At 41.8% G+C, this 126581-nt stretch overlaps 1 protein-coding gene and 1 long non-coding RNA gene across 2 annotated transcripts; one reads left to right on the top strand and one right to left on the bottom strand.

The window, feature by feature from the left end:
• Window positions 1-10615: 10615 nt before the first annotated feature.
• LOC127629617 (uncharacterized) lies at window positions 10616-16402 on the top strand. Its single transcript, XR_007968785.1, has 3 exons — window positions 10616-10648; window positions 10852-11031; window positions 16057-16402. It is a non-coding gene; the product is annotated as an uncharacterized LOC127629617 (long non-coding RNA).
• Window positions 16403-53602: 37200 nt separating this feature from the next.
• On the bottom strand, window positions 53603-124384 carry LOC127629615 (G-protein coupled receptor 83-like). Its single transcript, XM_052106740.1, has 4 exons — window positions 123989-124384; window positions 123680-123805; window positions 71460-71593; window positions 53603-55034 (listed from the first exon to the last, which is right to left on the bottom strand). The coding sequence occupies exons 1-4, from the start codon at window positions 124373-124375 to the stop codon at window positions 54359-54361; spliced, it is 1323 nt and encodes a 440-aa protein (XP_051962700.1). The 5' UTR covers window positions 124376-124384; the 3' UTR covers window positions 53603-54358.
• Window positions 124385-126581: the final 2197 nt, after the last annotated feature.

Below are 126581 nucleotides of genomic sequence, written 5' to 3'. Positions count from 1 at the left end.
CGGAGGCAGTCCTCCGGCCCCTGGCGGATGGAACGCCCAGCCGTATTTTTGGTGGATAGTAGGGGTCCTTGCCCCTGGCAGCGGTAACCGTTCCAGGCGTTTGGTTGGGAGCCCCTCCTCCCCTCGCGGTCGGCGGCTGTTCCTCCACTTCCAGGCGGCCAGGCTCCTCCGTCCTCCGGCAGATGGCCATGGCTGCTCCTTTGGGGTGGATGGTAGCGATAAGAACTCCACTATGGCGCAACCCTATCATGCTTCCCGGGTTTTGGCACCAGTGTAAAGGGGTTACAGGGAAAGTAGGAGGCGAGAACTGGCTTGACAATATAAATAATGGTTTAATATAAAACTCAACCTAAAAGACAAACACACACAAACAGGTGTCGAACAGCTGTCCGTAAATCTCTCTCTCTCTGTTGCACTGCCATCTTTGGTCGGCCTTTATCTATCTCAAGGGCTAATTAGCCTGATTAGGGGCTGGGTGTGTGGAAACAAGACCCAGCCCTGCTCTCCGACCTGCAACACTCACTTTTTGTAACCATTAGACCAAATCTAATATGGTGACATGTTAATAACATCATTGGTTCTTGCGAGTCTCGTGACTAAACATCATGATCTAAGCCTTCAGAAGACTTGGAATTTAATGCACAAGAAAACTAGGAGTGGCGCTCAAGACGAGTGAATGCAGAACGCCTGGAGTAGTGTAGAGAAATCTTTGTCCCTCCATTCCACTCACATACGCTGTTCCAGACTGGCTTTCAGTCTGTGAGTGGCTTGGTAAGATGCAAAGCTTGATGATTTAGCTTCTTTTGGAACTATATTTGTTTGAGTTAAATGTGAGTTACTCAATATAATTTGTATGATTGTTGAATTGGTGTATAAAAGCAATATTACTCTCAAAATCATGCTGTTATTATTGTGCTGGTATTTAGAGCAGCAGCACTCTTGCTTGAGTGAGATTGCTTAATTATGTCATAATATTTGTGTTTTACAGTGCATCCGGAAAGTATTCACAGCGCTTCAATTTCTCCACATTTCTTATGTTACAGCCTTATTCCAAAATGGATTTGTAGGGACTTCAAGGAGGACACAGGATAACAGGTTCCTTCAACTCAGGCACGTGAGCTTTTATTGGCTTTTACAGGGGCGCCAAAACATGCCAGCTTCACAATAAACTTTAGCTTCAGACCCCGACTCTCTCTCCTCTGCTGGCCGTGTGGCTCTTTTTATGCCGCTCTCCCCATGCTCACTGCAATTAGAGACAGGTGTTAAACATAATTTAGCTCAGGTGTAAGTGCCCTTCCTCTTCTCTCTCTCTGGACGGCACTTGACCATGCCCCCGCTGCCACAGGATTAAACTAATTATTTTCTGCAAAATTCTACAAACAATACCCAATAATGACAACGTGAAAGAAGTGAACTGGAATAACATGATCATCAGCTTTTGTTCATGCCAGCTGTTATCAAAGCATACACCATCTGACTGTTCAGTATTCAGCCTATTAAATTGTCTGCACTTATATAGCACCTTTTTAAACTTAGAGGAAGTCAAAGCACTTTACACTGTGTCTCATTCACCCATTCACACACACACACTCACACACCAAGGACAGCAGAGCTGCCATGCAAGGTGCTAGCCTACCATTGGGAGCAACTTGGAGTTCAGTGCCTTGCCCAAGGACACTTCAGCATGTGGAATCGTGTGGGCCGGGAATCGAACCATCATCCCTGCGATTAGTGTACACCCCGCTCTACCACCTGAGCCACAGCCACAACCATAAACATAAATGGACATGAAACATTGATTTGAGTTGAGATTATTTTATTAGCTTACTTGTAGAGAGATCGCACAGTGATTCGAGAAGCAGGAGATACAGCTCGCAATACCCATATGAGCGGACTGATACGTGGCTGTGCGGTTGTTACACAGCAATAACGGACCACTAGATGGTGCCATTGACCAATCAGAATCGAGTATTAAAGAGAGCCATGTCATAAGCATAGGTAATAACATGGATGGCTCCTTATTAATGTGGTTAGGTTATGCTTTAGTCTTTATCTCGTCAGTGCTGTTTAGCCATTAATTTCCACCATAGCGTTTTAAACTAGACAATTCAGAGTAGAATTCAAATGGGTCGCAATTGAGATTTTGAGGGAAGCCCAGACAACACAACTATAAATACAAGTTGTAACAAAAATGTTATATTCCCTCACTCTCCTAATGTAGCCTATGACTAATTTAATAGAGCTTAAGTAGTGATATGATAATATTTATTATCAATCTATTTCTGACTAAAGTACAGTTAGTGTTACTATAGTAAATTTAAGGGTGGTGTTTTAAAATTCTGTGCCGAATTCAAATGGTTTCCACTTCTTGCACCTTGCTTCTCACTGATTCTCGCAAAGCTGTGCGTTTAAGAGCTCGAGCTTTAAGAGCTTTGCGCTAGGCTAGCTCTGCTCTGTCCATTGAGCCGTATCATCTACAGCGCCATACAGTTCCATTAGCCGAGGTTGTGCCTCCACCTATGTATTTGACGTTGCTAAACCAGATGCGTCGCTAGACTTCAAAATCATATAAACTGTGGTACAAATGCGTACCAACCCAAATAATTCAGAACCAACTGATATACCCCAAGTCTAGATAAACGTTTAAATGCAAAGAGGAACCTGATGATAGATTTGATTATTATGACTGATAAAGACCAGCCATTTGTAACCTAATGCCCCCCTTTCTACTAATTAGCACTCAGTGCCCCCTGACATCCTTTGAACACCCCAATTGAGAACCCCTTGGTTAAAGATTAAAATATCCACTTGTTAAATTCACTGAAAATCAAGTTGTTACAGTAATTATCCTTTTATTAAAATATAAATGAAGATTAACCATTAGTAATGCTATTAAATATTCGTGTAAAACATTTAGTAAAAACTGGAGAAAAAAATGAATGCAGTTCAGATTGTAAATAGATTATTATTTTGCTCACAACATTGTATAGGGACAAATATTTTAAATCATATGTTCCATATGATTGTCTTTGATTAAATTATCATATTGAAAAAAATAAATAAATGGTAAATAGATTTATGATGGATTTTCCTTTGAGATTGAAAGTCTGGGACAAAGATAAAACAATAATATCTACATAAAGGCAGAAATAGCAAAAATAAATGAAGACTTGATAGACAAAATGTGTCCAAGAAGTTTGAATAAAAAGAGACACAAATATCGGTTTGTTTTAATAAAAGCCAGACCCATACTTTAAAGTGCCGTTAATTGAGAAAATACCATTAAACAAGTTCAGCTCATGTGACCCGTTTTAGAACGCCAGCGAAAACGAGGTGAACTTATTATTATGACCTCATAATGCTCGCATTCTATAACGCAATTATGACGCAAAACAGCGGGTCCTATATTAAGCGCACACATGCCAGATCGCTCTCATTTACTGAATCAGAGGGACCGAGTAGTATTGCAAAGTCTACAGAGCGCAAAGAGAGCAAAAGCATCTACAGAAGAGTTTACACACAGTGTACCTAGATTGAACAACCCCACATCGGACATCATGTCCACACACTCGTTGTCCATATCTTTGTCCACATCCCAGGACAGAGTTGATCTGTTCAGCATCAGCAGTGACGTTCACTCTCACTCCACTGACTTCTGGCCTTTGGATCTCCAAGGGTCTTCAACAGGTTCTTTAGAAACCGTTAGCTTGGATACTCAGAGTGGCAGGATGGCGCCTTCTCCAGTCAGCATGGAGAACAGCCCAACATCAGGTGCGATGGAAATGAAAGTGGACTTATGATATATGGCAATATAAAACACATACTATATGAAATATATGTTCATATAGGCCTAAGATTTTCACTGATATAAAAAGTACATATTTGTACATATATAAAGCGTACATTTCAAAATACTACAAATATGGAAGATTTCATAAATGTACATATTTTCCAAATACAAGTGGATTTAAATTTGAGATATACAGTATATACTGAATTTTATATACAGTATGTATATATATGGCCATATATCAGATTTATGTAAGTGACAACTAAAAACTAAGAAATACATTTTCTTTAAGGACTAGAAATACCATATTCCAAAAATAAAAAATATATGTTTGTAACATATGAAGCCTGTATTTGTAATGCATTGCAAAGGCATTATAAACGCATTTTACTTAATTTATAATGTTTCATATTACACCTTATAATAAGTTCTAACTTCTCATAAATAATTATATTTACAGTTATTATACATTAAAAGACTTCAACTATTCATAGTTTTACCTTAGACATAGAGTATGATGCATTAAAACACAAGCAACATCTGATTTTAATGCAGCCGAAGTTAATAAAGTTAATCTTATAAATGCTCTTGTGCAAAATCTGCGTAGTGTAAACATTCAAAAGGCTTTATGTTTTAAGTTATAAATATATTATAAGTGGTCTTTGCCTGCTTTAAGTAAAGTTACAAAAGCAATATCTTCTTAGAAACAGCCATAACATAACTTGTAACCAGGGTTGGGAGGGTTACTTTAAAATGAATTCCACTCATATGTCATTTTTAACATATTCCATTTGATATTTTAGATACTATACAAACTCTGCCAGTTACAGTCAAAATACACATTAAAAATACATCGTCTGAAAAAAGCCTAAATATCTTAAGTAGTGTTTTAAACTTGTAAAAAAACAAGATAAAACAAATGCATCTTGTTTTAAGGATTTTTAGATATTTTTACAAAACAGCAATAAACAAAATTCTGCACGCATGAATGTAACACATCACAAGAAAGTGTTTCAAGTGTAACAAATAACAATAAAATGCAAAGTTATCAAAATACTTTTTGAATGTAACTGTATTCTGATTTAAACTGTAACTGTAGTGGAGTACAGTTACTAATATTTTGTATGTTAAATACTTAATCCCATTACATGTATTCTGTTACTCCCCAACTCTGCTTGTAACATACAATAAATTACAAGTCAAAATTATATATATAATGGAAGTTATTTATAAAAAAAAGTCTCAAAATAAGATGCACCAACATTAAAGTTTATTGAATAGAGTCCAGTATAGAATCAGTTGGATTTATTTTTTATTCTTGGGTGTGTTTACACCCAAGAAGATTGGCTACATGTGTGATTAACATACATATTTATGTATTGGTTAATTTTGGAATGATATTTCCTGACATATTTTAACCTTATAGCTTTACAAGTGTTTTTCTTAATGTCTCAAAATGTACATTGAATGTGTGTTATTTAGTATTTTATGCATGTGTACTGAATATAAATTCCAGCATGACTTGTACTGTCTCATAACCATTTCAAAATATCTTATGGATGTTAATAAGAAGACATTGCTTTTGTCACTTTACTTAAAGACCCCCTCCAGTGAAAATCATGTTTTATTCAACCATGTTTACATGTCCATATGGTGTTTTTTATATGCTAGAAGACATACCATGAGTGAAAACAGCAGTCATTGTCATGGCTGAGCAATTTCACCTTGGATCTGCAGTTTACCAAAGATAGTCTCAAAAACACAGATTCAGACAGCCAGGGTTTTATACGTCACAAACCTAAGGAACCAGTCCCGTCAACTTGTGGGGTGGAGCTTTTCATATCAATAACATACATTACGGTGAAGCAAGGGGTATCAGGAAAAGCCAGGTGTCGATACAAACAGGTATATGTATTTTGCAAGTTCTGTTTTTGTTGGGACAGGACAAATGGTAAGCCTTCATTTATTACCAAAGGATCTGAAAATATGAGATAAATGGGTGCAGTTTTTTGGAAAAACCTTAATGTCCCTGCAAAACTTCCTGAGAAAACTCGGGTTTGCTGTTATCATATTCCAAAGAACAGTTTTGAAAATTTGACCCAAAAATAGATTGAGTTGTGCCACTAAACTGATATTGAAGCCCAACGCGGTTCCATCAATTTATCCTGGGACACAGAGAGTACGAGCCAACATGTTGGTCAACCGGTTGACTAAGTTGACTCTGTCCAACAAATATGCAATGTATGTTGTATCGGAGACAGTTCGAACCTTAGCTAGGTCCATGCAAACTCACTCGCATGAAACGATGAACCCCAGGAACAGAAACGACTGCAAGAAAAGAGCACTTCCCCACCTTGATAAACAGCGATTCTCTAGCAGTCGCTGAAGCACCTGCATGACGTAATGAACATGGTTCTGGATATTCTGGAAGAAGATCAGAATATCATGAAGATAGACAAACACAAAAGGATCGACCATGTCTCGAAGCACATCATTTACAAGACCCTGGAAGATGGCAGGGGCATTGACCAATCTGAAAGGCATAACCAAATATTCAAAGTGCCTCTTATGGGTGTTAAAAGCCGTCTTCCACTTATCCCCCTTCCTAATCTGGACAAAGTGATAAGCACTGCATAAATCTAACTTCTTGCTCCCTGCAAGAGTTCGAAGGCTGACGACATTAAAAGTAAAGTATAGCCATACTTCACCGTGATGTCATTCAGCCCTGATAATCTATACAGGGTCTAAGCAAGACATCCTTCTCCACAAAGAAGAACCCAGCCCCCGCCGGTGACGAGGAAGGGCAGATGAGACCTGCTGCCAGAGAATCATTGATATACCTGTTGATGGCCTCCCTCTCAGGAGCCGAGAGCGAATACAGCTGTCCCAGAGGCAGAAAGGTGCTAGGAAGCAGTTCAAACTCACATAGTTGTACGAGCGATGAGGAGGAAGGGTCATGGCATGGGACCTGCTGAACACGACCTCCATGTCATGGTATGCAAACAGTACTCCGGTTCATCCTGCAATGAAAAACAAGACAGGACAGGGGAAAAAGCAAAGTTAAGACAGTGTGACAAACAATAAGGACTCCAAATAAGAACAGTGTTGGTTGACCAGTCTATGTGTAGGTTGTGCATTACTAACCAAGAATGCCCCAACACTACCGGTGCCAATGGACATTGATCAGATAGATGAACAACTGCTCCGTATGATTACCAGAGATGAACGTGACAGGCTTTGTGGATTGAGAGATGACGGACAGCGGCTTGCCACTGATGGTGTGGGTGGTGATGGGTTTATCCAACTGGACCATAGGAAGCCGTAATTTAGAAGCCAATTCGAAATCCATAAAGTTCCCTTCAGCTCCAGAATCAACCAAAGCAGAAACCATGTGACAGGCAGATCCATACTGCAGCTGGGCCGGGAGGAGTGTCCGAAGTCCAGGGGTTTTGTCCAATGGTGTTGCCCTTTCCTACTGATGGGTAGTGTCTTTTACCAGACAGGAAGCAGAGAGATGGTCAGAACAAGCACAATAAAAACATAGTCCATTAATGAGATGTCGCTGGTTCTCCCTATGTGAAATTTGGGTTTTTGCATCGGGTCAGTGTCGGGCCGGAGAGTTGGCTGGAGAAGCAGACTGAGTAGGAGGATCAGCTGCCCAGGTAGATGGAAAGCAGCATCAATGGCATAGGGTTAGGCGTTGATCGACTCAGAGAGCCAGATCCACCAAGTCAACGAAGCGCAGAGATCCAAAGAGTAAATCTTGTCCAGGATGTCGTAGGAAAGCCCATGCAGAAATTCATCCCACATGGCATGGTCATTCCACTCACAAGAAGCAGCCAGGGTGTGAAATTCAAATGCATAATCTGAGACTTGTTGATCTCCTCGAGACAGTCCAGATAAGACCCTCGCCACCTCCCGATCTTGAGCCTCCTGATCAAACACTCGGCTGAGCTCTGTGGGAAAGGTGTGATAGGAAGTGCAGCAGGAACGTCAGTTGTCCCACATGACAGTGTCCCAGTGCCATTTGTTGCAGGGCTCCCTGTTGTTTTATTCTATTCTATTTGTAAAAGGAATGTTTGGGAGTCTAAAATTGACATTTTCTATTGACACACAAAAGCTGAATATACTATAAATAACCATTTTAAGACAAATATTTTTGTGAAACATCTTCGGTCTCTAAGACTTTTGCACAGTAATGTGTGTATATATATATATATATATATATATATATATATATATATATATATATATATTTATGTATACATATATGTGTATTATTTTCACTGCTGTAAACTGACTGCTACAGTGCTCAGAGACAAATAATTGATAGTAAACTTTTTATTGATTAAATATTGCAACCCTGAAGATCATTCATGTTTAACTTTGGTCAAAAATATTTATTTAAGTTGAATATTTTTTTAATCTTAATTTTAGACAAACCAACAAAAGGAAAGAAGAGGAAAGGAGTCTGTGCTTTCCTCCAGAGAGTATGGAATGCCATAAAGCACCCCTTCCTCTGCTTCTACCAGAACAGAGTGGAGCCTCTTGTGCTTCGACCACAGCTGACCGATTCCAAGCTAACAGTTGTAATATGTGCATCCGACCTCAAGCAAATGGCTGACACAAAACCAGCCAATCCCGAGCTGTCGTCTGTCCCAGCTTCCTCTGGTTTTGAGCCGACTGATGGTGAGTCTGCTATCATGACTCGGGTTGATGTTAGTTCGGCCCTGTTTTTAATTGGGGCGGGGCGGGCTGACACTGGTGCCCCCTCAAAAAACTAAAATACAATTGTATAAAATAAAAGACTATCAATAACCTCATGTATTAGCCTGTTCTGTATGTGTGTATGTTTTTCAGGATCTGTTGAATGCCATTATATAGTGGAAGATTTGCTGGGATCGGGAAGCTTTGGGATGGTGTTTGAGGGAATCCGTAAATCCGATGGCAAAAAGGTACTGCACTGTCACTGAATTCAATATTTTGCTTCTTACGCTGAAATCTGTGTCCAGTTTCTTGATCATTTTGAATGTATGCTTATAACAATTTACAACTTGTAGATTCATATACAGGATCAGGTGCTTTGATATTAACTTTTTAAAACCCTTTGCAGGTCGCCATCAAACGTACTCGGAAGTTTGTAGATGATCTTTATCTTATTATTGTAAGTTGGCAAACCATAATGAATATATATATATATATATATATATATATATATATATATATATATATATATATATATATATAGTTTCTAAGTGCTGATTACTGAAAATAATAAACCTGTTGGTAACATGAGGGCAACAGAAATAGGCAAAATAGACAATGTAGCTTTGAAGAACTAAAGAAGTTCTCATATCTACAAAGAATAAATCAATTGAAAGTAAGTCTAAATACATTGAAATGTGTTTACCCATAGCCAAATAACCTTGTGTTTGTCGCTGTTCTCTAGCCAGACTATTCCAAACCACTGCTTGCAGAAGTGGGATTGATGCTTATGGCAAAACAACCTTCCATAAGTCCTCATATCATTGAGCTGTACGAGTGGTTTGATGAACCCAACAGATTCACATTGATTATGGAGTACCCTCAGCCGTGCGAGAGCTTGATGGATTTCATCTCAGATTGTAAAAAAATAAGTGAACCAGCAGCATGTGGCTTAATGCGTCAGGCAGTCCTAGCAGCAAAATACTGCATCGACCACAGCATTTTTCATCGGGACATGCATTCAGGAAACTTCCTGGTGAACAAAAACTCCTTGGAACTCAAGTTGATTGACTTTGGGTGTGGCGAGATGGTTATTAATGATGGCTACAACAGCATCCAATATAGAGGTGAGTGCAGTAGCTGTGTGTGGAGACTATATCACCATAATTCATTACTTTAAGATAAAATTACACCTCACACTGTTTTTATCCAAGCAAAAGAGATTGCTGAATGGACACATACAGAATTTTACAAAATATTTACTACAAATTTAAATAAAAGGAAATTGACATCAAATTGACTTCCATTTTTAAACAAGGCTGTCAGTAGATAGAACACAAACATGAACAACTTTAGAGTTTGAGTCAAGCCTCATCCTGGAACCCCTCCTTTGTGGACAGCAAGCCCCATACTGTAACCAGGACACACACACATAAGACGAGACAGTCACAATGTAAGTCAAAATACTGCTTTTATTAGTTAAAAAGCAGGCGAAGGTACAGTAAGGAAAATCCAGAGGGAGAATGGTCAGGGAAAGCGTAGAGTCGAGAGCCGGGGAACGAGGATATAACAAAAGGGCAAGAGCAAATAGAGTGGTCACGGAAAGCAAGGGGGTCGAAGCCGGGGTAATCAGAATAACAATAACAAGAGGGTGGAGGACAGGAAAACAGTTAACAACTAGGGAGCTGGCAAGCTAAAAAGGTAACGAGTAGGGAGGTCAAAACTAGGTGAGACAAGCGGGGGTCAAGACACGGGGAACTAAATACAATGACCAACCCCCAACAAACGAAAGGATAGTGAGTTATATAGGGGCGAGTGCAGATGTGAACAATGACAGGTGATTAGACGAGTGCAGGTGAAACTAATGTGTGGAGATAGGAAGCGCGTGAGTGCAACTGGTCATAATGTTCAGGCTGATGAGCGGGAAGCGAGCACGCTCGCGGAGTGCATGTGTGTCAGAGGGGGGGAGATAGTTTACGAGCTGGAGATAGTTTACGAGCTAGAGCTCGTAATAGAAAAACCGGGCGTGGAAGCCTGAGGGAGGAAAAAGAGCGTACGAGCTCAAGGGGGCGGAGCGAGGGAGCGGGAAGCGAGCACGCTCGCGGAGTGTATGTGTGCGTGCTCGAGGAAGCGGAGATGGGGCAGAGGAAAGGGGTTCGTGACACATACATATGTTTACCTTTACTACATGAAGATTATATGAGCAGGCAAACTTGTGAAATTTACATTAGGCTTTTATGTGAGCAGAATCCAAATGTAACCAGAAAAAAATCCTGTACATGACATGTATTGGCAAGTAAAAGTGTTTCTGATGCTTATTATAAATTGCTAAGCACTCCAATCATCTTTTTTTACAGGAGCACCTGAACACTGCCCACCTGAAGTCCATACAGGTCCTAAGTACCATGCTGTCCCAGCAACTGTCTGGTCTCTGGGTGTTATGCTATTTGAAATGCTTACTGGACATATGCCCTTTAAAAAAAAGGAGGAAATATTGCTTGCCGATCCTAAGTTTCCAAACTCCTACTTATCCAGAGGTGAGAGAATAGCAGTATTGAGAAGACAAAAAGAAACACTGATAAATACAACACCTCTGCACAATCTCGGACACAAACAGCTCTAGCTTAAGAGAGGATATGTGACCAGCTCCATCATTTTGAACCAGAAATACTGTACATTTTGTTCATCCAAAATAAAAATCCTCTCATCATTTACTCACCCTCATGCCATTCCAGATTTGTATGATTTACGTTCTTCTGCAGAACACAAATTAAGATTTTTAGAAGAATATCTCTGCTCTGTAGGTCCATACAATGCAATTGAATGGGTGCTAAACTTTTGACTCCTAAAAAGCACATTAAGGCAGCATAGAAGTAATCCATAAGACTCCAAAGGTTAAATCAATATCTTCAGAAGTGATAAGATAGGTGTGGGTGAGAACAGATCAATATTATTTAAATTTTTGCAAGAAATTCTTGTCCCTGCCCAGTAGGAGTTGTATGCATGAATAAATGTATTCACCAAAAACACAAGAAGAAGAATGTGAAAGTCAAAGTTAAAGTGGAGATTAACTGAGCAGGGAGGAGAATTTAAAATAAAAATTGACTAAAATATCACTTCTGAAGACATTGATTTAACCACCAGAGTCTTACGGATTACTTTTATGCAGACCTATGTGATTTTTGGAGCTTAAAAATGTTGGCACCCATTCACTTGCATTGTATGGACCTAAAGTGCTGAAATATTCTTCAAAAAAATCTTCATTTGTGTTCTGCTGAAGAAAGAAAGTCATACACTTCTGGGATGATGTAAGAGTGAGTAAATTATAAGATAATTTACCTTTTTGGGTGAACTATTCCTTTAAATACAATGGAAATTTTTAGCTTCCTAATTAAATAATGCACACCATTTTCGATATGCTATATAATCATTTAAATGATGGTTGTCATGAACTCTTGTTAGTGAGAAAATAGGATCTATTTGACATTATTTGACTGAATTAATTAGACATTGGAGATAAGACTGGAAAGAGCACTATGCAGTGCATCTGTTTGAATTGAAAAGTCTGCTCTAAGTCTTACAGACATTAGATAAGCTCCAGCGATTCTTCACACCACATTAAAGACCATCACAACAACAAAGTCAAACAGACAAAAATCAAGCTTTTGGCTTAAAGGTGCAGTATGTAAGATTCAGAAACCCTTGTTATTAATGACACCTGTGGCCATTAAGTGAACTTCAGCAGCTACCTGTTGCTCGTGCTCACACTCCACGTGCGCATCGGCCAAAACACTGATGTAAAGTACAAAGAGACAATGTGATTCACCGGCATTATGCGGTAGCTTATTGATGAGGTAGCATAATTAAAATTACAGTTATGATTGTTTTACTTCAAACTTTGAGACTGTATATTATATTTGACTCTCCAGTGCTGGAACAGGACTAAAACCAAGTGTGGTTATAGGGCTGACTATGCGAGACTGTAGTTTGAATTAATCACTTTTCTAGGCATGATACATTGACTGCATTTACATGATACCCTATGTCGGCATTAGAGAGCTAGCCAGCTGTATCAATAGCTGTTAGCTAAATTTGGTGGATGATGACAGTAGCTGTTTATAAAATAGAATGTATATTAACACAATTCAGTATTGATTTGATTCCATCACAACTGTCATTTTGATATATAAGTTCGCAATTATTTTATAATAATGTAATGTATATATTTTCTGTATAACCAAGTTATGTTAACTAACAAATGGGTCTTTTTGTACATTGTCTAGCATGTATTTCATGTTTTATTGTAGTTTACCTTGCTGCATAATTACAGATTAACATTGTTTATGACAGTTACTGTGCAGGCAAGATCAAGTTAGCTAAAATTACACAGATCAATAGCACTATACGAAGTTTCTCAAGCTCCACCACAAGGACCTACTAAGTAGTGGGAATTGGGCATTTCAAATTGGGAGAAATTAATTCCCACTTCTCCTTTTATGTTTGTTGGTCCTACAATCCCCTGGTGGCCCTCTTCCTTGCTTCCTCTTCTTTGGTACGGTCTGCCTCTATCTTCCTCCTATTCTTATCACTCCCTCTGTTTTCCTCTGCTGCCCTTTCTCTCTGTTATTTCTTCAAAGAGCTCATCAAGCTCTGTTGTTTCTGCTGATGTGCCACTACTCCTCTCATCTTTGTTGTTTTTGTTCTTGTATTTCATCCGTATTAAGTAAAATCTCTCCCTCACAGACCTCTGTGAAACTTTAAATTTCAGGTCTTGGAAGCTGTTTCATGTTTCTGCAATGTTTCTTTCTTGTGCCTGTATGGTTCTGAGAAGTGTATCATGCCTCTCTGTCCACTACATATGGTCTCTGAACAACATGAAACATGGACTTTCTTGCTCATACATGAATAAGAAGCCTATAGATGTGTTTCTTATTCAAAGTCCATTCTAATGGACACTGGGTAATTTATAGAGTTTTGAGGAGGATGTTTGGCTACATTCAGTGATCAAACATTTACTTACCAAACCTGTTGCTGTCAGTTTGTCACCTTTCTGTTCTTAAGAACTCATATTTTGACATTTGTTGAGGTGTTAATAATATTATTTGATTCTTTGCATTACTCCACATTGTTTTGGATCACCTTAAAAAGCCTGCATGTAGATCCATCATCTCCCATCTCTACAAAATCGTTACAGTTGCATAGTAACTTTGTGATTCTCCCGTAGGAGATGCTAACATAGTAACATAGTGATTCTCCCGTAGGAGATGCTCACAGTACACCAGCTGGAAGTAGTGCTTTAAAACCGTTCATGCACAAAAAAACTGAGAATGTTGTAGCCGTCGTGTCCACAGCTGTTTCTTAAATTCCCTATTGTCTTCTGAAGCGATCCAGTTGGTTTTGGGTGAGAACACATCAAAATATAACTCATTTTTCACTGTAAATCTTGCCATTGCAGTCTCTAGGCACCAAGCTCGATTACACTTGACATATGTGCAAAGCATTAGATGGCACTATAGGAAGTGTAATTTAATTTTAGTTTGAGTTTTATATTTTGGTCTGTTCTCACCCAAAACCAAATGGATCACCTCAGAAGACATTGATTAAAACTCTGGAGTCTGATGGATTTTTTCATGCTGATTTTAAATGCTTTTGAGAGCTTCAAAGGCCAAGTCACCAGTCACTTGCATTGTAAGGACCTACAGAGCTAAGATTTTCTTTGAAAAATCTTCATTTGTGTTCAGCAGAAGAACAAATAAAGTAAACAATGATAGAATTTTCATTTTTAGGTGAACAAACCCTTTAAAAATTATACAATATTACATATCAAGATGTCTTCATAAGCCATGACAATTTATATGGTAAAATTTCAATACAATATACAAATACAAATACAAATGCAATGTATTTCACTTAACAATAATTACCTTACATGAATCACACAAGCTCAGAAAAAACTAAATTCCCCTTTTCAGGATACTGTAGATAATTTTATAAAAATCCAAATCTTTATTGTAAAGGGTTTAAACAATGTTTTCCATGCTTGTTCAAAGAAACATAAACAATTAATGAACATGCACCTGTGGAACGGTCTTTAAGACACTAACAGCTTACAGACGGCAGGCAATTAAGGTCACAGTTATAAAAACTATGATGTCTCACATGGGCTGATGGTTGGACACGCGTTTATCATCAAAGTAATGAGCGTTACACCAAGGCCTGTACTCTGGTGTAGGATAGATTTGGAGGTGGACGCTTTGTCATGGTCTGGGGCGGTGTGTCACAGCGTCATCGGACTGAGCTTGTTGTCATTGCAGGCAATCTCAATGCTGTACGTTACAGGGAAGACATCCTCCTCTCTCATGTGGTACGCTTTCTGCAGTCTCATCCTGACATGACCCTCCAGCATGACAATGCCACCAGTCATACTGCTCGTTCTGTGCGTGATTTCCTGCAAAACATGTTCATGTCAATGTTCTGCCATGGCCAGCGAAGAGCCCGGATCTCAATTCCATTGAGCATGTCTGGGACCTATTGGATCAGAGGGTGAGGGCTAGGGCCATTCCCCCAGAAGTGCCTTGGTGGAAGAGTGGGGTAACATCTCACAGCAAGAACTGGCAAATCTGATGCAGTTCATGAGGAGGAGATGCACTGCAGTACTTAATGCAGCTGGTGGCCACACCAGATACTGACTGTTACTTTTGATTTTGACCCTTTGTTCAGGGACACATTATTCAATTTCTGTTTGTCACATGTCTGTGAAACTTGTTCAGTTTATGTCGTTGTTGTTGAATCTTTTTATATTCATACAAATATTTACACATGTTAAGTTTGCTGAAAATAAAAGCAGTTGAAAGTGGGAGGACGCTTTTTAAATTTCTTTCAGAGTTTATTTCAGAAGCTACTGTCTTACATGTCAACATTGTGTTACTATTACTAACCAGTTCTCTTCTGAAAATCTGTCCAGCATGCACGGATTTGATTGGCCAATGCCTGACACGTGATCCAGTGAAACGGCCAACGTTAGAGCAGCTTCTACAGCATGATTGGTTTCAAACAACATAAATCTGAGCTGTAGGAAAGCAGGAGATTCACTTCATCAGTGTTAGCTAGAGGTAGAGTAATGACAGAGAACAAAACTACATTTGCAATCACTCAGTTATGTCATAGATTGTGCTTTATTCATGCCTGATACAATTAATGTAGCCCTATTTCATCCACAGAAAGCAGGCTGTAAAAATAGTTTTATAATAAAATGTTTCTGCACATTTTATGTTAATAATCGCAGAGTAATTCATCAAATGAAGAATCGCACCTGTGCAAATTGCATTCAGCTCAGATTTTTGGACGTGTTTGCACCATTACCTAATTTGCATAATTTCATAAATTTGACACTAAAACAACTCTCAGTGCACATTCAGTCGGTGCAATTAATTTCCACTCATGTTTCTGCCTGAAAACCCCCATGAAGCCCTGACTGACTGTAAATATGATGACAACAAATAAGAATGACTCTGAGTGAAGACAGTCAATGTTAAGAATTCACTTGCTGTTTCTTCCCAAAGGTTGGACAAATACATACCATACAGTCTGAAGACCATTGAAAACCGAAGACTCAACACAGAATTGACAAGGATGGATGAAGTGCAATATCAAAACGAGCATTGAATAGATGTCCTACAAATCTTTGGTGTACTGCATAAAAAAGACAAGGATGTACGATATGCATCCTAGATGAAGTGCATTAATGAGTGCACTTTATAACAAGAAAGCCAAAGACAGAGAACAGCTCTACAGCTTCACACTATCTCTCATGAGGAGAAGATCCACTGAATGAGTTTCAGAGTGGTCCATCCATCCATCCATAGGCGGTGTCAACTGTCCAGACCCCCATAAGTACAACTAAATTTAACTTGGGGATTGTGTTTTAATAAATAGTTAAAGAAAAACTGAATTTTTTATTTTATTTGTTTTTTTATTACTCATGAATTAAACCTGAACTCATCCATGTTTGGGTGCTATGTACAGGTTTGTGTTGTGTTGTGCAGATCTTAATCTTCACATTATAAAAGTATCAGTATAAAAAGTACATAATATATAAAAGTACAAATCTTTGTTAACTTAAGACATCTTTACATTGCAAAGGTGGTAATGTGGCACAGAAGCAGCATCTGAAGTGGAATTTTCACAGCAATTAAAATGGCATAATTAATGTTATGAAACTTGTTTTAAATATACAATTATGAATATAGAAATAGGAATGAATGAAAATATGAAGTTATACTTTTAAATATGAAATTAAATTATGAAATATATTATGCTAAAGACATGACAAAAACAAAGATTAAGGCTGCTTTTATGCTGCATTCAGTTTACACAGAACCAAAGCACCATCAGAACTACCTTTGATGAGGTGGGTCAGATCAGGCATAACTTTTATGCTTCATTGCATCTTACACTGAAGCAGGCACAGAGCAGCCTTAGTTCTGCTGTGTAAAGACGCCTGCAGAATTGGCCATTAAATTGAATTATGGCGTGGGACGTGGTCGTGTGTCTGTCATTGGGGAGAGAGGAAGTAGTAAGAGCCATTACCTGGTGGTTGTTGATTGTAGGGCCTTGCCCAATATAAATTGCAGCGGAGACTGCATGGCCCTTTCTTCTATGATCAAAGGTGAGACATTGAACTCGGTTTCCCAGTATGCTTCACAGCCGGATGGGAAGTCCCGCCCATGGACCCAATCTCAAACATCATTGGTCAAAAGTGGCCAATGACTGATTACATCATCTTCTCTACAAAACTAGCAGACAGATTTGATTTCAGTCTCTCTGCATACAGCTGCACAAGCTGAGGGTTTTTTGGGCCCTGGAGGAGTTTTGACATGCCTTGACATTTGTGCTTTTTTCAGTTGCTTAAAAACACATTAATGGCTAAAGTCTGATAACACTGTATTCAGCACAAACTTGGCTAAAATAATATGTGAGCAACATGTGTGTACATGTTTGTATTTTTGAGAAAATAACGTTTATGCATGGTTTTTGAAAAAACTAAATGTTTAAGTCATATAATGAAATAAGGCCATATAACAAATACTAAACATTTGCCGGTATGGCGTCTGTTCCCGTGCAAGGAACGCCAACTCTGTCACTCCGTAATGGGTGCAAATGTGTACCACAGCCCGGAGTGACAGTAGAAGAACTGCTTATAGTTATAGGAGAACAGGTTGGATTTGAGAACATCATTTCGGCCTCACGGATGAACAACTGTCGTTGTGTTTTTAAAATCAGACTGCCTGGTAAACCAGTTGACTGTGAGCGGAATATGGGTGAAGGAAACGTTTGTTACGACAACCCCGCTATCCGCTCCAACAACGAAAATCATCATTTCAAATGTACCGCCGTTTATTTCCGATGACACCATCACAAAAGAGCTGCTGAGGTTTGGAAAGATCGCAAGCCCAGTCAGAAAGATCCCTCTGGGATGTAAAAACAGCACGCTCAATCATGTTCTTTCTTTTAGACATCAAGTCTTTATGTTTTTGACTTCACAGGAGCGAACATTAGAGGTCTCGTTTCGTGTCAATCACGGGGAGAATTCATATATGGTTTACGCCAGCACTGAGAGCTTGAAGTGCTTTGAATGTGGAGACCTGGGCAATAAACGCTTCATGTGTCCACATAAAGATGACCAGTGTGCGTCCACATCTCATAAGGATGTGACTATTACTGATCAACAAACAAAGGAAAGTGATGAACAGAGACTTGTTGGGCAGGATAAAGGGACCACAGAGGAGGGCAAGGTGCAAGAGGTGAGTGAGTTAAATGTAAATACTGATGGTGTGGAGCAAGCTGGATGCAGTTATGAATCTGACAAACCTGAGAATGATTCAGACGATGTTGATAAGAATGAGATACAGAGTGGTGTGGAATATGGGCGTGAAGGTAATGATGTGGCACAGGCTGAAGGCTTAGAGGAAAACATGGATGATGAGACGGATAGTTTATCCCAGTTTACTGATGACGGTTTTAGAGATGATGATCAAGTGTCAGATGGTTCAAAAGGAACTGATAAAGACCTATATACAGTTGATGAAATTAATACATTTCTTGATAAAACCTAAAGTAAAAGTTGGTGTTGAAATAGGTAATTATTTCCCTGACATTGATAAATTCATTTCCTCTGTGGTATGGGCTAGGAAAGTGAGTAGCTACGATGAGCTCTCACCACAAAAAATGTTTTCGTCTTAAAAAACACATCACAGTTCTCAGACAAGGCAAAAAAGACAGAGAAACCGAGAGGAAAAACGAAATCATATTAATGGCTTACAACTTTTCTTTTTCTCTCTGTTTTTTCATCCTTTTTCCATTTCTCATGGAGATCTTGCGGGTGGGATCAATTAATATAAATGGAATGAGGGATGGGAGAAAATTTTGTCTATTATCCGAAATTATAAGTTTGAAGGATCTTGGTGTTATTTTTTTGCAAGAAATCCATAGCAGTCAAAATAATGAGATTGATTGGGGCTTATGGTGGGAAGGAAAGAGCATTCTTAGTCATGGGACTAATTTAAGTGCAGGAGTAGCTGTACTTTTCTCCCCTGCTCTTAAAACAAAGATTTTATTCAAAAATGAAGTGGTACCTGGGAGATTATTGTCTGTAAGGGCTGAAATTGAAAATGTAAATTTTTTATTTGTGAACATCTATGCCCCTAATTTAGGGACAGAGTACAGCTTTTTACCAAACTGGAGCACTTTTTAAAACAGCAGCAGGACGGTGATTTTATTGTATTAGGAGGGGATTGGAACTGCACTATAGATTTTACACAAGATAGGAATGGAGAAGAACCTCATGCAAAGTCTGCGATTTGCTTAGCTAATATCATTTAAAATCTTAATTTCTCAGATGTATGGAGAGAGCATAAATCATCAGTTCAGCAAGTATACATGGTTGAAATTTAACAATGGCAGCATTTCTGGAGCACGTTTAGACAGGTTTTACATATCACATAATTTAAGAAATAAGATTGTTAATACATCTATAACCCCAACAGCTATTTCTGATCATAAACTTATCACCATTGAATGTACTTTGACGGACAGAAAACATACGAGTTATTACTGGCATTTTAATGTTAAACTTTTTGAAGACAAACAGTTTTGTGAGAATGTAATTTTATTTTGGGAAACCTGGAAAAGTGAAAAGTGTCTTTATGAAAATATTATTCAATGGTGGGAAATTGGTAAAGTGCATATAAAAAAGCTATTGTCAACAATATACATCTCATTCCTCCTTGGTTTTGAAAAAGACATTAGAGTGTCTGGAAAAAGAGATCACGGACATTGAAATGAACATGAATGATGTTGTTGATGGTAATCTACATGATCTGTGGAAAATCAGCTGAGCTCCTTTTTAAATGAAAAAGTTAAAGGAGCTCTTAGAAAGCTCTTAGCTCTTAGGACAAGAAAAACAGATGCTCGTATTAAAAGATAACAATGGACAAAATACTTCAGACCCAGTAAAGATGCGCAAAATTGCTATGGATTTTTATTCTAGGTTATACGCTGCTGATACCTCAGATGAACTCTGTAGAAAACAACTGTTACAAGATCTTCCTGTGTTAACAGCAGAACACAAACAATCTTTAGAGACTGGCTGAGAGAAGAACCACTGTTTTTTAATTCTGCACTGGATTTAGATCTTTTTAATTCAGATTCACTCAGAAAAGCATTGTGGACTGCAAATTTTACCAAAATTGGTCATTTTATTTCTGAGGAAGGATGGATTTCTGTCGACAATTTGGCTTCAAAACTGAACATAAGATCAGTCCGGGTGGTAGAGAGACTGCTGACTCACTTTTACCACCAGAATATAGACTGTCCCTAGAGACATCTTTTAGAGAGGAAGAAACTTCTGTCTTCCCAGATCTAATTTTCTCTCCTGATTGGCAAGAAACAGAGAATGGTCTGCTTTCTTTTAAAACACCTCAGCTGGGATTTTTTAGAAAAGCTGGAAAGAAAGCCATCTATATACTGTGTGTAAAGGTGTCACATCTTCCTCAGCTTCGTAGTGCGAGAGAGTCAAAATGGCAAGAGATCTTTGGACCAAGCGCTTCCCCTAAAGGCTGCTGGAGGACCATGTACAAACCTCCTATTGAGAAAAGAACTGGAGACCTGCAATGGAGGATTGTGCATGGTATAATAGCCACAAACAAACACAGAGCACACCTTGATCCTCAGGTCGGGGAGGGTTGTCCTTTTTGTGGAATACAAGAAACTGTTTTTCACCTTTTTCTAAATTGTGCGAGACTGCAACCTTTATTTTATAAAGTAGAAGAGTTTTGCCAAACCCTAGGGGAAGTTTTTACACCGGCAAGGTTTATTTATGGACCAAAGTACAGCAGAAGTACAATGGAGAGTCATGTTTTATAAAATTATTTATTTGGGCAAGCGAAGATGGCTATATGGTTATCTAGAAAAAGTAAAATGAATGAAAAGGGTTCAACTGATGTTATGTTAGTACTAAAGGGATTAATAAAATCCCGCATCAATATAGAGTTTAGCTATTATAAATTGATAAGCAACCTGCAAATGTTCAAACATAAATGGGGAGTAAACCAGTGTGTATGTGAAATTGTCCTTGATGATTGTTTGCAATTTTATATCTGAGAAATGCTGCTTGTAAAAACTACACTCATAATTGTGTGATTATTTTTTTTTAAATTGTTAATATATTTCTTAATCTTTTTGTAATAAAGAGACCTTAAAAGTCAAAAAAAGTCTCTCTCTCTCTCTCTCTCTCTCTCTCTCTCAAACTGGCACTCCCGGTTCATCTTTTTCCCCCTCCAGGCTGATTAGGACAATTCAGCACCAGATGTGCAACCTCACAGCCCGGCCATGTCCTCCTCCTTGTCACAGCATCCACAAAACTTCAACAAAGAACTAAGAAAAAGGGTGTTCAGCCAGGTCTGACTTGTCAATAGCAGAGGAAATTCATAATAAATTTGTTGTCAAGTTGTACAGCTGCCAACTGCATCCTGCTGAAAGGTAAATCAAAGCTTGGATTATCCACAGGGTTAGTTTTGCAAATGTCATGGGTATCAGAAATAACCATGCTATTTTCAACCATAGGAGTATCAGAACAAATAAAAGCATCAGAAAGATCTATCATATTTCCTAATTTACGAGCTTGTGCTCGTATCACAAAGCCATAAACTATATCACAGCACAAATATACATTATTTAAGGGAACTCTGACTACACCAATTTTTCAAAAAGAGCAGTTTTCTCTCTTGCAAATTCACAGCTTTCACAACATCATAATCTAAACTTTGCTCAAGTGATAGCACTGAGCTCACCTCTTGGGCTTTCCCAACAAGCTTACATTGTAAAAGCAAAGACCAAACACTTTTTGACCATTGTAATGTGGTAACAATATGGTCAAACACAGGTAAATGTGTATCAACTTAACTCTCTCTAAATAAAGGAACTAATGTAATTTACATACACATATCAAAATCAGAGGGATTTACCCTAGTGAGAAGCAGAGAAGGGTGAGGAAATGCTCACGGGTGTCCGCACCAGAGCGACTGATCCAGCAATGTTGGGAGGTGGAGGGCGAAAAGGAGGCTTTACTGTAAACGCCAGCTCCAAATCTTTAAGTCGTATTTTTCTACAAGTTTCCAGCTCAACTGCTCAAACATGAAACAGCTGACTCTGATATTGTTGCCTGCTCAATTCAAGTTACAGCTCCTTCAACTTCACATCAGTAATTGAATTGATCTAGCGGAAGAGGTGGATCAACGGGATCTAACGGGATCTAACTAATCAAATCCTTGGGTTTGGGTTGCGACCTCTCCGCTCCATCACCCTCAGATGCCGCTGACATAACTACAACACCCATGAACTAGCCTTCCTCCAGTCAGATCGTCTGTATTACTAATTCAGCATACAGAGCATTCTTGATTTCCTGTTTTACTGCATTTCGGGAACAGATATAAATACAAACATCTGCTATAAAAAGTATATAATCTTTACAGCATTTTCCAAACTGTTCTAATGTGGGACAAATCGTAAACTTATCAAGATCACATTTCGAAGTCATTTTAACATCCGTAATTCCTTCCTCAACCAAAGACCCCTAATTTACCTATCAAATGAAAAAACACAGATCTTCCCTTACTCCCTACATAATCAAAAACAGGCAAAAGTATATACATAAAATAAATAGCATCAAACGCCCTACTTTTCCCAAAATACTTTTATCAAAATATAACAACATAAACAAAACGTTTCAGTTGACAAATCCAAAGGAGAATAGAAAAGTCGCAATCACTAAGTACTAGAAAAGGTCAAAACACAAATGGCAATTGAAGTTCCTAAATGTAATTTCGGGAGGAACGAGTCCATCTAATCTTTCCATTAACAGCCAGAGTATATAAGTAGCTGTTTACCTCTCTTCTGTCTCAGCTGTTATCAGCATCCCTCCACCTCCCCATCTCCACATTTACCCTAGGCATCTTTCCCCACTTAATCATCTCCTAGTCCCGGTGGATACTTCAGAGCTCGAGCTGAAGCTGCTTCATCGAGCCACTCCTCCGTGGACAGCAAGCCAAATAAGTTTAACCTTAATAGCTTAAAGATTATACGGGCAAACGAACTCGTGAAACACAGCTAAATTGTCCGAAGGACAAGCACATGAGAGATGCAAACGAGAACAAAGTTGTTGGTTCCATCAATTCAAAAATACTGCACTCCCTCTCCTCCCTTTCGCTCTATCAAAATCTGTGACTAGAGGCCACTGTTCAGAAAGTTTTCTTGTGAGAAAGCATCTGGTGCTCGTGCTCAGTGAGCATCACCGTACACTGACAAGTGACGTGAGAAACAGGCGTGTCATGTGGGCGGGGCTGTTAATGCGAACACTTTTCTTAAATACGTATGCTACCAAAAGCAATTCATATACCATTGTGTGTTTTACTTTTAATATTGTCATTCTTAATTACGTGTATTATTCTTTTTTTATTATTGTTTATTTGTGCACAAAATATATTTATTTGTAATATTTGTATTATTTTCTATGTCTTACACTGTTCACCACACTTAGCCCGGTGGTATATCCCCTCATTTGATATGATACAACTCTAGCAATAATTGAACATCAAATTGTTGACAGCCCTGCTCAATCGTTTACAGAACAAATATACAAATGGAAGTCTATATACAATAATGTACATATGTACGTTAAATGCATGCTGGGCAAAGGAAATTGTTATTATTCCCAATACAGTCCTGATGGAACCCTCTGATGTAGTTGTCACAATGTATCTGTACAAAAAATCAGAGACTAAATGAAAGGTGCAAAATAATTCTATCAAACAGCTTGAGTAAATAGTCCAGCAAACAGCTCATAATAAACACCCAATATGCTCAAAATGGTTTTGAATTTTGTACAATACTGAACTCAAAAGTAAAACAATACTTGAAAGTCTTTTAAATATTAATTGCAAGTAAAATAACCATTGAAAACCAACACAATGTGTAGTTATTATGATTTATTGGTAATTATTAAACTAATTAATGTTAGATATATATATATGCAAGACATCTTTGTAAAATCTAAGGAAAATAATTCCATACACTCTTCCACATCATTTTCAATAGCGAGTTATTTAGCAGAAACATTTATCCAAAGGTTCTTACAGTATATTTATTAGACACAGAGGGGTAACATACTTTGGTAATCTGTAATGTACTGTCAGATTTGTTTAACCTGCCATTTTTCTATATATTTCTTCATATACCATAAGAATAAATCTATTAGAGGATAACACAGAAGAGATTAGACATCACCTGAATGAGTTTGGTGATCATTAGACACACTTAGTTGAGAACAAAGGGGGGTAACATATTTCGGCAACCACTAATGTACTGTCAGATTTGGTGGCCCTGCTGTTTCTCTATACATCATCATATACCATAAGAATAAATCTATTAGAGGATAATACAGAAGAGGTTAGACATCACCTGAATGAGTTTGGTGAACATTAGGCACATTTAGTTGAGAATAAAGGGGTGTCTCAGACACTCTTCTTAATATTATGAACTCCTCGCTATCCTTGGGACATGTCCCAAGAAACTTTGAAATGGCAGTTATCAAATTGCTTATTAAGAAGCCACAGGTTGATCCTGTAGATTTGGCTAAGTACAGACCAATTTCAAATATACCATTTATGTTGAAAATACTAGAAAAGGTAGAGTCCTCTCAACTATGTTAATTTCTACAGAGAAATGGTATATATAAACAATTTCAGTCAGGATTCTTCTCATCTGATCGGGGCTGCATTTCTCTTCTAGTGCTTTTAGATCTTAGTGCTGCCTTCAACACGATAGATCAAAACACTCTCTTGAATAGGCTGGAGAATTATGTTGGCATTAGTGGACTTGCATTAGCATGGTTTAGGTCCTATTTATCAGACCGCTACCACTTTGTATGTGTAAACGAGGAATTGTCAAATCAAACAAAAGTTAAGTAAGGAGTGCTACAGGTATCAGTTTTGGGGCCTCTGCCTTTCTCCTTATACATGCTTCCCTTGGGAGATATTATCAGGAACCATGGAATACGTTTCCACTGTTATGCTGATGATACCAACTTTATATCTCTTCTAAACCTAATGCAAATTCACAATCCTCCAAAGTAGCAGAGTGTATCAATGAAATCAAAGATTGGATGGCCAGAAATGTCCTTCTACTCAATTCCGACAAAACAGAGGTACTAATTATTGGACCAAAATCCTCTAAAAATAAGATGCTAAAATATAATTTGACTCTTGGTGGATGTACTGTTATGTCATCTTCTACAGTTACTACACATGCTCTCTGTTGCTGATGCTTCATTGATAATTCATGTGTTCATGACCTCAAGACTAGATTATTGTCCAGCAAGTTCAGTAAATAAACTTCATTTGGTTCAAAATGCAGTTGCCACAGTGCTGATTACAACCAAGAAATATGACCATATTAGCCCAATTTTATCATCGTTACATTTGCTTCCTGTTAAATTTTGTATTAATTAAAAAATTCTGCTAACTACATACTTAATTTGAATGGTCTAGCTTCACAGTACTTAAGTGACCTTCTGACATGCTATATTCCGTTACTCATTATAGTTCATTACTATCACAAAATTCTGGCTTGTTAATTATTCGAAGAATATCAAAATCCATAAAAGAAGGTAGATCCTTTTCATATTTGGCTCCTAAACTATAGATTAGTCTCGCTAACACAGTTCTGGATGCAGACACACTCACTCAGTTTAAGTCTATACTAAAGATTAATCTATTTAGCTAGGCACACACCTAATTTCTCCATCAACTCACAATTAGGCTGCTTTAGTTAGGTCTGCCAGAACTAGAAACATCTATAATGATCTATAACTCTGCATAAAATTTAATGGCATTCACGCTGATATTATTCTATTTGTTTTCATGTCTCAACATTGATATCCTGAGATTTACCAGAGCTGGCCAGATCCAGCTCCATTCCTGCTCAGACTCCACTGCTACGTGTCGCTGAGTGATGACGACAAACTACAGCCGGTGCTAGCCAGACATCACAGCAGTCTTTTGACTTGGATGAACTGATGCCAACTCCAACTGTAAGACATCGGATACTTCATATGCCTCTAATTGAACCTTGGATTTAGGATGGACCCCACTGAACCTCACCGAAATTACCTGCCGGTTGAACTGTGATGCACCTCACACCTTTGACTATTGATGGACTACACTCTTGAATTGGAACACATAGACTATCATTGAATTACCAACAAAAGCCTTCATCAGCCAACAAACAAAGCACAATGTATGTGAACTTCTGCAGTTAATCCAAAATGGATTTAGTCATTAATATTCAAGTTCATAAAAAATCTTTTTTTTTAAACACTGGACTTTAACGCTTACTTAATTTAAAAATTTTAAACCATGACTTGCACTGCACACAAATAAATAATACTGGCAATATATTCATTTTGTTTAGCCTGAGGGGAACTTGCCCCCACAGTGAGCCTGGTTTCTCCCAAGGTTATTTTTCTCCATTAACCAACATCTTATGGAGTTTTTCTTTTAGTTTTTTTAAAAAAAAAATTGTATTGTTGCAAATTGCATTTTTACATTTTATATAACCTCACCCACCATGTACAACCCTACCCAACCCCAACAGAACAATCCCCAATCAGAACAACAGGACTTGCATACATACATACATATACTGTATATATACACACACACCTCCACTCAGTCCACATCCAAGGTTGGTAAATCATTAAAAAATTGAATAAATTGTTGCTATTTTTCAAAGAAAGATTCCCCCCTACCTCTAAAAATGTACTTTTTTTCCAAGTTAAAAAAAAAAAGGCCAAATCTTTGAGCCAAACTGAAATCGAACGGGGTTGTGGGGAAGTCCGAGATGACAGTATTCTGCACCTAGCGAGAAGAGATGCAAAAGCCATGATGTCAGCCTGTCTACGGCATAAAGGCTGCAATCAAAGAGCTAGCAACTAACTTGACCCCTAGGACATCAGAAACTATTGTAAAGAAAGAATTCCAAAAGTTTTGCAATTTGGGACAAAGTACAAACATATGGCTAAGGTTACATGGTGAAAGTTTACATTTATCACACAAACCTGAAACATTGTGATATATTTTAGAACGTTTTTTCTTCGAGAGATGAGCTCTGTAAATAGTTTTAAATTGTATAAAGCTAAGTCTAGCACACAAAGTGGTGGTACATACATTGTCTAATACTCTACTCCAAGTTCCTCTTCCCAAGCCCTGATAGCTTTAATACTGTGAGAATTATCCTTTGACAAGATAACGAATCGGTTACCTAACGTAACCTTGGTTCTCTCTTGATGAGGGAACGAGTATTGCGTAAGCTAGCTTACGCTACGGGAAAGATTCATCTTTTCTGAGATATTGAAGCCAAAAAATTATCCTTAATTTTGTATCATTTGTCAACGCAGTGCAGCAACTGCAGACCTTGAGCGGGCTAGCTAGCGAGCTCATTGGTTGCTCTGCGGCAACTGCTGCAGCCTATAGACGAACCTGGGCGAACTCGCGTCCAATGAGAGGCGTCCGGCGCTACTGCATCAAAGCCCGCCAAAATGGGCGTGGCTAGAGTGCATATAAGCGTAGTTCGTGAGGCTGGAACCCTGGTTTTCATTGAATGAAGCGAAAGTCGCCGTGGCGCGAAAGCACGGCCGGCTACGCAATACTCGTTCCTCATCTAGAGAGAACCGAGGTTACGTTAGGTAACCGATTCGTTCTCTTACGAGAGGTTCTCTCGTATTGCGTAAGCTAGCTTACGCTACGGGAACCCATTGTCAACGCCGTCGCGCCAAGCATCCACTGCATGAGCCCCGGGGTGGGGGACCCGGGAAGCCCTTGTGAGTGGGGAAATAATATTTGGCCGGCAAGAGTGCGGGCCAGTGTGTGTGTGATACATAAGCACATAGTGGGAAGGGAACGACAGAGCGGCGGTGCCGGTCTGTGTGGAATGAGTCCCATCAGTGCAGCTCACCAGGGGAGCTGTAGCGTATTAAACCGCTAGTAGTTTTGCCTGCAGGGCGGGCACTTCCAGATTGTAAAATCTGACAAAGGTGGAAGGGAAGCCCAGCCCGCTGCCACACATATGTCGTGAATGGAAATCCCGCTGGACCATGCCCACGATGAGGCCATGCCTCTAGTGGAGTGAGCCCTAATGCCCAACGGGCATGGCAGGTCTTTTGACGCCGTATGCGGCAGCAATGGCGTCCACTATCCATCTAGACAGTGTCTGTTTCGAGGCGGCGAGACCTTTGGTGCGCCCTCCGAACGAAACGAAAAGCTGCTCAGAGCGTCTGAAAGAGGCGGAGCACGCAGTATACAATCTCAGTGCTCTGACTGGGCAAAGGAGATTGGCGTTGCTTTCGCTATCGGATGCTGGCAGCGCCGATAGGGAAATGACCTGTGCTCTGAAAGGAGTACCGATCACCTTGGGAACATAGCCGTGTCTAGGCTTTAAAATGACCTTGGAGTCACTTGGTCCGAACTCAAGACACGCAGCGCTGACAGACAGCGCGTGAAGGTCTCCCACACGTTTGACTGATGACAGGGCAGTCAGAAAAACGGTTTTGAGTGAAAAGGTATTTCAAATCCACGGATTAAAGCGGTTCGAAAGGGGGGGCTTTCATAGTTTCGAGAACTATAGAAAGATCCCAGATAGGAACCGATGGGGGGCGCGGGGGGTTCATCCTTCTAGCTCCCTTGAGGAAGCGGATGACCAGCTCGTTTTTTCCCAGTGACTGGCTGTGCAGGGGTTCAGCGAACGCCGCAACGGCCGCCACATACACTTTGAGCGTGGATGGGGATCTGCCCTTATCCAGCAGCTCTTGTAAAAACACGAGCAGCGACGACACCCCACATGTCTGTGGGTCCAGGTCTCTGTCGGTGCACTATTTTGAAAACACAGACCATTTTGACGCATAGAGTCTTCTCGTGGAAGGGGCTCTAGCGTGTATGATGGTGTTTATTACCCCTTCTGGCAGAGCGACGGGTAGTCGTTGATCACCCACGCATGCAGCGCCCAGCGCTCTGGGTGGGGATGCCAGATCGTGCAGCGAGTTTGAGAGAGGAGATCTGCTCTCACTGGGATGGGCCACGGCGCTGTCAGTGACAGCTGCGTAAGCTCAGGGGAACAATGTCTGATTCTCCCAATGCGGGGCTATGAGGAGCACCGAGTGACGCGTTTCCCTGATCCTCTGCATTACCTGTGGCAATAGCGAGACAGGAGGGAAGGCGTAAAGCGGGCGGTTGGGCCAGTCCTGGGCCAGCGCGTCCTCACTTTTTGAGAAAAATATTGGGCAGTGAGAGTTCTCTTCTGACGCAAGAGGTCTCGATCTCTGCTCTGACGAATATGCGCCATAACTTCTGGACTGTTTGAGCGTGCAGGGACCATTCCCCTGGAGGAATATTGTCTCTGGACAGTCTGTCTGGGCCGTCGTTCAGGTGGCCTGGCACGTGCGTCGCCCTCAGCGAGCGCAGGTGGCACTGGGACCAACTCAGTATGCGTTTCGTCAGATGGAAGAGGTTCCTGGATCTGACACCGCCCTGACGGTTTAGGTAGGATACCACAGATCTGTTATCCGAACGGACCAGGACATGGTGACCCTGAATGACCGGGAGAAAGCGCACAAGCGCGTACTCAACTGCTATCATTTCCAGACAATTTATGTGAAGGAGCTTTTCCTGAACTGACCATAGGCCAAAAACCGGAGATCCCTCGCAGACCGCGCCCCAACCCGTGTTGGACGCGTCTGTCGAGATGACTTTTCGGCGAGATACAGCTCCCATTGTCACTCCCCGCTGATACCATTCGGCCACTGCCCAGGACTGCAGAGCTGAAATACAGGTCTGAGTCACCTTGATCGGCTGGCAGCCTGTGGCCCAAGCCCGGCGAGATGCGCGGGTGTTTAGCCAATGCTGAAGCGGGCGCATGCACAGTAAACCCAGCTGAAGTACTGCTGCGGCTGAGGCCATGTAACCTAGCACTCTCTGAAATTTTTTCAGAGGCGTGAGGCTGTTCATCTGAAAGGACGCGGCTAGTCGCTGAAGACGGCGCGTGCGCTGTGTAGATAAGCGAGCCGTCATTGCCACGGAGTCTAGTTCTATTCCAAGGAAGGAAATTGCCTGACTGGGCTGTAGTGAGCTCTTGGTCCAGTTGACTGCAAGACCCAAACTGTTCAGATGGCTGAGGAGAACTGTTCTGTGAGACAGAAGCTCCGTATGTGACTGTGCCATAATCAGCCAGTCGTCCAAATAGTTCAGAATTCGCAAGCCCTGACTCCGCAGGGGTGCGAGTGCCGCATCCATGCACTTTGTGAAAGTACGTGGTGCTAAAGACAGGCCGAACGGAAGGACGGTGTATTGATAAACCTGGCCGTCGAAGGCGAATCTCAAGAATGGCCTGTGACGGGGATTTATCTGAATCTGAAAGTATGCATCTTTCAGATCGAGAGAAATAAACCAGTCCCCCCTGGCGCGTATGCGCGAGGAGTTTCCTGATTGTAAGCATTTTGAATGGTCTTTCTGCAAGCACCTTGTTCAAACCCTTGAGATCTAATATTGGTCTGAGGCCGCCGTCTTTCTTGGGAACAAGAAAATAACGGCTGTAAAACCCCGACTCGCTCAGCGAAGGCGACACTTTCTCTATGGCCCTTTTGCACAGAAGGTTTGCTATTTCTGAACGAAGCATGCAGGCTGCTTCCGTGTTCACAATAGTTTCGAGCAGCGCTCTGAAGCGGGGAGGGCGGCGATCAAACTGTAGCAAATAGCTCTATTTTATTGTGCTTAACACCCATTTGGATATCCCTGGGATAGCTTCCCACGCTTTGAAGCGTAACGCTAGAGGGTGAATGGCCAAATCGCCCTGATTGCCGCACACAGCAGCTGAACAGAATGTGTGAGCGCTTACTGTGCTTATGCATGACTGCTCGCAGACAGCAGGGACAGGCTGTTCTGTGAGTGACTTCCCGATTGAGGTGAATGGGGAAAGAGTCACATCTGTTAAGTGATGCGCGAGCATAGTCACGAGCACGGGACTTACATACAGAGAAGTGTTTGCTGGCCGTGTGACAGAGCGGGCAGAGAATGGAGCGCGCGACGTATTCGTGAGCGCGTTTATTGACTCTAACACTCGAGCGGGTTGTGTCCGCTTTATGTGAGTGGGCTCTGATCGGGACACGGAAGTGTAATGCTTGTGTGTAGAGGTGAACACTGGATTGTGGGCACATTTTCTACACATAAGGCATGTTTGCTCTTTACAAGATTTCTTTGGGTCGCCGTGAAAGCGGTGTTTGAGTGCAGGCAAGCGGGCAGTATCACCAGCTTGTTGGCTGCTGAATCCACCACTGTAGTAGCCTCGAGAGAGGGGACTGACAGGGGCGAAGCTTTGACTGTGGTCCGGCCGCGGCGGGACTGAGCCGTCGTTTTTTCAACAAGGCTAGGAGGACTTCGGTTGCTCAGGTTTCAGCGCAACCTTAGACCCGAGGCCCGCGGAGGCGGCGGTCTCGCGGCGGCTGTCTGAGCCTGATCGAGGCGGCCGCCCTGTCGACACTGAGAAGTCTGACTTTGTTGAGCTGGGCGCTGTGAAGAGGCTCGTGCAGGAGGCTGGTCACGTGGGCGTCCTGCAGAGGAGCTAGCGCGACGCGGCAGGAAGAGGTTCATGGCTTGGGTGGCTTTCTGGACTTCTGAAAGCGGTCAACAATGCCACTCACCATGGAGCCGAAGAGACCGGTCGGAGAGAGCGGTGCGTTGAGGAACTTGGAGCGCTCTGCTTCTCCCATGTCGGCTAGCGTTAGCCACAGATGTCTCTCGGTCACAGTCAGCGAGGCCATGCACTTCCCTAGAGCTTGGGCTGCAGCTTTGGTGGCGCGAAGGGCGAGGTCCGTCACGCTTCTTAGATCTGTAACAGCCTCTGGGTGCCTGCCTTTCTCATCCCACTCCCGAAGAAGGTCCACTTGGAGGATCTGTAAGACGGCCATGGAGTGCAGAGCAGATGCGGCTTGGCCGGCGGCGGAATAGGCGCGGCCAACACAGGCGGAAGTCGCTCTGCAGGCCTTAGACGGGAGCACTGGCTTAGATCGCCATCTCGCGGAGGGCAGGCAAAGGTGTGCTGCTACCGAATCCTCGACCGGGGGGATGGAGGAGTAGCCCTTGAGTGTGGAGTTCCGGCAGGAAGGGAGCGGCCCGGGCCGCGGGTGTTCTCTGAAGAAAGCAGCCGTCGAGTCTGTTGGGAGCCTGCTCAGGGGGCGGTGACCACTCGAGCCCGAGGCGGTCGACGGCCTGTGTGAGGAGGCGTGTTAGTTCCCCTTCGACTCTGGCACGGGTCCTGCTGGATTCCTGGGCCGAGGAGGAGGCGTGGGAGCCTGACCACTCCTCGCTGTCCGAAGCCATGATGGAACAGCCCTTATCCTCCGCCTCGTCCTCCGAGATGGCAGCAGTGCGGCCGCTGGGCGGCAACTGCGCGTCCCGGGGGGGCGGGGAGGGTGAGAGCGATGCTCGAGGGAGAGGCTCCGGCGAGGCAGTCGCTTCTATCACCGGTTCTGGCAGCCTTTGGGAGCGGCGCTTTTTCCTGCGCGGAAGGCGGCGCGGTGGCTTCGGTTCTGAGCGCTTCGAGTCGAGCCCGCAGGGTCGACATCAGAAGCTCCTCGCAGAGGTCGCATCCGCCTACAGCGAGGGCGAGCTCTGCATGCCCCAGTCCCAGGCAGAGAGCGCAGATGATGTGGCGGTCTCCGGCGCTCAGAGGGGCGCGGCATGAAGCGCAAGTGGTGCGAGGCATCTTAAAAAAGACGCTCGTTACTCTTTTGTGAAGTTCATTAAGAACTAGCTTGCTCTAAAAAAGGATACGTCACCGGATGACGTAGCTCGCAGGATGGCTGAAGGTAGCGGAGACGGCCAACTTCTTCGAGCGCTGTCCAAGCTTGCTAGATGCCCCTCGAACAGCGACGCGGCTTCCAGTTCAGAGATGCGAAGAGCTTCGCTGAAGAGATGAAAATCAGGGTTCCAGCCTACAAACTACGCTTATATGCACTCTAGCCACGGCCATTTTGGTGGGCTTTGATGCGGTAAGCGCGCGGACGCCTCTCATTGGACGCGAGTTCGCCCAAATTCGTCTATAGGCTGCAGCAGTTGCTAGCTCGCTAGCTAGCCCGCTCAAGGTCTGCAGTTGCTGCACTGCGTTGACAAATGATACAAAATTAAGGATAATTTTTTGGCTTCAATATCTCAGAAAAGATGAATCTTTCCCGTAGCGTAAGCTAGCTTACGCAATACGAGAGAACCTCTCGTAAGAGAACTGCAAATATGAGGATTCATTTTAAATGCCTCTTCCCATGTAGACTTTGAAGGCAGAGAGGGAAACCCGGCAAACAGAGAGGAGGCACAGTACCTAATTTGAAAATAACGAAATAGGTGAGAGGGAAGCAGATTAAATGATGAGGATAATTCAGAAAAACTTGCAAACACATTATTAATGAAAAGATCTTCAAAGCATTTCAGACCTTTCTTTTCCCAGAAAGAGTATATGGAATCTGAAAAGGGAGGAGGAAAAAGATGATTATTACGTATAGGAGCCATGGTTGATGCCAAGGTAAATTTAAAATGACGCAGAAATTGAAAGAATATTTTGAGAGAAAACATACTATTGGGTTATTCGTGTAATGTGAAAGGGACAAGGTGAGAGAAGAGAACACCATAGCAGGGAGAGATATTGAAATATAGCCCTTAGCTTCTAAGTGGCACCATGGCAAAAAGGAGGCCTTTACCCAGAACAACAATTTCTGAATATTTGCTGCCAAATAATAATACATAAAGTTGGGCAAGGAAAGCCCTCCACTTAGTCGACTTTTCTGGAGCAAAATTTTGGAAACTTTTTGAAAAAAGGAGGTTTTCCTGCCCATATAAAAGAGGAGATTAATTGGTTCTTGTATAAACAGAGGAATAGCTTGGAAGAGGTAAAGAAATTTTGGGAGAATGTTCATTTTTACAGTGTTTATCGTACCTAATGGAGATAATGGAAGAGCTGTCCAGCTTAAAAAAGATGACTTCATGTATGAAACTAAAGGTGTATATTAGCTGCCTTTAAGGCAGGATAAAAAAGGGTACCATTAACACCAAGATACTTGAATTTAGAACTTTCCAAGTGGAAAAGTATGTCCTTCTGTTTTAGTTTTTAGCCAGCTTGATTTATGGCTGAACATTCACTCTTCTGTAAGTTCAGTTTATACCCGGAAAATGTCCCAAAATCATCTAATAGACATATTATTTCAGGAATAGATGCAATTGGTTCAGTAACATAGAGTAATAAGTCATCAGCGTATAAGGATAATTTATGTTCAATTCCCTTACGTATTATACCCTGAAATACAGGAAGTGTTCTAAGCATTATTGAAAGGGGCTCAATAGCTATGCCAAAAAGTAATGGGGATAGGGGGCATCCCTGGCGCATACCCCGTAATAAAGTAAAATCAACATTGTTAGTATAAACTGAAGCTTGAGGGTCAGCATATAATAAATGTACCCATGAAATCAATCCCTCCCCAAAACCAAACTCCTCCAGTACCCTAAAAAGATAAACCCATTGTATCCTATCAAATGCCTTTTCGGCATCCAACAAAATGATAACCTCAGAGAAGCTACTGTTTTGTCTTGATTATAAAATATTAAAAAGCGTATGGAATAGCATCCTTTTATATATCCAGTTTGTTCCTCTGAGATAATACTAGGAATTATTACCTCTAAACGAGAGGCCAAAAGTTTGGCTAAAATCTTAACATCAACACTGAGGAGGTTAATAGGTCTGTATGAGTTACATAATGTTGGGTCCTTCCCATCTTTAAGCAATAGAGTTATAGATGCTTGTCTCAATGTTGGGGCATCATACCTAGCTCTAAAGATTCCTCAAATACAGACAAAAAAAGTGGGGCCAATTTAGCATGAAATTTCATATAAAAGTTCGGAAGACAGCCCGTCTGGGCCAGGGGATTTCTTAGATTGCAACAAATTAATTGACTTAATAATCTCCTCTAAGGTAATGGAGTTCAAATGCTAAAAGAGAATCAACCTTAGGGAAGTTAATATGCCCAAGAAAATGGTTCATTTCCTCTGACTGGTCAGAAGCCTCAGTTTTGTACAGAGAGGAGTAAACGTTTTTAAGAGTCAAATAAATCTCTACAGGATCAGGGGTTAGTGCACCACCGGGTTGCGCAATTTGAGTAATAAGAAGCGAAGCCGCTCGGCTGTGCAGCTGGTGGGCTAGAAGTCGACCGACCTTATCCCCATATTCATAATAATTGCCATGCATGTGTAAAAAAAGTCTCTCTGCCTCACCTGTGGATAACAGATTGAATTCTGCCTGTAAATTAAGTCTTTGTTGATGTAGCTCCAGAGTCGGGCTATGAGCATATTGGACATCTAGAGCTTGAATATTATCAGATAACTTTTTAATCCTATTCCTTCGTTCTTTATTAACATAAGCAGAGTAAGATATTATCTGTCCTCTTAAAAAAGCCTTCAAAGTTTCCCAAAGTAAGGAATAAGAGATTGAATCGGTCTGATTAGTAAAGAGAAAATCATCTATTGCATTAGAAATATATTCACAAAATGCTGAATCAGATAGACGCAAGGAACTAAACCTCCAGGACGGTCGAGAAGTGCGATTTGAAAATAAAAGAATGTCAAGACTTAGAGGGGCATGGTCTGAAATAACAATGGGCAGATATTCAGAGTTTACAACCTGAGGAATTAGAGAACTATTGATAAAAGAATAATCTATACGAGAGAAAGATTTATGGACATACTAATAGAATTAATATGTTCTTGCTGTGGGATTAAAGTGTCTCCATAGGTCAATGTAACCATTCTGAACCATAAACTCAGAAAATATCTTTGACATGGCAGAGGAAACTTTCAGAACAGTACTTGATTTATCCAAATCTGGATCAATAACACAGTTTAAATCTCCTCCAAATATCAAAAGATGTGTGTTTAGAGCTGGGATCTTTGACAACAAATTCTGAGCAAAAAGAGTATTATCAAAATTTGGGGCATATACATTTACCAAAACTACTGGTGTTTGTGAAATTTCCTCTTTCACAATTACATATCTACCATTCACATCCGAAATAACATTGTCAAAAGAGAAAGTCTTATTAGTCTTACATTGTCTTATTAATCAAAATGGCAACTCCTCTAGACCTGGAATCAAAGTTAGAATGAAACAAATGTGATGTCCAACGAGCTTGGAGCGCAGATGAGTTTCCTGGAGGAATACAATGTCCGGTTTTTGCAGTTTTAAATGTGTCAAATTTTTTTATTTATTAATGGGACCATTAAGTCCTTTCACATTCCAACTCAGGAATCTAATTGAGCTTCTGGTATTGTCCATCAAGTTAGGTTAATATATACTATATGTAGAGAGGAGGCCACAAGCGAAGAACAAAAAAAAAAAAACAACACCATCCCTCCCCCACTCTACCCTGAACATCACTCAATTTCTTATCTCCATTCCCAAACAATAGAGGCAGAATACCAAAACTCTGGAACATCCGATGTTTGTAAACCATTTATATTCACATCTATGTCGAATGAAGTCACTGTCGAATATATGGAGTAACATACAGAACATTCAATTCAGGTGACATAAGAACATATATTGTCAAAACATTCTCGGTTAATAAAAAAAAAAGTATGTTAAAAGCTTGTAGCAAGTAGCCTGAAAGATATAATTGTAAGACAAAATGCTTGGGAGCCCACTTCACGCGCGTGTTCTCTCTCACATGCTCAACCAGAAATCATCTTATGGAGTTTTATGTTCCTTACAACAGTCGCCTTCAGCTTGCTCAGAGGGGCTTTAAATACAGTTATTATTTAATTATAACATTTTTATACACAATTTACAATCATATTGAATCAAACTACACTCTAAGACTTTTATAGATATTACAGTAACATTTTATTTATTTATTTTTTAATGAATGATTTCCTGTAAAGCTGCTTTGAAACAATGTGTGTTGTGGAAAGCGCTATACAAATAAAAATGACTTGACTTGACCAATTTCGGCACAACACCGGCATGCGCATTCACATCTTATTTATCATAATCAATCATTATAAACATCTAAAAAACACATTATATATTTGATAATATATAATCTGTCCTTCAGTCCACCTGCTGTGATATAATCTGTCCTCCAGTGCATCTGCTGTGAAGTGTAAGGTAAGATTATTATATATTTTTTTGTTATTAAAGCACGCATTAAAGAACTCACACTGGGGATCTGTCAGTACAGGAGAAACTCAAGTGCGAAAAGGTTAACTGAATGAAACTCAACTTTGAGACTCCTGGTCTCCATTGTTCATTCTGGTCTCTTTACTTGGTATAACTGTATTCCCCTACAACGTCATCAGCAATCCAGTTTTTTTTTTTTATTATAGATCAAGGCTTGTACCCGAAGTCATGTGGTAGTAAAGTGTGTAGACGTAGAGCCCAAAGATGCAATCCACAATATTTCTAGCACATCAGGGATCCCTGTACTGCTATAGGTGCTCCACAGGTGCCGACTAATACGGTAACCCCTTGTGATGTATTTTCCGTGGTATGGTCTCCATGTCGGCAGACCCGTGTCTCCCTCGGGCAGAGCTTTATCTGCCCCGGTCCCAGTGTTTGTAGAGCTCCTGCCCTTCGAGGCAGGACCTACCACTGTGCCTCTTCCATGTGCGGCAGTGGGGTCTTTTCTCTCTGAATAAATAGAAAAGGAAAAGAACACCTTCCCCGATGCGTATAATAGCGTTAGATGGCCCCAGCCAAATCTAATACTCTGTTTAGAGAAAAGGCTGGCATGGCCTGCTCCCATGCTAGTTACATTGCTTCCCCCCTCAGGGGTGTGGGGAACTACATGAAGTCTTGTGAGGCATTGGGGGAGGTTACGTGCAGACTGATGCACCTGCTATTACACATGCAGCAGCTTGCTTGCACCTGCATCGGCAGTTCACATAGCACGGTTCAGTTGTTGTGGCATTTTCCTAAGTGGCCCCTACATCGACACAACGTCGAGTGAGTGACAGAAGGGGAATGTCTCGGTTACTGTTGTAACCTCCGTTCCCTGATGGAGGGAACAAGACATTGTGTACCTCTTGCCACAATGCTGTACTATCCGCTGAAATGGCCTGGACCTTGTCTCAGCTCCTCAGTACAAAACCTGAATGAGTGGCCGCATTCCAGTTCCAGCTTTATACACCTATGTCCGGGGGAGTGGTATGCAAATTCCACTTGCCAATTCTCATTGGCCTTTTCTTAAAGAGGAGGTGTTTGGGGCTCCCAAGAGCGACCCCTACTGCCACTACATCGACACACGTCTCGTTCCCTCCAGTAACCGAGACGTTTTCTGTTGTGTATTTGTGTGTGTGTGTGTGTATATATATATATATATATATATATACAGTATATATTGTAAAATACATATATATGTATTGTCTCCAAAAAAAACTTCTAAGAAGTCAAACTACACGATAGTTTTAAGGGAGGGACCCACTGACCAGATTTGCAATCAAGCCTATTGCTATAACTCAAACATATAAACTTCACAACACATATAAGCCAACAAAAATATAGTTTTTAAAGTTTATATGAAGACGGACAAAAATATTTGCATTGACAAATCTAAAAATATAGAGATCAAAGCAACGCAAAAAAATAAAAAATAAAGTGATACAAAGGCACTTCTGTCACTGTGGTTTAGAAATGAGGGGAAAAAGAGTAACCCTTATCTGACCATTGCCCTATTGTCCATAGAGTATTCCAAATGTCTTGTTGATTAATATCATTGAGCTAGTTGCAAAAATTAGGAACAATTTAAGTAATGTCTGTGGAATGATGCAGTGTGATGAAACAACAATCCAAATGAAATCCAAATGCCATGTGCTGAAATTTTAGGCCTAGCTTCCACTGTCCTCAGTCTGCTCCTATTTGGTAGACTGTCTTGTGTCTTTAGAACTCTCAAACTCCAGGTAAACGAGTTAAGACAGCAGCATAATATAAAGCCGGCCAATAAAGAAAGGTAATACATAGAGTCCCTATGACTGAACTTCAAACCATAGTTTCTCAATCAGGACTCTGAGCACTGGGGTAAACACAAGAGAAGACCATGCTTCCCTTTCACCAAACTAACTTCTTCTCTCCTCTTACCTGGCTATATACAAGAGGAGGAATGCAACATAGAGCCCCCTAGTACATAGTAGTGGCATTACACTTAAAAACTACAGTAACCAAGTGCTGGGCAGTTACAATATATATATATATTGTGGTCTATACAAGTTTACAAAATTGTGAATGGATGTGGCTAGTGTAGTACTCTGTAGTGTCACCTTTTGACAAAAGTGGCAAGGTCAGTTTCTTCTATGGTCTTTGGTGACTTTAAAATAGTCCTCTTATATTTACCCTCTCAAATGCAAGTTCCCACCATGCTTTGTTTTCCTAAAGCCACCAGGTGGCAATGGTACCGTAGTGCTTGGGCCCGTCATCACTGCTTACAGCTATAATTATTATTATTATAATTATTCTTTTCAAGGTTTTTCGTACTTTTGGTATACTTAAAATGCGTGAAAACTCTTGAAAGTTTGCACACACATCAGAGTTGTCGGCCATTAGGGCTTGGCAAAGTTGCAAGGTGGGCTCTGTAGTGCCACCTAAAAGATACGTATGTTCAAGGGGCTCTGTTTCACCTCCCTTTGGAGCTACCATAACCAAACTTTGTACACATATAGATCTCATCAAGCCGGACAACTTTTGTGATGACAGTTATAAGCTCCGCCCAACTGGAAATATGCTATTTTGGATTGTTTGAAAAAGGTATGCTCTGGAATTTAAAATACTCTTCCTAGGGATTTGATGTTACAGGTACAAATGTGGGTGACATCATGCTAAGACATTGACGATACTAAATTGCGTACAGATTGTTGATATATCAAACGGTGTTACCATGGCAATGTGATAAATTAACGTCAAAAAATGGGAAAAAGGAAGTGTCTCATATCTTCTGCATGATTTACACTGAGCTGTATGTTTGGCCTTGTGGTCTGATCACATTGATGTGGCTGTTGTGGGTCACATTCGTAGGGCCACCATCAAGGAAGTGTGGCACATATAACAGACTTTGAAATATCCCTCTTATGTTCACCTGAATTGCTTACATTTATTTAATGTCAAGACAGTGCAGATTTAAAATTCTGAAGGGATTCTTGATATCTTAAATAGTGTTAAATGTAATTAAACATAATTATTCCTTTTTTATGTATATTCACATGTTTTAGAGGAACTTGGCATGCTTGAATTTTCATGATATAATTCATGAAATTTGGCACAAACATCAGAATTGTCGGCCATTACGTCTAGGCAAAAGTTAACACATGGGCGTGGCTGGGGAGCTCTGTAGCACCAGCTTTTGACAAAAGTGGTGGGGTCAGTTTGTTTTACGGTCAACAAACTTGCTACATATATTGTTCTCATCAAGCTGGACAACTTTCAAAATTACAGTCATTAGCTCCATCCAACAGGAAGTCGGCCATTTTGGATTAAATTAGCATTTTTTGAAAAATGTATATTAATAAATTATTAAAGTTTTGTGCAATAACCATAATCCTGTGCAGAATTTCAGGCTCTGCAAACTGTGCTATATTAAAATATTGAAGTTGACCTGGTTTTCTCTTCTTTCATATTTCATACTTTCATAATACAAAAAAACCCCCCAAAAAATTACTCTGCAAACTGCTAAATTAATGCAATGAAAAGCTGCATCAATAGCATTTTATCTTTATTATACTTTATCTACTCTCTTGTCATATACTTTAAGGTAGGCCAAATCAAAGGTCATTGTGGGCCAAAGTTGTTTGGGCATCTCTGTACTTGATGAATCGAGAATGTGTGGTGAGCGCTCATCGTTGCTGTGATTTCTGCAGTTTGCGCTTTTTTCCAGTTAAATCCCATAGAAAAATGCAAAAAAATGTGTCCCCACTCAAGATATACATCCACTTAGGTGTGAATGCAATCTTTGTTAATTAAAATATACAGTTTAATATGGGCAGATTAGAACCCCCAAACCTCTTATGCAATGGGCAATTTAATTACCACTAGATCACCCAGTCAATCTCCTTTTACCACAGCTGATTGATGTTCTTCTCCACTAACAATATCCCATGACCGACAATAGCGCACATAGAGTTGAAGTTATCAAATCTGGTATATTAAATATTTATTTTAGAACTTGAATTGATCATCAAGAATGACTTTTAATCAAAGCAGACCATTTAAAATAATATTTTACTAGCACTCATCATTGCGGTGCAACTTCAAACGCTGTGTATCATGAGCATGCTGTTGTTATTTTGTTTATTTTATCTTAATCTGATCTTTAACTTTATATGTCATTCTTTTGATATACACAGTTAACTGATGAACACAGTCACACATACTTAGACTATACATAACAGACTGCACATGTGCGAGAACTTGATGAAAAAGGGATCCCTTCTAGACACGATCTTGCAAATTCAACCAATCTCTTCATTATTTGCAATAGCTTGCCATTTTTTATCATTCCTGCAAATTTTCAGCAAAAAAAACGCAAATCTGAGGGAATCCCATCGCTTTCCTTCATGTTTGACAGCAACAAAACAAATGCCTGAAAAGCCTGAAGCAATCGCAACATATCCAAATGTATCATCTCCATAGTAACAGTGTAAGTGTAAATGTTCATAAATGTTTTTACTGATACAAAATGTCAAGTATATTGATATATGCAATGTACAGAATATGACAATATGACAAAACATTTTCATATATGTAACATGTTTTTTTAAACATTTATGGAATTTAAATGAGTACATAAATGCTCAAATATATGAACTCTAATTGTATTTGTTTGTATATGGCCAGATTTAAACATCAGACAATGTAATAATGGCAACAGGCCTAATTATTGAATCCTATTATTTGTGTTTTTAGCTTACAGATTTATTGTGTGTATATTTCCAATACGCACAGGTTTCACCTAAATGTATGCTAATTTTGTCAGTCAGTCAATTTTATTTGTATAGCGCCTTTCACAACATAAATCATTTCAAAGCAGCTTTACAGAAGATCAGGCATTAACAGAAGATAAAACTGTAATGTCTATAATGTTGATGAATCATCATTGTGTAATTAGATAAAATACGATTGTTAATAATAAATATATTAGTTAATAATAAAATAATAATTGTATTAATAACCCTGGCGAGCTGAAGGCATCTGTGGCAAGGAACACAAAACTCCATAAGTTGTTGGTTAATGGAGAAAAATAACCTTGGGAGAAACCAGACTCACTGTGGGGGCCAGTTCCCCTCTGACTAACATCATGAATATAATGTAAATATTACTTATGTATAGTTAATTTCATGGTTTAAAATGATTAAACTAAGTAAGTGTTAAGGGTCAGTGTTTAAACATCAATTGTGTTTGAACTGTAAGATTAATGACTAATATCTTTGAAGTCCATCCTGGATTAACTGTTTTGTTTTTTGATGAAGGCTTTTGTTTGCAATTGATCTATGCATTCGATTATAAGTGTAATCCATCAATAGACGGATGCTGGCAGAGATTAGTGAGTTGCATCGCAGTTCAACCTGGCCGGTAATTTCGGTGAGGTTCGGTGTGGTCCATCCTAAATCTAAGGTTCAGACAATGGCATATGAAGTATCCCATGTCTTATGGTTTGAGTTGGCATCAGTTCATCCTCTGAAGTCCATCATTATAGACTGAAGTGATGTTTGGATGGCACCGGCTGCATTTAGTCATCATCATTCAGCTACACGTAACAGTGGAGTCCAACACAAAGCAGGAATGGAGCTGGATCCAGCCGGTTCTGGTGACCTCAGGATAGGAGTCCCGAGGTTGAGACAGGGAAACAAATAAAATAATATAAGCATAGATGCCATTAAATTTATTGCAGAGATATTGATCATGATCACTGTTTCTGGTTTCTGGTTCTGGCAGACTAAACTAAAGCAGCCTAATAGTGGGATGGAGGAATAATTAGGTATATGCCTGGCTAAATAGATGAGTCTTTAGTCTAGACTTAAACTGAGGGTGTATGTCTGCATCTCGAACAGTGTTATTTTGTGTGCATTTTGTTTTTGTTTTTTGGTTGCTAACTGCATATTCAGTTATTATGCACTAAATGATTTACATGCAATTGCATTTACAATATAATTAACACAATTATAGGGGTATATAATGATGACTTGTGAATTTTCACTGCAATACAACACCAAAAATGCAGCAAATTGCATCGCGAAATAAAAAAAAAAAAAAGCAGCAGCAAATTCAGTCATTTTGTAATCCTAGCTAGCCAAATTATGAAGCCATTTCCTAACTGCACCGCAATTTGATGATCAAATTTTCGTCATGTCAATGGAACTGATTACGTTGTGACAACCAGAAAAGTTAAATTCCTGGTTTCGTTGCGACAATGTAACTTTGGAACGGAGCCAGTGTGGCAACATTGTGGATCAATAGTTGTTTGTTCGTAACCAGTTGTTCATTTTTGCTTTTAATAAATATTCTATGGCGAACATGCAGTATTTTAACTTAATTTGTCATCATTTGCCCAACATTCATTTAAAGGCTGTTTAAACAGTTGTGTAGATGAATAACGACTGCAGAGTCAAAGTTAATGTACTTAATTTATTTTGACAGTGAACAGGGAAAAAAATGCAACAATAAAATAAATCGAGACCTATTGCCACAGAATTGTAATGAAATTACAAGCCTAAATGACTTCTGTGCTCATATTAAAATATAGTAGCTCACCTTGAAAATGGGTATATAAGGAGGGCTCTTTAGCACCCCATTTTCACCTACACTCACCAAAATTGGTACATATTTAGATCTCATTAAGAAGAACAACTTTCATACAGCCATTAGCTTCACCCTACAGGGATTTGGCCATTTCGGATTGTCTGAAAATCACACTCTGAACTTTTAAATACTCCTCCTAGTGGATTCATGTCACGTATTTTTCATGTTTCGAATGGTGTCACCATGGCGAAGCAATACATTTATGACAAAAAATGGGAAACAGGAAGTTCTTTATATCTTCTGTGTGCATTGTTTGATTCTGATTAAAATTCAGCTGTATGTTTGGTAATGGGGCCTGATCAAATGAATGAGGATATTATGGGTCACATTTATAGCGCCACCAACTGGCAGCAGGAAGAATGGCACTTTTAATAGACTTTGAAATAGCCCTCTTGTTTTTACATTAATTGCTTTAAAATTCTTTAGAATAATGTCAAGTCACTGCTGATGTAAAATTGTAAAAGGATATTTGATATCTTAAAGCTAAAAACAACTCGCTTTACAACTTGCATTTGGCGCATTTCTGTGGGCATTTCACCCAGAAACTGGAGCTCACGTGTACCCTTGCGTTCCAAAAAACTTCTCCCTTTGGACCCTGGGGGTAGTCAAAGTCTGTTTCAAGACAAGTCAGTCCACTTGGTGGCCATCTTGGAAATGCTCCCGGGCAGCTATTTTCTATGGATAGATGTGGCATGAAAGTGCAATTTCTATCTTCTTAACACATTTCAAATCAGTAGTATCATCTGATAACAATGGTATCATAAATTGTACTTCTTTAGCTCAGATCACACTAAAAAAATGAATCGGTTACCTTACGTAACCTCGGTTCTCTCTAGAAGAGGGAACGAGTATTGCGTAAGCTAGCTTACGCTACGGGAAAGATTAATCTTTTCTGAGATATTGAAGCCAAAAAATTATCCTTAATTTTGTATCCATTGTCAACGCAGTGCAGCAACTGCATACCTTGAGCGGGCTAGCTAGCGAGCTCATAGGTTGCTCTGCGGCAACTGCTGCAGCCTATAGACGAACTTGAGTGAACTTGCGTCCAATGACGACGCCAGCGCCGTCACTGTATCAAAGCCCGCCAAAATGGGCGTGGCTAGAGTGCATATAAGCGTAAGTTCAGTAGGCTGGAACCCTGGTTTTCATTGAATGAAGCGAAAATCGCTTGTGGCGTGAGCACGGCCGGTTACGCAATACTCGTTCCCTCTTCTAGAGAGAACCGAGTTTACGTAAGGTAACCGATTCGTTCTCTTACGAGAGGTTCTCTCGTATTGCGTAAGCTAGCTTATGCTACGGGAACCCATTGTCAACGCCGTGTGCGCCAAGCATCCACTGCATGAGCCCCGGGGTGGGGGACCGGGGAGCCCTTGTGAGTGGGGAATAATATTTGGCCGGCAAGAGTGCGGGCCAGTGTGTGTGTAATACATAAGCACATAGTGGGAAGGAAAAGACAGAGCGGCGGTGCCGGTCTGTGTGAAATGTGTCCCATCAGTGCAGCTCACCAGGGGAGCTGTAGCGTATTAAACCGCTAGTAGTTTTGCCTGCAGGGCGGGCACTTCCAGATTGTAAAATCTGACAAAGGTGGAGGGAAGCCCAGCCCGCTGCCACACATATGTCGTGAACGGAAATCCCGCTGGACCATGCCCACGAGGAGGCCATGCCTCTAGTGGAGTGAGCCCCTAATGCCTAACGGGCATGGTAGGTCTTTTGACACGTCGCGCGGCAGCAATAGCGTCCACTATCCATCTAGACAGTGTCTGTTTCGAGGCGCGAAACCTTTGGTGCGCCCTCGAGCGAAACGAAAAGCTGCTCAGAGCGTCTGAAAGAGGCGGAGCGTGCAGTATACAATCTCAGTGCTCTGACTGGGCAAAGGAGATTGGCGTTGCGTTCGCTATCGGATGCTGGCAGCGGCGATAGGGAAATGATTTGTGCTCTGAAAGGAGTACCGATCACCTTGGGGACATAGCCGTGTCTAGGCTTTAAAATGACCTTGGAGTCACTTGGTCCAAACTCAAGACACGCAGCGCTGACAGACAGAGCGTGAAGGTCTCCCACACGTTTAACTGATGACAGGGCAGTCAGAAAAATGGTTTTGAGTGAAAGGTATTTCAAATCCACGGATTGAAGCGGTTCGAAAGGGGGGGCTTTCATAGCTTCGAGAACTACGGAAAGATCCCAGATAGGAACCGATGGGGGGCGCGGGGGGTTCATCCTTCTAGCTCCCCTGAGGAAGCGGATGACCAGCTCGTTTTTTTCCCAGTGACACGGCCGCCCTGTCGACGCTGAGAAGTCTGGCTTTGCTGAGCTGGGTGCTGTGAAGAGGCTCGTGCAGGAGGCTGGTCACGTGGGCGGCCTGCAGAGGAGCTAGCGCGACGAGGCAGGAAGAGATTCATGCTTGGGTGGCTTTCTGGACTTCCGAGAAACGGTCAACAATGCCAATCACCGCGGAACCGAAGAGACCGGACGGAGAGAGCGGCGCATTGAGGAACGTGGAGCGTTCAGCTTCTCCCATGTCGGCTAGTGTTAGCCATAGGTGTCTCTCGGTCACAGTCAGCGCGGCCATGCACTTTCCTAGGGCTTCAGCTGCAGCTTTGGTGGCGCGAAGGGCGAGATCCGTCGTGCTCCTTAGATCTGAAACAGCCTCTGGGTGCCTGCCTTTCTCATCCCACTCTCGAAGAAGGTCCGCTTGGAGGATCTGTAAAACGGCCATGGAATGCAGAGCAGATGCGGCTTGGCTGGCGGCGGCATAGGCGCGCCAACACAGGCGGAAGTAGTTCTGCAGGCCTTAGACGGGAGCACTGGCTTAGACCGCCATCTCGCGGAGGGCGGGCAAAGGTGTGCTGCTACCGAATCCTCGACCGGGGGATGGAAGAGTAGCCCCTCTCGGTGGCGCCGTCCACCGAAGCAAGAGAGGTGGAGACATGGGATCGGGTTCCTGGCCGAGAGAGGCGTTCCACGATTAAGAGAGCTCGGCGTGGAGTTCCGGCAGGAAGGGAGCGGCCCGGCGCTGGCGCCAGCGGCGGCTCTGAAGAAAGCAGCCGTCGAGTATGTTGGGAGCCTGCTCAGAGGGCTGTGACCACTCGAGCCCGAGGCGGTCAACGGCCTGTGTGAGGAGGCGCGTTAGTTCTTCCTCGACTCCGGCGCGGGTCCTGCTGGATTCCTGGGCTGAGGAGGAGGCTTGGGAGCCTGACCACTCCTCGCTGTCTGAAGCCATGATGGAACAGCAGCCCTTATCCTCCGCCTCGTCATCTGAGATGGCAACAGTGCGGCCGCTCAGCGGCAACTGTGCGTCCCGGGGGGGCGGGGAGGATGAAAGCGAGGCTCGAGGGAGAGGCTCCGGCGAGGTATTCGCTTCTAACACCGGTTCCGGCAGCCTTTGGGAGCGGCGCTTCTTTCTGCTGTGGCGAAGCGAAAGCGCTGGCGGCTTCGGTTTTGAGTGCTTCGAGTCGAGCCCGCAGGGTCGACATCGGAAGCTCCTCGCATAGGTCGCATCCGCCGTCAGCGAGGGCGAGCTCTGCATGTTCCAGTCCCAGGCAGAGAGCGCATATGAGGTGGTGTCTCCGGCGCTGAGAGGGGCGCAGCATGAAGCGCAGGTGGTGCGAGGCATCTTTAAAAAGACGCTCGTTGCTCTTTTTGTGAAGTTCGTTGAGGAACTAGCTTGCTCTAAAAAGGATACGTCGCCGGATGGCGTAGCTCGCAGGACGGCTGAAGGTGGCGAAGACGGCCGGCTTCTTCGAGCGCTGTCCAAGCTTGCTAGATCCCCTTCGAACGGCGACGCGGCTTCTGCAGTTCAGAGATGCGAAGAGCTTCGCTGAATAGATGAAAATCAGGGTTCCAGCCTACGAACTTACGCTTATATGCACTCTAGCCACGCCCATTTTGGCGGGCTTTGATACAGTGACGGCGCGGGCGCCTGTCATTGGACGCAAGTTCACTCAAGTTCGTCTATAGGCTGCAGCAGTTGCCGCAGAGCAACCTATGAGCTCGCTAGCTAGCCCGCTCAAGGTATGCAGTTGCTGCACTGCGTTGACAATGGATACAAAATTAAGGATAATTTTTTGGCTTCAATATCTCAGAAAAGATGAATCTTTCCCGTAGCGTAAGCTAGCTTACGCAACACGAGAGAACCTCTCGTAAGAGAACTAAATTTTTCAGGCTGGTCCAGCTAATGCACATATGCATTCTAGAGTTAACTGACAGGCGATGTCTGTATTTATGATTTGTGATTTGTGATAAAAGGTGATTGGCTCTTTTACCTGTAAGGTGGGATTTCTTCCATTCATTTTAATATAAGTGGTCTGTCTCTGGCTAAATAGTCTCTGGGGCAGTGCTACAAATTTCTTAAGCAAAGATTGAGGCTATCTCATGAAAATTCAACCTACTGTTTTCAGATTCAATGTGACATCAGTCTAGTTATAAAATTGCTGCACATATGAAATAAATTATATAATACCCACTTTATTACAAAATTTTGATTGAAACCACATACATGTATGTCTGGGGACTCATGTCTGATCTTTCCTTTGGCACCATGTGAGTCAGTTACGCCACTGTTTAGCATGCAAAAGTCACTTAACATGTTCATTGCCTATTGAAACCATTGCTATCTGTTTTGGATCTAATTTAGAACTTGGGTATTTGATTTGTTTTATTTTTTCAATTCACAACATGTGACCATTGTGCCGCATATTACTTCTTTTCAAAATCTCGCACAGGATTTTTTAAACACCGTATCAAGTTAAAAAGAACTTCAATATTTATAAAGCATCTCAAAACACCTGTGTTGTGTTTCACCATTCGTTGCACTGCATCATTCAGTTTTAGCAAAGGTGTCACAAAGATTCAACATTCTGAAAAGGTTTTGGCTGAGGACTTCATGTGACTGTTACACTGTTACACATGATTCCAGATAGTTTTTCACCTGGCAAAGTTTCTGTGCTTGAGAAACAGTAATCCTATGTTTTTCCTTGTGCTCTGGAGTGCAGACAATAATTCCACCAGAAAAATGCTAAACCATTTAAAAATCGTCGTATTACAAAGAGGCTGAAGAACCGCAGCAGTGTACTGCAACTCCAAAATACTAGAGTCTGCTGCCTAACAGAAATGTGAACCTGCCCTTGTAGAGCACATATCAGGTTTAGCACTAGGGTTGCCAAACACAAGACTTTTCAGCTCTAAATATGGTACTTTTTTTGTACCTGTGTGGTAAACTGTGCAACAGTTCAAGAGGTCCACCTAGAGCATGTTTACATAGGAAAACAATAAAAAAAAACTGCATAGATGTCCATAAAAACCCATACGGTGTAAAAGGTCCAGGGGCATAACTAGGATTTCTAAAAACAAATATTTTCTGTCAAGCATTTTCTTCCCAATAATTAAGCTTAATCCTTTTCCATTTATAAAGCTCAACGAACCAGCTTTCCATTTGAAGTTAAAGTAATCATGACTAATGTGTTAAAAATAGTATATATGTCTTAGTACTATTGGTAGAAGTGTTTAAGCAACCGTGCATTATAATGGATTTTTATGAGAGAGCGCTGAACATGAAAACAGTTAAGGCTATTTCTTCTTGAATTACAGTGTTGTTGTTTTGGCAGTGATGTAAGACAATCACATAAAGCATTTAAACTAAACCTGTGCAGTACTTTTGTACTAAAAGTGCTGCTTTTTGTCACCGGCATTTAGCTGAGTCTCTCTTTCAGAACAAGCACTGACATATCCAAAGCAATTAAATGTCACATCATGAATAGTTGCGTTTACTGGTGTTTTGCAATCACAATGGTAAGAAAAACGTTTCATGCACTCGAATGCTATGTTTTACAAAGTCTCTGGCTTCTGACAGAAAACGGTGCACTGACTGTCATTGATCTTTCCCTCGGCTGCTTCTGTGGTGTCAGTGTAATGTAGCAACAGCTGATATCTCACACCACTCACATGAAACGTGTTTCAGGTCAAATTTTCTCAGTTTGTGAGACATTCTCAGCAGTCTGGGTTTGAGACACTAAAGTACGGGACAAGCGGCTTCCCAAATGGCGTCTGTGACAAACGGGACGATTCTGAATTATACAGGATGATTCTCTATGGATGCTTGGCAACCCTAATTTAGCACTTAAACTATATTTTCTGTTGGTTAAGAATGTTGCAGGCATTGACAGTCTGATTATTTTTGTTTAACTTTGACTTGTGAGTGATTTTATCATTTTTAAGATCTAAGTATTGTGCCATTTAAGATCATAGCTCACCGTGGAATATATTCCATTATTTTGAGTAGTGTTTGATGCATATCCATTACAATCAACATTCTTTATTCCAGAATCCTGACTACCAACAAATAACAAAATAACCTTTAGTGAACGCTAGCTGTTTACCAAATACAAACGGTTACTGTGCACATCCCTACTTTAGAGAGTGCCAGAGGACTGCTCTGAGATGTTCATACTGAAGGCTTTTATAAACTGCACTGCAGGCCTCGGGCTGGCAAGCAATTTTCTGTCCACACCATTCATCTTTATAGAGGTGCTTTGCTGGCGAAGAAACTATGCCATCTGAACTAATTATGTTGTCACAATACACTGCTATTATGGATTTGCCATCAAAGGGAAAGCATTATATTTGGCACCATATGGTGTAGATATGGCGTCCACCATGAGGGGCTAACATGGACATGCTAACCTGCCAATTCACACTATTTTACACTGAACGTGGGCTGGACGATAAATCACCGTTGTGTGTGCATCCAAAGGACTTATGATACGTTGTTTTCAGTAGTCTCAGAGCTGTGAAAGCAAAGTGCAGCAGATTCCCACATTCCAAACATTTGTTACTCCTACAAGCCATTTTATCTAATAAATCCCAGAAAACGAGGAGATAATGGCGTTTCACCAGATTTGCTATGAGGAATATTGTGGTTTCAAATTTCACTTTCAGTGTTCCAGGTGAAGTAAATATGACAGACATATATAAATATTGTATAAATTATTTTCTAATACTCAAAATAATAATAATTCAGTATTATATTAATAGGCTAAACTTCACTGGGTCCCACAATAATAATTCAGTATTCTGGGTTCAATGGATAAAATGGTTTGGTTGAAATGATTGTTCCTCTGATCCCAAAAATAAAAATAACTTTTAAGCCATTTTAGAGCAAATTATTGATATATATTTTGAATATCACAGGCTGAAAAATATTAATATTACAGTTTTTTTCGATTGCTAAACGACAGTGAGCACAACTGGAGCTACATGTGCAAAACTCTAACTACAGTCTGCACTACCAACAGTCACCTGAGCTAAACAGTTCACATCACCTGCAAAACTCATTCCAAGCAACACAACTCTTAACACATGGCTCAAAACAGGCTCAGTGCAGCCAAACACTATGCACAACCCTCACTGAGATAACACACACTGTCACTCAGAACACACTGAGAGGAAAAACACTAGCATCAAACACCAATACAGAAAATACTAACTTTTCATCTTTACAGTTTGAACAGTTTCAGTGACTTCATACAAAGTCATATTTTCTTCAAAGAAAAGAGTGACATTCTTTCACATGATTTATTTACATTTTTAGAACAGAACAATTCTTTAAGGTAAATGAAAATTAGCAGTTTGCTTCAATAGTCTGTAGTAATTTACGTAATTACAGTAATGAGGAAAAAAAGGTTGAAACTAAAAGTACATACTGTAATTCCAACAAATAATTGAGGGGCTAATCCTGCCACTCTCTAGGATCAGGCCACTCCCTGCCACCCTTCTCCCTCCACGAACCCATCTTCCTTGTTCCATTTCCAAAATTAGTCTTTCTGAGCTCTACCTATATATATATATATATATATATATGTGTGTGTGTGTGTGTGTGTGTGTGTGTTCACTAACAAGTCTAAAACAAGACATCTGCTTAGCCTTTCAGCTGAAATTGCAATCAGCAGTGTTTGAAAGGCACAAGGCTGAAATCTATTCTGTTTTGAATGTGTGGTTCACAGTTTTGACAGCAGTGTGTTAGCATTTGAACAAAGGGCTGTAAATCCACAGTGTTGTGCAGGTTGTGGTTTAAGTCATGGGATAATGTGTAGAGTTTTGAAAACTGTGTTCAAGCAATGAAAAACGAACTAGAGTTTGGTCCACATGAACTGCTGCTGTGCAGACTGTAGTTAGAGTTTTGCACATGTAGCTCCAGTTGTGCTCACTGTCGTTTAGCAATCGAAAAAAACTGTAATGTATAATTTTAGTAGCCATATAACCCTACACTGAATGCATGACGTTCCAAGCCAATCAGAACATTTCGATTTTTAATAAACTGTTATGAGAAGCTGGATTTTGGACCAATGAGAGTTTGGGACTGCTTGGTACAGGGATGGAAACAAAGCGATCAACAAAATGTCCTTTCGCTTGTCACAGTGGAAGGACAAAAACTCTAACATGTCTGAGACACGGTGTTCGAGTAGTTACAAATTTTAATTTTGTAATAATGTGGGACAATCAAAAATAGCTGGGCATTTTCACATGATTGAACAATGAAATTATTTTTATTCTTTTCATACATTGTTTTAATCCAAATTTTTTTTTTAAATGCATCAATTACAATGACAAATGTCCAAGGAGTCACTAAACCTGGCTTTAATACACTAAAAGAGTATTCAGAATGCCCAATTTCATTGAGTCAGACATTTCAAAAGAATAGTTCATCTAAAAATGAAAATGCTGTGATTATTTATTAAGCATCATGTCTATACAAATCCAACTTCCAAATTGAGACGTTTTGACTAAATGAATATCGCAGTCCATCTTATGGCAGTTGACTCACTTTAAAGCAAAAGTATCATAAAGAGTCTATGTGACCAGTGTGCCATATCTGCAAGTCTTTTCAAACTAATTAAGAATTAAATTAATTTTCCAGTGAAAATCTTTCCTTTTTCATTGCACATTTATGAGTGCATGATAAAATCTTGTTTACAAGCTCATGTGAGTCTCTGTGAATGAGCTTCTCTAACAGCGCTCATGAATGCACAACGGATGTAAAGATTTTCACTGAAAAATAACGTACACTTCGAGATACTTAATGACTTAAATGTCACATTTACACACAAATCTTATTTTATGATACTTTTGCATCCTCCTTGAAGCTTAAAAAGTGTTAAATTTGTTGTATTGAAAAGACAGGCTGTGTTATTTGTTAAAATATCGGCTTATCTTCATCAAAAGAAAGAAATCCATTTGGAAAGACATGAGAGTGAGTACATTTGAATCCAAGTAATTATTTAGGCACACAGATGGATTGCTCAGACGAATGATAAATAAAGAGATGCAGCTATTGTGCAAAATGTCTCTCCTCAGATAAGTATACCATTTTATGTTATTATGTTATTATGTCTGACATCGCTAAATATGGGCATTTTTCATTTTCCTTAAAATGTCCTTTATTCAAACCACACACACACACACACACACACTTTAAGTGACTCTCTTAGAAGAGAATGAGTGTGAGAGCTGTCACCATGTGCATTCGCCAAAAATATACAATCTCTGCAGTCTAAATATTTTCAGACCACTGAATATTAAATATTAATATACAAAGTCATACAGAATAAATACAGAATTAATGTTAAATTTTAAGTGCGCACAAACACATTTCCTTTAATTCAATTAATTACAAAACAATCAATGTTAACAAATTAGGTATTGTCACTTACACAGAACATGACATAAGGTAAACCCCACACTTTTTTATTTATTTATGTTTTTACTTTCTGCACATGTCTTTACTGGATGTGACTTCCAAAGCAGTCCGTCCCTTCATTGTGTGCGAAATGCAGGAGATATTCCCATTCCAGGTGATAAAGTCACTCTACTGAGTTGCAAAACGTCTTCAAACAACAAGAAATATGTGCAGTACTAAAAAACCCGGTCATTGATTTTACCCTTTGTTGTATTGACAGTTGTACAGACTTTAATGTTTTCTTTGATGTTTTTCTTCACTATTACACTTATAGCACAGACAAAGTTCTCTTAAAGGAATATTTCAGGATCCATCGACAGAATCTGTGACAAAACATTGATTACCACAAAAATGTCTTTAGTCTCATCCCTCCTTTTCTCTGAAAAAAGCTCAAATCTGGGTCACAGTGAGACACTTACAATGGAAGTGAATGGGGCCAAAAAATTTTTGTCGCAATCAACATTATGCCTGTCGATTGAACTTAACTTGTATTGAACTCAGAATATTTATTTGATTTTTTTATTTAGTAAAGAGTTCGTCTACCCATTATTTTCTTTAAACTTTAAAATAAATGGGAGGTCCCCTTGACAACCCCTGGTTGTTTTAAAACCTAATATCCAGAATCACTAATTGTACACTTGAGGGACATTTAAGAGATGTTGTCAGCTCACAGCAACAATTGGCTCCACTGACAGAATATCAGTCTTTCCTGTTTGGCAGAGAGATGTGGACCTAAGAGCGTGACTCTCTTTGGGATTGGATTGTTGCGCGGAGGCTTGGCTCTCTGGCCACGCTGTCCTGTGAAACCCAGCACTGGGTGGGGCCAATGGATCAGGCTCCTCCCCCCGACCACCACTGTGCATCCGTCTCCCTTGACCCCGCCTTTGGCCATTTCTGCACATGCCCAGCAGGAAAGTGAGTTCAGCTCTGAAGCCTGGGTTCAACCAGCAATAAATGAAAGGATTGTAGCAGGTGGAACTCATAGCTAACCAGTGGAAACTGAAGTAAATAGCATTGTTAGACTGAATTACTTGGCTGGACAGAAGCACCACATAGCAATTTAAAGGGAACCAGCAAACTGCAAATACTGCAACAACTAACACCAGCATCTTAATGGTCCTCTTCCTCTTCCTGCGTTGAAGGAAGTACTGTTCGCTGGTGACGTCACCAATGGCAGTCCGCCGCCAGAGACGGCGGGCAACAGCATAGTAGGCGATGGTGATTATGAGCAGGGGAAGGACATAGAGGAGAATGAACGTGGCTAAATCCAGATACTGCCAGTATAGCTCTGAGGGGTCTGGGAAATCAGGCACGCACAAAGAGCGCACTATGTCTTTACTGCAAGAGAATAGATAAAGCCATAGAAGAGTGTAAAGATAGATGGAAGGTGTAGAGAGAAGCAAGGCAGAATTACAAATAAAAAAAGAGATAGAAAATTAAGATCAGGTCAGAAAGTGTTGAGAAAGAGGAAGAGGAGAAAATAAGTTACATAATTAAAAGCTAAAGTGGCACAAACTGTTTGGATTAAAGTGAGCCATCCACGATTTTCCTGGACAAATAAATTACAAATTATGCATTACAACTTGTATTCAAACTATTAGTTTAACACTGGGCTCTTGTTCTCTCTCTGCAAGCACGCACACTGTGCTTTTGTTAATTTTGTTGTTTGTGTCTCAGTCACAATTTCTTTTTTAAAAGTTTTTTTCTTTAATTTTTTCATGACTTAAAAAAGTGAGTTCAAAATGTATCTTTTATTACACTTTTCAGCCCTCTCACAGTGAAACATAATGACTTTGAGGGGAACAGGACATAAGGGTGATCACTTCGGAATTGAACGCACCCATATTTCTTTTGTTACAGGGCAGCCAATGCAAACCTCTTTTACAATAATACAGACACTGGCTTAAAGGGATGCGATAGGCGCAGTAACCCACACTTGTTGCGAGTCACCAAAGGTCCCCTTTGAGAATTTTCCTGCTTCTATACGTGACAAAAATCCTTCAATATGGGACCACCTTTCGCCACCTGCTAAAATACAGGAGAATAATTTCGCCCCAAAATACAGGACAAAATATCATGGCTATAAACACGGAACAGTTGGCAACGCTACATTCCCATTTTTTTATGCTTTACCTGTGCTGAATGTGTTCATTTTCATACACTGCCCACATGAAAATCTAAATAAACGGCAAAATGCCCATCACTAAACACTCACGCATGGTGAAAATGCCAGTTTGCATCGTTTCTATGACAACTAATGTGGCTATTCTAGCAAAATTGACTGCAGTCTAAATAAAATAATAAGATCTGGCCACATTAACATGAAGTTTGAACAGTCAGTCTAAAAATCTGATTTTCCCTGCAGAGTGAACAAAGCCTGAGAACACTCTCTCGCTCACACAGAGAAACCATGTGAAGATGTTTAATATGAAAATGGAAGTGCATCATGTGCTAGGTTTAAATGTTTTTCTTACGTAAAAATGATTGACAAAATTTGAAATGAACTCTCAGTGTTAAAAGTACACATACTGATCCCTTTATTATGAACACCTATTTGTACAACTACTTAATAATGTGATTATCTAATCAGCCAATCATCTGGCAGCAGTGCAATGCATAAACTTATGCAGATATGAGTCAGGTGCTTCAGTTCATGTTCACATCAACATCAGAATGGGGAAAAATGTGATCTCAATGATTTTGATTGTGGCATGATTGTTGATGCCAGACAGGCTGGTTTGAGTATTTCTGTAACTGCTGATCTCCTGGAATTTTCACACTCAACAGTCTCTAGAGTTTACTCAGAATGTGCCAATTACAAATATCCAGTGAGTGTCAGTTCTGAGTACAGAAACGCCTCGTTGATGAGAGAGGTAATCGGAGAATGGCCAGACTGGTTCAAGCTGACAGAAAGTCTCAGATAACCACTCTGTATGTACTCAGAATGCACAACACATCCGACCTTGAGGCGAATGGGCTACGACAGCAGAAGATCATGTCAGGCCCAACACTAGAACCAAAGTGTCCCTAATAAAGTGCTCAGTGAGTGTATATATCTTTAAATGACTGAGAATTTACTCGTTGCTTTTCAACGTCCCAAATCACGTCTTTTCATGTGCCAATATTGCATTAATGGTAGTTTAGTGCTATTTATTTAATACTGCAAATCAATATAAAAGATTTGTTTATTAATATTGCAGTTGTCATATATAGGCATCGTACATGACAAAAGTAGTGTAAAAATATCACAATATATTATTATCTTTAGTGTATTTAACTTGAATTTCTATTTACTTTTGGTTTATTATTCTGCTCTTCGCATCATTATCTGTATATTATTATCACGCCCATAGCTACTGCAACCTTTCTTAAACACTTTGAATTCAGTCCACTTCCTGGGCTGGATTCATGAAACATTCTTAAGAAGAAATTTCTTAAATATCATTGTAAATAACATCTTAAAGTTAGGATAACCTCACAGTTGTCTTAAATCCGAAAAGGTAAGAGTTTAATGAATTTACTGGGGGTTTCTTGGCGAGTCTGAAGTCGCCGTGAGCTGTTTACGCAGAAATGTGGTTTTAGACCAAAACACGTTTTTGACTGTTTTGTTTCATTATAATTAGGGCTGGGATAAAGGATTATTTTTTAAACGATTAATCTAGCGATTATTTTTTTGATGCATCGATTAATCTAACGATTCGTTTTTTCAGTCCGATTCGATTTCGATTCGATTAATCGACTTGTGACAACACCGGTAATACCGGTTTCATCGGGGGTGGGGATGTATAAAATGTAAAAAAAATATATATATATTTGCTGGGAGTTTGATTGACTGGCGATCTGATCAATCAATCATAATACTCCATTTTTGTCTGACAAAGTAGTCAGGAGAGAGAAGATTAGGTGTGTTCGACATCGGCTGCTGCTGGATGTAACCGATCTGCGAGAGTTGCCGCGTGCAGGCGGGGAGGATCTGCAAACGGAGATATGAAGCCGGACACGTTGTGGCTCCCGTAGTTTGCTGCAATTACGTCAGTCATGGCAGATCACGTGGTGTTTGCTTGCTTTATCGCTTTATATATTTTTGCATGACATTGGGCACAATGAGCAACGAAGGTGAGTTAAATCATTAAATGTAAGAAGTATCTATTTAAACAAATTACACATTATCAATTTAGTTTTAAAGTTACTATACCTAGAATCTGCAAATTATATGTTGAATAAAAATACTGTATCGAAAGTCTAAAGTCTTTGCAATGTATTACTGATGTAATGGGTGGCTTTTGTAATCAATAGCTGATACTTGCTCCATGACAGAAGAAAGGAACATTTGATCTGGGGGAATAAATGATAAATAAAACACATGCACAAATCATTGCTGCCTTGTAATTATTTCACAGTTATGCGGTTTCCTTACCATTCTTCATCCTTTCAGCGATGTCATTGGAAACTGTTAGCATGACAACATTACCTTTGCTGTCTAACACATTAATGGTTACGTTGTCCATTTTGTTGTGTGTTACATAGGGTAGTGCAGGTTCTTTATATATCCTAAGGAACCATGGGACCATAGCCAACACCAGTTCCATTCATTATTACTAATAGTTAGCAACAAATGCAATTACCCTTTTAAGTCAACTTTCAGTTTTGGCTCAACATTAATTAGCAGTGATTTCCATTGTTTTCATGATTTAGTGATTAAGTAACTTTATGTATTAACCATGGACCATGGTATTAACACACTTTTGAGATGTGTGTGTGTATAAGTGGTGTTTTGGAAGGGGGTCTTCCAAAACAAGATAACATATTGGACATATATTTTAGCAGTTTGACATGGGTGTTTCTGCTAATACAAAATCATAAAAGTAACCTATAAAAAAAAAGGTTTCAACAACAGGATTTATAGTACCCTCCAGATGAGCTCTTTTTAACATTTCAGACAAAACACCATTCATTTTCATATACAGAAAAGCACAATTCTGTTGGATTTATATTGTGATTTAGACCAACTCTTTGAAAGTGAACAGAATGTTGTACTGTTGTTAAGTTGAAGATATAGCAAGTTGTTAGCAGTTCGTTAACCACATGCAGGTGAAGTATGACCACAGCAAAATAAACTAGAGAATATGAAGAAACCATATGAACAAATGGAAGAACAATGTATTATGCATCATTTGTACAGAAGCATACATTTATGACCACATTAGATTGTCTGGTTTTAAGATTAACATTTGAGTTATTAAAAATGCTCATTTGAATAGGTTATGCAGCTGAATACTGTAAAAGGTCTGTATGAAAAAGAAAGTCATGCAAAATAAACATACACAAACCCTTTATTAACAATAAAGTAAAAACAGTAAAACAATATCTAATAAATATGATTTTTAAGATAAAGACGACATAAAAAGGTATTGAACTGTTTTAAAAGTCGCAATAAACTTGAAACGCACGTCATCGGTGTTGTCAGTGAATCCGACCAATCGTGGATCAGTTGTGTCGTCATCAGAACCTTTTTTTTTTTTTTTTGTCTTTTTTAAAATTATTTTATTAAATGTTTATTACAAACTCTCGTGGAGACAACAACAACAAAAACAGGCAAGGCATCAACACAATGCAGATTGACAATGAAAAAATAAATAAATAAAAATATATAAACAAAAATAAGGCATTGTTCTCAAATAAATAATGTGTTACAGGATCAAAAACATTTCAGCAGCATAACAAATAGCTTCTACAGTTTGTTTAGAATGTTTTACAAGGTTCAAGGAGGATAAAAACATACGAAATTCATTTTTAAAACAGTTTACATTTGGCAATTGTTTTTTCCATTTATTTTTGTGAATGTGGTATTTACCCATAATGATGATAAAGTTAATCAAAAGTGAAAGGTCCCTCGTCATTTTAGAATTATAAATAAGAATATCTTCAATTGTAAATTGTTCAAGTTCACTAATTTTATTATTTAACCAGCTATGAACATCTTGCCAGAACTTCCTACAAACTGAGCAAAGGAAGAATAAATGTTCTGTTCGTTCTGGGTTTTCATGACAAAAGTCGCAAGGGTCAACTTCAAAACCAAATCTACCCCTCAGTGTCTCCGCAGATGGATAGTAGTTGTTAAGAATTTTAAATTGCATTTCTTTTACTTTGGGTGCAATTGGCCATTTTATAAATTTCCAATGTTTTTCTATAATTGTTGGATTATCTAATATTTTAAATTTTATCTTCCTATCATAATCATGATATATATAACCTTTGAAAGCTTTATTTAAATATTTGTTGTCACATTTTTTGTCCGTAATGTTTAACTCTCCTATCGTTAAGTTTGGAAGCTTGATTTGGACAAACTAATTGTGTTTTTTATCAGCTGTATCAGATTCACTGGGATAGATTTACAGATTTTCCTATATTCTTTAAGAGAACATTGCATATTATTACATTTATTTTTTAAATCTTGTAACTGTAAGATTTCACCGTTTATATCTAAAATGTCATGAACAAAGATAATGCCTTGGTCAAACCAAAGCTGGTTGAACAAAGACCTTTTGTTGATACAATTACTCTATTATTCCACAAGGTGGCACAGTGAGGGGTAAAGTTATGGGTAAATATCATCTTCCAATGATGCAAAAACCTGTTTGTGAAACTCAGATAATTTAAAAGGTATTTTAGAAATTTCAAAGTCACATTTCAAAAGAAAATTTAACCCGCCGAACATCTTGAAAATACTTTTTGGAATGTGAAACCATATTGAATCCAAATTGAAATTTTTCAATTTATTGAAAAAAACTTTATTTGAAATGTTCCTAACATTGCCTCAAAATCCACTGTTTTGATACCCCCCCATTATACTCTTTAACCAACTGAGATTTTTTAACATAGTAGGTCTTATTTCTCCAAATAAATTTATATATAATGGAGTTAATTTTCCTCACGTTTTTTGGAGCAATGTAAAGAGATTGACATGGATAAATCAGTTTGATATACCCTCAGCCTTGGACAATAAGTTACGCCCGAAAATGGAAAGATCTCTACTAAGCCAATGGTTTAAGTATTTGATCAATTTTTTCTTTCATATTAATATCCTCTCTTTGTTTTTCATCTTTAACCATCTTAACTCCAAGATATTTAACTTCTTTTTTAACAGGGATTGACATTATTTCTGTATCTATACAGTCAAATAACGCAAGTAGTTCACACTTTTCATATTTAAACGAAGACCTGAAGCTTTGGAGAAAGTTGAAATTATTTGCAATGCATTGCTAACCATAGATTTATCCCTAAGGAAGAAGACGGTGTCGTCTGCAAACTGACTGAGGCGGAATTCGTAATCAAAAAAATATATACCCTGAACATTTGGATGGTTTAATATCAGATATGCTAGTAGCTGTGTACATAGAATGAACAACTTGGGACTAATTGGACATCCTTGTCTTATTCCGCAAGTTATATTTATTCTAGGTGTTAGTCCTGGGTTTAAGGAGACATAACTGTAAATATCAGTATAGAACATTTTGATCACTGAACAAAATTTTTGGTCAAAACCAAAACTTTCTAAAGTAGAAAACAAAAAATCGTGCTCTATAGAATCGAAAGCTTTGAAATATTCTATAAATAAAATCAGGCTTTCGGATTCCAGAATAGACCGATAGTCCATCATGTCCAATATTAATCTCACATTATTAAGTATACCTCTACCTTTTATAAACGCAGACTGAGTTTCATCTACTATTTTATCAATTACTGTTTTCAATCTCTCTGCATATATTAACGCTAATAACTTATAATCGTTGCAGAGCAACGTAATAGGCTTCCAATTGTCTAAATTTGTTATATCTTTTTTTGACTTGGGTAGTAGAGTTATTATACCAGTTTTCATTGTTGGAGTAAGACATCCTTCTTGTATACATTCAATAAATGCATTCAATAACAATTCTTTGATATCTTCCCAAAAAAACTTTAAAAATTCCGAGGTCAACCCATCAATTCCAGGTGACTTCCCATTTTTCATTTTTTTCAGGGCATTTTCTATTTCTTGCAGATTTATTTTGCCTTCTAACCTTTTTTTGTCATTCTCCCCAATCCTTTTGATATTGCTCTTAATCAGAGTAAAAAAGGATTCACAGTCCTCTTTTTGGAAATTTGAGCTATACAAGTCAGAGTAAAAGAGTTGAACTTCCTCCTGTATTTGGCTAGGGTCTTCTATGACTGTGTCATTTTTTGTTAATTTGCAGATTCTTTTTTTAGACTGCCTAGACTTTTCTAAGCCATAGAAATATGTTGTGTTCTTCTCACCTTCTTCGATCCATCTAGCCCTGGATCGTACAAAGGCTCCACTTGCTTTTTCTAAATAAATTTCATCAAGCTGTTTTTGAAGGGAGTTCAACTCAGTTAGTTCTTCCTCCGAAGCATTAGTTTTACCACAGAGTATGTTAATTCTTTTCAGTATTTCTTTGTGTTTTAGTTTACTTGTTCTTGACATGCTTTTCCCGTTTCAATTGCCAACCTCTTTGTTTCAAATTTAAACCATTCCCACTTCCCTTTATTTGACATATCCATTCCTTTTACTTTTATACAGAGGGATTTTATTTGTTTGCAAAAACCATCATTTGATAAAAGTCTATTGTTTAGTTTCCATATATTACCCGAAGAGCGTGGTTGTTTGGTTACTAACAAGGATAAGCTTATTAAACAGTGGTCGGTGAGCGGAGATGTAATAATCTCACATTTCTGAACATTATTACTTATTGAATGTGAGATTAGCCAGTAATCTATCCTTGACCGTTGGTTCCCGTTTGAAGCACTAATCCATGTATATTCCAAATTTGTAGGGTTATTCAATCGCCAATAGTCAAAAGTATTAGTTTCAATACAAAAATTGTGTAGTACATCGTTATTTTCAGGTTGTTGGCCTCTAGGAGGTAGTCTATCCAACCAAGAATTTGGAGCAATGTTAAAATCACCTCCCATAACAACTTTATCTGTCATATGAACAGCTTTCCACTCTGTCACTATCCTACCCAGTTTCTCTAACATACTTCTGTTGTTCACTTTGTTATTATATCCGTAAATTGAAAGCACAATAATTTTTTGGTCACATATTTCAATAGCTGCAATCAGCCAGTGGCCATCTTTATCTCCTATGTGACTAATTACTTTTCCTGCAAACCTGTTACAAAGTATCATAATACCTGCCGAATAATTCGTACCATGAGAATATAAAACATTATCCCCCCACTGCTGTTTCCAAAATTTTTCATCTGCTGTACCCGAATGTGTTTCCTGTAAAAAATTTTAATTTGCCTTAAGTTCTTTGCAAAATAAAAAAAGTGCCTTGCGCTTTGTACGATTTTTCAAACCTCTAACATTTAAAGAAGTAAACAAAACCGACATTGAACACTAAAAAACAAATAAAGATAGTGCCTAATGAAAACGCTCTTGAATTAACAAAAGAGCAGGAATGAGCAATTCTGTCCAAAGTATATTAGGGCTCAACCAAACCTCCAAGTGTTTCAGTCAAAAACTTGGGCTGTTTAATCATATCAATGAGTCTTTTTCCCCCCCATTCTATTCAACAGCCCATCATCACAACAGAAACAACAACTTGGAAAACGTGTGATTACTTTTTCAATCAAAGTTGTGGAACGTACCAAAAATGCATCAAGGATAAACCTTTTTCCCATCAATGATCGCGTATCCTTCCTTCAAAAAAGCCTTCTTTCCGCGGCGCCTGGCTTCATCCACCCATGGCCACAGCTTCTCCCTCGCCTCCCGATCTTCTTTGGAGAAGTCCTTTTTGAAGATGATCTTCTTCTCTTTGCACACTCTGGCCTCCCTCGACATCTTCCACACCTCTTCCTTCACCGTTCGCGAAACAAACTGCATAATGATCGGTCTTGGCATATTATTGTTCATTGCACCTTTTATCCCCAAACGGTGAACGGTGTCAACATTTCGGCGGAGCTCGTCCACCGACATGGGGACCACTCTCGTAAGGATACCTATGACTTCGTCTCTGGTCTTCTCATCTTCCTTCTCCGGTAACCCCAAGAGCCTGAGGTTCCATCTCCTCTTGTATCTCGCAGCTTCCAAAACCTTCTCCTTCAGGGATTTGTTTTCTGTAGCCAGGAACTCAACTTTTCTTTGTAGCTTCTCGATGTTCTCTTTATTTTCATCCGTGGCTCGTTTAATGACGTCGGTGCGTTCTTCGATGTTCTGTATTTTGACTTCTAGGGCATCCAACTTTTTCAGAGCTTCTTGAACATTATTCATCCTCGCTTCAATGTTTTCCAGCTTCCCATCTAGACCGTCAAATCTTTTCATCACAGACTCAATAGCATGCGTAAAGCTATTTGCATTCTCCTCCCTTGCCTTCGCGCCTCTCTTCCTCAACTTTTTGGGTTGCGGACTACTTACAGGAGTTTGGTCATCCTCGAGATTACCAAAAGATTGCTCCATTTCTTGGATTTCATTTTCACTCGTTTCACTCATATCCCTCGGCGCAGTGGTGCCGTAGTCATGGTCGACGATGTTAGCTTCACCAAGTTTTTCCATTCTTTCCGGTAGTTAGTAATTTCGGTGTAATTAATTCTTCAAAAAGATCAATAGTTTGTCAAAAACGAATAAAAGTCACTTCTGTCACAATATGGTTTGGTTGATTTTTCCTTTAAGTAAAGTTTGGACTTGAAAAACGAATTTTCCTTCAGAGCCTGCTTGAGACTAAACCGCTCACTCTGCCATCTTGATTTGTCTCCATCCTTCATCAGAACCTGTGCAGCTGCTCTTGAGAAGCTGCGCTGGCTGAGTCCTCCGGCTACTCTCGAATCGCTCTCGCGGTACTTTGATGGCATACGTCACAGTCACATGGCGTCGGCGCTGTATCAAGTCGGACAACATTTCTAACCGGCATGCACTGCTTCAAGTCAGCCGCCGATCGGTCTGTGCAGAGCTGCATGAAGTCGAACAAGCCTACCAACGTCGGTGGATTTGAATTTGAATAATGGATTGTAGGCTACCGTACTGACGTCTTTCCGTGGTTAAAACAACAGTCCTTCTGATGTATTTGATGCTATAAATTAACCAAGGAAAAGATGTTCGGTTCACGAGCAGCTTTAACTGAGGCAATCTGTCACGACACATTAAAGAGCCACAAAATAGTAAGCCTATTTATGGTTTAATTTTCTTTGAATGACCAAATTTGAAAGTTGAGACTTTATTAAATGTTACCTGCTTGGTCCTGTCTGTCAGCGTGTTGTCAGTGTCCTCTAAGTATTTTTCACGACATTCATAGCTATAAGCGAAAACTTTAGGTGTCGACAACGTATTGTAGCCTACTCCAACATCGAGTGCAAAGTGGGGAGTTGAAAAAAAACTTACGGTGCTCTGTCATCTGCAGCTGCAACCGGGTGGCGCCTCTTAAGGTGCTGGTGCATTGCCGTGGTGCTAGAATTGAAGGCCATCTCCAGACGGACCGGAACAAGATGGCGGGCTAAGCACATGTGGTTATCTCGGCTCTACAGCAAATTTTGAATTTTATAATAATTTTCAGCTTTTTACCATCCCAATTGTTGTGTATCAATGAGTATAGACTATGTCAGCAAAAAAGGCATCTAACCACCCAAAGATAGTTATCCCAGGAGGACAGAAATCTGTAAAAACTTCGGGTGCTCTAGCCGAACATGAATACGTCATGGAAGTCGACCACCTTGATCACAAAGAGAAACGAAAAGAATCTTCCTCCTTACAGAACACCCCAACTAAAGCCTCAGCCAAGAAACAAGAAAGGTGAAGAGATCCCCAAAATTTCAAATTCCGCGCTTTTGGAAACCTTAGTTGCCAGATTTGACCTACAAGACGGGAAGCTGAGCAGCATTGAGCAGAAGATTACTGAGAACAGTCTAATGATCGTAAACCTATTAAAAGCTGTGGAATTCAACGCGGCGGAAATAAAGGACTGTAAAACTAGAATCAACTTGTTCGAAAAGCAACTCACCTCTGTCATCACATCACACTCAGATCTGATAAGCCGCACGTCGGAGCTCGAATGCTACAAAAGAAGATGGAACCTCAGAGTTATCGGAATGTAAGAAATAGTGGGTGAAGATATCCGAAAAGAAGTCGTCTCATTGTTAGCCGAAATTGCTCCCCACCTGCAGCACAAACTTGAAGACATCGTGGATACAGTCCACCGCGTTGGTCCCAAAATTAAGGATAAATCCAGGCAGGTGATCATTCAGTTCTGCATGCGAAAATACAGAGACGAGTTCTGGCGCTCCACCAAAGTCTCGGATGTCTGTAAGTTCAGGGGAATAAAGTTCACCGAAGATTTATCCAAGGGAGATCGAGAAGCCCGCGCTGCACTATGGCCGAGGATTAGTGAGGCAAGAGCTGCTGGGAAGAAAGCATACTACCGTGGTCCCTATGGTTACATAGAGGGTAACCGGATTGTTAAGGACGGTTGATTTCAATAACTTTCCAATTCATCTTTCCTTGCGCGTGCAAGAGGTATTAAGTGGGATGGTTTGAATTTTGTTTAGCTGTTGAGCGAGTTCTCGTTACAGTGCTCTGTTTGAGAGAGAATTTTTGTGTTCTATAGAGCACGTTACACTACTCATTTGACTGTTTATCTTTTCTTTTTTTTTTTTTTTTTTATTTTCTTGATTCGTTAGATGTTCTCAGTGAAATCACACTTTTCCTGTATTTCTCTAAACGCAAGGGGTCTCTGTAACTCTATCAAAAGAAAAGCTTTCTTTCTTTTTTGCAAAAACAAAAACTCACACTGTGTATTTTTGCAAGAAACGCACTCCAACCCTGATGACGTGAAGTTCTGGACTAGTCAATGGGGGGACAAAATCATCTTCAGCCATGCTTCTACTCATTCTGCAGGAGTGGCAATACTGTTCAATAACCTACCAGGCAAAATTATAAAGGTAAAGACAGATTCAAATGGCCACTGGGCTTCAGTTGTTTTGAATATTAATGAGGTTTTGTTTATTTTATTCAATATATATGGCTACAATAGTGTTCCCTTAAACAACAAATTACTATCTGAAATTTCTGATTCCTTGTTTGAATTGAAATGTGTATATCTAACTGATAATATTATTATAGGAGGAGATTTCAACATGGTTATGGATGAAGCGTTAGATCGGTTTCCGCCCAAATTTAACACTTCTCACCCAAATCCTTACCTTCTTCATTTTTGTTTGAATAATAATGTAGTGGATGCTTGGAGGGTTTCGAATCCAAATCTTAAGCAATTTTCCTGGTTCAAAGCTAATGGGACTTCCAAATCGAGAATTGATTATTGGTTAACCTCATCTAACCTATCTGGCTTTATCAAGGATATCTCAATATCCGTGGCACCATTGACAGATCACTGTTGCATCTTTATATCCTTCTACTCGGGAAAAAGAGAATCACGTAACGAGGGTTACTGGAAATTCAATACTGATTTATTGAAACACAAAAACTTTTGCTCGCAAATTAAATCTATAATTAATGATGTAGCATCGTTTAAGGACCTTACCTCATTCATAAGTAAATGGGAATATTTAAAACACAAGATTTGGGAATTTTCTATACAATTCAGTAAAAATTTAAGTAAGGCCAGAACACAATTGGAGTTAGAATTGACAATAGAATTAAACAATTTATGTAATAAAAGTGAAATGGATAATGAAACCAAATCACAAATTCTGTCCTTGCAATCCAAAATTGATAATTTATATATTCAAAAAGCTAAAGGAGCATATGTGAGATCTAGAGCAAGATGGATAGAGAAAGGGGAAAAAAGTAATAATTATTTTTGTAGACTTGAAAAAATGCGACAGGAGAAAAACACCATAAATTCTCTTTATGTGAATGGAGCTGAAAATACCTGTCCTAAAATGATTTCCTCAGAGCTTCTTCAATTCTATAGTTCCTTATATAGCTCATCATTCTCTACATCAGACTGTAATACTCTCTATGACAATATACATACTAGCATACCGCAGTTAGACCAGGAATTTAGAGACTTATGCGAGGCTGACATTATAATAGAGGAATTAGATAAAGCAATAGATCAATTATCTGCAGGGAAATCCCCAGGCCCTGATGGCCTCTCTTCAGAAGTTTATAAATTCTTTATTGAAGATTTGAGAGAACTATTATTTCAAGCCTTTTTCGAGTGTATCCAAAATAACTCCCTATCTTCGACTATGAAACAGGGTTTAATTACTCTCATCCCCAAACCAGGTAAAGATGCACGCCACATAGATAACCTTCGTCCTATCACTCTACTGAACTGTGATTATAAAATTCTAGCTCATATATTTTCCAATAGGCTCAAAAAAAACTTGAATCAAATAATTAGTGAATCACAGTCTGGTTTTATAAAAGGCAGATCAATACATAACAACATCAGATTAATCTTAGACATTTTGGATTATAGCGAATGGATTGAGGATGACGGGTATATACTTTTTTTAGATTTCAGGAAAGCGTTTGATACGATTGAACATCATTTCATATTCAAATCCCTCGAAAAGTTTGGTTTTGGTCATAAATTTATTTCTTTTATAAAAATGTTGTATAAAGACATCAATAGTTCTATCTCACTATCATTTGGAACATCCCAAAGATTTTACATTTCACGAGGAATAAGACAAGGATGTCCCATTTCCCCTTTCCTATTTATCTTAGCGGTAGAAATGCTTGCTATCTTGATAGATAAAAACAGCAACTTTGAAAAATTGAATGTATTTGGAAGACAAATTGGTATTAGTCAATTAGCTGATGATACAGTGATCTTTTTAAAGGACCAATATCAAATTGATAAAGCCATCCAATTTATTAATCTGTTCTCCAAAGCATCAGGCCTATACTTAAACTTAAATAAATGTGAATTATTTGCAATTCATGGCAGCGAACTAGACTCTTTATGTAATATACCGATAAAAACATCTGTAAAATACCTGGGGATAACTATTACTAGAGATAGCAATCAAAGTGTCCAAGAAAATTTTGTAAAAAAACTTTCAAAAGCTAAAATTATTCTCAACAACTGGATACAAAGCGATATCTCAATTTTTGGAAGAGTTTTGTTAACTAAATGGAACTGCTCTCTAGGTTTGTTTACCCGGCCTCCTCGCTAGCTATCCCACCTCACTTACTAAAAGAATGTAACACTGCAATATTTAACTTTATTTGGAAAAATAAGCATCACTATATTAACAAAAATTATTGAGTTCACAGTTACAAAGAAGGAGGATTAAATGTTATTGACTTAGAAATTATGAATAGTGTTTTAAAAACTCAGTGGTTAAAATCTTTTCTTTGTAATGCAAATGGCTTATGGTTTACTGTTTCTTCTTCAATATTTGAGAAAGTAGGTGGTTTGGAATTTCTGATTAGATGTGATTTTGAGTTGCACAAATTACCTCTTAAATTGTTCGCCTTCCATCAACAAGTTCTCCTTTATTGGAAGTTAGCATTTTCCCACAATTTTAGTCCACACAAAACTTGTATCTGGAATAATCGCTTTATTTTCACCATAACAAATCTTTATTTTATGGAAACTGGATTCAATATAAAAAATTTTCCCTGTTAGATTTGATGGACAACTGTGGTAATGTTCTCCGTTACAATGATTTTTGTTTGAAACATGGATTTGTATGTCACCCGAAAGAGTTTTACACGATTGTAAATGCCATACCTAAAAACATGGTGTTACTGGTAAAGTGGATTCTTTCACACTACTCTGTGACATTCTCTCTCCCATCTCCTTCTCTGGGTATATTATCTATTAGAGATCATAAATGCAACAACAAATATATTAGAAGTGTTTTTATTGATAGACTTCATCCAAATAGAAATAAACGTTACTATATTTTCAAAGATTTTGACCCGGAGGAGGTGAAGGAATTGAGAATGAATTATCTTATCTTTCCAAGTCTCCCTAAAGTGAAAGAAATTCATTTTAAAATTATAAATGACATATACCCATCTAAAGAATTACTGAAATCTAAATTTGATATCGGAGAAAACTCTTGTCAATTTTGTGAAACTGATATAGAAACCACAGAACATATTTTTTATTATTGTAACCACTCAAAGTTATTTTGGTCTCAATTGTACAGTAAACTGTCATGTATTATTACATGTGTAAACCCCCTTGAATACAAACAAATCAAATTTGGTGTACTTAAGAAAGATTGTTCACAACACTACTTAGTTAATAATCTTTTTGAACTTGCTAAATACTTCATTTACAAATGCAGATTTTTGAAAACCCCCCCGTCCTTTCTTCATTTTACTAATGAACTTAAAGCTTTTGCTGCTTCACTTTGCACCCTTTCAAATGAGAAAGCTTCTACAGTAGCCAGTTTTTTCAATGAGCTAAGTGCACTTTAGCTCCTTCACCACTTGCAAGGACTTACTTTTACATAAATGATATTCATTTATTTCTTTTTTTTTTTTTTTTATATTTATTTTTTATCTTCTTGATTGTATATTTGATTTGAGACTTTATCGCTGTTACTTATTGTATTTTGCAATTATGTCTGCCCTATGAGAATTGTAAATTAATATTGTTTGTTCAATACCTATTTTGTTTGTAAAATTGAATTTCAATAAAAAAAAAAAAAAAAAGGAAGGCCATCTCCATTTTGCAAAGACGACAAATCACGGAATTGTTTCCTTTTAAACTAAAGAATTCCCATACTTTAGAGGAACGAGTGCATGCCGCCTTGCACTTCTGACAGTCTGAGGAGCCACTCGTGTTGCTACTACTTGCCGGCGCCGCCATCTTTGTTTTGGGTCCGACGAATCGACGCGCATATTTTGAGTCGACGTATTTTTTGATGACGTCGACGCGTTGTCCCAGCCCTAATTATAATAGAATTTTCAGCTTTCAAACCATGTAAATGTTTTCACCCCATCCACATCCCTATCAGAGTTGGGCACAGCAGAGACAGCCTCTGCCAACCTTTCCCATTTACACGCCTCTTACTTTCCGATTAACATTATTAAGCCTTGCAGTAATTTCCTCAATAAGAACATCCAGCTCTTGTCTACTGAAGTTTTGGTTTCTTTTCTTTTCCTCCATGTCAAATTAAAAGTTATCAAATGGTTAGCAGCAAGTAAATTCTCTTTTGACAGTTGTCAAATGATAATGTCATTAAACTAACACATCTCATGCACTTCACATTCAAAAAAATTATTGCGAGGTGCTTACTACTTAAATAAGTTTATAGATACATTTATCATCACAATCTACAAGTGTTGAAGTATTGAAATTGTTGTAGGCTATTAAGACAATGTCAAAGCCTATCTTTTTATTCTTAAGAAAATAATTAAGATGTTATTGAGAGCTTCTTTTTTGCACTTAGGAACATTCTTATGAACTTCATCTAATTTATTATAAGAACTTTTCTTTTCTAAAGAACATTTTTGTGAATCTGGCCCCTGGTTCTTGTGTTCTAACAAACACCAGGCAGTGAGTGCCACATTAAACAGAATCAGCATCAGCACTTAGTACAGTCCTTTCATTTTTCCCTCAACAGTGTGAACCATCAGAACACGAATATCCAGGATTAATTATAAACACTGGGTAAAGTATGCTCTTGAGACAGCAGCTTAATAAAATAAGTTAATTAATAAAACATTGCACTGCTGTCACACATAGTTTAAACTACAAAAAATAAGCACAACTAAATATACCTCTGCACTAACATTTAAATATACATACAAATATACACAAAAACAAAGCTCAGAACGTACCTGTAGACAAAAGTGAATAGCTTCTGGTAGATGGCATGAGGCAGTGAAAAACAGCTGGCCATGAGCCAGATAAACACTATACAAATGGCACCCTGATCAATACACATCCGTGGCTTCAGGGGATGCAAAATCACCTACAGATACATGAAAGACAAGTTAGTTGTGCATTGACACACACACACACACACACACACACACACACACACACACACACATAAAAACACATGAATAATGCTAATTTAATCTATCTTTCTTTCTTTTTTTGTTGTTGTTTATTAGCCGGTTTAGCAGTTTTACCAGCACTCTATGTGGGCTACTGTGGATAATTTTGTATTACTTTGGCACAAAATACGTTCAATGACTACATTGTTCAAATTACATAAATTCTTTTCTCACTCAGACACAACCACCACCAAAACGTCTAGGTTACGTATGTAACCTCCGTTCCCCGATGGAGGGAACGAGACGTTGTGTCAGAGAAGCGACACTAGGGGTCTCTCTTGAGCGCCGATATTCACCTCTGAACTATGAAAAAAGGCCAATGAGAGTTGGCACCCAGTATTTGCATGTCCCGCCCCCGGACATACGGGGATTTAAGCGGCGCAAATACAGGACTTCATTCAGGATTTTTCTGAGGAGCCGGAAATGGTCCGGCCACAACAGTGGCTCGGCTCAGCGACGTGGCAGGGGAGACACAACGTCTCGTTCCCTCCATCGGGGAACGGAGGTTACATACGTAACCTAGACGTTCCCCTTCTGTCGCTCTCTCCACACTGTGTCAGAGAAGCGACACTAGGGGTCCACTTAAAAAGTGCCATGCGCTGAGCCGTGTACGTGAACTGCTGATACAGGAGCGAGCAGGTATTCTTACGTGCAGGACGACCAACTGTATCAGGCTGCACGTACCCTTCCCCAATGCCCCATTTAAGCCATCAGGATTCCTTATCGTTACCCTGGAGGGGGGAACAAGGTGCTGGCCGCCAACCTGGGAACGGGCCAAGCCTGGCCGGGCCTCTTTTCTCTCTATGTTTCTCGCATAGAGCAACTAAGGCCGGGGCCCTTACACGCATTGAGGGAAGGGGGTCTTAGCCCTTATTCAGGGCGGAGAAGACCCTGCGGAGGCCACGCCTACCCGAGAGGGGAGGCAAGTTTAAGTTGCAAAACCATCAGAGACCTGACTTAGGGCCTATGTGGAAAAGTTGGTGCGGTGGTGGATCCAGCTTCATAGAGGGTGGAACATACAGCACGGCAACCGAGGCAGCCGTGACTGCCTAAGGGAAACACGGGAGTCCGCTCGCCAGAGGGGACAGAACCGTGGTGTTACACACAGGGGGAGTCCGAAGGAGGCCTTACCTGTGGAGCACCTATACCAGTACAGGGTAGCTTGCGGTACCCGCAGTGGCTTGGGTCGGCGAGTTCCTCCGCTGAACTGCGACCCATGAGGGCTAGGGAGGAATCAACCAATGTCCCAAACCTGAGATCTCCTGGGAATGAAGGCGCACTGTTTCCCCTGGTTAGGGGGAAGGGCGCTAGGTGCAAGCGATTCACCCAGTCAGATCGTGGGTGTGCTACCGATTTCTACAGGCTCGGTACCTGAGAAAACACGGGACGATACTGACTCAACTCGGAGATTGTAGAATCTCGCAAAAGTGTTAGGTGTTGCCCAGCCCGCTGCTCTACAAATGTCTGCTAGGGCAGTGCCCCTAGCCAGTGCCCATGAGGACGCAACACTCCTGGTGGAGTGGGCTCGGACCCACAAGGGGGGGGGCACGGCCTGGGTGTGATAAGCCAGGGAAATGGCGTTGACAACCCAGTGGGCGAGTCTCTGCTTGGAGACAGCGTTCCCTTTCTGCTGTCCCCCAAAGCAGACGAAGAGCTGCTCAGAGCGTCTGGTGCTCTGTGTGTGGTCCAGATAAATACGCAAAGCACGTACTGGACACAGCAGTGAAAGGGCTGGGTCTGCCTAGATCTTCCGCATCCCGTCCAAGAGCCAGACGTGGAGGTTCCAGAGGTCTGGGTGCGGGTGCCAGAGCGTGCCCCGTCTCTGAGAAAGAAGGTCCTTCCTCAGGGGAATTCGCCAGGGAGGGGCTGTCATGAGGAGCATGAGGTCCGAAAACCAAGTCCGGGTGGGCCAGTAAGGCGCTACCAGAATGACTTGCTCCTCGTCCTCCCTGACCTTGCATAGCACCTGTGCAAGAAGGCTCACTGGGGGAAATGCGTACTTGCGCAGCCCCGCAGGCCAGCTGTGTGCCAACGCATCTGCCCCGAGGGAAGCCTCTGTCCGGGCATACCAGAGCGGGCAGTGGGAGGTTTCTTGGGAGGCAAACAGGTCTACCTGAGCCTTGCCGAATCGGTCCCAAATCAGCTGGACCGACTGGGGGTGGAGCCTCCACTCTCCGCCAGGCAAGCTTTGTCTTGACAGCACATCTGCTATCACATTGAGGTTGCCGAGGATGTGAGTGGCGCGCAGTGACTTGAGTCGCTGCTGACTCCAAAGGAGGAGACGACGGGCGAGCTGTGACATGTGGAGGGAGCGTACTCCGCCTTAGCGGTTTATGTAGGCTACGACCGTGGTGCTGTCTGTCCTGACTAGGACGTGTTTGTTCCGAAATAACGGGAGAAACTTCTGCAGGGCCAGAAAAACAGCCAGCAGCTCTAGGCAGTTGATGTGCCAGCGCAGCGGGCCTCGGTTCCACCGGCCTGCGGCTGCGCGCCCATTGCACACGGCCCCCCAACCCAATTTGTGACCAGAACGTGTCGGGACACCTGCTGCAAGGGTACTCCTGCCCTTAGAAAGCAGAGGTCTGTCCAGGGTTTGAAGGTTTGGCGGCAGGCAGAAGTAACTTTTACGGTGTGCGTGCCGCGGTGCCATGCTCGTATTGGGACTCGAGTCCGGAGCCAGTGCTGAAGTGGTCTCATATGCATCAACCCCAGCGGCGTGGCCGCCGCGGAGGATGCCATATGCCCCAGGAGCTGTTGGAAACGTTTTAGCGGGACCACGGCGCCTGGCTTGAAGGAAGCAAGGCATTTCAGCACTGACTGAGCACGCTCGTTGGAGAGACGTGCTGTCAATGAGACTGAGTCTAACTCCAGACCGAGAAAAGAGATGCTCTGGACCGGGGAGAGCATGCTCTTTTCCCAGTTGACCTGAAGCCCCAAACGGCTGAGGTGGCTGAGCACCTGGTCTCTGTGTGCGCATAGTAACTCTCGGGAGTGGACCAGTATGAGCCAGTCGTCGAGGTAATTGAGTATGCGTATGCCGGCTTCTCGGAGCGGGGCAAGAGCTGCCTCTGCGACTTTCATGAAGACGCGAGGGGACAGAGACAGGCCGAAGGGGAGGACTTTCTACTGATACGCCTGGCCTTCGAACGCGAACCGTAGGAAGGGTCGATGTCGAGGGCGAATTGAGATGTGGAAGTACGCGTCCTTCAGGTCTACCGCTGCGAACCAATCTAGATGCCGGACGCCAGATAGAATTTGTTTCTGGGTGAGCATTTTGAATGGGAGTTTGGACAAGGTCCGATTGAAAACTCGCAGGTCCAAGATCGGTCGTAAGCCGCCGCCTTTCTTGGGTACAACGAAGTAAGGGCTGTAGAAACCCTTCTTCGTTTCGGTTGGAGGGACAGGCTCTATCGCGTCCTTTAATAGAAGGGAGGCGATTTCTTCGTGCAGGGAATGGGCATGTTGGCCACGAAGGGGGGCGGAGACCTGGCAAACTGAATTGCATAACCGAGTCGAATGGTCTGGTGCAGCCAGCGTGACGGGTTGGGCAGTGAAAGCCACGCCTCTAAACTCCGTGTTAGGGGCACCAAGGGGATGAGTTTTTTGGACATACCCGGCGGGGCTTCGCAGCGGTGCGGAACAGGTAACACGGCGTCGGGAGGCAACGTGGCGTCCCTAGGCTCTGGTGCTGAGAATAAACTCAAAGCACTTACCTTGCTCCGCGCATCCGGCAGGGGGCGGGTTCGTGACTGAGGAGGAGGTCTGATGCTGGCGTCCTCTGGACTCGTCTGAACCGGCCGGCCGGGGAACAGTCGTGGGGCGCGGGGACACCGCGTCCATGGAGCCGGGAGTGTTGAGGCCTGAAAGCAGAGTGCCGTGAGAACGGCATTTGCGGGCCAGGTGACCCCAGAGACAACAAGGAAATAGCTCTATAGAGTGTAAAGAATTTAACAAAAAATTCTCCTCCCGGCCCTCCACCGGGGAACGGAGTGGTCTTACCAGCTCCGGAGCTAACATCTCAGTCTCTGGGTCTGTCATCTCAGGAGCGCCTGGGAGCCCTCTGGGTCCTCAAGGGGGTCCGTGAGACGATGGGCGTCCAACTTCTGCGGGGAGCTCAACGCTGGGGCTGAGAGCTGGGCCCACTCACTTGTTAGTTGAGGTGGAGCACCACTTTCTTTCTTTCTTGAAAGCCGCAGGAGGACGCCCTCGGCGAGCAGACAGGGCATGGCCCCTGGTGGCAGGTTTGCGGCAGGGCAGGATGCTTTTTTTGCTTGAAAATAGCCTTCGTCTGTTTCTTCACCACTGAGGACTGCTGGGTGAAGTCGTCAAGTGGTGTCGCCGAATGGACGGAGCTGGGAGACGGGGGCATTTGAGAAAGCGTGCTTTGTCTGCCTCCCGTACTGCCTGTCCATTGTTGCGTTTCTGGTCCACGGAGTGGCCATCGCCTGTTTGAGTGCAGTTCTTGCAGCACGTCAAGAACAGGACCACCCAAGTGCAGATTTTGAAGTGCCCTGGCCCGGTGGACTTGCAGGAGGGGGCAATGGTGTGCAGGGGGGAGCGGTCTGGGACCGTTCTACCACCGAGGGTAGCGAGAGCGGAGGAGCGAGGAAGCTGTCGCTTCTCTGACACAACGTGGAGAGAGCGACAGAAGGGGAACTCTATGTACCTACAGGCCAATTTCCACATGTTTACATTTAAAAACTGTTAAACTTAAGTTCAAAAACTAATATAACACAAAATTGAATAGGACCGCATTTGCTTCATTTCTACGGTTATACCGTACTGAAATAAAATAAAATTTAAATACTATCAAAACAATTGGAAAAACCGCAGCTGATTCCCACTGTAGCTGAACACCTACCCAGGTGTTAGTCTTTCAATTTCATTACCATCTATACAAAAAGGCACCCCGTCTGCTGGCAGGTCATCCCCTTATACCTGGATCAGGGGAGGGGACAAGGGGAGGGAAACAAAATGTGGCACCTACACACCGTAATGCCGATCGTGCCAAATTAACAAAACATTTTAAAAGAGAGGGAAAAGGCCAAGGCAGTGGGAGAGAGAGAAAAAAAGATTTACTTGCCGGTTCTCCGATACACCCTAGTCTGGTCCTTGGCCAATCCTCCACCCTCTAGTGGACGACAGCCATGCCTCCCCAGGTGGATCAGAGGCAGTCCTCCAGCCCCTGGATGAGGGAACGCCCCGCTGCATTTTAGTTCTCCAGGCGGTTTGTTGGGATCCTCTACTCCCCTCACGGTCGGCGGCCGTTCCTCCGCTTCCAGGCAGCCGTGGCTCCTCTGTCCCCTGGCGGATAGCCACGGCTGCTCCTTTGGAGTGGATGGTAGCAGCGAGAACTCCACTACGGTGCATCCCTCCTCCTTCCCAGGTTACGGCACCAGTGTAAAGGGGTTAATGGAAAGGAGGAGGCAAGAACCGGTTGACAATATAAATAATAATTAAATAAAAAGACACACAAACACACACAGGGGTTGGGCACCTGCCCGTAAATCTCTCTCTCTTTCGCACTTCCATCTCAAGACGGCCCTTATCCCTCTCGGGCTAATCAGCCCAATTAGGGGCCGGATGTGCGGAATCATGACCCGGCCCTGCCACAGGCTGAATTCAACTTGGACAAAACACGACGGCGAGGAAGGGAAAAAATTGGGAAAAGAGCCACAGTCTCAGGCCAGAGGGGTGTCATCATCACAATGTGTGCAGCAATATCCTCTGATGAATTGCTGTTACACAATCCTCTAATTGGGCCACACAACAAAGAGCATCTCATTTCATTCCTAGATGACCTCTTTGCAAAGGTTGTGCAAGGTGAGGAAAGGGTGCAGTGAGGCGAAATCAGCAAACATTTGAAACTGTATGGAACATTGTGGCATTTCACCACTGTGAGGTCACAGAGTAGTTTGCAGCCCGTCCCAGGATGGTTTCACTTCCCCTCCCACCTTACATTCCATTCCTCAACCCCACAGGAATTATTCTCCTCATGGAGGTGGAAGGTTTATGACCACCATCCACATAATCAAATATCCTTCCTGGACACAAAGAATGCTGGATGCCTCGACATATCTGCAGAAGATTGCCAGGGATGGACCAGGCATGCCAAAAGATCCTTTCCTAGGTATATTGCCTAAGATGACATAAAATGTGATGTGGATGAGAAGCTGTGGCCAAATGCAGAAGACAGGGTTGTATCTGTATTGGTAGATGGTGTATATACAAATTCATGTATTTTGGAATCATTAAATGCCAAAAAATGACATAAAAACATATTTAAGCATTTTGCATCATGTCTGATTAATTCCTGTAACATATACTGCAGTGAACAGTAGAGGGGTGTCAATTTTACAAAATAAAACATTATGTAATGCAACCTGTTGTTAGTGTTTTTAAGGTCATTGTTTTATGCGTGACAATGTGTGCTTGTTGGGTGACAACCTTTGCTAGCGTTATGGAAGAATAAGTTGATTAGAGACATGTATGAATTGTTTTGGTAGTTTTAGTGGATTTTGGATGTGAAATTAACTTCTGTGCCAAGCTGAAAGTTGGTTAGGAGAACTGTGTGAAGAGTTTTGAAAAGGTGACCTAAGTATTAAGAAATGGGTCCTGGCGATTGTAATAAAAAAAAATATATATATAGAAAATGTAAGTGGTTGTTATTAAAAAGCAAGTTCGTTTCAGGACAATGGACGTTGACAGCATCAAAACATACAGCATCGATTTTATACATTTCTTTAATATCAGGCATGCTTTCATTACATTTAACAAAGCCATCTGAACACTTTGTAATTGTCCAAAACAGATTGTTAATTTTTCTTGATTTTCCTCATTTTCACGAAACACTACATACACATTTTTCTAATCTAAAATTCATGATTTCAAAACAGTTAACACAAACAACTAAATTAAAGTCATACTCTCAAATGCATGTCAGGTTGTCAAATGCCTTCATATTGAGTATGAGTTAGTAATGCACACAGCAAAGAAAATGCAATTTACTACATTTTTCACACAACTGTCATGAATTTGTTATCTATAAAAGGAGTCAAATTTGAAAATTGACTCAAATTTTCAGCTATACGTTTCAGCTAGACGTTTCACTTCTGTCACTCACTTCGACGCTGTGTTAAGTGAAGCGACACTAGGGGTCCCTAATCTATCATGCCATGCGCTGAACCGTGTACAAAAACCGTGCCAAACAAACAATAAGGAAGAAGAAGAAGAAGAGGAAGAACAACACGAAGAAGAGGTGCAAAATGAGAAGAGGTTGAGTGGGTAAAGGAAGAGAAAACAGGAAGAAGAAGAGACCTCTTTCAGGAGTGAGCACTGCATTGAAAATATTGAGGAAAGACCCAATGGAGTAATGATGGTGAGCAGAGAGAATGAGGACAGCAGGGGGGAAGAGTAAAGAAGACACAGAAGAGGCTCAAATTATCTGATACTTCCTCTAATTTATCATCTTATGAATCATGGTCTCTCTGAGACACACAAAGTGTTTGGCATAATGCAAGCAGATCTACAGTAACTTCAATCTCAATAAAATAAAAAGGGAGAAATGCCATTCCTCTGCATGCCAGTCAATCAATGTCCACAATTAATGTACCATCTGTGCTTATAGTGCTGCCTTAAGTCCCCACAATTTAGCAAGACTGCTAATTTATTTATTTTTTGAGTAAACTTTCTCATCATCCTTCCAGAAGAAGAGCAGAAACAACTAGGAAAACAGATGGAAAAAGGTCTTTACTATGCATTTTTATGATAAATTTGCATGTCTATAGCTGAAAATTTTATGAATTCAATACAAAACACATCTAGTTTTGATGTTAGTATTTCATTTTAATAATTGCATTATCAGAAAATAATATTTTGCTTCATTATGCAGTGAAATTGTATTGTTCTGCAAAGTTGAGTGCCAGTTTCATCGGCTGTGTGAATTGTTTTGAGAGCACTGATTATAGTTTGGAGAAATTTATCAAATTGACTGAGAAAAACATCTAGGTTACTGTTGTAACCTCCGTTCCCTGATGGAGGGAACGAAATGTTGTGTCGAGTGAAGCTACACTAGGGGACTTTCTTGAAGGACTCGGTTACCTCTGAACTTGAGAAAAGGCCAATGAGAAATTGGCAGACAGAATTTGCATGTCCCTCCCCCGGACATACAGGTATAAAAGGAGGGAATCGTGCATCTGTCCATTCAGGTTTTGCACTGAGGAGCCGAGAATAAGGTTTGGCCATAGCAGTGGCTCGGTTCCCTCCATCAGGGAACGGAGGTTACAACAGTAACCTAGACGTTTCACTTCTGTCACTCACTTCGACGTTGTGTTAAGTGAAGCGACACTAGGGGTCCCTATTCAATCATGCCATGCGCTGAACCGTGTACAAAAACCGTGCCAAAGCGACAGGCTGCGTCAGACTGCATGCACCCTTCCCCAACGCCCCATAAAATCGTCAGAAACTATTTAGGTTTCCGGCACCCCGAAGTGGGGAACAAAGCGACGTGCCAAGCATGCCACGTCTTTTCTCTCTGTATGTTTCTCGCATAGAGTTAAAGCAGCTGGGGCCATCTTAACGCTATCATCAGGGAAGACGTTCTTTTCCAACTCCTATTCTTTCAGGGGGAAAAGAACCCGCGGGGACCACAGGGGTGGCATGAAGAGTAAAATGTGGCGTATTTCGCCACGTAAAGAGTGGTGAAATACGTCCCATGGGTTTTCAGGCCACATGTGGGAATGTCGCGGTGGTAAATCCTACCTGCTGCTAGGGTGGAGTTGCTACAAACACGACGAGCGGGCACTGCCCAAGGGAGACGCGGGTCCGCCCGTAGGGTGACCGTACCTCAGAAAATACACACAGAGGGATTCATCCACAAGGGCCCATCCTGTGGAGCACCTATTCCAGTCCAGAGTAATTTTAGTACACATAGTGGGTCTGGTCGGGGAATTCCTCAGTTGAACTCACGGACCAGAGGGCTAGGGAGGAAGAACATCCAGGGAGCGCAAATCTAGTGGACTCTCCTAGGGAAAAGAGTGCACGCGATCACCTCAGTGGAGGGGAAAGGCGCTATGTGCAAACGGAACACCTGGTCAGACATTACGCATTCCCGAGTTCTATGTACTCGGACCTGAGAGAGCATGGGACGAGACTGACTCAACCCAGAGATTGCACAATCTCGTAAAGGTATTGGGTGTTGTTCAGCCTGCTGCTCTGCATATGTCTGCTAGGGAGGTGCCGTTGGCCAGTGCCCACAAGGATGCCACACATCTTGTCGACATGGGTGTCTGCTGGACTCAACTCCAGGCAAGACAGTGAATGCTTGCAGGTCCCCAACCCTCTTGATGGAAGTGAGTGCGATCAGGAGGGCCGTCTTCAAGGAGAGGGCTTTGCGCTCAACTGATTCTAGTGGCTCGAAGGGGGGTCTCTGAAGGCCTGAAAGGACCATGGAGAGATCCCATGAGGGGAACAGGCACCTCCAAGGAACCTGATAATCAGATCGTGCTTCCCTAGGGACTTATCAGCTCACCACGAATCAGTGGATGGTATGGCGGCTACATAAACCTTTAAAGTGGAGGGGGACAGCCTCCCCTCCAACCTCTCTGGCAGAAACAACAGCACTGACCTGACTGCGCATCTCTGCAGATTAGGAAGAACCCTGTTTGGAGGCATCTGTGGTGACCAGAATGCATCGGGACACCTGCTGTATGGGGACTCCTGTCCGGAGGCAACAGAGGTCTGTCCAGGGGTTGAAAGTCTCTGGAATTGTTTTAGAGGAACCGCTGTGCCTGGCTTGAATAAGGTGAGGCATTTCAGCACCGACTGAGCCTGCTCATTAGTGAGGCACGCTATCATTGAGACTGAGTCTAACTCCATGCCGAGAAAAGAGATGCTCTGAACCGGGGTGAGCTTGCTCTTTTCCCAGTTGACATGAAGACCTAGAAGGCTGAGGTGCCTGAGTATCTGGTCACTGTGAGCACACAGTGACTCTCGAGAGTGGGCTAGGATGAGCCAGTCGTCGAGGTAATTGACTATGCGTATGCCCACTTCCCTTAGCGGGGCATGGGCTGCCTCTGCGACCTTGGTGAAGACGCGAGGGGACAGAGACATGCTGAAGGGGAGGACCTTGTACTGATACACCTGGCCGTTGAACGCGAACCATAGGAAGGGTCGGTGTTGAGGTAAGATAGAGACGTGGAAGTACGTGTCCTTCAGGTCTACCTCTGTGAAACAATCTTGATGCTGGACGCAAGTTAGAATGTGTCTTTGCATGAGCATTTTGAACGGGAGTTTGTGTAAGGCCCGGTTGAAAACTCACAAGTCCAAGATTGGTCGAAAGCCGCCGCCTTTCTTGGGTACAATGAAGGGCTGTAGAAACCCTTCTTCATCTCGGCTAGAGGGACAAGCTCTATCGCGTCTTTGAGTAAAAGGGTTGCGATCTCTGCACAGAGGGTGTTGGCGTCTTTGCCATGCACTAAGGTAAAGCGGACGCCACCGAAAGGGGACGGGGGCCTGGCAAACTGAATCGCATAACCGAATCGGATAGTCCTGGCCAACCAGCACGACGGGTTGGGAAGTGACAGCCATGCGTCCAAGCTCCATGCGACGAATGTTTTTTCACATACCAGGCAAGGCTTCGTAGCAGGGCGGAGCAGGTAGTGTGGCATCGGGAGGCAAAAGCATGTCCCGAGGCTTTGGTGCTGAGAGAAGACTCAAAGCACTTACCTCGCTCTGCACACCCTGCCGAGGAGCCAATCGTCTAGCCGTGAAGGCTGTGGGGAGGTCCCAGTCCAGCACCACGCTGACGGCGGCCCGGGCAAGCATGTTGGCCATCTGGGCATCAGCCTCAGACTGGGCATGACGACCCGAAGGTGGGGATCTACCCAGCGAAACCGAGCCTGCTGACATCCTCAAATCGCTCCATCGCCAGCCAGGTCGTCCTCAATCCCGTGGGAAGAAGGAGCGATACTGGGGGCCGCTGGAGTGGCGTTCCTCTTTAATAAGGAAAGCCGCGACCGCAATGTTGCCATGGTGAGGTTCGTGCAGTGAGAACACGAACCATCCACAAACGGGGCATCAGTGTGATCGCGGCCTAGACACACGAGGCAGCAGCTGTGACCATCAGGAGCGGAGAGAAATCGACCGCATCCAGGAACTACACAGGGGCGGAAGGGCATCTTTATAAAGACGCGTCCTGAAAAGGACGTTCAACGCCAGCTGTGTATTTTGCTCTTTTAGAGAAAATAACCTCTTTTATATTTTTCTCTTTTAGCAGCACTGTCGAAGTGCCCAGGGGCAAAGCTGAACTGCCGTGCAGAGGAGACAGCCGCTGATATGCGCCGTAGATCCAACAGCATCAGCTCTGCAGAGGTGAGTGGAATAGTAAGTGATCTCAGCTAACTGATCACACATCCGCTTGGCTCCGAAGAAGAAATTTGAATGGACAGACGCATGATTCCCTCCTTTTATACCCATACTTCTTTCACCATATTCTATTGCACCACCACCAGTTAAAAAATTATTATTTTTTGTGCATACATTTTTAACCGGCATAGAAACACATTTATTGTTGCCTCTAATTACTCTCCTCCTGATGATTGAAATTGACATTAAAAATCCACCAATAATAGTGGCCGCCATCTTTGATTCTGACATGTATTGTTTTTTCACTACTAATTCTTCAAACTTCACACGATTTGCCCAAAAGGTGTCTCAAAATAATAAAGTTGAAAACAAATTTCTCAAAGTCAAACAGGAAGTGAGGCTGTATCTCAGCAACGCTTTGTCCTATTCAAGCAAAACTTGGTATGCTTTATTAGGATCATGATCTGAGGGTACATGCAAATTTTAGTGACAGCGCCACCTAGGGTGCTCAGATGACCCTGACAAATATTGTGACACAACCCCCACCCCCACCCCCCTTCAAATTACCTTCTGTATGTCTATAGTAATTACCTTTAAAATATTCTATCATCAGATATAAGGGAAAGTTTTTAGTTTTGCACAAACATCTAAATGTCAATGAATTAATTAAACACTATTATTAAAATAAATCAAATGCCATTTACACTTAAGTGCAAATAGAGATAGATGCTATTAAATACTAACATACAGTATCACTGTATTGTGTCCCACAGAATAGCTACACCAACCCCTACCTTACAAAAATTAAACATTGATTTACCCTGTCTTAGGTCACGTAGGATCACTGATTTAGCCTTTCTTAGGTCACTTAGGATCACTACTTTATTAAGTAATACAATAAGATTTATTTCTTCAAGCCTCACCCTTATTCCTCCAAATATAAAAGATGGTCATTATGGCCAAAAAGTTACATTTTTGTGTCATTAGACCAGAGGACATTTCTCCAAAATGTCTTCTTGTCAACCTGTTTCCTCCAGCATCTTCACAAGGTCCTTTGCTGTTGTTCTGGGATTGATTTGCACTTTTTGCACCAAACTACGTTCACCTCAAGGAGACTTTCTGAGCAGTATGATGGCTGCATGGTAAAATTATTTTCTGAGGTCTTGGAGGATTTCTTTTGATTTTCCCATGATGTTAATCAAAGAGGCATTGAGTTTGAAGGTAGGCTGTTCAAATAAAAAATTTCATATTTTCATCATTTTGGTAGACAAAAAAACGAATGATAAAATAAAATCGGTAAAATTTCAGTACTTCAGCAGTCCGTGTTGTTGATCGCTCTGTGCATAGTATGCTTGATGCAAATTTCATCATCAGCAAAGTCTGCATGGACTGTCCAAATCAGGCCAGATTTTCTCTATACACAGACAGTCCTCGTCTGTGCACAGTGTCGGTGCATGAGCCAACCGTACAGAAGAGAATCACAAAGCAGTCATAGCGTGCATGCGTCAAACGTGTTCGTATTTGTTTGCGGTCAAAAGAATATTCTTTGACAGGCAACGTAAGCAACGTAAACACCAGGCCTTAAGAATGGCTTGGTTCTACAGTATAACAGTGGCCTCTCGGGAGGTGAAATAGAAACAATCACTGACACCTCATGGGGATTGGCTATATCTACTGTAAATCTGTCATCATTGACAATATTCATCCATATTTTTATCTTCACTTCAATGTATATTTTATTAAGATGAGATAATCAAATGTTCTAAATTAAAGCCGGACATACAAGGAAACATTTGAATAGTGTGAATAATACTAAACATCCTGGTTACTTCCGTAACCTCCGTTCCCTGATGGAGGGAACGAGAAGTTGTGTTGATGAAGTGACTCTAGGGGTCACTCTTGGGAGCCCGAGACACCTCTGATCTTTGACAAAAGGCCAATGGGAATTTGCATGCCACTCCCCCGAACATACGGGTATAAAGGAGCTGCTGTGCGAACCGCTCACTTAGGTTTTGTGCTGAGGAGCCGAGAGAGAAGGTCCTGGCCATTTCAGCGGGTACTCAAATGTTGTGGCAGGAGGGACACAACGTCTCGTTCCCTCCATCAGGGAATGAAGGTTACGGAAGTAACCAGGACGTTCCCTATCTGTGACTCACTCGATGTTGTGTCGATGAAGTGACACAAGGGGTCCCCCAACAAAAACTGAACTGTGTTGAACTGGCGGTGCGAGACGGGCAGACTACTGTGTGCCTCGTAGCCAGGCCACACACACACACACAACAGTGACTCTCAAATCAACATAATTGAATCTGCACTCAGTAATGTTTTCCTATTACTAGGTTTTACCCATAAAGAAATGAACTGTAATTTTGAAACATATGAATACAAAAGACCACTCACAGACTCCAGTCCCTTCAGTAACCTTAAAAGCTGCTTTATTGTGTAGTATTTATCTGTCTATATATTTGTCTTTTTTTGGGGGGGAGGAGGAGGGGGAAAAGGAAAATTAAAAATGGCACATCATGTCAAAAAGTTTTCAGACCCCTGCATTGGCCCCCCTTAAATGGCTTTGCAATGTAAACATTATAAATGATGTACACGGGTGAGCCAAAACATTATGACCACCTGCCTAATATGCTGTTGGTTCCACGTGCTGCCAAAACAGTGCCGACCTGCCGAGGCATGGACTCTTTAAGACCCCTAAAGGTGTCCTGTGGTATCTGACACCAAGACATTAGCAGCAGATCCTTCAAGTCCTGTAAGTTGCTATGTGGCGCCACCATGGATTGGACTTGTTAGTCCAGCACATCCCACAGATGCTCAATCGGATTGAGATCAGGGCATTTGGGGGCCAGGGCAACACCTTGAACTCTTCATCATGTTCCTCAAACAATTCCCGAACAATGTGTGCAGTGTGGCAGGGCGCATTATCCTCCTGAATGAGACCACTGCCATCAGGAAATACCACTGAAGGGGTATACCTGGTCTGCAACAACGTTTAGGTAGATGGCACATGTCAAATTGACGTCCACATGAATGGCCGGACCCAGGGTTTCCCCGCAGAACATTGCTTAGAGCATCACACTGCCTCCACCAGCTTGTCGTCTTCTCACAGTGTATCCTGGTGCCATCACTTCCCTAGGTATACGGCACACACGTACACGGTCATCCATGTGATGTAAAAGAAAACAGGACTCACTGGGCCAGGCAACCTTCTTCCACTGCTCCAAGGTCCAGTTTCGACACTTGCATGCCCACTGTAGGCTCTTTTGACAGTGGACAAGGGTCATCATAGGCCCTCTGACAAGTCTGTGACTACGCAGCCCCATACGTAGCAGGGTTCGAGGCACTGTGTGTTGTGATACATTCATCCTGTAACCATCATTAAAAGTTTCTGTGACCTGTGCCACAATAGCCCTTCTGTCGGTTCGGACCAGACGGGATAGCCTTTGTTGCCCTAACGCATTGATGGATGAGCCCTGTTGCCAGTTTGTGGTTTTTACCTCCTCAGACCACTATTGGTAGGTACTCACCACTACTGTCCAGGAGCACCCCACAAGCCTTGCCGTTTCAGAGATGCTCTGACCCAGTCATCTGGCCATAACAATTTGGCCCCTGTCAAAGTCGCTCAGGTCTTTACTCCTGTCCATTTCTCCTGCATTCAACATGCTGACTACGAGAACTGATTGTTCACTTACCATCTAATCTACCCAGACCTTGACATGTGGCCTTGTTAGAAAATGATCAATGTTATTCGCTTCATCTGTGAGTGGTCATAATGTTTTGGCTAATCAGTGTATGTCACGTATACCCTGCGCGAGATGAACTGGAATGCAGAAAACCAAAGTATACCTTTAATATATCTCTTTATATAGCCTTAATCTATCTTGTTTTGGCCAAATTCTAAGGTAGCATAGTATGTAACTTTCCCCAGGTAGGCAAAAGTAAATCCAAGATGGCGGAAAAAGTGAGATAAACTTTGATTATAATTATACAGTGCATTCAGAAAATATTCAAACCCCTTGATTTTTTTCAAATGTTGTTATGTTGCAGCCATATGCAAAAATGCTTTATATTATAATTTTTTTCACATCAAACTCCATACCCCATAATGACAAAGCAAAAACCAGATATTTTGATAATTTTGCAAAATTATTAAAAAGAAAAAACAGATAATATGCACTTATGCTAAAATCTTTGAGATGTTTCTACACTTTGAATGTAGTCCATCTGTGGAAATTAAATGTATTGGACATGATTTGGAAAGGCACACACAGCTGAAATGCATATAAGAGCAAAAACCAAGCCATGAGGTCAAAGGAACTGCCTGCAGAGCTCAGAGACATGATTTTTATCAAGGCACAGATCCTGGGAAGGCAACATTTTTGGGGGGGCTGCACAGAAGGTTCCCAAGAGCCATAATTCTTAAATGGGAGAAGTTTGGAACAACCAGGATTCTTCATAGAGCTGGCCACTTGGCCAATCTGAGCAGTTGGGGGAGTAGGTCCTTGGTAAGAGAGGTGACCAAGAACCCAATGGTCACTCCGTTTGAGCTCCAGAGATGATGTGTGGAGATGGAAGAAACTTGTAGAAGGACAACCATCACTGCAACACTCCAACGATTTGGGCTTTATGGCAGAGTGGCCAGACGGTAGTCTCTCCTCAGTGCAAGACACATAAAAATGCAACGAAAGGACTCTGAGACTGTGAGAAACAAGATTCTCTGGTCTGATGAAATGAAGATTGAACTGTTTGGCCTCAATTTCAAGCGTCATGTCTAAAGATAACCAGGTACTGCTTATCACCTGTGGAATACCATCCCAACAGTGAAGCATGATGGTGGTAGCATCATGCTGTGGGTGTGTTTTTCAGCAGTAGGGACTGGGGGACTGGTCAGGTTTAAAGGAAAGCTGAATGCCGCAAAATACAGAGATATCCTTAATGAAAACCTGGTCCAGAGTGCTCAGGACCTCAGACTGGGCTGAAGTTTCACCTTCCAACAGGACAATAGCCTAGTTTCCATCCACCTTTCGCGCTATTTTGTTATTGACAAAGTGAAAATGTGAATCAAAAAAAAATACGAAATTGTGCGTGATGACGTCATGCCTAAAAAAACCACTTTGTCGCATAAGTTTTAGTTTAGCGCAAAAGAAATCTGCCCTGAAGCCGTTTCCATTCAGAAATGTGTGTTTATCGCTAATTCGCCTCCCAGATCCTTTTTTTCCTCCGAAGTTTTTGTAAAACTGGGAGATTATTGAGAAAATTCATTAAAATTAGTCAGCTTACTGTAATTTTAATTAACAAATAAAAGCAATCAGAAGAGGAGGAATGGCAATCAAGAGGGAACAGTTGCCCTTCTGATAGGACTGTAATATTGGTCCTGATGTTGCCACCGGTTCTGACCCGAAAGTGGATCATCATGGTCTTGTTCAAGCTGGCAACCTGCCGACAAAAGTAGTGGTGGAAATTTTCTGTCTCAGTATAAGGACCATCAATCGATGTGTATATGCTGTGAGCACAGCTATTAAAAAAAAATAAAAAAATGATGTGGTGTAATATCAGGGTTTACATATGATACATTCTGATATTCAATATTTTGAACAATCATCTAAATCAAAAGCATCGCCATCACAACAGCATTATGTCCCGCATGTTTCTCCAGCAACTTTTAACGACCAACTGTATTTGATTATCATCTAAAATTTATTTTAGCTTCAAAATGCTAATTTATATTTTCTGAAGAAGCAGTATATGCGATCCGAAGTAAAGAGGGTTAGATTTAAAATATTTAAACATTTTAAAATGTTCAAAAGCTCGTTTTTGAACAGTTCTGATAGTTTGATAGTTTATAGTCTTGAAAAAAGTGAAGAATGTCATTCAACTGACTTTTTTTCATCTACAGAACAGGGTAAAGCTAATTTAAGTTTGAGAAAAGAAAAAGCTTATATAAGTCTAAAAAAATATAGGTTTTCATTTGGTAATTTATTTTGTATTAAATGCTTTTTTCTTTTGGTAATTTATTTAATTTAATACAGGGGATTTTGCCGGCATTTTTTTAAAAGTAGACAAAAAAATAATTTAATAGCTGTAAGTGTTCCAAAAAAAAAAAAAAGGATGCTGAAGCTCTCCGCCTAGCATTGTGTATTTATTCTTAATTTAAAACAACTTTATGCACAGAAATTATATGTTAATGATCCTAAGCACACAGCCAAGACAATGCAAGAGTGGCTTATGGACAGGGCTGGACTGGTAATCTGGCATACCGGGCATTTTTCTGGAGGGCCGATGCACTTTGGGGCCGATCAAGGGCGGATTGGCCATCGGGAGAACCTTGCGGGCCGGTGGGTTGTCCGCGAAAAATACTGAATGGGCCGCAATAAGCTAAAATGAGCCGCCGTGTTATGCAGAACAGACCAAAAAACGACGGCGTGGTATGCAGAAAAGGACAGCGGCTTATGGACAACACTGTGAATGTCCTTGAGTAGCCCAGCCAGAGCCCCGACTTGAACCCAATCTCTGGAGAGACCTGAAAATGTCTGTCAACCGATTGTCCCCATCCAACCTGACAGAGCTTGAGAGGATCTGCAGAGAAGAATGGCAGAAAATCTCCAAATCCACCTTGTCGCATCAAGAACTAAGGCTGTATTCGCTGCCAAAGGTGCTTCAACTATGTACTGAGTTAAGGGTCTGAATACATATGTCAATACGATTTTTCAGTTTTTCCTTTTAATAACTTTACAAAGTTATCAAAAATCAGTTTTTTGCTTTGTCATTATGGGGTATGGAGTGTAGATTGTTGTGAAAAATAGCAATAATTTAAAGCATTTTAGCATTAGGCTGCAACATGACAAAATGTGGGGGAAAAATGAAGGGGTATGAATATTTTCTGAATGCAGTGTACAATTTTTTTTAATAAAAGAAAACTGACTTACATCTGAAATGTGTGTGTGCAACGTATGAATATTTATGTTTATTAGTGTGTATCACATTTGCAAGTCAAGTTTCTCGTGGGCTGCGTGTGAAGAGCACTATTTGAATGATGTGCAGAGTTGTTATGGAGAGCGTTCCGAATCGGTCACATTTGAGGGTCCAATTCAGTTAGGAGGCTGCCAAAGAAGACAGCTGCCTATGCAGGCAGAAGACCGTGAGGCAGCTTACTTTTGGAATGCATGCTCCACAGCACTGCAGTAGAGACAGAATTTAAAAAACAATAAACGATGCACACATTTACATTTGGCAGATGCTTTTATCCAAAGCGACTTACAGTGCACTTATTACAGGGACAATCCCCCCAGAGCAACCTGGAGTTAAGTGCCTTGCTCAAGGGCCCAACAGTGGCATCTTGGTGGTGCTGGGGCTTGAACCCCTGACCTTCTGGTCAGTAACCCTGAGCCTCAACCACTGAGCCACCACTGCCCTTGCACACAATGTATGTAATGCCCAATATACAAAATAGCACAACTTAATTATTGACATATATATTCTAAATAGTACTTCATATATCCCTAAGTTATTTATTTATCCCAATTGGGACATTCAAGATGGAGTTCACTATTTTCCATGGATGGTAAACAATATTTTATACAATTGTAACGAACCCCGCTCCTTCGGTTCGCCCCGCTCCCTCGAGCTCACACGCTCGTTCTGCTCCCTCGAGCTCACACGCTTGTTCTGCTTCCTCGAGCTCACATGCTCGTTCCCAATCTCCCCCCTCGGGCTCACATGCCCGCTCCCAATCGCCAGAGTATTGAATACACCTGCACTCGTCTCAATCACCCCTTCATTGTATTAGTTTCACCTGTACTCGTCCCAATCACCTGGTTATTCGTTTCACCTGCACCGCTTATTTTCTCCCCTATATATATCACAACCCTTTCGTTTCACTCTTGTTGGTTATTGTTTAGTTACCCCTTCGCTTTGCCAGCTCTAGTGTTCCCCTAGCTCCCCTGTTTATTCTACCTGTTAGTATTACTCGCTATTCTGATTCTGATTACCCGGCTTCGACCTTACGCTTTCCTCGACCACTCTATTTGTAGATTTGCCCCTTTGCCTTATCCTGATTCCCCGGCTTCGACCTTACGCTCCCCTTGACTACTCTTCTTCTGGATTTTCCCTATTGTACTTTTGCCTGCTCTTAATAAAAGCAGTTTTCATCTACATTGTGACTGTCTCTTCTTGTGCGGGTTACAGAATAACCAACCTTACAGAAGACAGTCACAATGGAAGCCGCCGAGGATTTCTGCAGCTCGCTAGAGCGGATATGCACGGCGCTTTCTGCCCAGGGATCTACCGTTGGCAAACACGACCAAGCACTCACGGCTCAGGGACAGCAAATACAAGAAATTCTGCAAACGGTACGTGCTATTTCCGATCAGATTTTTCCTGTGCCACCTGTGTCTGTCCCTGTGTCCGTTGATGTTCCCACTGTGTTTCCCAGCGCCGCGAGCTTTCAAACCCCCGAGCGGTTTGACGGTTCGTCAGATGCTTGTCAGGGGTTTTTGATGCAATGCACTGTATATATGACTTATCACCAGGGGCGGATCTACTGGGGTGGCACGGGGTGGCAGCTGCCACCCCTAGTAAAGATCTTGCCACCCCAGCTGCCACCCCATTGATGTCAGCCAGGCCGGCTGAAAATAAGAGACATTTACGGTAAAAACCTTTGTTTCCTGGGCGCCCCTAAACGCATCATGACTTGAGTAGAGCCTCTCCCTCCGGCGCCTCCCTCTCTCCCTCTCCCTCTCCCTCTGACATGCGCAGTCCAGCCAAGCAGTGACAAGTTTCAAGTGAGGCTCACGTCGTGGACACACACGACGAAACACGGTAAGAAAAACACGCTTTTATACATCATATTTTCAAAAATGGCTTACATGCAACTCTATCAGAAGGGTCGATAATGTTACAATGGGACAGCCCGCCTCGCTAATGTTGAACCAAAAAAGTATTCTTGTTTTTAATGCGAATGCGGTGAATCCAAATGGCGGAGTCATTTGACCCTGCTTGCCTGCAAAGTAATGAGAATATCATGACGGCGTCATCATTTTATTTTCCTTTTAATTGCAAAGGTGGACAGATCAATACAGTACACAGAACATGTAGGATGTTGGAAAATAAAAATGTATTTTCTGTTAATCAAATGCTTTTTAATATTCGCTATTGCTTCAATGCAAGTGAACAAGCGCGCCGTTATTTGTTGCGCAGTGACGAGTGTGTTCAAGTAAGCCAGAAATGCGCAGATTCTGCGCAATACGCTGTATTTAATATATCATGATGACTCACAAGTTGCGTATTTGCGCTAAATCTGCGCAGATTTGGCTACACAAACTTCCCCAGCAAAGTGAGTAAACATAGAAACACGCCAAATTGGCTCGTGATTTGACAGCGCGATTGGCGGGTGTTAATTTCAATCCCTGAATGTTGCTCTCCTGTTTGTCATTGTGCACGAAACAGAAATATTGCAGACTTGTGTGCGTCTCAAGCGCCCTCTACGCTCGTCCTAATGCCTGTTAGTTGTTCGTGGATTTGCCTATATTTGGAGTTGAAAATGGAAACGTCTTCTTTAGACATGGAAAATCGATTTTACAATCGATTCATTGAACACTTATGTCTCACAAATCGAATAGGATTTTTTCACAAAAGTGACAGCCCTATTTGCAGTACGTTTAGTAAGCCATTATTTCAATCTCAGTGTGGTACTTTACTGTCTTATAAATAAAATGTATATCGTTCAATCATTAAAAAAAAGGAAAACTGAATTATTGACACTTAAGATGTGTTCATGTATCAAAACGAAACAGATTTTAAATCAAATGCATGCATAAATATGTCCAGTATGTCAAACATTGTTTACTTGACCCCACAATACTGTTTAATGGCAAAGACTAAGTGTTTCTCTTTCTTTTTTCTTTTTCTATAGATGATGATGACCTAATGAATGGGAGAGCAGAGGGTTGGTCCTGATCTCCCATTGTGGCAGTAAGTAAAGTATTTTTGAGACATTGGATAATATGAAATATTTATTTTAATTGAGTATTTTATTACATGAATCACTTGTAGCCTAAAAATGAAGCGGAAAAGCATAGACCAGTTTTTTCAACCAAAGAAGACGCTTAAAGAACAGGAGAGTGAACATGTGAAGGAACAGACAGACAGACTGAGTGAGGAAGACGTAGAAGTTGACAAAGGGACAGATGAGGACTGTGAAGTTGCAGTGGAAGAAGAGATGAGTGACAGCAACAATAAAGAAACTGAAAGGGAGCTGGGCGATGTTAGGCTATCATCTCAAGAACAACTTGGTATGATTTATGAATTTCCGTGTCAAATAAAGGATAGCTGCAGTATCAATGCTGAAATATTAGTTGTAACTGATGCCTACTGTATTAATAAGGAATTTATATTTTCTGTCCTTTTAGATATATCAAAATCCTGGCAAGAAGGACCAAAGCAAGAGAAGTTAAATAATTTCCCCAAGACTACACACGGAGGAGCAAAAAGAAGCTTTCACGCTGAGTGGTACAAGACTTTCACATGGCTTGAGTACTCTGCAAGAAAAGATGCAGCTTACTGCTTTGCTTGTAGACATTTTTCTTTACCAGATGCTGCTAAAAGTGTGTTCACGTCCACGGAGGGTTACAGAAACTGGAAAAAGGCGAGCTTTAAAGACAGTGGCTTTAGCTCACATGCCAAATCTGAGAACCACCAAAATGCAATGTTCGCATGGGCAGAGAACAAAAAAAGACAAGACAGTAACACTTCACTTGTTGCAATAATGGATCGAAAAAATAAGAAACAACTGACTGAAAACCAAAACTTTGTGAAAGCATTAGCTGAAATTTTAATCGTGACTGCAACTGAAAACACTGCTCAGCGTGGCCATAGGGAAACTACAGACACTGAGAGAAAAGGTATGTTCCTGTCAATGTTGGAATTACTTGCCAAACATGACCCAATGATCAGAAAGAGATTACAAAACCAGCCAAAAAATGCAATGTACACAAGTAAAACGATACAAAATGAAATGCTTCAATGCTTAGCAGGAATGGTAAAAGACAATATTATCAAAGAGGTTAAAGAAAGTCAACAATTCTCCATAATTGTTGATGAGACAAAAGATATTCAGAAAAAGGAACAGATTTCATTTGTTCTGAGATACTTTTATGAGGGTGCTGTTCACGAAAGCTTTATTGAATTTTCTGAGGCAGATCAACTAGATGCAGGTGCTCTCTCTGAAAAGATCATTTGTTTTTTTGAAAAACATGGGTTGGAGTACAAAAAAAATCTGGTTGGTCAGGGTTACGATGGTGCCGCTGTCATGAGTGGAGTACGTGCAGGGGTACAGGCCAAAGTGAGAGAGGTTGCAAAGCATGCATTTTATGTTCACTGCAGTGCTCACTGCTTAAACTTGGTCATTGTGGACAGTGTCAAAAATGTCTCAGATGCAGGAACTTTCTTGTCATTATTAGAGCACTTGTATGTATTTCTTTCAGGATCATATGTACACAACAAATGGCTGAAAGTGCAGCAGGATATGTTTGATGGTGCCCCTAGAGAGCTCCAGCGTCTTAGTGACACCCGGTGGGCTTGTCGGCAGGTAGCGTGTCGCAATGTTTTAGACCGGTTGCCTGCTATTATACGCGTCTTGGAGGAGATAGCTTCTGAAATGCACCCACAAAGAGCTGTTGAAGCTAGAGGGATACTTGGACAACTTGATCTGAATTTTGTTGGGTGCCTTGTGGTTTTTAAAACGATCTTAAGTGAGTCAAAAAATCTCTCAGATCACCTTCAATCAAAAAACATTGACTTAAGCAAGGCAGTTAATCTGATCAAATCTTTTAAAGATACTCTGGATGATTATCGCAGTGAGGACACTTTTGGTGAACTGTGGAATAACATTGTTGACACATGTCACCAGAGCAATATCTCCACAACACAGAACAAATCCAAAAGGGTCAGACAAACAACAAAAGCGCTTCAGGACTCCATCATCGCCTCAACATTGGGACAACACGTTTCACCAGACGGAAAGACAAGTTTTCGGGACAAAGTGTTCTATCCCGTCATAGATCACATGAAGGGAGAAGTGGAGCGCGTTTTCAAAAACAAATTGTGACATAATGAATGGACTCCAGGCTCTGAATCCTTCCAGTCGTTCCTTCTTGGGTGATGATGTTATGCTGTTGGCAAAGGCATATGGATCAAACGCTGATGACCTAAAACATGAAATTCATCAGTGCAAAAGAGTACTTGAAAGACTTAAAAATGAAAAAAAAAAGACTCACCAGCTACCTTAATGGATTACACACAATTTATGGAACAATACAAGGATGTGTTCTATGAGTTGTACAGATTATGCAAAATAGCTGTTGTGATCCCTGTAAGTAGTGCAAGTTGCGAGCGGAGTTTTTCAACTCTGAGAATAATAAAGAACTATTTACGCTCCACTATGACCGAGAGTAGGTTGTCAAACTTAGCATTACTAAGCACTGAAAATAAACGCACTAAAGCTTTAGATCTTAATACATTTGTAAGGCGATTTGCTGAAGAACATGGCAACAGACGCCTTCAGCTCCTCCTGTGAGCTGTTTAATTCATCTGCTTTGTTTGATAAAACCGAGTAGCAGAGTCAAGTTTCAGTTAGTTAGTCTTCTGCGTTTATTTGTAAAAGGTTATCAAAATGTTATTCTAAGAAAATTGCTCTTTGCTCCTAACTTGAATATTTTACAAGAGGCAATATAAAATTAAAGTCAGACTTTTGTTTTGTTGGAGGGTGGTGCCATTTATGATCAGACAACCAGATATTTGTTTCTTGCGCTTAAATGCACTTCCACTTGCAAATGAAATTATTTGGAAGATATTATTTTGTACTGGAGTGATGGCATTACCTGCTGCATTGTTTTTTATTGTGACTATACTGTATACATACATTTTTGCACTGCTGTTCAATACGTTCAACAAACATTATTTTACAGATTTAAAATATAGTCTGAAAACCAGATTTGCACTAATTGCGCAATTATTTTTTTGTATCTACTTTTTGAAGGATATTGTGCTGTTCACACTGGATACAATAAAACAAAGGATAAAATATATTTTTTTTGTTGTTGTTTTTTTAAGGAAAAACATGTGAAACAATGTTAAACACATAAATACAGTGCACCAGCAGTATATAACCTTACATTGTCAAAGTGGTTTAACAGTTACAATACACAGGAAAAAGGCAAACCGTGTGGTTAGACCTATTCACACGGGATTAGAATTACCTAGGAACCTCAAGTTAAAAGGTGCTTCTAGTCCTGTGTGAATCTACATGTCGGAGTTTGGAAAGTGTTTAAACAGCATAATGAAATGTATTTTTACCGGTATATTTATGTCCGCAATTAAGCTAAATGTCATGCTATCAAAGCATTACTCCGACCAAAATTGTGTTTTTTTATCCATTTAAAAAGTATAAAAGAGAAAATAACAGCGTTGCAGACATGAACAGATGTACAATCTCGTGCATTCCATTTTTAGTCCTGGTTTGGAAAAGTCTTCCAGGTTTTGTCCTTGTCTGGAACTGTCTAAATTCTAGTGTAGTCATCAACCTGGCACTTTATAAATGCATTGTTTCAAGGACTAGTTGCAATCCAGATCTTCAAAGCCTGATTCATTTAATCTTTTTTTGGTCTGTATAACAAATGTGATGTCTCACATCTGCTCTAGAAGCTAATTGGGTGCTTACAGAGGCTCACTCTCAGTTAGCACTTTTTTACAGGACAAAGAATTATAATAACTTTATAGCTAAATAAGGAGCCAGGTGCCAACTCCTGTGGCTCCCAAGATGATGATTTTTTTTTTATTATTATTATTTTTAACAAAAGTTTACATTTTATCTGAGTTAGAAACCCCCTACTTATAATATGGACAATGCTACTATTTCTATATAATTTTGGGAGGCTCAGCCTGCATCTAAACGGAAAAATTGCCTTGCGATCAAGCAAAACTTGCGTACCCCCGCTATAAACATTCGCCACCCCAGAAATTATCCCTGACCCTGCTTGCCACCCCGTGATTTTTTTTCTAGATCCGCCCCTGCTTATCACCCCCTTTTGCACACTAACTGTGAGAAAGTGCATTTTGTTATCTCCCTGCTCTCGGGCAAAGCACGGCAATGGGCTACCGCATTGTGGACCGCCAATAGCCCCCTTTTATTGTCGTATGATAAATTTTGTCACCAGATTGCTGTGGTTTTTAATCACCCGGCAGCTGTCAGAGATATAGGCAGCCGCCTCATGTTTTTAAAACAGGCATCACGCACAGCCGCTGCCTATGCACTCGATTTCCACACCCTTGCCGCGGGTAGCGGGTGGAGCGACCCTGCCTTGTTGACTGTGTACCGCCTGGGGTTGAATGACCGGCTCCAAATGGAATTAGCATGCCGAGGAGAATCGCTGTCACTGGAGGACTACATTCAGCTCTCCATCACTGTGGACAACCTGCTTCGGGACCGTGCTTATCGGAGCCCCTCTGTCGTCCACGAGCCTTCTACGGTTCTCAACCCGCCCAAACCCATGACTCCCGAGCGCTCTTCCACAGCCGAGCCCATGCAACTTGGTCGCGCTCCACTAACCCGAGCAGAACGAACCAGACGGTTGACACTGAATCTCTGCCTGTACTGCGGCACCCCGGGTCACCGCATTGACTCCTGCCCAGCCGGTCCTCGGCGTTCCCTCTCCAGAAGCCAGGTGAGAACATCTGTCTTTCTCAACGTTACCCAGAAACAAGTCTGCCTCCCAGTAATGTTGAGTTTTAACGATGTCTCCTTTTCTACCCCAGCCCTAGTGGATTCTGGGGCAGCGGGAAATTTTTTAGACGATGGCTTGGTCCAGAAGCTATCCATCCCACTCAGTCTGGTCGTGCCCCCCCTCAGAGTTAACTCTCTGGATGGGGCACCCCTCGGATCGGGCCTCATTTCCTTCCGGACCATGCCATTGTCCCTCCAAGTGGGCTTATTTCACACGGAGCTAATCCAATTTTTTATAGTACACTCACCCAGAGACCTTGTAGTTTTAGGCCACCCCTGGTTGGCGCTTCATGACCCCCACATTTCCTGGCGCACAGGGGAGCTGTTGCGCTGGACCGACCACTGCCTATCACACTGCATTTAACTTCCTGTGTCCTCCACCTCCGTAGAGAGCCCCGAAGTAGACTCCTCTGTCACCATCCCTCCTGAATACTCTTCTTATGCTGACGTGTTCGAGAAGACCCAGGTTAGTCTTCCCCCCCACCGTAGCGTGGACTGCGCCATCGAGCTCCTTCCGGGGTCCCCACTCCCCAAGAGCCGAGTCTACCCCCTAACATTACCCGAAACTAAAGCCATGGAAGACTACATTGGCACGAGGCACTCAAACTAGGCATCATCCGGCCGTCCACCTCCCCGGTGGCGTCCGGCTTCTTTTTTGTGGGCAAAAAGGACGGCGGGCTTCGCCCCTGCGTCGATTACCGGGCCCTAAACAAGGCCACCGTGAAGTTCGCCTACCCCCTACCTCTCATTCAACCGTCCCTCGAACAGGTCAGTAAGGTGAAGGTATTCACCAAACTCGATCTCAGGAGTGTGTACAACCTTGTGCGCATCCGCAAGGGGGACGAATGGAAGACGGCGTTCATCACCACCAGGGGGCACTACGAGTCTTTGGTGATGCCGTACGGCCTCGCCAACTCCCCTTCAGTGTTCCAGTCGTTTATGAACGACGTCTTCCGAGACATGCTAGACCTCTTCCTCATCGTCTACATCGACGACCTGTTAATATACTCCGCTACACTCTCTGAACACACCGTCCACGTCTCGAGGGTGTTACAGAGACTACGAGAGCACGACCTATTTCGTGAAGGCAGAGAAGTGTGCCTTTCACCGCCCCTCCGTCTCCTTCTTGGGTTACGTCCTGTCAGAAGGAACTATGGAGATGGAGACCGACAAAGTTGCCGCAGTCCTATCTTGGCCCAAACCTAGTACGCTCAAGGAGCTCCAACGGTTCCTGGGTTTTGCCAATTACTACCGGCGTTTCATTAGAGACTTCGGCAAAATCGCCGCACCCCTCACTTCTCTCACACGAGGCAACCCGAAGTTCCTCACCTGGAACACACCCGCCCGACAAGCCTTCCAGGCCCTTAAGGAGGCCTTCACGACCTCCCCAGTCCTGCGGCAGCCCGATCCCACTCTCCCGTTCGTGGTAGAGGTAGATGCCTCTGAGGTAGGGGTGGGGGCTGTACTCTCCCAACCACACGGGACACCTGCCAAGTTATACCCGTGTGCGTTCTACACTCACAAGCTGTCCTCCCCCGAACAGAACTACGACGTCGGGAATAGAGAGCTGCTGGCCATCAAGCTGGCCCTGGAGGAATGGCACCATTGGCTGGAGGGCTCTAGGTTCCCCTTTGTCGTTTTCACCGACCACAAGAACCTAGAGTACCTCCGCGCCGCCAAGAGGTTAAACCCTCGACAGGCCAGGTGGGCTATGTTCTTCACCCGATTTCACTTTACCGTGACTTTTCGTCCGGGCTCCCAGAACCTCAAGGCGGACACTCTTTCTCGCCTGTTCAGCCATGGCTCGGAACCCACTGAGTCAGAAACCATTCTCCCCACGTCGTGCGTCGTTGCACCCATTCAGTGGGAACTGACGGAGGCCATCCTGCAGGCTTAAGGCGACGAGCCCGCACCTCCTCAAACCCCCCCAACAAGGTATATGTCCCCACCATTATTCGCCCTCAACTGATGCAATTGATACATACTTCACTTTGTTCTGGCCACCCGGGAATTACCCGGTCTACCGAGCTGCTCGCTAGGAGATATTGGTGGCCCTCACTCAAAGACGACATTCACGACTTTGTCCTCTCATGTCCCGTCTGTGCCCAGTCCAAGACGCCTCCTCACCTTCCTGCAGGTCTCCTCCAGCCGTTACCAGTACCTGACCGACCGTGGTCCCATATTGCTATGGACTTCATCACGGACTTGCCCCCCTCCGACGGCCGAACCGAGATCCTTGTGGTCATAGACCGTTTTTCAAAAATGTGCCGCCTGATTCCTCTGCCCGGGTTGCCCAACGCGACACAACTGGCCGACCTGGTGATCACCCACATCTTCCGTAACTTCGGTATTCCCGAGGAGATCACCTCTGATCGGGGTACCCAATTCACGTCTCGCTTCTGACGAGCTTTCAGCGACAGGCTGGGTATCCAACTCAACTTCTCCACGGGATACCACCCCCAAACCAATTGCCAAACCAAGCGTCTCAATCAAGAGATAGGCAGGTACCTGAGGGCCTACTGCACCCAAAACCAGGGCAGTTGGCACACCTACCTCCCCTGGGCCGAATACGCCCAGAACAGCCTTGTCAGCTCATCGACACACCTCACCCCCTTCCAATGCGTCCTGGGCTACCAACCACCTCTGTTCCCGTGGGAAGCTGACCCCAGCGACGTTCCGGCGGTGGATGCCTGGGCCCAGAGGAGTGCCCAGGTCTGGAGAGCCACCCACGACCGGATACAACGTCCCGTCCAAACCCAGAAGGCTAAGGCAGACCGCCGACGCCGTCCTGCCCCCCTGTTCCATCCGGGTCAAAGGGTTTGGCTCTCCACCCGAGACATCTGTCTCCGGCTCCCATCGAAAAAACTCAGTCCCAAGTATGTCGGCCCTTTTAAAATTATTTCACGCATTAACCCTGTCACATACAAATTACTTTTACCACTCCGCTACAAAATTTGTTCTGTGTTTCATGTTTCCCTTCTTAAACCAGTGCACTACAGCCCCATGTTTCCACCCACGGCAGCCCAGATACCCCCTCCACCACTCGATGTCGGTGGTCAACCCGCCTATACGGTCCGGGCTCTGCTAAACTCCCGACGTCGGGGAGGCGAGCTGCAGTACCTGGTTGACTGGGAGGGCTACGGACCTGAGGAGCAGTCGTGGGTACGGTCGAGAGATGTCCTGGATCCAGCTCTTAAGCTGGACTACCATCGCCAGCATCCCGATCGTCCCGCACCACTTCCCAGAGGTCGCGCTCCTCGCAACAGAGCGCGGCCATCAGGAGCCGTCCATAGCAGAGGGGGGAGTACTGTAACGAACCCCGCTCCTTCGGTTCGCCCCGCTCCCTCGAGCTCACACGCTCGTTCTGCTCCCTCGAGCTCACACGCTCGTTCTGCTTCCTCGAGCTTCCCAATCTCCCCCCTCGGGCTCACATGCCCGCTCCCAATCGCCAGAGTATTGAATACACCTGGACTCGTCTCAATCACCCCTTCATTGTATTAGTTTCACCTGTACTCGTCCCAATCACCTGGTTATTCGTTTCACCTGCACCGCTCGTTTTCTCCCCTATATATATCACAACCCTTTCGTTTCACTCTTGTTGGTTATTGTTTAGTTACTCCTTCGCTTTGCCAGCTCTAGTGTTCCCCTAGCTCCCCTGTTTATTCTACCTGTTAGTATTACTCGCTATTCTGATTCTGATTACCCGGCTTCGACCTTACGCTTTCCTCGACCACTCTATTTGTAGATTTGCCCCTTTGCCTTATCCTGATTCCCCGGCTTCGACCTTACGCTCCCCTTGACTACTCTTCTTCTGGATTTTCCCTATTGTACTTTTGCCTGCTCTTAATAAAAGCAGTTTTCATCTACATTGTGACTGTCTCTTCTTGTGCGGGTTACAACACACACACACACACACACACACACACAAAATTCTGAAATAATATTATTTCAAACATGGTTGTTTGAACATGGCACCATGGCACTATCATGCTTTTTTAACATGCACTTGTGTTAGTCACATTCTTTAAAGTATTTTGGAGTTTCATGTGAATACCTTGGTAACATGGTCAGTGTTGGGTGTAATCTAATTACAAACTAATTAATTACTGTATTTTCACTTTTAGTGCAAAAAGCAGTGAAGCGCATTACCAATTTAATATTCTTGTAATCAGATTATAGTGACTTTTAATTAAAGGAATATTACGGGTTCAATAAAGGTAAAACTCAATAAACAGCATTTGTGGCATAATATCAAATCATCCCTCCTTTTCTTAAAAGAAGAAGAAGAAGAAAATATCAAGGTTACATTGAGACAATTACAATGGAAAGGATTGGGGCTAATTTTTGGAGGGTTTATGGGCAGAAATGCAAGGCTTATAATTTTTAACAATGTACTTACATTAATTCTTCTGTTAAAACATATGTATTATTTAAGCTGTAAAGGTGTTTAAATCATTGATTTATGGTTGTTTAAAGCTGCACTCTGTAACTTAATTGTGAATCATGTTTTGGCCTGCACTTCCGGTGATTTCAGCTTACCTTGACATCGCCTGTGTGTGATCATGACTGGGAGATATTAAGAGCTGGAGTCATAACATTCTACTTTCATGTTGATAATATGTTATACAATTAAACATTTAAAACTGAAATATTACAAAAAAAAAACACTCAAATTTACATATTTTGAATTAATGAATTTCTACATATATTGTTTGTATGACTCTACACTCAAAGCACTTTTACACAGAGAACAGGGTATACCAGTGTTACCAGTATATTTTAATATGATTATTTGAGTGTTTTATCTTCTGTTATGTTTGTATTGTACTACACATGCCAATTTAAAAGGTTGATACTCCTGATCTGGCTGATACGAGTTCAATGGAAGACTTTATTATTGTTATATATTGTACAGCCTCAGCTGATAATGCAGGTGAGCTGTAATACTACAATATTATCACTATGTAATGCACAGAATAATACTGTAAACAAAACAAAAAAGCAGAGGGAGGTCACGTGATGCCATGCGAGGAGCAGACGTGTGAGCAATGAGCTCTGTGCACTTTGCAAGTTTTTTTAATATTTTCGTGTTAAAATCTGGTGAGATTCGATACACCTAGTAACAAATTTGTTCTTTGAGGTAAACATGGCAAAGAAGTCAAAATCCTCAGGCTCTGATGACATTAAAAGACACTTATGTGCTCAAGCTGAAACTTCTGACAGGCTGCAGACCGGGACTCGATTTGGATGCCGCGGGGGGAGAGATTCAACAACAAATGTCCAATATGATTGTGATGCTGATGAAGGTTTTTGCTGACTTGGAGGATCTTGCTGTAATTCGTCAATCGATTACGGCGATGGAAACAAAATTATCTGAGTTGGTTACAAGAGTGGCAGATGTTGAGAAACAGATTGATTATTTGGTGTCATCGGAAAGGGAATTATCCGCTAATCTGCTAGTGACCAAAATAGTTGTGGATGAATCTGTTCATTCCTTATGCTTATGCTTCCTGTTGGCTGGAGTTTGTTTTGTGGAGTATTTTTGCAGGACATTGGATTGATTATGTCATCTGCTGCACTCATAAACAGCCGGCTCACTGAACACTTGTTTGTCTGTCCGAGGAAACTGAACAGCTTTATATCGGCTGGAATTTGTTTTGTGGAGGAACACACCTTCGAGACTGTCATTCTGTGAATGAATCTACATGTTCTTTGTTTTTATTCTGCCTATTGGTTGGGGTTTGTTTTACAAAGTATTTTCTGTTATGTAATTTTGCCTTACAAAATGTGTGCAAAAGCACTGGACTTGAGCAATCCGATAACAAAGTTCTCGTGGACCATTTGACTTTAGAGGGATTGACGCTGGTTGGCACTGTTGTGCTCAGGGTTAATGCGCATGTTTTTCTTTTTTCACTCAAATTTGACTTTGCCCCAGACTGTGTTATTTTCTTTGAATTTATAAAAAATGTTAATTGCAAAAAAAAAACAAAAAAAAATGAGGGTTCAGTATCATTTATTACACATGAAAATAGTATGCTAATATGCAATATAACAATTACAACAAGTCAATTTCAGAAGTCATAAAAAAAAGAAAAAGTAATCATTCCCCCAACAACGTAGATACATGATGATTGGTTAACACACCAGTAATGTTACAAGCAAGCAAAGCTTCAACAACCCTTCCAGACAACATATACAAGCATTATAGCAGGTAAACAACTTCGGCATACACTCATCTATCAAGATTGCTGCGATGCTATCCTGAACTGCGTGAATGTGACTGACTGAATGAATGTCGTTTTCTCCAGTCAGAATACGAGACAGACGGTACCTCTTTCTTGTGTTTAAGGACATGAAGTAGTAACGCAAGGATGTACATCATAAGCCAGCGATTCTGCGCCAAATCCTACCTGACAGCTCAAAATACAAATCATGTAACGAAAAAACATTGTTTTGAACACTTTCTGAGTTCTTTATGTACTCAGTCAGTGATGGCAATTTGTTAATTTTTAACCAAAAAATCTTGCATAGCACAGCTTTAAGGGTTAATGGCGTTACATTTTCATGGCAACAAAGTTGTAAAATTGGAAATAAATTGACACAGAAAAGATTAGTAAGTGATGTTATCACACTAAAATAGTGTTAAAAAGCATACTGTTTATGTCTCGTGGCTATACTTTTGAAATGGTGAGAATTTTAACTTTAACGGATTGGCCCCATTCACTTCCATTGTAAGTGTCTCACTGTAACCCAGATTTAATTTTATTTTTTTTTTGTAAGAAAGGGAGGGATGAGTTGAAATAATTTTTGTGTTAATCAACATTATGCCACAAATCCTGATGATTGAGCTTAACTTGTACTGAACCCGGAACCCGAACTCATTTTAAATGAGTACTTTACACATATTTGGTGCACGTTGGAGCATAACGTTTTTCTCTAGAAAGAACTTTGATATAAGAGCAAATATCTTATTCATAATGCAAATTAAAATGTTTTCCTGCAAAAATATCTAAAAACCCTTAAAACAAGATACATTTACTTGAGTAGCATATATAAGATATTTAGGCTTTTTTCAGAGAATGTATTTTTACAATGAAGAGTATTTTCTTACTTTATTTGTTAATAGTCAAAAGTAGTGAAAAAATCGGCCAGTGCTGAAGAAGTAATCCAACATATTTACATTCCATTACTGACCTTGAGTAATCCAATGGAATACATTACAAATTACGTTTTACTCTACAGCATATATTCTGTAATCTCTAGTGGAATACTTTTAAAAAGTAACCTTCCCAACCCTGCCTACTATATAGTATGCCAAAAACAATGGAGTAGTGTTCGAATCCTCAATCCAGTAGTATGTTCGGTCCCAACTGCACCCCCTTGGTATGCCGCAGTTGCCCCTATTAATATGGCTCCACTATGTGTTGCATACAGTACATTTCTGTGGCAGGCCCTCTGGAGGAAGTGGGGACCGGTGAACACTCCAACTAACTTTAACTGTAGCACTTTTCAGTGTACCAACTAAAACACATTCCACATAAAACAGCCTTGCTTTTCAGCAGACACCTTGAAACACACACACACAGCTCTCCCCTCTGCGCCGCTGTCTCCTCTCCTTAAGTACTCCCACTGTTCCTCACTTTAATGCGATACCGGTGTGGCACACATGTGAAACTCGTTCACCACTTATCTCCCTGGCCTTGCTCTGCCCAGACGCCACTCTGCCACGCCATCCTCGCCACAATTGCATAAATAGTTTTTGCACCTCTGTCTGACAGTACATGATTTTGGATGCAGGGTATATTTTGAATTTGTTGAGCAGAATCAATCTTATGATTCATCTTAGTTTTGTAGCCAGTTCCCCAAAAGCATCATAACTTAAGAAGTACTTGAAAATGCTCATAGATTAAGAGTGCTCTGCAGTACTCATACAGCGCTAAGAGCATTGTAAAGACACAGTCTTACGCAGACCCCAGCAGGACCAACGTGAAATTACACCTAATACAATTTAAATACCTATAGCTACACTTTATGCTCATTTAATATCAGTATATATACATTTGATATTGGTATAAAAGAAATACATAGTTATGCACAAAACAAAATGCAATTATGTGGCGCATTAAGTTTCTATTTAAATATTTCCAGCGAGGTAAATTAAAAACGTTTTTAAAGTACGAACAAATATAATGAAGTTGCAATGACGAGTAGCACAATACGGTCACATTTCAGCACTTCCCGTTTATGGACAGTGACTTTCTTAAGTAACACTTAAAGCACGTACTTGCACGTTCATGTTAAGCGCAGTTTTGGGAAATGCGCATAAAAAATTATGAACGTTCGTAAAATCAATCATAGAAAATGCTCTTGACACATAAGATCAGTTATTATTGGGAAACAAGGCCGATTAATCGGCCGATATTTGGTCATTTTACGATCGGCATCAACCGATAACCGTGTTCGCTTGGATGATTAACAGAAGCGTTAACTTTACCTAGTGTCAGTTCTACCAATAGATTTGTCAATGGACAGTCAAAACTTTCTTGTCTTTTAGGGGTTTATTTAGAAAATGTTGCATAAAATAAGTGTTTTGTTCACTTTATACATTTTGTATACATCTGATTTGCTGTTGATAAATCAGTTTATAAGTAAAGAACAGTATGTTTATCATAATTTTATTAGCTGGCCTGCTCTCTAGATATCGCCACGCCTCCCGCTGTACTCCAGATTTACAATTTCTCCTGATAAACTCTGTATCCACATAATGTATTAGACCTCCAGGTAGGGCTGCCACCTGTCTCGTAAAATAAGGGATCGACTCGGATTTAAATCTGAAATGATGAGTCCCATAAAGCTGGTCAGATGGTGTCATGGTGAAACTGTTCCAGATCGTTAATTTAACATTAATATAACTTGGTAATGTTTCATATAGTGAGTAAGGGACCATCTGTGCTGAAACATGCTATTACTGTGAAGGGTGTGGTAAGGGACCATCTGAAAAGTCCACACATTGTGTTAAAACAGTGGATATTTTTATTGAAAAACAGAATGTTAAATGTTAAATAAGATCACAGATCCAAATATGTATGAATATAATCACGGAGTCATAAAGACAAGAAGGAAAACAATTAATAATTAAAATAAAGTAAAAATACATATAAAAAAGTTAAGTTGCAGTAAATTTGGATTCTTTTGTCAATTGTTTTCTAATAATGGATGTAATATGATCAGTGTTTGTAAATTACAATAACTGGCATGTTTCACAATTAGCTACAACTCATTTAATCAAACAAAACATGCGAATATCTCCGAATCTCCACCAAATGTGTGTTGGAGAAGTTAGGGACCATCTATGAAGTGTGTGATTTGTTTTTATTTGTTTGCGACCAGCATGTGATGATTTTGTTTGAATACAGATGCAGATCAGCATGCATTATTATTTATTTATCGTATGACTTTCCTGTACTGAGAATCGGTACATTTCTATTTTTGTAAAATATACTGTTTATATTAAAATGTGTTTTTCATGCAACTTTCTTTAATGCACTTTTCAATTATTTCAACCATTGTATTACTTATTGAGTGGATGTTGTTGAGGTTGACACCTCAGACATATTGGTCTGCTTTAGAAATATAAATTTATCGATTTTTCATTTTAATAAATAAAATGTGAGCAGCTTCTCCATTGTTGAACAAGGATAATTGGTTCTAAGAGCTACTTATACAAACATTTGCATAATTATAATTTCAATACTTTAAGTCATTGCACCATATTGAAAAAGACTGAATTAATTATGAAACAGATAAAAATGATTCCTTTACAGGTCACAGAACACCTTTTGTTAACTGTGTCTGTTAAGATATGAGGAGATTTTGAAAGTTTTACTAAAGAATGGTTAATACATTACACTTTGAATGATTAAAAATAATTAATAAATGATTAATGTTTCCTTCAAAGCATAGGTTATGTAACGATTACCCTGTCTTGTTTCTCTGTTGCCCTTTTGTTTACCATTTGTTGTCACTTTTGCATTTCTTAGTTTTCACTTTAGTCCCTTATGTAATTCCATAGTCTCTTTGTTAGCGTTCGTGTTTTCCTCTGTTCGTTGTTTTCACCTGCCCTTGTTAATTTGCCTTTGGTTTCTGTTAATCACATTGTTATCTTGTTTGAGTTCTGTTCTTTCATTGGTCCCTTTTTTCCCTGTCTGTGTATTTATACCCTGTGTCTTTGTTCAGTCTTCGTCGATCGTTGTTTGATGTTTGCCTGATGTTTGCGTCTCTCCCTTGTTCCCTGTTTGTCTCTACCGTGATTACCTTATCTAGTTTATGTTTCTTTTCCCCATCGTGGGTTGTTCTTTTGTTCATTTAGTGTTTTGTTATCAAATAAACTCTAACTGCATTTGGATCCGCATCTCTTCGTCAGCCTCATTATTCAGACGTAACAGAACGATCGACCACTATGGATCCAGCAGTTATACGGGCCAACTGCCGGTTGCTCAACCTCAAACAAGAGGGCCGCCCTGTTGAAGACCACATCAGCGACTTCCTCGCGCTGGCGAAGTTCACAGACTTCTCGGACTCAGCCCTGGTGGTCTTCTTCAGGGACACTTTACCGCCGGCAACGCTTGGTTGGACTCTCCACGACTTCCTGGAGGCGACCTTACTGGTCTGCGGCTCACCCTACACCGTGGTCTTCGCCAAGGAGGATTCCACCTCTCCTCCCACTGTGGTGACTCCCCAATCGTCCTTGGCGCTTCCTGTCGCACCAGCCCCACCTGTCAGCGAGCCCGTCCCCACGCCAGTCGCCTTCCATGAGCCAGCGCGGCCCACTGCGTCTGCCCGGAGGAGGGAGAGAAGACGGGCGTCCGCCTCCCGGCCCGCGCCAGCCCCGGTCTGCGAGCCAGAGCCCACGCATGTCACGGTGAGCGAGCTAAAGCCCACGCATGTCACTGTGAGCGAGCCTGAGCCCTCGACCGTCCCCGAGCCAGTGCCTGTAGCCTCAAACGTCAATGAGCCAGTGCCGTTAGCCTCCAACGTCAATGAGCCAGTGCCGTTAGCCTCGACCGTCCCTGAGCCAGCGCCTGTAGCCTCGACCGTCCCTGAGCCAGCGCCTGTAGCCTCGACCGTCCCTGAGCCAGCGCCTGTAGCCTCGACCGTCCCTGAGCCAGCGCCTGTAGCCTCGACTGTCCCTGAGCCAGCGCCTGTAGCCTCAACCGTCCCTGAGCCAGTGCCAGTAGCCATGACCGTCCAAGAGCCAGTGCCAGTAGCCATGACCGTCCAAGAGCCAGTGCCAGTAGCCATGACCGTCCAAGAGCCAACGCCAGTGGTCGTGCCCATCCTAGAGCCAGCACCTCTCGAGCCTTCTAGGGCTCCTCCTCCCGAGCTTTCCAGAGCTCAGCCATCCGAGTTTCCCGAGCTTTCCAGAGCTCAGCCATCCGAGTTTTCCGAGCTTTCCAGAGCTCAGCCATCCGAGTTTCCCGAGCATTCCAGAGCTCAGCCATCTGAGTTTCCCGAGCTTTCCAGAGCTCAGCCATCCGAGTTTCCCGAGCATTCCAGAGCTCAGCCATCCGAGTTTCCCGAGCTTTCCAGAGCTCCGCCTTCCGAGTTTCCCGAGCTTTCCAGAGCTCCGCCTTCCGAGTTTCCCGAGCTTTCCAGAGCTCCTCCTCCCGAGCTTTCCAGAGCTCCGCCTCCCGAGCTTTCCAGAGCTCCGCCTCCCGAGCTTTCCAGAGCTCCGCCTCTCAAGCCTCTCGAGCCTTCCAGGGCTCCGCCTCTCAAGCCTCTCGAGCCTACCAGGGGTCCGCCCCTCAAGCCTCTCGAGCCTCCTAGGGCTCCGCCTCTCAAGTCTCTCGAGTCTTCCAGGGCTCCGTCTCTCAAGCCTCCTGAGCTTTCCAGAGCTCCGCCTCCCGAGCTTTCCAGAGCTCCGCCTCCCGAGCTTTCCAGAGCTCCGCCTCTCAAGCCTCTCGAGCCTTCCAGGGCTCCGCCTCTCAAGCCTCTCGAGCCTACCAGGGGTCCGCCCCTCAAGCCTCTCGAGCCTCCTAGGGCTCCGCCTCTCAAGTCTCTCGAGTCTTCCAGGGCTCCGTCTCTCAAGCCTCCTGAGTTTTCCAGAGCTCCGCCCTCCGAGCTTCCCAGAGCCCCGCCTCTCAAGCCTTTCGAGCCTTCCAGGGCTCCGCCTCTCAACCCTCTTGAGCCTACCAGGGCTCCGCCCCTCAAGTCTCTCGAGTCTTCCAGGACTCCGTCTCTCAAGCCTCCCAAGCTTTCCAGAACTCCGCCTCTCGAGCCTGCCAGGGCTCCGCCCCTCAAGCCTCTCGAGCCTGCCAGGACTCCGCCCCGCAAGCCTCTCGAGCCTCCCAGGGCTCCGCCTCCTGAACCTCTCGAGCCTTCCAGGGCTCCGCCCCCCGAGTCTCCTACGGCTCCGCCCCCAGAGCCTCTTGAGCCTCCTACGGCTCCGCCCCCAGAGCCTCTCGAGCCTCCTGCAGCTCCGCCTACGGGGCCTCCTACGGCTCCGCCTCCAGAGCCTCCGATTGCTCCGCCTCTCGATCCACTCAAGCCTTTGACGGCTCCGCCCCAGAGCCTCTTGAGCCTCCTACGGCTCCGCCTCTCGAGCCACTCAAGCCTTTGACGGCTCCGCCCCCAGAGCCTCTTGAGCCTCCTACGGCTCCGCCTCTCGAGCCACTCAAGCCTTCGACGGCTCCGCCCTCAGAGCCTCCCGAGCCTCCTATGGCTCCGCCTCCCGAGACTCCTCCGGCTCGCCTCTCCGAGCCACTCAAGCCTTCGATGGCACCGCCTCCCGAGCCTCCTACGGCTCCGCCGCTCGAGCCACTCAAGCCTTCGACGGCTCCGCCCTCAGAGCCTCCTATGGCTCCGCCTCCCGAGCCTCCTCCGGCACCGCCTCTCAAGCCACTCAAGCCTTTGGCGACTCCACCCTCAGAGCCTCCTACATCTCTACCCCCAGAGACTCCAGAGTCTTCCTGGTCTCCGCTCCTAGAGCCTCCCACGTTGCCGCCTACCTCGGCTCCGCCTCCTGAGCCTCTTTCAGCTCCACCTCCTGAGCCTCCCGAGCCTCTCCCGGCTCCGCCTCCGAAGCCTCCATTGGCTCCTTCTTCAGAGCCTTCATCGCCCTCGCCTCCTTCGGCTCCGCCTCCTGAACCTCCTTCAATTCCTCCTCCGGAGCCTCCCGAGCCTCTCCCGGCCCCGCCTCCGAAGCCTCCATTGGCTCCTTCTTCAGAGCTTTCTTCGCCCTCGCCACCTTCGGCTCCACCTCCAGTGGCTCCGCCTTTTGAGCCTTCTACACCATCGCCTCCCTTGGCTCCGCCCAACACTGTTCCGCCTCCTGACCTGCCCAAGGCCAAACCACCTGAGTCTGCCATGGCCCTGCCTAAGCCTCCTTTGGCTCCGCCTCCTAAGTCTTCTATGGCTCCGCCTCCGAAGTCCTCCTTGGCTCCGCCTCACACGGCTCTGCCAGCCTCAGTCCTGTGGCCTCTTCCCAGGCCCCCTGACCCAGTCCCTGTCCGGTGGCCTCCACCCAGGCCTCCTGACCCTGTTCCCGTCCTGAGGCCTTCCCCCAGGCCTCCTGACCCGGTCCCTGTCCATTGGCCTCCTCCCTGGTCCCCCAAACCTGTCATTGCCCTGTGGCCAGCTCCCAGACCACTGAAACCTGTCCCCACCCGGTCGATACCACCCCGGCCTCCCAAACCTGTCCCTTTGTGCCCCCATGGACTGCCTGGTTGTCCCTTGTGCCCCCGTGGACTGTCTCATCTCCCTTTGTGCCCCCGTGGACTGTCGCATCTCCCTTTAGCCCCGTGGACTGTCTCATTTCCCCTCGTGGCCCCCCCCGGACTTCCTGCCTGCCCTCTGTGCCCCTTGGACTGCCTCCTTGTTCTCGTGCCCCCCCTGGTCTGCCTGTCTGCCCCCGGATTTCCTGCCTGCCCAGTGTTCCCCCCTGGTCTGCCTGTCTACCTATGTGCCCACTTGTACTGTCTGTTTGCCCCTGGTGCCCTCATGTTGTTCTTATGGACTTTTGTCTTTTGTTGTGTGTTTTTTAGGATCGTCTGGAATCCGATCTTTAAAGGGGGGGCTATGTAACGATTACCCTGTCTTGTTTCTCTGTTGCCCTTTTGTTTACCATTTGTTGTCACTTTTGCATTTCTTAGTTTTCACTTTAGTCCCTTATGTAATTCCATAGTCTCTTTGTTAGCGTTCGTGTTTTCCTCTGTTCATTGTTTTCACCTGCCCTTGTTAATTTGCCTTTGGTTTCTGTTAATCACATTGTTATCTTGTTTGAGTTCTGTTCTTTCATTGGTCCCTTTTTTCCCTGTCTTTGTATTTATACCCTGTGTCTTTGTTCAGTCTTCGTCGATCATTGTTTGATGTTTGCCTGATGTTTGCGTCTCTCCCTTGTTCCCTGTTTGTCTCTACCGTGATTACCTTATCTAGTTTATGTTTCTTTTCCCCATCGTGGGTTGTTCTTTTGTTCATTTAGTGTTTTGTTATCAAATAAACTCTAACTGCGTTTGGATCCGCATCTCTTCGTCAGCCTCATTATTCAGACGTAACAGGTTACTAGAACGTTTATTTTGTACCAGTCACCCAAAAATGTCAATACCTTTTTAATGGTTGGACAGTTCTTCAAAACAAATTGAACAATTTTAATAACCCTCTATATGATATACACAACACACTTTAGTTTGGTAATTGCAAGGTCTATTAGGCACTGCAGATTTTTCTAAGGATGTATTAATAAGAATTTAATACTTTCTAAATGGTTGAACCAATTACTCTAAAACAAGCTGGAAAACTTTCTGGGGAACCTAAAGGACATGCTACATATTTTCAGTACACAATATTAGGTTCAGATCTTCAATGGCACTAGATACAGTACAATTTTTGTTGAAAGGAGGGAAATACTACTCCAAAATAAGTTGGAACCTCTTATATTTACTCCACGGGTAATACTACAGCTCAGGGGTATTCAAATTGTCCAATCACTCAAGTTTAAAACAAAATTGAAAACTTTTCAGTAATTCAGCAGTAATTACAGTGCTCTCAATTCTAAAGTTCAATAACTTTAAAATGGTGCGAGGGATAATTCTAAAACAACTTTAACATTATAAAGCACCATCTGAAGGACAGACTACACATCATAGTTTGTATATTGTAATATCTGCTATAGTCCTTTAACCTTTTAATAGATACAGGCAAGATACAGATCTCAATACTCTATTGAATAATCTATTGAACCGATTACCTAATATCATTAAGTAAACACTACACAATGCTTCTAGACATTAAAAATCTGAGGCAGAAAATGTGAAACGAAGAGATGTAGCATGTGTTGCAGGTTGCCAAAAAGATTTTCCCATGTGTTTTGGAACAATCTTATCATACTGAGATCTGTATCTTGCCTTAATAAAATGTCAAAAGAATTTAGCAGATATTACAATGGCTCAACTTTGAGGTGTAGTATGAGGTGTAGTATATCCTTTAGAAGGTGCATGATAATGTCAAAATTGTTTTAGGGCAATCTGTGCAACTGCTAAAAGGTTTTTGAAATTGTAAAGCGAAACTCTAGAATGCCCACCATCCATCCATTTTGTATAACTGCTTGCCCTATGCAAGTGGGTAGTGCTGGAGCCTATACCAGCTATCTTAGGCCAAAGGCAGGGAAACACACTGGACAGTGCATCACAGGTCTAACATTTACAGACAAACACATTCACAGGCAATTTAGAGTCTCCAATTCACTTACCCAGAGGAAAACCACACAAATACTCAGATTCCCATTAGTTTGCATATATGTTTTTCCAAACTGTTTCAAAGCTATTTGCTCATTGACTCAAAACCTATTGAATCTTGCTTGTTATTTCATATGAAAGTAAAAGCAATTGAGCAGAATTACCATGCACATGGTAGAAATAAGCACATGCAGCACCACACACATTTTTATTAAAATGAACATCACAAAGCAGGTGAGGAATGCAGCTTTAATAAAACAAAGAAACTCAGAAAAACAGAATATAAGGAAACAAAACACAGGGAACCAAGCTCAGAACACCAAACAATACATGTAAAGTCTGACAAAGAAACAAGGGCTTAAATAAACAAGGGCAAACAAGGGAACAAAACACCTGGAGAAAACAATCGGGAAAACCAATCATGAAAGAAAACTACAAAGGTCTACAAAACTAACAGGAAAGGGGAACTAAACAAGAATTTCAAAATAAAAGTCCAAGCACAAAAACAGGGAATACGTGACAGAGCCTCCATTTAAGGAGCGGAGTCCAGATGGTCCAATAAAAATTGTCCATATGGTGTGGGGGGAAGGGGGAAACAGGCTGTTCAAGGGGGCACAAGGGGCAAAGTCAGGGAGGTTTGAGACCAAGGCAGAGCCGGAGGGATGGAGAGTGCAGGCGACACTGCAGGCTGGGAGGGCCAAGCTGGAGCGAGAGGTTCAAAGGGCTGAGGTGGAGCTGGAGACCAAAGAGGCCAGAGCAGATCAGGATGGATGGCCAGGAGACCAAAGCAGATCAGGCGGACAGCCAGGAGACCAAGGAGACCAGAGCAGATCAGACGGACAGCCAGGAGACCAAGGAGACCAGAGCAGATCAGACGGACAGCCAGGAGACCAGAGCAGATCAGGCGGACAGCCAGGAGACCAAGGAGACCAGAGCAGATCAGGCGGACGACCAGGAGACCAGAGCAGATCAGGCGGACGACCAGGAGACCAGAGCAGATCAGGCGGACGGCCAGGAGACCAGAGCAGATCAGGTGGACGGCCAGGAGACCAGAGCAGATCAGGCGGATGGCCAGGAGACCAGAGCAGATCAGGCGGACGGCCAGGAGACCAGAGCAGATCAGGTGGACGGCCAGGAGACCAGAGCAGATCAGGCGGATGGCCAGGAGACCAGAGCAGATGGTCAGGAGACCAGAGCAGATCAGGCAGATGGTCAGGAGACCAAGGAGACTACCTCAGGGTAGAGACTGGGTCAGGAGTCCTGGTAGGCGGCCACAGAGCCGAAACAGGGTTAGGAGGCGTGGGAGGCGGCCACGGGATAGGGACTGGGTCAGGCGACGGAGCTGCTGGAGGAGGGGTGGGCAGAGCCACTGTAAGAGGAGTCTTGGAGGAAGGCTTGGAGCAAGGTGCCGTGGAAGGCTTGGACGTGGGAGCAGAAGATGCAGGTTTTGGCCCGAGGTTCCCACCATAATCCACTGTGTAAAGGGATCCACAAAGTTCCAGAGCCTTTTCCACATATTCACAGAGTGTCCAGTGAGTATCAGCCAGAGGCATCAGTTCCTTCAGTGCACTATTCAGACCGGTCCGGAAGAAAACCACCAGAGAGCGGTCTAGAAAGTGCACTAAATTTGCTAGTTCTAAAAACTCACAGACGTGATCCTCAACTGGATGGTCCCCTTGCTTCAGAAGCAGAATTCTGAAAGCCACTACATCCATTTTTGGTCAGTCTTTCTGTGACGAGGAATGAGGATCTAAACGCAGCTTTAATAAAACATAGATAAATAAAGAAACTTAGAATATAAGGAAACAAAACCAGGGGAAACAAGGGTTTAAATGAACAAGGGTAAAGAAGGGAATGAGGAACTCTGGGGAAAACAATCAGGGGAAAACCAATCATGAAAGAAAACTACAAAGGACTACAATGCTAACAGGAATTAGGAAAGGGAGACTAAACAAGAATAAAATTAAAGTGTAGTATATTCAGAAGGTTTCATGTATGGATGTCCAGCTTGTTTTAGAGTAATCTGTGCCACCATATAGAATTTATTGAGCTCTTTATGTTGCTGCAATAGGAAGTCAGCAGAAATTGGCACAGTTGACAATGGACAATCTGTAAGGTGTAGTATGACTTTAAATAGGATCTTAGTCATGTTAATGCTGTTTTGGAGCAATCTTTGCCACCACTTATAAAGGTATTGAAATTTGGAGGTGAGAGTGTTGTAACTAGAGATGTTAAATGTCACATAAGTCTTGTCAAGTCATTTTAGAGAAATGTACTCAACATTCAAAAACTACTGAACCCTAAATGTTATCACATTTAAAGTCAAAATTCTTTAATAATTACAATGCGCAGGCAGAATCATCCACTTTCAGAACCATGCACATGGACAGTGACTGTGTAAAGGCACACAGTTATATAAATAAACGTATAAAATGTAGCTGTGGTGAAACTTTTAGCTGTAGTATATGCAGTTGGGAAAACATTTTTTTAAACTATCTGCTCCACCATGTAAAATCTATTGAGCTCAGTAGGTTACCAAATTACAAAGTCAAGTGAACTCAGTTGATATGACAATACCCAAAATATGATATGTAGTGTGTAACTAAGAGTGTTTATGATAGTGTTAATGTTGCTCTGGGGCAATGTGCGCAACCAATGAAAAAGTACTGAAATTTAGATGTGCTGCATCTAACTTTATACATCACTTTATAAATAGGAACAGCACCTAAATTCAGCTGAGATGAAAGCTAGTAGTGTTTAGTAGAATTCACATAAATTAATCCAACTTATTCTGAAACCATTTGTTCCACCATGTAAAATACACTCACCTAAAGGATTATTAGGAACACATACTAATACAGTGTTTGACCCCCTTTCGCCTTCAGAACTGCCTTAATTCTACGTGGCATTGATTCAACAAGGTGCTGAAAGCATTCTTTAGAAATATTGGCCCATATTGATAGGATAGCATCTTGCAGTTGATGGAGATTTGTGGGATGCACATCCAGGGCACGAAGCTCCCGTTCCACCACATCCCAAAGATGCTCTATTGGGTTGAGATCTGGTGACTGTGGGGGCCATTTTAGTACAGTGAACTCATTGTCATGTTTGAGAAACCAATTTGAAATGATTCGAGCTTTGTGACATGGTGCATTATCCTGCTGGAAGTAGCCATCAGAGGATGGGTACATGGTGGCCATAAAGGGATGGACATGGTCAGAAACAATGCTCAGGTAGGCCGTGGCTTTTAAACGATGCCCAATTGGCACTAAGGGGCCTAAAGTGTGCCAAGAAAACATCCCCCACACCATTACACCACCACCACCAGCCTGCACAGTGGTAACAAGGCATGATGGATCCATGTTCTCATTCTGTTTACGCCAAATTCTGACTCTACCATCTGAATGTCTCAACAGAAATCGAGACTCATCAGACCAGGCAACATTTTTCCAGTCTTCAACTGTCCAATTTTGGTGAGCTCTTGCAAATTGTAGCCTGTTTTTCCTATTTGTAGTGGAGATGAGTGGTACCCGGTGGGGTCTTCTGCTGTTGTAGCCCATCCGCCTCAAGGTTGTGCGTGTTGTGGCTTCACAAATGCTTTGCTGCATACCTCGGTTGTAACGAGTGGTTATTTCAGGCAAAGTTGCTCTTCTATCAGCTTGAATCAGTCGGCCTATTCTCCTCTGACCTCTAGCATCAACAAGGCATTTTCGCCCACAGGACTGCCGCATACTGGATGTTTTTCCCTTTTCACACCATTCTTTGTAAACCCTAGAAATGGTTGTGCGTGAAAATCCCAGTAACTGAGCAGATTGTGAAATACTCAGACCGGCCCGTCTGGCACCATCAACCATGCCATGCTCAAAATTGCTTAAATCACCTTTCTTTACCATTCTGACATTCAGTTTGGAGTTCAGGAGATTGTCTTGACCAGGACCACACCCCTAAATGCATTGAAGCAACTGCCATGTGATTGGTTGATTAGATAATTGCATTAATGAGAAATTGAACAGGTGTTCCTAATAATCCTTTAGGTGAGTGTATATAGTTGAAATCATCATGACCCAGAATGGCAAAGACACCAAACTCATAATTTTATGTTGCTGCATTAAAAAGTCCACAGAACAAGATATGGCAATACCAAAATTATGAGGTTTATGAGGAAAGTATTCACAGCGCTTCACTTTTTCCACATTTTGTTATGTTACAGCCATATTCCAAAATTGATTAAATTCATTATTTTCTGTCAAAATAATGAATTTTGAAACTGCCCAAAAATAGGTGTGCCAAGCTTGTAGCATCATACTCAAAAAGACTTGAGGCTGTAATTTGTGCCAAAGGTGCTTCAACCAAGTATTGAGCAAAACCTGTGATTTTCTTTAATTTTTTTATTTTTAATAAATTTGCAAAGATTTCAAACTAACTTCTTTCACGTTGTCATTATGGGGTATTGTTTGTAGAATTTTGAGGAAAATCATGAATTTAATCAATTTTGGAATAAGGCTGTAACATAACAAAATGAGGAAAAAGTGAAGCGCTGTGAATACTTCCTGGATGCACTGTATCTTTGAGAGGGTACTGTATATTGTCAAAGTTGTTTAAGGGCAATCTTTGCAACCACTAAAAAGGTACTGAAATTGTAAGGTGAAACTGTAGCATGTCCTTTAGTTTGCACTCAAGTTTTTACAAATAGATTTTATGCAATTACCACTTAACCCTTAAAAGGGTGTTTTGAGCCCTGGAGAAGTTTTGACATGCCTTGACATTTGTGCTTTTTTCAGTAGCTTAAAAACTAATGAATGGCTAAAGTCTGATAACACTGTATACAGCACAAACAGGGCTACAATAATATGTGAGTAACATGTGTGTACATGTTTGTATTTTTGAGAAAATAACATTTATGCATGTTTTTTGAAAAAACAAAAATGTTAAGTCATTGACATAAGGCCATATAACACATACTAAACATTTGTCCACAATACTTTTGAGAACTGGATCTTGTAGCCTAGAGGTTTTGCTACAAAATGATGTGAACCATTCTGATTAATTATTCATACAAAACAATATAGTAATTTAACTTTTGTAAGACAATTTTAGTGTTGAAAGGTAATATGCGAGGAGGCGTGAACGATCATGAATATTGAGGTAATTTACACCTGAAGACACAAAAGACCCCTCCCCTGGGCCTATCAATGAGGAATGTGACAGAAAGAGAATGAATGTGAGGAGACTTAATGATCAAAATTAAGTTTTAAGTTAAAAGATGTAATCTGACTATACATTTTCTTTACATAAGACTTTACTTAATTTTAGACCTACACTACCATTTAAAAGAAGTCTCTTCTGCTCACCAAGACTGGATTTATTTGATCCAAAATACAGAAAAAACATTGTGTTAACTCATTTTACAATTTAAAAGAACAGTTTTCTGTTTGAATATATTGTAAAATGCAATTTGTGATCAAAGCGAAAGTGGAGTGGTGCTGGCGTAGTGGTTAAAGCACAGGGCTGTTAATCAGAAGGCCACCACCATTGTGTCCTTGAGCAAGGCACTTAACTCCAGGTTGTTCCGGGGGGATTGTCCCTGTATTAAGTGCACTGTAAGTCGCTTTGGATAAAAGCGTCTGCCAAATGTAAATTATAATATGCTGATTTTCTAATATGGGCATAATTAAAGTGCATTTGACTCATTTAACCTGAACACATATTTCCAAGCACAAGCTTTGTTGATGATAATGAAGCAGCATAAACGCTAGTTAAAATATAATCTAAACATTCATATTATTTTTATATCATATTACATGTCATATTTATGTCTTACAGCATACAATTTAAAGACCTGCTTCAGCAGAAACAGCATTTAAATGTAACTAAAACTTGCTTATTAGGAGTCATATTTCAAATGTCAATACTCTGAATCCTGGCTGGCAAGTCTGGAAACAGTCCCACTAGTAAAGTATGTACATGTTTATATAAAATAGCATGTCAGCTAAAGAAAACTAAATGACTCACTCGTTTGAAATGCTGGATCAAGTCTCTCTTCCAAATACAAATGTTCATCGGAGTCCCGCTCATCTTCTGAGGAAAATGTTAACTCTTCCATAATATCCTGGAGTTTAATCGCCTGTGTATCATTACAAACATGCAGAAAAGTTGAGTTGTGTTTACATTAAACCTCACCTTCGGGGGCGTGTACATTTGCCTTGATCGTCTCAGTACATTACCGTATGAATGGCGCGCTCTGCTGGTGGGTGTGATCACATTAGCTATAATGAGCTCAGCCAGCTGAAACATGTACATCGCTTTGTTTCATACAGATTACATTGCAGGAGAATATTTGTTTTAAATTTGAATTGTTTTATTTAAAAGTAGACATTTTAAGCTTTCTTTGGACATATGTTTCATGTTTGTGTGATAAGTTTCAGTTCATTTTTATGACGCGTTTCAGAAATATGCTCGTGAACACAGTGACTGCTGTAAGCGCACCCTTTTTATTTTCTTTATTTTACAAAAGCAAAAGGTTTTGTTGTTATTGTGAGTGTACACAAATAAAAGTAGACCCTTTATAGTCTCTAATGATGACTTACACTTATCTGTATGCCCCAAAATGACAGAGTATTTTCAGTTGATTCCGCTGTAATGACGAAAATATCCAGCAGGGCGCGCCGGCGCATCCGTCGACCCCAGAGGGTTAAAACCTGGTGTGTTATTTCATCAAAAGTCCCCCTCCCAGAAACAGTGCATTAAGCACCATGCACATGGACAGTGAATATATGTATTGATTAAAATGAACATCACATCACTAGCTCTGGTGAAACTTTAAAATGTTCAGTTGCAGTATATTCAATAAGTACACGTATGGATTTCAAGCTTGTTTTAGAACAATCTGTTCTACCTTGTAGAATCTATTGAGTTCTATATGTTGCTGCATTAGAAAGTCAAAGGAACAAAATGGATTTGACAAAAGTCAGACTTTGAGGTGTAGCATGTACTTTAGAAGGTGCTTGATAATGTTGAAGCTGTTTTGGGGTGATCTGTGCAAGGACAGAAAAGGTATTGAAATTTGTAGGTGACAGCTGCTATAAAAATAGCTGGTGCAAGAGGGTGCTTAATGCTTACTAATACTTACCATGTATTCATTTCAAATAGTTGTAAGTTATTAAAATTTGTAATGGAAAATAAACATGACCAAAATGTATCCAACGCCAAGGTTGGAAAGCTGCAGGCTTTAATATGTCCTGTGGGGTACAGATTAGCTTTTCCAACTTGTTTAAGAGTAATCTTGTCAACCATAAATTAGCTGTACTCCTCATTGATTAAAACAAAAAACTCTTAAACATGCCTTATTAAAAAGGCAACAAACTCAGCAGGCTGTACAACGGAGAGGATATGATTGGACTTAAATCAAGTAGATTTTAAATTACAAAAATCAAAGCTTTAGAAGGCCAACTACTATGTCCTGAATGTTTTCTAGTGTGTATCATATGCATTTGGACATTCATTTAGATGTGGTTTTCATTTGCTCAATAATTATTGACAAGGACAAACATACACAGAGTAAAAGTTAAAGAGATTTGTTTTTGAATTGATTTATTCTATTTATTTTTTGTTTAAAGATGTTCTACATCTTGTTTTGGAACCTTAACAGACCAAGTCAAGAAGAGATTTTCAGTTCAGAACTGAAGCTGGTGTCGAAATCTGTTCCCCCTATGTTTCCCCGGTTAGTGTTCCCCATAGCGCCGTTAAACATTAAACATAGGGGGAACAGACTTAGACAAAAGGGAAACATAGGGGGAACAGATTTCGACAAAGGGGGAACATAGGGGGTACAGATTTCGACAAAGGGGGAACAGGGGGAACAGATTTCGACAAGGGGGGACATAGGGGGAACAGACTTCGACCAAGGAGAAACATAGGGGGAACAGACTTCGACAAAGGGGAATCTTAGGGGGAAGAGACTTCGAAAAAATGGAAACATAGGGGAAACTGACTTCCACACAACCCCCTATGTTTCCCCGGTTAAGTGTTCCCCATAGAACTGTTAAAGATAGGGGGAACAGACTTCAACAAAGGGAAAACATAGGGGGAACAGAGTTCGACAAAAGGGAAACATAGGGGCAACAGACTCCGACAACGGGGAAACATAGTTGGGACAGACTTCGACAAAGGGGAAACATGGGGAGACAGACTTTGACAAAGTGGAAACATAGGGGGAACAGATTTCGACATAACCACCTATATTTCCCCGGTTAGTGTTCCCTGTAGCGCCATTAAACATTAAACACAGAGGGAATAGAGTTCGACAAAGGGGAAACATAGGGGGAACAGACTTCGACAAAGGGACAAAGGGGAAACATAGGGGGAACAGACTTTGACCAAGGGGAATCACAGGTGGCGCAGACCTCAACACAACCCCCTATGTTTCCCTGGTTAAGTGTTCCCCATAGCGCCGTGAAACATAGGGGGAACAGACTTCGACAAAGGGGAAACATGGGGGAACAGACTTCGATAAAGGGGAAATATGGGTGGAACAGACTTTGACAAAGGGGAAACATAGGGGGAACAGACTTCAATAAAGGGGAAATATGGGTGGAACAGACTTTGACAAAGGGGAAACATAGGGGGAACAGACTTCGACACAACCCCCTATGTTTCCATTGTTAAGTGTTCCCCGTAGCACAGTTAAACATAGGGGGAACATATTTCGACACAACCCCGTATGTTTCCCCTGTTAAGTGTTCCCCATAGCACAGTTAAACATAGGGAGAGCAGACTTTGACAAAGGGGAAACATGGGGGGACAGACTTCGACAAAGGGTAAACATGGGGGGACAGCCTCTGACAAAGGGGAAACATAGGGGGAACAGATTTCAACACAACCACCTATGTTTCCCTGGTAAAGTGTTCCCCGTAGCGCCATTAAACATAGGGGGAATAGACTTTGACAAAAGGGAAACAGACTTCGAATAAGGGATAAAGGGGAAACAGACTTCGACCAAGGGGAAACCCAGGGGGAGCAGATTTCGACACAACCCCCTATGTTTCCCTGGTAAAGTGTTCCCCGTAGCACTGTGAAACATGGGGGAACAGACATCGACAAAGGGGAAACACAGGGGGAGCAGACTTCGACACAACCCCCTATGTTTCCCCGGTTAGTGTTCCCTGTAGCAACATTAAACATAGGGGGAATAGACTTCGACAAAGGGGAAACATAGGGGGAACAGACTTCGACGAAGGGACAAAGGGGAAACATAGGGGGAACAGACTTCGACCAAGGGGAAACACAGGGGGAGCAGACTTCGACACAACCCCCTATGTTTCCCCGGTTAGTGTTCCCTGTAGCAACATTAAACATAGGGGGAATAGACTTCGACAAAGGGGAAACATATGGGGAACAGACTTCGACGAAGGGACAAAGGGGAAACATAGGGGGAACAGACTTCGACCAAGGGGAAACACAAGGGGAGCAGATTTCTACACAACCCCCTATGTTTCCCTGGTTAAGTGTTCACTGTAGTGCCGTGAAACATAGGGGGAACAGACTTTGACAAAGGGACAAAGGGGAATCATAGGGGGAGGAGACTTCGAACAAGCGGAAACCAAGGAGGAACTGACTTCCACACAACCCCCTAGGTTTCCCCGATTAGTGTTCCCCGTTGCACCGTTAAACATTAAACATAGGGCGAACAGACTTCGACAAAGGGAATAGGGAGTAAAAACTTGGACAATTCCATTTAAAATTATACATAGGGGAAACAGAGTGTTACAAAGGCATTAATGGGAACACTAACCGGGGAAACATAGAGGGAACAGGCTTCGACATAACACCGTTATAGTTGACCTAAAATACGATCTGTAATTTGTAGCCGGTCCCTTACAGATCAACTCTTTTGTCTGCTTTTAGAAAACGTAAACTTCAAGAGAAAATATCACTGTAGCTCATTGCCATATTTGCCAATATTAATAATTTACTGATACATCCTTCTTGCACCCACCGTTAGAAAGCTATTGAGAGAAGAAATCCGAATATGTGCATATAAAACCAATTTTACAGCAGTTAATACCGATACTTTGGCATCCCAAAGTACTTTTTGTAACTGTAGTGCGTGAATTTGTGTTTACCTGCCGTCTGTCCAGTGCGATGGCCGTGAGCGTGAGTGTGGAGACATGCAGAGAGCAATACTGCACGAAGCGACTGATGTGACACATACCCCTTCCAAAAATCCAAGTGCTGTTCACAAACCTCACCTAAACACAGACACACACGTGCGTAAAATTCCAATGAAGTGTCACTGTAAGGGTTCTGCATGTAAACTATACATTAGCCATAAAAATAACAAATTAACAACAATATATATATATATATATATATATACAAACCATTCATAATACCGCAAATCTCACATGCAATTAAAACATATATTAACATACCAGAGTGAAGGGCGTGTTCAAAAGAGTTATGAGTATGTCCGCAATAGCCAGGTTTACAATGAAGAGACTTGTTGCAGAGTGCATGCGCTTGTTTTTAATGACCACATGGCACACGAGGATGTTTCCAAACAATGAGATGACGATGATGACTGAGTAGGCGAAGATAAGCAATGCTTTCACGGTGGCGTGCTGCGACTCTTCTCCGTGCCGTTTCTTCCACACAAGTGAGCGCCAATCCGCCAGTGTGTTGTCGTCGAACGTATAGAGACTGGACCGGTTCCCCGTTGCCTCCAGCATCTCCAACAGCAGAGACGCGTTATATCCCGCCGCACTCTCAAAGACTGCTGTCAGATATGTCAGTGTGAACAACACGCCACTACAGGGCATGTCTATCCGCAAGTCAGTCTATAACTCTAATAAGTATTGCAAGTATTGCACATGGAGACAGTTTGAAGTGTGTTCACAGATGTTAATGAGCGACAGCTTTTAAAAGCCAGCGGTGCCCTGCCTCACTCGAACAGCATGAGCACTGTCATTGGTTGAACACGTGTTTGTAATCCTGACGCGCACAGACAGATACTGGATATGGGGACAGCTATATTGTCATAATCAGTCAACTTTTTGCAGTCATGGTTGGAGAGGTACTGTAAAGGCTAATATTGGATTTGAAAGATCATGGTATTAAAAATTATGTAAATAATGAATGCAACTCTAAAACAACTCTTTAAACGCTTTCTTAACTATTGTTTAAGGAATATTCCTGGTTCAATTCAAGTCAACTGCATTTGGGGCTTAATTGTGATTAACACAAACACTTAATTAAAAAAAGAAAATCTGGGTTACAGCGAGACAGTTACAATGGAATAAGTGAAAAGGGCCAATCTGTAAATGTTAAAATACTCACTGTTTCAAAAGTATAGCCACAAAATGTAAACACTATGCATGTTAACACTATTTTAGACACTTAGCTTTTCTGTGTACAGTTATATGTATTTTTACAACTTTGTTGTCATGACGACAATAGTGTAAACCTTATAAAATTTAGACCAATCAATCAGTTTCAGAGAACAATCTGCAGTGTCATAACTATATTTGTTAGTAAATGGTGCAACTAAAGATTAACATTGTGTAAATGTAAACAACTCAATTTAATGCATTTGGAATTGAAGCCAAATAACTTTGATACTGATACATTCACAAGGTGTCCCTAATAAGCTATAAACCTCATGTATAAAGACATGTATGGGAACATAACAAAGTGCTCCATTCACATAAGATAAAACATTAAAGGTGAGTTACATTACTCTTACTTTTCATCAAGATTAGTATTATTAGTACTATTAAAAAAAACATATCATCATGCAAATAGACCACACTTGCAAATACAGCACAGTACATTCAATTTAACTATAACAACCTAAATGTCAAGGTTATCAGTTTGTATAAGGGATTAGAGGCAGTTCAAGGAACAAAAATGAACACATTTCTTTATTTTTTGCAGAACATAATGGAAAACCAAGTGAAAATGTTTTTTTTATTCAATTCATTGCCAAATAGCTTTTACCTGGTAGAAACATTTGATATGTTTCTGTAGTAGTTCTTAAAGTGAACTGAGCATTGGTCCTTTTGTCAGTTTAAACTCTGAATATGAACTAAAATTAAATAAAGTAGTCTCTGTAAACTGCCCTGACAAACACAGTTCGTTGTAGCATTTGTTGTTGCATTTACAACTGAAACAGGAATTTGGGACAGGACATAAAGGTTGTGTTCCTTTTTTAAAACCAGCCATTAGGCTGTTAACATCAGTGGTTCCCAATTGGTTTTGGTTCCGGACCCAGATTTTATGATGGACATCAAGTGGCGAGAGGTGGTTCAGTGGGTAGCACTCTCGTCTCACAGCAAGAAGGTCCCTGGTTTGGGTTTAATCCGGGTGCTTTTGTTTCCCCCACAGTCCAAAAACATGCAGGTTAAGTGAATTGGAGACTGTAAATTAGGTGAAAGTGTGAATGTGTATGTCTCTGTGTGTTAGCCCTGTGATGGACTGGCCACCTGTCCAGGGATAGGGTCCAGCACATCCCTACATAGGACAAGCATCTATAGAAGAATGATGGATGGATCAAGTGGCGACCCAGCATAGTAAAAAACATAACCTGTATTTAATGTATCCTGAGTTTGAATTTTCTTTTATTTTGTTATTTTTTATTTTTATTTTGCTTAGTCACTACTTGTTAGTTTGTAACTAATTCGTTGCACCACCTGTTCTTAAGGCAAGACTTAACTAGTCGATCGTAAGTGTGATTCATAGTCAAATGATATGACGTTTACCTTAATTGATCCAATAAGCAGCCTTCAAATTTGTACACAGAAGTGTTAAACAGCCATGAATTTTAGTTTGATCTTGTTAAAACCTTGTTTGCTTGTAACTGTTGTAACTGTCAGCTGTAATAAATGATATCCCCATTGAAATACGATACGTAATAAAACAAGATTTCATTAATAAATGTAACTTATGTCAATAACATTATTCAAGTATCAAAAATTAATATGGGACAATAAATAAATCAATACTAATACAACAGGCTGGAATAATAGG

Source organism: Xyrauchen texanus, chromosome 36 (genome assembly GCF_025860055.1).
Source record: "Xyrauchen texanus isolate HMW12.3.18 chromosome 36, RBS_HiC_50CHRs, whole genome shotgun sequence".
Lineage (NCBI taxonomy): Eukaryota > Metazoa > Chordata > Actinopteri > Cypriniformes > Catostomidae > Xyrauchen > Xyrauchen texanus.
The sequence above is the reverse complement of the archived record's forward strand: the minus strand, read 5'-3'. Positions and strand labels throughout refer to the sequence as shown.

Excerpts from the sequence above, each read along its gene's own strand:
- LOC127629615 (XM_052106740.1), bottom strand. The coding sequence starts at position 124,375 with ATGCCCTGTAGTGGCGTGTTGTTCACACTGACATATCTGACAGCAGTC. Across the intron at positions 123,806-123,988 it reads TGAACACGCCCTTCACTCTG|GTGAGGTTTGTGAACAGCAC; the intron begins GTATGTTAATAT and ends GTCTGTGTTTAG. Across the intron at positions 55,035-71,459 it reads CTATTCACTTTTGTCTACAG|TAAAGACATAGTGCGCTCTT; the intron begins GTACGTTCTGAG and ends ATTCTCTTGCAG.